Source organism: Panthera pardus, unplaced genomic scaffold (assembly GCF_024362965.1).
Source record: "Panthera pardus isolate Hobbes unplaced genomic scaffold, ASM2436296v1 HiC_scaffold_16, whole genome shotgun sequence".
Lineage (NCBI taxonomy): Eukaryota > Metazoa > Chordata > Mammalia > Carnivora > Felidae > Panthera > Panthera pardus.
In genome coordinates, this window is record NW_026526721.1 from 87,486,127 (window position 1) to 87,630,305 (window position 144,179).

At 36.8% G+C, this 144,179-nt stretch overlaps 1 pseudogene; it reads right to left on the bottom strand.

Moving 5' to 3' along the window:
* Positions 1-1,435: 1,435 nt before the first annotated feature.
* Positions 1,436-45,783, bottom strand: LOC109275113 (inositol 1,4,5-triphosphate receptor associated 2-like; annotated as a pseudogene).
* Between the last annotated feature and the right edge of the window lie 98,396 nt (positions 45,784-144,179).

The window sequence follows — 144,179 nt, forward strand, 5'->3', positions numbered from 1 at the left end:
TCAGAAGGAATAAGATTGAAGTTAGATTGTGAAATTGTTATATATTAATTCAATGCTCAACTTTTCTTATGGTTTTTATAAGTTAAATTATTTATCTGGTAAAGTTTCTATTTTTCTTATGTAAGCACTAATATTCTCATATTTCCCAATAATATCTCATTGTTTTCAAAGGACCAAGTTCACTTATATGGGAGCCAGTGTTTTTGAGAATGATGACAAGAGCTTGAAGTCTCTATGGATACCTTCAAGTTCATTTGTAATTTAATAAATTATTAGAGAAATGGAGTTTAACATGTAGAGTTGAGTAGGGATGAGAAATTGACAATTATTGCTGCTTTTTATTAAACTCCTATATGCCACTGACTATCCTGGGTGCTTTACATACATGATCTAATTTGACTCTTACAGTAGTTCTTCAGATTAACTATTAATATATCCCTGTTCAGAAGAGTTGTCACTTGCCTATAGTCAGCTAGTTAACCATGCGTGTGGGGTTAAAATCCATGTGTTCTGGATTTGAAATTCTTTGCTTTTTCCCTACAGGAATCTATTGTTCAAAAAGTGGTGGGATGAAGGCAAAAATGTGGTTGGAATAAGATGATAGAACATAGAGTCCCTCACTCGGTCAAGTATCAGACTGATTAGAAGTAGCTTTTTCAAAATAGAGATTCCCAGGATCTACTAAGATTGAGTGAATCCTCAATGGTTTTTTAAAGGCTCCAGGGTGACTTAGATACATCCTCTGTATGGAATAGGGTTAAGCAATTCCTGAAATGAAGTATTAACAAAATATTTCAATTATATTGTATAGAAAGACAAGGACACTTGTCCTTGGAGAGGGTGAAAATATAGCCATAGGAGGGGAATTACATGCGAATTCCACAGAAAGAAGAAATGAAATTTAAGGCTGGGAAAATAGGTAATAATTTATTAATCTTGGTATCATAATATTATTTGTCAGAAGTTAACTTTAAATGACTTTTGGCTACTTCAAAACATGAACCTCAGAGGGTTATAATTTACTACCAGTGAAGCTATTCAATAGAATGGGCTATTGAAGGTAATTTCTAAATAGGAGTTTCAGAAATTGAGTGATGGCGACTTTGTGTAGTTTCTTAAAGAGGCTAGGGTTTACTTGTATAGATCTGACACAGGTTTCAAAAGAGCTTTTTCTTTTATTTCTTTCTTTTTAAGATTTTAATGCTTATTTATTTTGTTAAATTTTAACAAATAATATATATCTTATGTATCTCTTTCTCAAAAAGCTTATTAAAATAATAAGCTTCCCCCCCATTGTATTTTAATTGGGGAAGTAATCTCATAAAAAGGAAATGTAAAATATCTTATAACAATTCTGAGGACCTCTGGTTCCATGCTATAATTTCCCAGCTGAAAGTTACCAATTTATGAAGTTCCTATACTGAAACTTTACAAATCAAGATATGCATATTAGGATGTGCTGTAGGTGCACTGGTGGTGGCTCATTGTGTCAAAGTCTGAGAAATGGATGCACGATATGTTCTACAGACATCCAGGAGTCCCCATCCTCTGTGAGAGCAGCATCCAGAGACATTTGGGGAAACTGGACTATGAGGAAGCCCATCAAAGCTGCAAACAGTGCAATGAATACAACAAAAGCCAAAGTGCCTTAGTAGTCTTTTTGTTTTGTTTTGTTTTTAAGTTTATTTTTCAGAGAGAGAGTGAGCACAAGCAGGGAGGGGCAAAGAGAGACAGAGAGGGAGAGGAGAATGCCAAGCAGGCTCCACGCTGTCAGCAAGGAACCCTATGTGGGGTTTAAACTCACAAACCATGAGATCATGACCTGAGCCTAAATCAAGAGTGAGTCGGTTAACTTACTGAGCCACCCAGGCACTCCTTAGTAGTCTTTCTGGTGGAAGTCTTGAGATTTGTTGTTCAGGGAGCTCTATCATGTCATAAAAACATGAGATAGACCATTTTGATGGATTATTTCTCTTTGCAGAAAGACTTAATGTGGCATTCTTGTCCTTTCTACTGTTTCTTCTTCAGATGGTTCCAAGTCACCTTTAGTTTTTAGTTCACATTTTTCTTCTTCAGCATCTGCCCGGGAATAGGTGCTTATAAATCCTTGTAATGAGGGATGGTGCTCTCTTTGTTATGATCCCCCAAAACGCCAACTGTTTGACCATCCCAGTCACCATTCCTGAATTTCCAATATTTCTGGGTAAAGAGATGATGGTCACTCTTCAAAGAGAAAATGGCTTGATGTTTAAAAAAGTTGAACTTTTTTTTGAACTTGGCAGTCATCTTCATTGACAAGAAAGTTAAAAGACCTTTCATTTTGCAAAAGAACCCATTTTGGTTCTTCCAGTTCAACATGCTTTTTGGCATGCATTATTTTTCAGATTTTCTCCCTGCTGAGTCATCATTTCAACTGCTTTACTAACCTGGCTTGCCTGATCAATAGCTCCCAATATCTAAGCCCTCCTGGCTTTTCATGCTGTACACTGGCTAAGGAACATTATATTCTTCTCCAGCTTCTTAATGATTTCCTGGGCCTGACTGTCATCTTCACAGAACAATGTTAAAGACTCTAATAGACATTTAGGTATGTCTGTCTTCAGATTTTCTTCTGTCCAGTCACAGGACCTTCCTTCAAACTCCACTACTTTCTCCAAGGTAAACCAGTTGCATTATTGCTGGAAAACAATAATCTGAGAAATTTGGCCTTCACCTCCTTCTCATTAGCAGAAGTGTTGTCACTAAGATTTTTCCTATTTTTAAAACGTGTTTAAAATAGTCACAAAACTTCATGTTAAAGTGAATTATTAGGGCTTAATTTATAATTTAAAATGTATCCCCATAGTATAAAATAACATAAGGTTGAATAGTCCATTAAAAGGAAATAACAGAAATTTGGCATTATAATTAAGAGATAGTTAACATGTTTAAGAGGTCAGGGTTTTATTCTGTATATATCAAACAGTTTAAAATATATAAAATATGACTTATAGGTGCCGGAAGCCGAGCTATCCAACCAGCCTGATGGCAGGGCCCGGGCGGTGGATGGATCGGGACTGCAGGCGGCCCACCGACAGTGAAGCTTCTTGTACTCCTGCTTTTATGTAATTTGGCCTTAATAAAAGTACCTGGGGAATTGTCTGTTGGGGAATTGCCCTCGACAGGCCCCCTGGGAAAAGTACCATTGGGGAAGGAAATAAGGTTCCGCAAGGAAATTGTGCAGCCCTGCGTTTAGCCCTTTCCACCCTCTATAAAGACTCCTCTACCTAAAGGAAGGGTAGCCTCATATGTTTGCCAGCAAAGGAGGAATAAATGGATTTAAAAGCCCCACTCCGGCAACAAAGGAGTGTATCTATGGACACAAGTTACTCCACCCCTAGACCCACTTGGCCCCCAGAAGGCGTTCCAGATGATGATTGAACCTAGTAGGTTAAGGTACAGAATGGTTCATTAGTTCCTAGGTGCATTGTCTTTCTGAGAATGCATAAGGCGTGGGTTCCTAAGGCCCTCTTGGCCCCCTCCTGGCACCTCGGACTGAGGCGAATACTTTTGTTCCTCAGGCCACAAATGGTTCAGGGAAACAACTAAGAGGTCATGTCCCTGTAACTGTTCCACTTGAGATGTTGAGAGATAGATGACCTTTCATGAAAACAGCAAAACAAATGCTTTATAGATTATAGATAAACATAGATACATAATGAAAGTAATGTAAGAAATTAATCAATAAGCAAAGGGCAGGAGGGAGCATTATGAGAAAATAACCATGTTATTCCTTAGAGGGTGATTACATATAGGAACATTTTTAGAATTAGGTAATGCCAGAACACATAGATGATGCATGCTACAAGGAAATTGCTAACAAATATAATGCCACATTTGCTACAATAAAGTGGCCAGTTCAACACACTGCTGTTGTCTGTGTCCACTTTTATTTTTATTTTTTATTTTTTTTTTCACTTTTTCGCTGATGCCATTCATCCTTCGGGAACCCCTGGACCTGCTGGAGCTGGACTCCAGCATAGAGGGCTTCAGGTCTGGGAGGGTTTTTAACCCTCTAATCCAACTGCCCATCTTTTAATTGTAAATCTTTTGAAATATCCTTGTAAGAGAGGAGACAATGTGTGATGAAATAATCCACTAATGGAAATCTCATTGTTTCTTGAGAAGCGCACTCAATCTGGATACAATCCTGATATAAAAACATTTCTTCTTTTGAGATGGAATCTGGGTTCCTAATCATTGTTATCTGTTCAACTCCCTAAGACCCTATAAACAAGGTCATCTCCCTTTGCCACATTCCAACCATCAGAGGTCTAGTGACTAAAATGTTCATTCCTCTTTAGACTAATCATCTCCATTCCTATAGTTGCTTTTCATATAGCATTATTTCAAGTCACGTCAGCATCCATGAGGTGCTCTCTTGCAACCATTTTAGTTTCTCTATATTCCTTTCAAATGTGTGTATCCACAAGCATTTTAAAATTCAACAACGTATATACTTCTCATTATATGGTGTCATAGTGATGGAGTCTAATGTAGTAGAAGGACTCCTCATTAGTCTAGATAGGATAGTTTTTTATTATTTCTCCTTTGATGTCTCTCTTCCCCTGTTGGACTTTTAGCTCTTTGATGTAAGGGAATATAGCTCTGTCTTGGCCCTCATTCTGTTTTCCATGCTTAGCATAATGCCTGTCTGATGCATAGTGTTCTATAAGTATCCATTAATTGAATGAATGGATGGATGGATGGATGTTAAGGTGTGTGGCATCATTTTTATTTTAATTCAGTAATAAATTATTTACCTGTGGTTTCAGCAGGGCTCTGATATAAACTAGTTTATGATAGTATCTCATAACTATTTCCTTCAAGAGCTATAAAATCTTTCTAGCATGACTTTTTACAAAGGAGAAACATTATACATCAAGAGGCTGTATCCTAGAGGATAAGGTGATTCGATTCTGTGAGTCTGACCTGTGGAGCATCCAAGTTATTGATGGATATTTTTCCTTGTGAATTCTTTTATTGATTTCACCCTTTGGAAGGAGGTGAAGTGTTAGGCAGTTATTGATCTGAAATAGGCTTGATAATAACATGCCCTCAACATCTTAATCAAGATTATGGATCAAGAGATTTCTGAGAGGCTGATCAATACGCAAATAGAATGGATTTGGAATATACTGTGAACACTGGAATCTTGATCCAAATTGATCTCAGCAGATGGAATTGTGATGCAGTTTCTTCCTTTTTCATCGAAGGTCGAGAGAAGATAGAAGAAGCCATAAATTACATAGCCTGACTTGGAAACAAGAGCTTGTGGCAGACCAGAAGCTATAAGGCATGTACAAGAAGGGGAGTAGATAGGATGCTGCATTAGGCAGTTTGGTCTTCAGCAATATAGTCTTAAGGGCTATTGAAGAAAGTACTGCAGGACCTCTCTGAAAGAACCTCATCCCATACAGCAGCACAGGATCAAACAAGTGAAAGAGATATGTAAAAGCCTAGAAGTTTTTGCTAATGTTGAGAGGAGAAGAAATATTATCTTAGGCTGCATTAATAGAATAGGGAGGTGGTAGTTCAGTTTGGAATTTTATGTTCCTTACAAGGTGTCATTGTTTTAAAAGCAAGATTGAAAACCAATATATCCCAAAGAGTAGCTGAGATGGAGAGGATATTTTGGATTTTATCAGCTGAAGAAAGACCAAGGAAATTAAGACACTGGTTCTTAACTTGGCATGTGCTTCAGAGTCATTTTAATTTTTTATTTTTAATACACATACAGATACCCCTCATCCTAAGCATTCTTACTCTTTAGATCTGGAATAGGGAGAGGATATGCATTACCCCCCTGCCCCTCCCCAAAGTTTTACAGACAATTCAAATGTATACCTCTGACTGCAAATCATCAAATTAGAAATAGCTTAGAGAAGAAAGTTAAGAGGGATAGGACTGTCTACAATTGTAGAGATGACAGAGTTTTACTCCCTGAACCTCCTGGGAAACCGGTTAGTGAATTCCCATCTGGGGTCTTTTGCTAATTCCAGAACTGACAGCTAAGCGTTGTGGCCATGCTCTTTAGGTAACTGTGTCAGTTGAGTGGGCTGGCTGCGATGGATATTGCTGGCACAGAATCACTATGCTGTTTTCTCCTATGTTCTGCAACCAGATGCTGAGAATGGATTTTCTTCTTTCCTTTCTCTCCCTCCTTGAACATTCATCTTGTACCAGGGGAGCCCAGGCCTTGGGGGATGGGGGTGGGATGAATCTGAACTAGCAGTGGGGCTTAGATAGGGCCTGACCTTAGTTTGTATGTGGTTCATAATTCAGCAAAGATATGAAATTCAGTGACTCTTACTAAAAGTCTTTAGTAACTCTCTTTTTCTCTCTTTATCCGCCTGTCCCCCCTCTTTTCTTTTCTCATTATTGCCTCAATGTCAGTTTTCCAAACAGGCTTTACTCATTACAAATATTCGCCACTCTTCTGTCCTGCCATCTTGGCCATTGTGCTTGAAAAGTAAGATAATAATATGCTTCTAAAACTCTGCAAGACTCCCTATTTATTACAAAGTAGGTAAAATTAGTCACCTGTGTCCATGACTTCACTCTTTTCTCTCTGTTCACTATGCTTTACTCTCCTAATTTGGTAATTCCTGCCTGAATGGATTTTTCTAGTTGTGTTTGTGGTTATCTGACTTTGAAAAAGAAGGAAGATAAAGCAGGCTCAGCTGTACTGATAATTTCCTCTTAAATTTTCTCTCCTTGGAAAAAGAATGGCAGAGGTCACATCAAGTTTAGTTTAGAACATGAGTATGTTTTGTCTCATAAAACATAGCATAGTCCAAACCTAATTATGCTCTAGTATTTGAGACCTCTCTAGAAAAGGTTTTGTTTGCTTGAATTTTGCCAAATGTTGTCTTCCTAGGTAAGCTACGTCAGTTGAGATAGTAACGTAACATCCCTGGGAGAAAGGGACATCTTGGATCAGATCTGCTTATTACACAGGGTCAGAGGAAGTTTGGAGGTGAAATGGACTCCTCACATTTTGTGTCTTTGGAGGAGGCTCTGAGACCCTACTATAACCTGTCACTTCCCCTAAAAGGACAAGACACACCTGAAAATATAGGCTCAGTGAAGTCAACTAGTTCATCAAAGAATATTTTGTGTCCCCTCTGTCATCTAGTCCATCCATCCTGAGGAAGGAGGAATGCCCAGCCACCCACTCTGGGACCAGTGAGATGAAAATAGGGAAGCAGGTATCTGGTTACTTTATCTGTTCCATGTTTTTCTGTGGCAGAGAAATAAATAGCCCCTTCCTTACCACTCCCCTCCTTATTTTAGAATACATAGGATTTTTTTTATAATCCAGTACTTAATTCCTCAAGTGGTAAACTAGCCTCCTGCACTTTTCCTTTAAGAAAAGTGCTAATAGCAGTTTTTCCCATTTCAGGAAATGGTACTTTTCTGGATATGTTTACTTGGTATTTTTCTTAGTCATGTTTACATATTAAACCTCTCATTTAAAAAAATAGAAGCTCAGTCTTTTATTAAAGAAATTTCAGGGGCACCTGGGTGGCTCAGTCAGTTGAGCGTCCGACTTCAGCTCAGGTCATGATCTCGCGGTCTGTGAGTTGGAGCCCCGCGTCGAGCTCTGTGCTGACAGCTCAGAGCCTGGAGCCTGTTTCAGATCCTGTGTCTCCCTCTCTCTCTGCCCCTCCCCTGCTCAGGCTCTGTCTCTCTCTCTCTGTCAAAAATAAACATTAAAAAAAATTAAAAAAAAAAGAAATTTCAGACATGGTGGACTCTGGTGTGGCTAGTGGGACTGTGGGATATGCTTTGGAAACTGTGGTTGTGTCAGAGCTTCTACTACATTCATACCAAGAGATATGATATGATATGATATGATATGATATGATATGATATGATATGATATGATATGATACAGAGCAGATTTTTACATTAAATATCTCTGTCACTCCTGAATTTTTCCCAGCTAAGACCTCTGATACACATAGCAGTTTCCCTTAAAATCATGTTAATGACTTCAATCACTCACCACTAGCTTCATGTCTCTATTGGAAATGTCACCCTGACAAATCTATCTCATCATTTCCAAATGATTGATCGAGACCTTTCATATCAGTGAGGTCAGAGTGCATAGTGGTTTGGGTTTGGGTCTTAAAGTCAGAAGAACCTAGGCTTCAATCCTAACCTCTACACTAATTAGAATGACCTAGGACAACTTACTTAATCTCCACGATTCCCAGATTACTTACCTATAAAAGGGAGATGATGATGCTCAGCCCACAGAGGAAAGGACGCTACCTGCCTTAGAGTAAACAGCAAATAAATGATGGCTCATATTTTGATAGTTGCCTTACTTACTAACCTGATGTTCTACTTGCTCCAGACTCTCTTCTCATTAGTTAAGCTAAGGCATTAAAAGCCATAGTAATGATGATTATAACAGTTATTGATAATAATTATAATTTATTCATATTTACTAAGTGATAAATTTATGTGTATAATCTGGCATGTAATAAATATTCTTACCCCTATGTTTCATAGCAAAGCTGAAAATGAAGTCTGAATATTCTAAATATAGTTCACACTCACCACCCCCACTACCCAAAAGAAATCTTTACTGGTTTTGAATTTCAATCCTTTCTTTCTCTTTTCTTGATTAAACTTGTGTTTTTTTTTTTTTTTTCCACAATGAATGCCATAAAAAAAAATCTAACTCTGTGACATAGAAGTGGAAAAGGTAACTTTAGGGGATGATTTAAGCTGGAAACACATTTGTTTATAGCACTCACATTATCCCAGGGCATCCTGGACAGAATGAGTGCTGCCTCAGGCCACTAGCTTCTCAGGTATTCATTAATCCTGAAGAAAGCTTCAGGTTGAGGCCATTACCGCTTAATTACAGTTTGTGATTACTGGCACATTCTTTAGTGACCTTATTCTACATGCTGGCCTGTTCATTCACTAGAGAATCCATGCAGCTGGAAATTTTGGCTGACTAGAAAGTATAAATGGGGATTTTGGGGGGGGCTTGAATTGAAACCATTCTTACTGAAATGTCAACACATTTTCCTCTCATCTGGATATGGTTAATCATGGTGCTTGCTTTGATATACTTTTTCCATAAGCTGCGCTTTTGAGGTGTGCCTGAACTTATCAAAATGCTATTTTAAAGCCGAGCTTTGAGCAGAAGTGCTTGTCTATCATTATTTACCCTTTGTGGCCATAACAAGGGAGGTTGCTTATGAACAGTTCAGCATTTTAGAGCTTGCAGCCTAGGTACCATCCAAGACTAGAAGAAACTGGAAGGAATTTTAATTCGCTGATTACTCTAAGAATAATATTGTTCTATAATCGAAGGGAAGGAAGCCTAATCTAGGAGCAAAGAGTGCTTGGCTAGGAACTGGAAAATCTGACTGGATTCTCTGCTTAACTGCAATTGATTTGGGGGCAAAATAGTTTCACTTATAAATAACTAGTGAGTGTTTTTTTTATGGGCCACACACTGAGGAAGGTATTGTGAATACCGAAGTCTATGGGGCGTGGGATGGTATTTTCCCTTTGTTCCTATGACACCTTCCCCAATGTATGATAATTATATAAGCAAAAGAATGTGGCCAGGCTCCAATAGCATTATATTTATGAACCATAAAATTTGATTTTCATATAATTTTCTGTATGTCATGAAATACCACTTTTCTTTTTTTTAAGTTTATTTATTTATTTTGAGAGAGAGAGAGAGAGACAGAGAGAGAGAGAGCGCACAAGCAAGGGAAGGGCAGAGAGAGGGAGAGAGAGAATCCCAAACTATGAGATCATGACCTGAGCCAAAATTAAGAGTCAGATGCTTAACCAACTGAGCCACCCAGGTGCCCTGAAATATCGCTTTTCTTTTGACTTAAGACACTTTAAAAATGTAAAAACTATTCTTAGGTCATAGACCATTCAAACAGCAGTATAGATTTGGCCTATGGGCTATAGTTTACCAACCACTGATATATACCACAAACAAAATAAACAATAGCATGATCATTGTTGGCAGTAGATTTTCTGGGTTTTATGGGAGCATGTAGAACTCTTGGGTATCTGAGTCTTTCCTAAGGGATGAGTTACATGATAGGACTGAAAGGATAAGTCTGTTGGGACCAAAAAGAAGGGTATGTGTGAAGGCCCAGAAACAAGAGAATAAATACAATAAATGAATGACTGAAATACAGAATATAAGAAATAAATACAAAATAAAAAAAAAAAACAGTGATAAATGTATGGTCTGCTTAATTGTGCAGGGACCATATTTTGAATAGCTTTATGTGCCATATAAAGATTTTGGAGCAACAGGAAACTTCTGGAAGGTTTTTAATAAGCAAGGACAAAATTAAATTTCAAGTTTAAAACATCTCTGAGGATACACATGGAAGATAGAATAGACATGGCTGTGCCTCAATATGACTTTATTTACAAAAATAATGGCAGATCAGATTTAGCCTTTGGGCTTTCATTTGCTAAACCCTGCTGTAGAGTCAGACAGCTTGATTGAAATCTTGTCCCATAAATATTTTTTTTTTTTGCAAATTGCTATTTTTTTTACTATTTTCTGTTCAACACTTCTTTTCCTTCAAAAAAATCCATCAGAAATCCATAAATATCTTAAATGAAGAGTAGACAAACTTCATTTGCTATGTTGAAAGAAAGCACTAACTCTGGGAAGATATTGAGACAACAGCTACTTTATTTCATTGCATTGAATGTTAACTCCCAGGGATTTGTCCTTCCATAGAGGAATTTGTCCCCTCATTAGTTCTAATGTCCCCTTTCCTGCACATCTGTATCCTGATTTCCAGCTTATGCTATTGAGCTTCCTCTGTGACACTGGTTATATTTACTTGAGTTATAAGATGCCCAGCTAACTAACTTAAAACCTAGCCTTAGTCTTCCAATTTCAGTGACTTCAAATGCAAGTAGAGAATGTCAAAGACTGTCTGCCAGACTACTTAATTTTAAAGGCTTTTTACTCACTTTGATACAAGAAAGAACAATTTCTCTAGTGGTAAGATCGCAAAAACAATCTTGAATACAAACATGTATAAGAAAAAAATGACAAAGAATGGTAGTGCCAGTGAAAATGCTGACAAAGGTGAATATGAATAAACTCTATAGAAGTAAAGACCTCCTTTTCAGCAAAGGATTCAACACAAATATCCAGAGTTGAAAGTTCAGCAATAGAAAGAGAAATTAGAAATTTGAAAAATCATGAACTCATTGACATGCTTGGCATTCTGAAAAAATTGTATGACTATATATTTTTTTAAATAAGAAGTGGGGAACACCTGGGTGGCTCAGTTGATTAGGCATCCAACTTTGGCTCAGGTCATGATCTCCAGTCTGTGAGTTTGAGCCCCTCATCAAGCCCTTTGCTGACTGCTAAGAGCCCGGAGCCTGTTTCAGATTCTGTATGTGTGTGTGTCTCTCTCTCTGCCCCTCTCTCACTTGCGCTCTGTCTCAAAAATAAACAATTAAAATAAATAAACATTAAAAAATGTTAAAATAAGAATTGGGTTAAGCATCCAACTCTTGATTTTGGCTCAGGTCATGATCTTACAGTTCATGAGTTCGAGCCCCATGTTGGGCTCTGTGCTGACATTGAGGAGCCTGCTTAGAATTCTCTCTCCCTTTCTCTCTATCCCTCCCCTGCTCATGTGCACTCACTCTTTTCCCTCTCAAAATAAATAAGTAAACTTAAAAAAAATGAAAGAGAGGGGTGCCTGAATGGCTCAGTCAGTTAAGTGTCCAACTTTGATTTTGACAGGTCATGGTCTCATGGTTGGTGAGATCTGCATCAGGCTCTGTGATGACAGTATGGAGCCATCTAGGGATTCTCTCTCTCCCCTCTCTCTGTCCCTCTCCCACTAGTGTTCTCCCTCTCTCTCAAATTAATAAACATTAAAAAAGAAAACCCAAGGGATCTTTTCAAGGTAAATCAATATATGAAATGTGTAGTGGATAGACCCCAATGGGGTTGCAGGGGGGGTGGGGAACACAACCTGTGTTATAGTCCAGTATCTGCAGTTAACCAGATGCTATTTGACTTTGAACAGGTATTATGATGTCATATGAAATGAGAAAAAAGAGCGTATCGTGTTTTCTCCCCCTGCATTTGCTCCCTACTTCTGCCAGCTTATCGCCCCAGAAGAAATCTAGACTTAATTAAGACAGTTTTCTCCAACATTAGTCAATATGTGTACTTAACAATATTATAACAACTATAAAAGCAGTAATTATTCTTAAACTGATCGCTCCAAAAATTGATAAGAAATCATATGTGGATTTGAAGACTCATATAGATGAAAATTCTTCCAAAATTGATCCTTGGACTTTAATTCCAATCAAAATTCTGGCAGGTAAGTTCTGCTTCTGAAAGCTGCAAAGGAATGTTGCTCCCATCCTAGCAGTAAGAGAAAGCCAGTGGCTTACAAATTTATCATTTAGCTCAAAGCCATCAGAGTGCTGAGGTCACAAGACAAAAAAGAAACCTGACTTCTTAAAAGTGACAGATCCCTTGGCATGAGGAGGACAGACACAGACCTTTCAACCTTGACCAAAGCACAGGAAGAATATGTGGCTACCACAGAAGTATATAAGAAAAAAGTCAGTTGATACTGTAAATACTTTTTTTAAAATTTCATTTATTTGTTTTGAGAGAGAGAGAGAGCAGGGGAGGGACATAGAAGGAGAGAGAGAGAGGGAAAGAGTAAAAGAGAGGGAGAGGGAGGGAGAGGGAGAAGGAGAGAGGGAGAGAATCCCAAGAAGGCTCCTCACTGCCAGTGCAGAATTTGATGCAGGGCTTGAACTCCAAGATCATGACCTGAGCCGAAATGAAGAGTTGGATGCTTAACTGATGAGCCACCCAGGTGCCCCATATTGTACATACTTAAAAGGCCAAGAGTGGGTAAAGATTTCGGTTTAGAAAAACTGAGAGCCACAGGCACAGGGGAGTTTGGCCTCACTCACAAACTCTTCTCCACGAGTGTCATTAAGTGCTCACACAGAGTAGGTTCAGGGCAAGAGAGCCCCTCCCTACCTCTTGACCTGTGATAGGGTAGATGTGCAGGAGGTGATTAGATGCCACTGACTGACAGGCAAAAAACAGTACTTACTTCACAAGATCCTTCATCTGAAACAAACGAAGTCTGAAGCCATGAGGAGGGTCAATTCATCCAGAAGATATAACCATCTTAAGTGTTTATGTACTCAATTACAGAGCTTCAAATATATTTTTAAAACCTGATAGAACTCTCAAAATAAAAAAAAGACCAATCTATAAAGATAGTTAAAGATGTCAACACTCCTCTGTCAATAATTAACAGAAAAATAGACAGAAAATCAGAAAAATTATGGTAAGTATCCGAAATCTGTAGTAAGAGTGTAGAGATCTGAAAAGTTCATCAACTGCCTAATTTAATGGACTCTTAGCAACCCATTTCATAACATCACCACACACATTCCATTCAAGTGCTTGCAAAACATTTACTGAGATCGAACATATTTTTGGCTATCAAAGTATGATAAATCTCAATAATAGGCTTATACCAGAGACAAATAACAAAAAATATAAAAATTCTCACATATCTGAAAAGTAAACCATATATTTTGAAATAACTTTTGTATCAAAGAGGGAATGCTCAGAGTCATTTGAAAATAGTTTAATTTCATGAAAAAGCACAACATATCAAACTTTAGGGTATACAGCTAATGCACTGTCTATAGTTTTCTCTATATAAAAAATAGAAATAATATAAACAATAGAAAATAAATATTAGAAAAGAAGAAAGATTTGAACTGAAAAATCTAAAGTTTCACCTTAAGATAACAGCAAAACAAAAGCAAACTAAATTGAAAGCAAGCAAAAGAAAACATGTAATAAACTTAAAAGTTGAAGTAAATGTAATTCAAAACAAGAAAATAGAGAAAATCAGTGAAACCAAATGCTGGTTCTTTGAAGAGATCAAATTGATAAACTTCCAGATACAGATGACAAATATCAGGAAAAAAAAAAAGAACATCAGTATAGATCACAGACCTTGAGGTTATTAAAAAAAAATATTAACACATTTATTTAAATACATTTGATGGCATAGATTAAAAGGACAAATTTCTAAAAGGTCACAATCTACCAAAGTTAATTCAAGAACTAGGTAACTTAAGGGGTGCCTGATTGGCTCACACGGCTGAGCATCTGACTCTTGGTTTCTGCTCAGGTAATGATCCTGGGGTTGTGGGATGGAGCCTGGCATCAACTCTGCACTGGGTGTGGAGCCTGCTTGAGATTCTCACTCTCTCCCACTGTCCCTCTCCTCTGCTCATTCTTTCTCTCTCTCTAAAATAAATAAAATGAAAAAAAAAAAAAACCCAACAAGAATTAGATAACTTAAATGGTCTTCTGTTTAAGATAACCTGTGCACAAAGAAAATTCTAAGTGAGATGGCTTCACTGATGAATTCTACCAAATGGTTATAAGCTACAAAAAAATTCTCTAGATAACTGAAGGAGGAATACTTCCAAATTTATGAGGCCAGTGCTACCCAAAGACATGACAAAAAAAGAAAACTACAATGTTCAATATTCCTCATAAGCATAGGTGCAAAAAAAAACCCCTTGAGAATAAATAGCATATTTTGTGAGCAGAAAATGTTCTCAAAGGAGATCTTGGTGTCTGGAGCAATTTTCCAACCTCAATCAGCTCGAAACCCCTAAGAGTCAAGGGAGGAGTTCAGACTTCGACTCCAAATTCTATTTGCTAATTTTGTCTCTAATCTCATTTCCCCAAACAGATTGTAAATACTTTGTAAATACCACGAAATTGGAGATCATATCTTCTACTTAAGTTTTTTCCACTAGCATAGCAAGTAGGTATTTAATTAATGTTTGTTCAGTAGTTTGAGAGACACAAATGTAGAAATCAATTGTATCTGTCCAACAGATAAATTGACTGCACACTGAGATTTTGATACTGAACTTAGTCTGACAGTTATCTTGGGCTTGCTAATGGCAGCTTCTCTCTCTCAATACATAAAGCTTCCAGTGCAAACTTTTAATACATCTTCAAAATGCATAGAAATAAAATGTAGCAGAATAAATTTCACAAAGTAATACCAGCAGAATACCACCCAGATCCCCAAAATCCTCTTCTGTCCCCTTACAATTTAGTGCCAGGCCTCTAAGAATAACCAGTTTCCTGACTTTTAACACCTTAGGCTAATTTTGTCTGCTTTTGAAACTTTTATCAATAAAATCGTAACATATGCACTCTTTCGGGTCTAGCTTCTTTTCCTCTTCATCAGATTTACCCACTTTGTTATATATAATTATAGTTTGTTCATTCTCAATGCTGAATAGTATTTATTTGTTACATAAATACTATTTATCTAGTCTACTATTGTTAGATAGTTGGGTAGCTTCCAATTTGGAGATATTATGAACAGTGTCATTATAAACACTTGTACATGTCTTGTGGGGTATATATTGATATATTTCTATACGGTTTAATTAAAATTTTTTTTAAATATAATTTATTGTCAAGTTAGCTAACACACAGTGTATATAGTGTGCTCTTGGTTTTGAGGGTAGATTCCTGTGATTCGTCACTTAGATACAACACTCAGTGCTCATCCCTACAAGTGCCCTTCTCGATGCCTATCACCCATTTTCAAAAGTTTATTTATTTTGAGGTGTGTGTGTTGGGGTGGGGGGGAGAAGCAGAGAGAGAGAGAATCCCAAGCAGGGTCTGCACTGTCAGCACAGGGCTCAATCTCAACGCAGGGCTCAATCCCACGATAGTGAGATCATGACCTGAGCCGAAATCAAGAGTCAGACACCCAACTGACTGAGTCACCCAGGTGCGCCAGTTTTTACTAAGGAGTAAAATAGCTGGATCAAAATATGCATATACTTAGCTTTAGTAGATATGGCCAGGAATTCTTCCAGTTTATCGTTCTAAGGGCAGTGTGGGAGAGTTCCAGTTGCTCTACATTGTCCTCAGTACTTGAAATTGTTACATTTTTAAATTTTAGCTGTTTTGGTATGTGTAGTGGTAATTGGTTTGTGATTTAAATTCCGACATTCTTGATGATTAATGAAGTGGAGCACCTTTCTTTAGTATTTTTGGCCAAATGGTATGTTATTTTGTGAAGCACTTGTTCATATCTTTTATTCATTTATTTTCAATTGGATTATATCATGTATTCTTCTTGATTTGTAGAAGTTCCTTGCATATTCTAGTTATAAATCTTTGTTGGATACATTGCAAATATTTTCTCTCACTTTGTGGGTTACCTTTTCTTAATGGTATCTATTTACAATACTACTAAAGCTTTTCACAGTCTTTTAAACTTTCTGTTTAGGTTTTAGTATCCTGCTTGCTACTGTTCCAGAAATTGGTAACTGTTGTGAGATAAAACCAGCAGTAAGCCTGAGGCTCCTCGTATATCTATCAAAAGCTTAGTTTTTTTCTTTCTCTGTCCTCCATTAGCATCCCTTTCTGGGATCTAAATTTAAATTCTCATCCTTATGCCCATTCACAAAAGTTACAATGAACCTTGGATGAAAGTGATTGCAGAAATCTGTTCACTTTTGCTACATTCCTTCTCTCTGAAGTATGGCCCTTCCAATTCTCTGATTAACATGTTTTATCTTGGTTTTCCTTTTTGTTCTCAGTGGCAGCATTGGTCTGCCAAAATCCACTCTTTCCCATTTATTTTTTAAGCAGCAATCTACCACAGTATATTTTGGATTGATAGATACTGATAATTTATCAACTACCAATCAATCAAGAAACATCAGCTAAGTGGGGTGCCTGGGTGGCTCAATCAGTTAAGCATCTGACTCTTGATTAGGGCTCATGTCATGATCTTATGGTTCGTGAGTTTGAGCTTTGCGTCAGGCTCTGTGCTGTCAGCCTGCTTGGGATTCTCTCTTCCACTCCCCTGCTCATTCCCTCTCTCTCTCTCTCTCTAGATAGATAGATTTTTTTAAAAAAACCTTAAAATTAAAAACAGACATGTCAATTAAGAAATATTTTATGTAAAATGGACTTGCAAATATTACTCTTCTTGAGGCTGACACATTTTGGGGTAAGTGGGCATCGGGAGACCTGAAGAGGAAGACTCTTGAGAGAGGAAGACCTCATCTTTATTTGCTTTTGGGAACTGAACCCTTCTTAGAAGCACTGGGAAACTAGAGTGGAGCTGTTTGCCCTAATCACATGGGAGAAGTGAAACAGAAACAGATTTAAGGGTGTTTAAACACATTAGTAGTGATTTTTCCCGTGCATGACTAGCTTTGTTGCCAATTCCAGTAATGTAACTAAATCATGGCTTTGGGACTTTTCTCAGAAAACCATGAAAAGAAACTGAAAAATTACTTGGCAAATTGCACATAGAAAATTGTGATTTGTTCTGAAATGAATTTCTGACCTAGATTGCCAGCCTGATTCCTGTATTTATGCCAAGGGTGGAGCTTGAACCTATGATGTCATAACTATCTATGGCTAAGGCAGACTCATACTGGCAAACCACATGGCTGATGCCTGAGGATAACAACATGAACAATCTCAGTCTTTTTAACTACATTGTCACTCTTACTGGTATTTTAACTTCTTATTTAGGTTTCAGCAATGTTTGTGTACAGTTACTTTTTTATCTAAACAACTGCCTCAACACAAAGCTGAAGTCTTAATAATATTTAATAATAGTTAAGCCCTCCCAGGGGATAGTTTTGGATTTTATTCTTGAGCCAAGAGATTTCCTAAAGATGATCTGAAATAATATTTCAAAAACAGACACAGGTTTTTAAAGAAAATTCATATCCAAGTATCACTCACTATGATCGGGTACAAATAATGTGACACAAATAATAATAGTTAAATATGTAAGTGTGAGGTACGTAAGTGTAAATATGTAAGTTTTCTCGATTCTAATTTTAAAAATAAGATTTATTGACTTTTTCTGATTATAAAGATAATGCTTTTCTGTGCAAAACTTTAAAGAAACGATTATTTATCATTTCACCCAGAGAAGTGTTAGTCTGTGGAAAACCTTATATTTTTATATCATAAATATATATATATACTATATATATATACACATACATGTTTTTACATATGTATATAGATGTGTAAACTGGATTTATATTATATATTATCTTTTATAAACTGACTTTTTTCATTTAACTATATATTTTGAGAAATTTCCCTTTCCATTACATTTTGTGTAAAATGTGATTTTAACAGGTGTATAGTGTAGCAAATGTATATGCTAGTACACTATTGATGAACATATAAGTCGTTTGAAACTTTTTACCATGTTCTAAGAACATTCTTGTATATGAATCTTTCTGTACACATCTAATCATTCTATTAGAATAATTTCTTACAAAAAGAAATATAAGACAACAAATTCATAATTTTAAGGCTCTTGAATCATGATATCAAATTACTTTTCAGAATAGAAGTGAGTGTATTAAAGCATATATTTCACTGAGAATTTGCCAGTACTGAAAATTGTGCATTTAATTATCTTTCCCAGCTTCACAGTTGGAAAAAAAAAAGAGTTATTTCTTTGTTCTTTTAGCATTATTTACCATTTGGCAAGACTGGGAATTTAGATAACTGTTAATGTTCACTGGCCATTTGTGTAAGCTGTTCTTTATTGAATTGTCACTTTACATACTTTGCTTACAGTTATAATTGGCAGTTTTATTTTTCTTAAGATTAATGAGACCTCTTTTAATATAAAGATTGTTAGCCATATATCTGTCATGTATGTTCCAAAATATTTCTGTTTATAATTTGCCTATTAATTTTTCTGATGTAATAACATTTTTTTACTAGTCACATCATCCAAACCTATCATAGAAACAGAAACCATAGAAAGCTATTAAATTTCTTTATGGTTTCTTCTTATAGTTTCTTTGCTATCGTTTCTTTGCTATTGTTGATTTTTCTGTAGCTTCCTCCTTTGTTTAAAAAGGTCTTACTAACTCCAAGATCAAATAGATGTTTATCTACATTTTCTTTTATTTCTTTTATTATTTAATATTTTTATATTTAGTTCTTCAATCCATTTAAAATGTGTATGAGGTATGATAATTATCTAATTTAACTTTTTCTAAATATACAATTTATTACACAGCTTTTATTAGCAAATTTTTATGTATAGCAGGTCATTAAAAGATGTTCTTTCTGTTTGTGTTCTGCTTTTCACTATTGTACTGTTTCACTTATTGCTTAAAATGTGTTTAGACAGGTAGCAGGCTACGCCAATTCTCTCTTCACTATTATTCTGTTTTCAAAATGTGTTGAATGCTTCCATGCATTTTTTCCTCCATATTAATTTAAAGATAATGTTTTAAAGTACAGAAATAATCCCACACAGCTTTTCAAAAACATGAGTAAGCTTCTGGTGAGCTCTTCTATCTGAAAAAGAAAAAGTAATAGGTAAAAACAAAAACAAGATAAATAACCATATAGAGTAAACTATTTTTGGTGTTAAAAATGAATAAAAATTGCATTTGCTTGAATATGAGAAGATTTTCTCTGGAAGGACACATAAACAGTTCTTAGTTTCAGGATTGGAAGACAGGGATGACTGGGAGGTTTACTTTTCATTAAACATTCTTCTGTACTTTCAAATTTGATAATATGCTGAAGAAAACAAATTCAAAATTTTCAGTCATCAAATAGCAGCCTTGTAGGTGGTTTTAAAATTATTTTGAGGTTTACACATTGAAAGAATTAAAGCTGCAAGGTTAAAGCGCTTGCCCCAAACCATGTGACTAGTGAGTGGTGTGGCCAGGACTCTCTGAATGGACGCCAGAGCGTTACATGCATAGTCCACTCAAGGATGGAGGCATAGAACCCACAAGCAACCGTAGTCCAGGAAACCCTTTTTTTTCTTACTGCTTCCTAGTTTTTGCTTGAGTCATCTTAGACATAAAATTTTTAGTTTGAATATCATTCAATTTCTGAAGGTAACCTGTATCTTTAAAAAGTGAGGATAGGAAGTTAGTTTGAAGAGAAGCAGGAGAGTTGAAGAGACCCAGTGTAAAGAAGGTAAATGCCTGAGAACACAGAGGGATATAACCCATGAAAAGTTCCATAGTGCCCTGAACTGTTGATGTGAAGTGGTTTGTAATGGTGATATATAGGAAGTGTCACCTTATACATATAAGCAACTATGTTTCTGCTGAGTACCAAGTAGGAAGAGTGTCTCAACAAAGGGCATTAGTGCTTCCCATCTTAATAGCACAGGAAAAAATGGAGTCCCCTATACAGAACACTGAGAAATCAAGCATCCCACTCAGATAAGAGGGGCAAGGCTGACAATTCACACACTGCATTTGGAGAAAAGCAATGTTTTTCATAGTGGTAGACTTGACCACTCCGTATTTAAGAGCCTCTTATTGTTTGCCTCCCTCTCTGTTTTTATCTCACTTTTCCTTCCCTTCCCCTCCCCTATGTTCATCTGTTTTATTTATTTATTTTTTAATTATTTATTTATTTAGAGAGAGAGCACATGCAAGAGGCAGAGAGAGAGGGAGACAGAGAATCCCAAGCAGGCTCCACACTGTAAGTGCAGAGCCCAATGTGGGGATGATCTCAGGAACCATGAGATCATGACATGAACTGAAATCAAGAGTTGGATGCTTCGGGGTGCCTGGGTGGCTCAGTTGGTTGAGCGTCTGACTTTGGCTCAGGTCATGATCTCACAGCTCGTGAGTTTGAGCCCCGTGTTGGGTTCTGTGCTGACAGCTTGGAGCCTGGAGCCTGCTTTGGATTCTGTGTCTCCCTCTCTCTCTGCCCCTCCCCTGCTCATGCTCTGTCTCTCTCTCTCAAAAATAAATAAACATTAAAAAAAAAAGAGTTGGATGCTTAACAAACTGAGCCACCAAAGCACCCCTCATCTGTTGTGTTTCTTAAATTCCACATATGAGCGAAATCATATGGTATTTGTCTTTCTCTGACTTATTTCACTTAGCATAATACATTCTTGTTCCATCCACATTGTTGCAAATGGTAAGATTTCATTCTTTTTGATCAAGTAACATTCCAGTGTGTGTGTGTGTGTGTGTGTGTGTGTGTGTGTGTGTGTGTGTGTGTATCACATCTTCTTTATCCATTCATCAGAGAACAAACTAAGGGTTGCTGGCAGAGAGGTGGGTGGGGGAATGGGCTAAGTGGGTGATGGGTACTAAGGAGGGCACTTGATGGGATGAGCACTGGCTGTTATGTGTAAGTGATGGATCACTAAATTATAAACCATTAAAAAAAATAAAGAAAAAAGGGAATGAGGCTGAAAAGTGAAACTGGGCTTGGCCAAAGTCATATAGCTAGGATGTAGTCAAAAACACAGCCGTCTGCATCCTGACTACACATTCTGTGCTTTTTCCACAAGACTACAACTGTGGTATCAAATACAGCTACACATGACAATGTGTTCAGTTCATGGCTCATCCTCAGGGATAAAAGTAAACTAGGGTCCATGATAGTTGGCATAACTAAAGATAGACCCAAGTGATACTAAAATATGAGTTCGCTTGGGGCGCCTGGGTGGCTCAGCAGGTTGAGCATCCTACTTCAGCTCGGGTCATGGTCTCACAGCTCGTGAGTTCGAGCCCCGCGTCGGGATCTGTGCTGACAGCTCAGAGCTTGGAGCCTGCTTCAGATTCTGTGTCTCCCTCTCTCTCTGCCCCTAACCCACTCGCATTCTGTCTCTGTGTCTCTCATGATTAAATAAACATTAAAAAAATAAAAAAAATAAAATGAGTTCACTAAAAATGGCAACATTCAGTGCCCCTAACATATGTTCGCATAAATTATCTGAATAACAGCAATCTTGTGAGATACATAGGGCAATACTGAAGCCACCAGCCACATGTGGCTACTGAGTACTTGAAATGTGGCAAGCCCAAATTGAGTTGTGCTGTAAGCATAAAATACTGAGTTTCAATGACATAGTATGAAAGACAATGTAAAATATCTTTATAAATTTTTATATGAACTGTAAAAAATTCTTCTGAAATATATCCTTTGACTTTTGAAGTCAGATAAAACTGAGCTTTACTTCAGCCCCAAATCTTAACTGTTTAACCTTCAATGAAGGACCTGTTCTTTCATAACTTTGGGGCAAGGCAAGATCACCAAGCCTTTGTTTTTTCTTACGTCAAATATTTATTACAATACTTCCAACATTCACGCATTCATTCAACAAATTACATATCAGGCACTGTTCTAGTCACGGGGGATACCGTGGTAAGTAAGAAAGAAATATTCCTGCCTCCATGGATTTTATGTTTCAATAGGGGAAAACGAAATGAAATAAAAATGATGCCATGTTTGCTAGGACATTTAGCACAGTAAACCCTGAATGATGGATATTATTCATATTACATTTATTATAAAATTGTATATGTATACTATAGCATTATAGATGATTTTGATTATTTTAGCAAGTACCTGAGCAAGATTCACGTCTGAATTTTAAAGCACTTGGCACAAGGCCTGGCAGAGCAGCAGACATGTGGCGCCCACAAAGTTGGAATAAGACGGGAGCAGCCCTCAGTCCTTCAATCTCACTGGTAAAAAAAAAAAAAAAAAAATCTTCACTGGTCCTTAGCAAAGAGTTCTACAAGCTCAGAACCAGCCTAATATTCTTTAGTTGTCAAGTTTTATGTGTTATAAACTATGCCTAGTTCTCATATTGCAAGATTTAGCTCTTGGCAATGAATTTTACCATTTTTACAAAGTATTAAGTCAAAGAAACCTTGTAATCTGGTTCTATATAGAGATCTATATTGGGAGAATACAATTCTGTACTCTGAGTAGAAAAATAAAAGCCACCTGGGTGGCTCAGTTGGTTGAGCCTCTGACTTTGGCTCAGGTCAAGATCTCATGGTTTGTGAGTTCGAGCCCAGCGTCAGGCTCTGTGTTGATGGCTCCAAGGCTGGAGCCTGCTTCGGATTCTGTGTCTCCCTCTTCTCTCTGCCCCTTCCCCACTCATGGTCTGTCTCTCTGTCTCTCAAAAATGAATAAACATTAAAGAAAATAAAAAAATAAATAAAAATGAAAGCAGCATTCCCTCTCTCTCTCTCTCTTTTTTAAAATGTTTATTTATATTTGACAGAGAGAGAGAGAGACAGAGCATGAAACAGTGCATGAGCAGGGGAGGGGCAGAGAGAGAGGGAGACACAGAATCCGAGGCAGGCTCCAGGCTCTGTCTGAGCTGTAAGCACAGAGCCTGATGCAGGGCTCAAACTCACAAACTGCGTGATCATGACCTGAGCCGAACCAACTGAGCCACCCAGGCACCCCACAGTATTCCCTCTTCAGGGGGCTACATACTTCCTCGGTAGTTAGAAAATTCTAGTTTGATGAGCTTAAGAAAATGTACCTCTTTCAAAAGAAATTATACCTCTCTCTCACCTTTATTATTCATTTAACACTTATTAAGCAAGTCTTTGACATTGCTCAGAAGTGAATAAGGAAAAGGTGAGGCAGCATATGGAATTTATTCTGATTTTGTGAAGGGTTTTGATTTTATCCCTTAAGGGTTTTTGAGGTGAAATTCATTACAAAGTGGTGAAGTATGAAGCACAGACCTTCATCACTGAATATCACAAATCACTTAAAACTATTTGGGGAATCCATTGGGTTCTCTTCTTACATGAGAAAATGGTATTTTTGAAGACCAGGAAGAGAAAGGTAAATTTTCCTAGATTAATTCTAGAATTACAGGGTCAACATCAAATAGTCCAAGTATAACTAAGATAATTGTAGAGATAATGGGAATGCAATGATGATATTTTGGAAGTGCAGACTACCAGGCCACAAGCACAAATAATTGTTTTCTTTTTTAGCAAAACCTTTTGGCTGCTCATTTCCATTTAAGAGGCTCAGACATATGGCATTACCCATTGCTCGGCAGGCATTTTCTTAATTGGAAAACATGTGTGCCCCTTTTAGAGTCACCAGGATACTCCGGAGAAATCATTTTAGCATCCATAGATGTTCACGTCTGTTCCTCTTTACCTGCATCAGAAGTTGTATGTTAAAACAAACTCAGCCGCATTTGGTTGACAGCAATCACTATTTCTAGCTTGCTTAAGTGTTTGGGCTGAGAGTGAAGACAGGAAAAATCCCTAGAAGAGGAGATAATGCTTTTAAAGTCTTCACTGTATCCATTTAGAGGGAAAGATGCATGGCAAGGTCAAAGAACTAGAAGACTCGTATTTATAGAGGATGCCTTGGAAATCAGCAGACCTTTTCTCCCACTGTCTTGTTTCCAGCTAGAAATAGATTCCAAAAGACATTGTTGTCTCATATCCGTGGCTTTGGGTTTTGGGGAAAGGCTCCTCTGAGGAAGGATTACTGCTGTTCAACAACCTCTTCCCCCTCATTCCCCAGCAGCCTCTGGGAGGGATGTAGGGAAGAGAGTCCAGTGCTGGACTCAGGGACATCTTTGCGAGGTAGTAACCCAGTTTATGCATCCTGTTTCCTAACCTTATACCATTGTTCTCCAGGAGAATCGCATCCCAGGGAACAGATGTCATAGCTTTTCTCTCCTAGCGTAACCATAGGAGAGTTAATCCAAGCAGTTTGCTTTGCTTCATGAAGTACGAGGTTAAAGATTAAAGGACCTATAGAACAGAGAAGATCTGTCACATCTCTTGCTCCATAGAACTGACATTTGCTCAAGTTCAATGTTTTTTTTTTTTTTTTTTTTTTTTTTTTTTTTTTACTAGTCTTTTGTACTCCCAATGGCTATCAGCCCAATACTATGGGACTTGAAGGTCCTGGTCATTCAGACATGCATTAAAGCTCCCATTTAAAGGCTCCAAAGCATGGTGCCTTAATTTTACACCTGTCTCCTTCTTTCCCGAATAGGTAGTGCCCATTGATCTGTTGTGATACAATTCTGGACAACTGAGGCATAGACAGCAACTAGTCTAAAGAGATTGCTTAGGGAAATTGGCCATGCTGAGAGCAATGTGTAAGGGCTCTATCTGCCAGTCTAGCCATCTCTGCAGTATTTCTTCTGTGAGAGGCACCAGGCAATTCTAGCAGAGCATGGGCTTTCTGGTCAGCCTACCTGGGTTTTGATCTTAATTTCACCTGCTAGTGCCTTTGTGACTTTGGGCAAGTATTTTCATCTCTCTGCGTTTCAGCTTCATTCTGTGAAATGGGTTAATAATATGTCTACATAGAAAAGTTGGGATAATTAAATGAGTTGATACATGAACAATGTTTGGAACAGTGTCTGGCACATAGTAAGTGTTGTAAGTTTCCTGTCATTATCAGTAGGCAGAAGTTCTTTATCTTCTCAAGTTTTACTGGCTCTGTGAACTCCCTTGAAATTGTATACAGAATCTAATGTGTCTGCTTATATATAAAATTTCTTGGCAGAGTGCTCATACTGTTCATCAAAGTCATCTCTGAAATGAAAATGTTTAAGAACCACTGTGCCACATTGTATAGGTCTCCAAACACTAAGAGTTAGTTTCTATCATTACTACATGATTTGGGTCCCTATAAATAACAAATCTTCAAGTAAAATAATCATTAAGAATCTATAGGGTTTGTGAAAGCTATTGGTAAGGTATGCTACGTTTGTTTTCTACAACTGCCTTTTCTGAATAAGAAATTATTATTTCTTATCCACAATTACAAGCAGAGGTTAGCTAGAAAGATCACTGGGCCAAATTAAATAATCAAAGAGAACATGCCATATTGAATAGCCCCCAAATTTGGGCATTTTTTTCCAGGCTTTGAGCTGCCCTGCATTAATGCAGTGACCCACTAGATGTCAATGTTTCCATGAGAATGAGTAAAGGCATTCTGTTGTCATCCTTAAAGCAAAGGATTAATTGATTGCTATAAAAAGTTAGATGAAATAAAATGTTCTCCTTGCTCTTCACACGAAGATAAGCTAATAACTTTGGACACAATTTTACTCCTCTGAATTCACCAAATGTCCAATTACATATCCTCTCTGCCTGGACCTTCAAAACAATATAAAATTGAATGAAGGCAATGAAAGAAGTCACAGGAGGATTTCGGCAGAGCACCATCCAGTTCAGAAACAAAGCAATTCAATATGTGTCTCCAAGACTTCTAAATGCAGTGACTTAGTAAGTAATGTTCTTCCTGTATCTCCCCCTATGTTCTTTTTCTTTTAGCTTTGGGACATTAAAAAAAAAAGTCTCCTTAAGAAAACAATGTTTCAGCCATCTTTCTTCAAGTAGGCTTGCTTAATTGGACAAAGATGACCCTATTTGAATCATAAATCTGTGTGGAATAGTTCTGTGTTTTTAGATGTTCTATTTTTCCACCATTTGAGCACATTTTAGATGATGTGCCTCAACCATCAGACACAGATAATTAGCAGAGCCACAAAGAGCTATCTAAAGAGGCAAGGAAACATAATAGATGGGATATAGGAAAATTATATAAGCAGAAGTATCTAAATGAGTAAGGAGGATGCTGAAAGCATTAATTCAAGGAAAACACCAGCACAAGGGCTTCCTGGTATCCTGTCCTTGTGGTTTCATTCAGTACATGTTCTTTTCTCCAGGAGCAAGGAGCAAAGCAAATGTTACTTTATAGTGGTTCTGCTGCATGTGTGCTGAAACTTCCCCACTGTCAAATATCACCTGGGAATTTAAGATCTACCATGTTTACTAGAAAATTAAAACCAGGGAGTTTGTCAAATACATGCCTGAGTTAAACAGAAAGATTGATTAGGCTGGAAATGCTTTTCTAATCAAAACAGTAGGAAAAATGTGTTCCAGGGATTCAGCGTCCTAGGTTATTTTCAGAGCTGACAACCACAGAAAGCAGATGGCCTCAGAGGCTGTGCTGGACACTAGTTAGGAAACATAACACAAGGTTAACAGTGACATATGCTGTCATCTGTGAGGTACCAGAGTTCCAAGAAATATGCTAATTTCAGGGTCTTCTCTGAAATAGTGTTTCCTCTGTGCATTTTCTAAAAGTTAATGTAATCAAGGCTTAAAATGGCTCAGAGAAGGGAGCCATTTTATTTCCCTTGGAAGATCTCCAGGGAACTTCCCCAGAATCCAATCCCTTTACTCCATCTTTGACAGTTTCCTCTTCCAACACATTGAAAGTAAAAGTGATTATTTGTGAATAACTCTTTATTATTTTCAACAAGACAGTATTTCAGTATAATAGTCTAAACATCCTAGAAATGTAATTCTTTATTTTAAAAGCAGTATAGATGTATTATTTATGTAAACCCAGGGTTTTAGACTTGAAAATATCCAGATTAATATTTATGGTGAGGTTTAGGGCTAGCAGTGGTTAGCAAAACTGTTCCCAAAGAAATCCCCTTTTTCTTCTTGCAACTTATCCATGATATCTGAAATAGCCCCATTAGAGATTCACAAGAGAAATGCCTTTGCTATCAGAGGAGAAATCCCTTTATCAAATTACTATCATTAATGTCTTACTGTGAACTCATTTCTTTGCCTCTTTCTAATGTCATGGGTAAGATGGTAGAAACAAAGTGTGTAGGGTTCTTCCCAGAGAGTGTAGGTCAGGTGGATTGCCCTGGATAGTGATAGTATAAGGGAGCCCTGGAAGTGGGGGGTATGAGTTAAACAGAAGTATCCAAAATTAACAAGGATACCTGAAGTGTTAATAAAATCTTAGGAGAACACTATTTTTTTTTAAAGTTGATTCATTGTTTTTGAGAGAGAGGGAAAGAGAGAAAGAGAGAATGTGCACGAGCATAGGAGGGGCAGAGAGAAGGAAAGAGAATCCCAAGCAGGCTCCACACTCAGTGAGGAACCCAATGTGGGGCTTGATCCTGTGACTATGAGATCATGACCCAAGCTGAAATCAAGATGCTTAATGGACTGAGCCACCCAGGTGCCCCAGGAGAACATGTTTTGTCTCCTCTTTAATTTTGTATCAGAAGACACTGAGAACAGGGCATTGGTTCCTGAAAATTATGTAGCCAGTTTTACCTGAGAAGTACCATTTTCTAGCGAGAAAAAGTAGAATTACAAGGGAGAGGTAATTAATGGAATTCTTGGTATAATGATATGTTGAGTTTAGTAAATCATTTTTCCTCCATTCCACGGGTGTTAGGAAAGACTGTTGCCTCTCTCCCTTTTTCCCAGCTGTGGATCCCTTATATAGGTACAAGGTTATCATGGTTTTAGAGGTGGCCACATGGTTTTCAAGAATTGTTTTACCACTATGTGCTGTTCACTTTGAGAATTTCCCTTAACCTTTCTAAACTTCAATTTTCTCCTCCTCAAAATGGAAAAAAAAAAAAAAAAACAAAAAAAAAACAAAAAAACACCACCATAATCTGTCCAAACAAGTCATAGGGTGGTTTTAAGTTTAAAATGACAATTAAGTGTAAATGGATTGTGTGAGCTGTGAGATGCTTTACATGATCCCTTGAGTGCAATTATTTGTATACATAGTGTAATTATTTCCTCTTAAAGTCTTTCTGGTCATGAAAACTAAAGTAATTGCAGGTAAAAATACGTCTAGTATGAACTCTGTTACAAAGCATGGAAATGTGTATAAGCAGATTAGAAGAAAGTTATACCTCTGAGAAAGGAAAACAAGAAATACTGTGGGATTTTATTGGACCCCTGACAGAGGCACAAACTTTACAATGTGATGTTAGCAGATAAGGGGGATGGAGTGAGATTGTCGGGCTTGTGACAATATCCTTCTGATGTTTTCTTTGGAGATGAAAGAGATAAGGTAATTTTTAAAAAGCATGTCCCAAATGCTGACTTGGCTTGTGACCCTTTCCAAACATTTGTGATCACTCATTTTGATGGCCTTTCTGATGTGACTAAACCTTATGAGTTATTTTTATTAAGATCTTGCAAGGTTGCCAGATAACTAATTACAGTGGAAAACAGCCAAGAAGCAGGGCCCAGAGTAGTGCACAGGGTGGATTGTCTTCCTCGCCTGTTAGTTATCAACTTCCCTAATCATTCTAACAACCTCCTTTTAAAACTGAACACACCTATTTCTGTGTATTCTTCTTTTATTTTGTCTGTGTCATGTATCTGTTTGTAAATTGCTTGCGTCTTATCTCCTCCTCAACACAGCCTGTACTTTTTGTTATCTTTGAGACTATCTTCAGGGTCCAATGTACTTAGACACATGGGTCTTGCTCTGATGTATATCCTTTCACCTTCATGGAAAGGAAGATGGAGTCTAGATTCAACTGCGCTCCTTACTAATTGTACAAATTTTATAATTATCTTTACAAAATTGGATCTTGATCTTCTTATGAAGACCCAAAAGAAAAGAGGAAGCTTAGCTTATTCCTTCACATTAATTCATTCATGAAACACTGTTGAGTGCATGTTGCCTTCCAAGGCTCTGTATAGGGACTGGACTTACCTGACAGATTTGACAAGAATTCTATCTTTGAAGACTAGAATAAAGATTTCAGAGAAAGAGAAACTCAGAGGAGAATTTCAACTGGGTGAAATTTATCTTTCACAGAAAGATAAACCCTAGGTGCTGAGCTTTAAGATTCAGATATATTTGTACCTCACTTGTTTCTTTTATCCTGACCCTCTTTGAAAGAGGACATCTCAAAGGCATTCCATTTTGTCCTCACACTTTGTTTTCCCATTGTGAAACTCATTATCAATAATAGGATAGTTCAGATTATTGGGTATCTTAGGTGTCTCCTTACCCCTAAACTTGGCTTTACTGAAGTTTCTTCATAATGGTAGGATATAGAGGGAGCATTCTTGGGACAGCTAATAAGGCAGCACTAAGAAACAGGGCTGCGTCATCAAAGAATACACAGGACGATTAAGGGAATTGGGGATTTGACAGAGGTGATAAAAGAGAAGATTAATGAGAAGAGGAGAGGCACTGAATGCATATAAGTTCTCATTACCAGTGTACAAGTAGACTCAAGTAAAGCAGAGGTTAGAAGTGAAGGAAGGGGGTCAGTCATTAACCCAAATCCTAGGTACCAAGGTATTTTATGGATACTGTGGGAAGGTGAATAAACTTTTTGTCACTGTTCCTCACTAAACTTTCCTCCAATCCCCCAAGTCCCTCCTCCAGTGACAGCTGAAAATAATTCTTGGCTAAGAATTATATCTGGATGTAAAGCATTAAGGGACTGCTATTGTAAAATCTTAAGGGATGGTGCGTTAAAATAAGGAACTGCAGAAGTCATCTGGATGGCTCTAATTGCTGATTATTTAGATGGGGGAATGGATCTGTGTTCTTAACACAGATTATGAGTGTCCTGAGTGTTGGTGGACGTAATGGTAGAGGTATTCCTCCTCTATCTGCACATGTGGTTGAACTGGTTTGTTGGTCCAGATGCTAATATCATTCTGCTGGCTCTTCATCTGATTGTTGTGGCTCAGGGTGGACACTGGTTAGCACACTAATTATACCATTAATTCCAGATTAAGATAGATAAAGGATAGACAGGAGAGGAAAGGAAAAGAAAAAGAAAAGAAGTTCTCAGCAACACATCAAACAGAAGAATATCTGGAATTTGTGAGGCAAATGAGACATCTATACATAGATAAGGCTAGGGCATAAAATGACTAATCTTACCTAAGGATGAAACTCAATCTTAGTGAATAAATATCCTGGTATATATAGAAGCAGAAATATACCAATTTATCTAGAAACAAATTCATTACAGTATCTTTTAAAACAGGAGATTGTTGGAAAGCACATACGTATCTTCCATGAAAATAACGTATAACTACATCATAATCCTTAATGGATGCTATTTCATTTTATGCTTTTACGTGTGTCTAAGATTTTTTCCTTAGGATAAACTTCTTAAAAGAGAAGTACTGTGTCAAAGGATATACACATATTAATTGATTCAATATATTTTGTAATCTGCATGCTAGGAATGTTTTGAAACATTTAAATTGATGGTTTGAGTGATGTTTGAATAATTTATACCCCCACCAGCAGAGTATGAAGGTCTTATTTCTTCATCTTTTAGACATCAGGTATTTTTCCCTTCCCGCCTAATAGATAAATGTTGAATTTTCTTGGTCTTATCATTTTTATTTCTTTGATTATTAATGGCTCTGGCCATTACTGGCTCGCTGGCCATTTTTATTTCTCTTTACAGGTTACTTCTTCATGTCCTAAAGCCATTTTAGGATATGCTTTTTTGTCTTTTTCATGTTCTTTTTAAGAAGTATTTATGTATTCACATCATATGTGTTGCAAATACCTTTTTAAAATTTTTTTAATGTTTTTAATTTAGTTTTTGGAGAGAGAGAGAGACAGAGCACGAGCAGGGGAGGAAGAGAGAGAGAGGGGGAGACACAGAATCTGAAACAGGCTCCAGATGTGGGGCTTGAACCCACAAACTGCAAGATCATGACCTGAGCCGAAGTCAGATTCTTAACTGACTGAGTCCCTGCATTTATTAGTCTTTTATTTTCATTTCTGCTATTGGTGTCATGCCTAGAAAGATTTTTCCACCTTGATGGCATTTAAAGTGAACACATATTTTCTCCAACTATCAGTATGGCTTACTCTCTTTATATATGATTCTTTCAACCTGATGACATTTATAATGGTAAAAAAAAAAAAGTAGGAATCTAACTTTTTCTCTCCAAATGTTAGTCAGTTTTCCCAATGCCACTCATTGGGATATCTTCTTTATTACATTCTAGGTTTTTCTGTGTGCTTCTGTTTCAGACTTGTCTGTTCTTACACTTATTACCACAGTGTTCAGATATTATAATTCTAAACTACACTAATATATGATAGATATTATCCCCGCCCTATCACTCTTTTTTATGTGTTTTACAGTAATTTTTATCCAATTACAGGAAGAAACTAAGATGTCAGAAAATAAAAATCTAAAGGTCCTAGTGTTAAAGAACTCTCTCTTGTCAGAAGGAGAAGATGAAGTATCAGAGATTTTTTGGATGATTTCAAAAAGGATAAAGCTTATCTAGCAGAGGAATCCAATTCTGATTCAACTTCAGATTCTCTAGACTCTGTTGATCCAGTTAATCCTGTAACAACTGCCACTTCAACAGATTTGGAAGGCAATTTGATAGCCTCTATAAAGCTGCCTTGTAATACCCAGGACCAAAATAACTACGGCTGGCAAGATATTCAATTAAAATAGGTAGCATTGATACAAATGATGCAGAGTCAGACATAAGGTACTCAACCTTATATTTTATGATCAACCAGTGGTAGTGAACTATTTCCATTTAAAAAAGCAATGTACCTCTAGTGACCATATGGTACCTGATATCGAAGGAAGCCCAGGCCCGTACTTGGGGATCTGCCATCGATGCCCTTGCTATTGGATCAGAGTAAAATCTTTGGCACAGGTCGGAGAAATGGACTTTAAAAAAAATATCTGAGACCAAGACTCTACTAGGAGCTTAAGGAACTAAAGAGACCTATCACCCTAATCCCAAAGGTGGACATATTTATTGCTTTCTATGGATTCACCTTCTCATAACCTTACTATTAAAAACAATTCCAAGTATAGATAACATAGCCTAATTTTAAAGTTATAAAATGCTAACTTTAGGAGTTTTCAATATAAAAGCAGTCAATAAGATTGATTCTTCTGAAACCACGGTCTTCACCACCTCAGATTAATAGATTCAATCTAACTTTATACAAGAGCTGAAGACCTTTAAGGAGAACTCTAACCAACTCTAATCGGTCATTCAGTCTCTATTTGAATATTTGCAGAGTCAGGAAACTCATATTTTTCTAAAGTAGCCCATTCTCTGCTCCTTAGTTTTATTAGATCAAAATAGCTTTTCCTATAACTTCTGTGATTCTATTTTCTGGAGACCCAACAACACATACCTATCCTCTCTTTGACAAGTTTGCTCTTTAAATGTTTGAAAGGACTAAACTTCTGCAGGATCTCCAGGCTGCCCCTGGTCCTCCTGTGGTGCTAGTCTCTGAACTTGCATGTTTCCTCTCTGGTGTATCAGAATCTGGAGCTCCAGATCAAATGAAAATTCTGAGTCAGAGTCAATCAACATAGAGTATAGTGAAATGAATCATTTTAAAAATCAGATATATTTCTCTTTGTATCCCCAGTGTGTAGCACAGAGCTCAATAAGTATATAATAGGTGCTTATTAAATATTTGAATGTCTAAATGAATCAATGAGACACTTTAGATCCTTTTCATGATCATTTTAACAAAAAATAGGTTGTGTTTTCTGAACAGAATGCAATTCTTATGCACATATGCCCATATTCCTTGAAATGTGTGGAGAAAAATCATAGTAGAACAGGTTAAATAAATTTAACCTGCTTCGATTTTGCTTAGGTAGCTTCAAGTGTTACAGATTTGATTTGATTTTTATTCTGTTTATAGTTCTAGGACCCAGAGCAAAGGTTTGGTTCGTGGCAGCTCCACGTATCTCATAAAGGATCATTTCATGTGGAAAGTTCCTGTAATGTCCCAGTGCACAGACATTGGTCTTTTTAAATGTGCTGGTGCTAGAGGATGTGCGCCTCTTTGTTTCATGACCTGGCAGTTTGTTTCTCAGCTGCATGTTGCTTTTGTTAGTGTTTCTGCTATTGCCAGAGGCGTATCTGTTGAACCTGGCATCTGTTAGTGTACTTTCTCCAAAACCGAAAGCTAATTTAGGCTTTGTAGTGTATGAAGTCCTACTAGTTCTTGCCATTTCTGATTTTTATTTTGGCCCCAAATTGTCACTGTAATGAGGCCATTTTTTAATTTTTTTTCCCTCAAATGATTTATTTTTCCTAGTGAGTTTTTTTCCTCCTGGAATCTGACCTTGTACATTTGTGCTTGAGTTTTATTAGGAGTGCTTTCTATTAATACTCCGTGACTTCTCCCATTCTCCTCTGCCCTTTTTCCCACCTCAGCTTCTTGCTCCAATTTTTGTATAAGGTTTCCTTTGTCTGAAACTGAGAATTGGATCTCTACCTTACACTGTCTCATAACTACCCAAGTAGCATATTGTGGACTGTTCCAGGGTAGGATAAGACCCTTCCCTAGGAAGTGAAGAAGAATTAGCTGCAATATAAAGGAACAATGATAGTTTCAAAATGTCTATAGGGAGAAGTTTGGGGGTGATAATCTGGTTGAAAGAATTGGAGGAAGAGTATGTCTGGACGGTTGTGTTGAAGCTGTGTTTGCATTAAAGCAAACTTTCTACTTAGAACTAATTGTATCTTTATTGAGGGGAGGACATGATCGGAATTATTGTGACAGCTAAAGCCACCTTAGCTAGCCCTCTGCACCACTCCTATGCCTTCACTTGGTATTAAATGGTGTGGGAGAGAACCCTCTTAAATGCTTGCCACCTCCCTTCCATTTATTCCTTCTCCAGGATCTGCTTTCCTCCAGTTTTATGACAAAGCTGGGAAGGACAAAGACAGCTCAATGATGGAATGGAGAATTCAGGAATCTAGTTTCCACCTCAGCTCCATATTTTCAAGATCCAAGCCTGTCTTCCCCAATTCCTTTAGCCTGGCTTCCTACTCTCACTCTCCTTTGGACGGGTGCTCCTGGGCATGCGGTGTGGTAAGAGAGAAATCATATTGGCCCAAGTTGATGCCCACATTGGGATTCTGGCTGTGGCATCTATGAATGTGAGGCAACTGGGCAAATTATTTGGCATCCTTGAGCTTCAGGTAACTTAATTAGAGAAAGGGGGATAAAGAAAAAAACCTACATTTTAATTTTATTGGTGAGTGGGAAGATTGAACCAGGTATTGTGTATTATTTGTATAAGAAATGTTGAACAAACACTATCTCTCCTCTTTCCCCAAGGAAACAGTAGAAATTATGTAGCAATGTGAGAAATATAAAGAACATTCTCCCCTCTCTGGTTGCATTTAATTCAGTTCCATTCAATATACTCTTTAACTGGGTTGATATAGCTAATGGAAAAGTGGTATGTGGAGAGGGATCCAGACTTATAGATGGTGGTTCCTTAGCATTAACTTGACATAAAGGATTGTACTTGTTCAAAATTCAATAAAAACATTTCATAATAATACAATTAATAATTTGTAAGCAAACTGCTTGCTAGGAAGTACATTCTGTGATGGAGTTTTGTGTGGTGTGTATGGATGTGTGTGTTGTATCCATTCAGGGGACATCATTTCTTCTACCCAAATTGTGTGCACACGTGCATGCGTGTGTGTGTGTGTGTGTGTGTGTATTTCTATGTTTTTTTCTCTATATAAAGACCTGATGACTTATTATCTCACAGGTGTGCACATAGGTGGTAATACATGAGTACACGAGTAATATGATAGGCTGTATTCAGGCATATGCTACTCTAAAGAAGGGCCAGGACCTTAGCAAGATGCGCTTTCCTCTAGCTGAATGTCTGGTTTTGAATTCCATCTCCACCACTAATGTTCTATCTGACCTGATAAATTATCTTCCTGAGTTCACTTTCTTGACTGTAAAGTAAGAGATTTTTAATTTTCCAAGTATCCACCTTGTAGAGTTTGGGACACATTTCAAATAATATAGCTGAAAGATATTTGTAAATAAGAGTGCTATACATGTGCTACTTTTATTAATTAAGGTTGGGGTGGGGAGCTTCTTTTGTGATAAGCCAGCATTACGTTCCCAAAGGCAGAGACCATGATGGCCCTATTGGGGAATCAAAAGTTGATGTCCTGTGGGTACTTGTCCTGGAAGCCAGAGGGAGAAGAGCTTCTCCCTATTGAAAATTTCCCCTTCCATTTACTTCCATACTTACATAGTGAATGCAATAGTGATAGCAGAAACACTACCAGAAATAGGAAGCTTCCTTGAAAAGCCCTCAAGGTCACTCATTAGTATCTTATCACATGGAATAAGATTTTTAAAATGTGTTGATTTTAACACATCTTAATTGAAGCATGCTGCACTTCTTTTGTGTGTGAGTCATCTGAAATCTTGCACTGACCTCTAAAAGCAGACACATACAAGGATATGAAAAGTGATGTTTCAAGTAGAAGGAAAATGTCATTATGATGTTTTCTTTTTCTTTATGTAAATATGGTTATTCTGTAGAAGAAGTACTTCCCACCTTGTCAGAATAGGGCTCTGTGAGTTTTCATGTAAGAGAGTAGATTAGTAAACTGGAACTCAAAGTGACATTGATAATATTAATATAGATGGGATTTATTAGAGTGTGTGTGGAAAAAGTAGCTTTACATATGCATTAAGTGATTTATTATTTTTTTTAAATTTTAACCTTTGTTTATTTTTGAGATAGAGACAGAGCAGGAGTGGGGTGGGGGGTGGCGAGAGAGAGGGAGACGTTGAATCTAAAGCAGGCTCCAGGCTCTGAGCTGTTAGCCCAGAGCACAACATGGGGTTTGAACCTACGAACCGTAAGATCATGACCTGAGCTGAAGTTGGATGCTCAACTAACTGAGCCACCCAGGTGCCCCATGCATTAAATGATTTTAAAAGAAACTTCCATTTGGATGAATTTACTTCTCTCAAATATAGGTATGTTAGATTGAGAAATATTTGCATTTATTCGAGTTGAAGATTTGCTATTTTTACTATGTACAAGTTGAATGTTTTACTTTTTCTCAAAATATGTGAAAGAAGAGTTCCCATCATGACTGAGTGCAGGTGGCCGAGGAACTTGGATATGATCAGGGATACAAGATGGGTTCATTGATCTGTAGGGACCAGGTCTGGGAAGCACTGAATGAACAGATGGTCATGAGGAATCTTTTCACATGAGGCGACAGACAAAACTGTAGTTGCATTCCAGAGGGGATGTCACATGCCAGAGAGATCTGTCTATGGGTTCAGAGGCAAGACACTAAACATGTTGCTGAGGGCACCCTTAACAATTTTGTCAAATGGTCCCTAGTCAGCTGTCTTCATAGAACTGGGTACACATCAGTGACGTTTACTCAGGGGCATCTTATATTTCAGCTAAATGAGGATGAGGTCTAGGAGAGGGGCTATAATGCTTCCGGGTGAAGTCCTCTCTGGGGAAAAATATGTACAAAATGAGAAATAATAGCACAAGAGGAGAAATGGGGGACATTAGATAATTTTTCCCTGAGCCAGCAGTTACCCCTTCCTTCTTTCTAGAAGACCAAATTATAATAATGAAGCTCATACATAAATTTGCTTTGGGGCTATAGAGTATAAACACCATGGAAAGATAGGTCCTCACTCCCCATAATGTGCAGATCTAGGATTTGTACAACATCACATTGTCCTCACTCTTATACGTAAATGGATAGATTCGTACATTAGGAGTTTAATAGAACATGAATATCCTCTGAGAGAAAGTCCTAGTTTCTTAAATGAGGTAGCTTTGGGTTAATGCTATTTGTGGTGTGCTACAGAGTCAGAAAAGTCACACCAACCTTTCAAAAGTGACAATATTTAGAATATATAAGATGAGGGTAGATAAATAACAGCTTCTGTAAGCAACAGATTTTTGGGGGGGATCAAGTTAGCTATGTATAAAAATCTCCGTATATAGAAAATACAATCGTGATATAGTATTATTTAGGTGAATTTGAATTGCCGTGCCGCCACGCCCCACTAAATTAGAATCTAAAAGTGCATCTCCCTTAAGCTTCTAATTAATTTCCATAATTTATTCTATCTATAACACATTCTAAAACAGGTAGGATCTGTCTCATCCAATTTCCTCAAAGCCTTAAATGTTCTATGTAAAAATAAAAACTATTCTTCTAGGTTCCCCGGGGTTTACCTTTCAATCTTCATACTCTTTGTGTATTCAGGCAGTTTGATTAAGTCACCTGTGAGACTGACACCAGGGGTAGTTAAATCCAGTTTCTCTCTGCTCCACACAAACTGGTAGATATTGCCGCACCTAGCCAAGTGTGTAGGAATTTCAGGTGGTTTTCCTTTCCTTAAGTAGTCATGGCTCACTCACATGCTTCTTTGTGTCTTCTGGGATTAGAAACATATATCAATGTCTATCAAAATTAGATGAGCATGCCTGGTAGAATGTGCTGCAATGCTATGTGCTGCAACCCTGAGTGTCTGACATGTGACCTTCTAGTGGACCATATGGAGCCAGTGGACATGGAAGAAAGTATAGGCAGTAATAACTTGGCCAGCTTGGGTTGAATATTTACTGTGTATAAGGCACTGTTCTTCCCACAGCAGATCTTATCAGTACCAATAAGAAGCTCAGGTGGTAGGTAGTGCTATGATTTCTATTTTACAAGTGAGAAATAGGAGGCTAGTTGATTTCAATGATTTTTTGTATGGCCAAGTTTCAAGGTGGGTATAGAACATCAATCATCTGGCTGCAGATCCATGTACTTAACCATCACCTATTTCAACTCTTTGTCCCTGGTCTTTAGACATTTAAGTGTTTGATCCATTTTTCTAATAGCATCTCTTCTTAATATGCCTGTTTCACCTAATCCCTCAGAGAAAAGAAATCCAACCATTAAGACACTGGCTGTCTACCATTTCCTGGTATAAATAGCCCACTAGAGCATTACCAAAAGCAAAGTAAAACAAAGCTAAACAAAACAAAAAATGAGACTGGACATTTTTAACCATGAACTGATCAAAGCATATGCATTCTGTTTTTTAATATATATTTTTTTATCCTGAAGTTTCTTTTTCCAAAAGAATCTTCAGGAAGAGAGGTAAAGATACACAATTTTAAACAAACAGAACAGTAAGGCATAAAGTTTTCTAGGCAGAAAGAATATTTTTAGGAAAACATTTTCTGTTTAATACATTAAATTCAGTTTGGATTCTGATGAATTATATCCAACATAATTTGCAATTAAGAGACTTGAAAGTAATTAGCTATAATAATCATTGAGTATGAAGCAGTATAACATAATATTGCATATCATGGACTCCAGAGTCAGGAAACGCAGATTCACATCCTAGATTTGTCACTGTTTTGTGGCCTTGGACAATTCACTTAACCTGTCTAAGCCCTTTTTTATTCCTCAGTATAATGAAAATAATTATATATCTGCTTCAAAAGTTTGTAAAGTTCTAAGCTCAGTTCCTGTATTATATAGTAAGCAACCAGTAAGTAACCCATTATTATATAAGTCTGTGATGCTTGGGGTATATTTAGAGTAATGTTCAGGCATGAGTATTATAGTCATGTAGATATTAGTTGTTGCCATGAGTTTAGGTTTATTTCTTCAGGAGTTATTCATAAAGTAAAAACACAGGGGTGAGAATGAGCCATTTAGGGTGGAACAATGAGGAGGAAATAGGCTGTGAGGAAGATTAAGGGATGGCTGGAGAAATAGAAAATTAGGCAAGAGGGAGTGTATTAGGGTATTGAAGAACCAAATATATATGAGAGTATTTATTATAGGAATTTATTATAGGCTCATGTGATTCTGGAGGCCAGAAAGTCTCATAATCTGCCCTCTGCAAGCTGAAGAACCCAGGAAAGCTGGTGGTGTCATTCAATCTGAGCCCAAAGACCTGAGAAACTGGGGAGCCAATATCATGCTTCCGATTCCAAAGGCCCAAGAATCTCAGGGATGATGGTGTAAATATGGGTTTGAGTCTGAAGGCTTGAAAATTAGAAATGCTGATGTCCAAGACCAGGATGAGACAAGCCAAAAGAACAAATTAGCCCTTCCTCTGCCTTTTTGTTCTATTCAGGCCCTCAGTCCTCAGTGGATTGGATGATGCCTGGCCTGGTGGATGAGGATGATCCTCTTTACTTAATCTGATTCAGAAGCCAATCTCATCTGGAAACACCCTGATAGGCACACCCGGAAATCATGTTTTACCAGCTATCCCTTAGCCCAGTCAAGTTGACACACAAAATTAACCTTCCTGAGTCCACCCCTTATCAACTTGGCACCCACATAGGTCACCTTAAACCATACTTAATCTCCAAATAAAGATAATTAACAAGGTCATAATTCTTCCTAACACGAGAAAACTATCCTGCATACAACTGAAAATGCACTAATCCTTTCCTCAGAAAGGAGGTCAAGTCCATTAGTGGTGTTTACTCTTCTCCTGATATTCCATAACTTAAATACTTTGCTGTAGAATTAACAATACTTAAATACTGATATAATATCAATACATCTTATGTTACATCATAAACAAAACAAAGACTGCTTTTATATATATCATATATAAATATGTGTGTATGTGATGTATTCAGAACAAAATAAGGAAGAAACATTAATGGCAACTATAGTTCTCAATTCTGTAACTGGTCAAATAGTCTTAGCTGGTGTTTTAACAACCTTTTTCTACCATCCATTCTGTCTGTATTCCCTTTGTCTTTAGCAAGCACCTTAACTAGTCACAGTTTTTCACCTGACAGGGTGATTCATATCTTAATTCATGAAGGGTCTGAATCATTAGTAGTCTTGCCTGGATTGAGTTATTGTAGGTTCTATTGACCTTAATCACAGGGCATGGTAATAACAAGAGATGGCCTGTATTCCAGACATACTCTTCTGTATTTCCATCGTGGAGTAGTAGTTCAATTTCTCCTGGGTAGTCAGGATCAGTCTCCCCAGACAACACCACAGTTACCTTCTTTGCCATTGATCCAAAGCCCAGACTGGCTAGGTGGCAGTTCAGTAGAATCATTGTGTCCCTTGGTAGAACTATTACTTCCTCTGGAACTGACATCTGTACACCAGCAGAACATAAAGCAACAAACACAGGAAACAAAAATTTCACTGATTGGTTACCAGAGGTAATGGTGAATGGTGCCATTTCCATTTCTACTTCTTGATTCCTGGACCCCTGAATCCTGGCTATTGGAGAATCCACACCACATATTGGATGCTGATTCAAAGTATAAAGAGCCTCTGGAGAACCTTTCTCCAGCTCTGCAAGGAACTGCCATCTAGCTGGCCCTATAACTGAGTCTTCAAAAGGTCATTTCACTATTCTATCAAGTCAACTGTTTCAGGGTGATGGAGAGCATAGTAAGACCAGTGAATTCCATGATCATGGTCCCATTTGCCTCACTTCTTTTACTGTGAAGTGAGTTCCTTGATCAGAAGCAGTGCTGTGTGGAATACTTAAAAGAAAATGAGTTTCACCCACCAAAGGAATTGCAGTCACCTAGTCAGGTGAGGAAAAATATGCCCATTGACTTTGACAATTATATATTTCATGGGCAATTTACAACTTTATAGTAGGTAGAAGTGACCTTCCAAGTGTGAATGACAAGTGTGCCACTTAAGAGGGAAAAAGGTTGGTAGCTAAAGGAATCAAAGAAAGGGTTTTCTGTTGTTGCTCTAAGTTGTTTTTGTTCTTCAGGTAAAAAAAGGCATGTGCTGAATGCCAAAGGGCCAGTACTGGTAAGAGAATGGTTTAAAATATAAATGAGAAGGTGAGTCACAATCCCTTGAAGGGAATGAAGGGCTAGGACACAGAGCCCAGGTTCTTCATGCATGCATTCCTTCATCGTTATTCTACCAGTACAGCATTTACTTCTTGTCAGGCACCAAAACAAGTACAGGAGACATTGTGGCAAACCAGATGTATAAATCGTGATTCTCTTCTTTATGAAGTTTTCACTTTACAGTTTGGATTTTATTCCAAGTCCAAGGAGAAGAAGTCATCGAAGGAATTTAAGCAGATAAATTGTCTGATTTGTTACATAGCATCGTTGCAGTAATGGCTCATCAATATGTAAGGAACAGAGTAACATGTTAAAATCATCCACAGGAAAGTAATCGGAAACACTTTAAGATGGTTCTGGGTAGCTCATGGTCTAGTAAGGTGAGAATATGGGTTCCTTGCTCTAGCTCTTTCATCTGCCTGGGACCTCTTTTCCCATAGTGTTTGCAAGACTGGCTCCTTATTGTGATTCATTTAGCAGCTTAAACTTCATTCTGTCGGAGAAGCCTTTCTTAATTCCTCAATCTAAAATAGCTACCAAGTTGCTCTCTATCACCCAATCTCAGCTCTTTGTATAGCTTTATCTAGCTTTATGTCACAATATAAAGATGTTTATATATAGATACTTACTTATATTTTATTGATTCTCTTTCTCTATTGGAATCTAAATGTCATGAGAGCAAGTGCTATTGTGTGAATTTCACAACTGTGTTCCTGCATCTGGAATAGAGCTTGGTACATTAAGCAGGTGCCTAATGAATGGATTTTATGAATAAATACATAAAAGCATAATATTAATATAACGTAGCTGCTGAAACAGAAACATGCACCAAACACTGTGTAATACAGAATAAGAAAAACTGCAGACTAAGTATCATTTGTATATCAATAGACAAGGAACCCAGGGGACTTTCTATTTTAAAGTAGGGATGTAAGCAATTAATAACTCACCACACTTCTAATAAATAATAGAGGTGGGATTTGAACTCAAGTTGAAGTGGGTTCAAAATCGACACATTTTACACCCCGCCATACTGCCTTTCCTTTCTCCCATGGGTGAAAACAGGGTGGTTTTTATTAATTTCTTATACACAAAAGGAACATGTTTCTCTAGTTATTAATATAGAAGACAATTTAACATGATCAGCTGAGGAATGAGACAGACCTAGTTTGAAGCCTGACTCAGCTGTCTACGAACTGTGTGACTTAATCTCTCTGGCCTTTCATTTCTTCACAGTCATTGTAAGGATTAAATGAGATGATACATATTAAGTGTTATGATACATATCAAGTATGTATACTTGTGTATTAAGTATGATGGTACATATCAAGACTATTAGAATAAGTGTTGGCTATTTTTATTCTGATAGTCTCATTAGCATGGGCATTATTGTTATGACTCACTTGAAAGAAAAGCTGCCACTCAAGAAAAGAAACTAGGCTGTTTCTAGATTCTTCTGTCATTGTTACAGAAAGCTTGGAACTTGGAGGCAGCAGCATGTGAAAATTGCTTGATATTAAAGACCTAGGTTGGCATCGTATCACAACCCTTGTCACTTGCACCAAGGATGTCAGTGATGAAGTCTGAGTGAGATGCTCCGGCTAAGTATGACAGGGATCAAGAAGAGGGAAAGAACTCTGTGAACCAGAGCCGAGTCCTTCTAGGCCGGGCCCAGCGGAAGCAGAGGCCTGGGAAAGGTGGAAATATATAAATTCTGTTCACAGTGTGCTAAGTAGGGAGGCTTGGGTAGAGCAGTGGGATCCTGCGTGGGGGGCTGATGTTAGAGAGGACATTATCTTGTCAGAAACAAAACGTGTCTGTTATCACTTTACCTGCTTTGAAGAGTTTTCTTTCTAGGAAAGTAGTGTCACTCTGTAATCAGGAATTAAATCTGATATTTTTCTTAGTTCTGTTTAAATGTATTTTGGAAAAATGCCACTTAAAACAAATTAGCCTCCTCCTCCTCAACAAAGTGTTCTGTTAACATCCCAAAGTGATCCTGCTGTACCTTTCCCGTGCTTGTTTTAATGAGCTCTTTTTATCTTTTAAATCCTATAGACCTTCCCTAAAACCATCTGAAAGCCTTCAATTTGTTGCATTCTTACCCAAGAATCTTGCCTCCAATACCTATGTGTCAGGAAACATGCATAACTATGTTCAGTCCGTTATCATTTGTAATCACAAAAGATAGGAAATAACCTTAATGTCCATAAGTAAAGACATTAAGATAAATTGTGGTACAGTTACAGAATAGAAAACTACTCAATAGTAAAATAAAGCTAAATCTACGTGATTTAAAAAAGTGTTAAAGTTTAGAAAGCAAGGTATCAAGTCATGTCTAGAGTATGATAGCATTTGTATAAATTTGAAAATTCCCACAAAACAATAATCTATGCTATTTATGGAGATATAAATAAAAGCATTAAAACATGGATTAGGAAGATAGAGATCAAATTCATGGGAATGGTTGTGTCTGGGAAGGGGATGTGGCAACTGGGATTGGGGAAGGCCTCCAGGAGGGCTCAGTGTTAACCCAAATATTTTATTTCTTTTGTAAAATAAATTAAGTAAAAAAAAAAAAAGACAAAATATGAGCATTTACAGGGTGCCTGGATGGCTCAGTCAGTTAAGCATCCAACTTGAGCTCAGGTCATGATCTCATAGTTTGTGGGTTTGAGCCCTGCATTGGGCTCTGTGCTGACGGCTTGGATTCTGTGTCTCCCTCTCTCTCTTCCCCTCCCCCACTCACACACTGTCTATCTCTCTCTCTGTCTCAAAAATAAGTAAACATTAAAAAAATATGAGCATTTACTCATTCAGTGAGGGTTTACGTGTACATTGTTATCTTTTTCTCTGTAGTTTTCTGTATTTTTTCCATCCTATCAAGAATAAAAGTTAAAGATAAAAATGATCATTAAGGAATAGATTAGAATGTAAAATCTCACACTTTCTACCTTCTAAGACCACTTTTGTTATTCTCCGTCCCTCATCAATGGACTTTATAGTCTGAAAGATTTTGTTTGACAAGTTGTATTTATTTAGCATAATTCATATCCTCACTTAAGAAACAAATGTAAAAGCTAGGGCACCTGGGTGATTCAGTCAGTTAAGTGTCCTACTTTGGCTCAGGTCACGATCTCATGGTTTGTGAGTTTGAGCCCTGCTTTGGCTCACTCCTGTCAATGCAGAACCTCCTTCGGATCCTCTGCTCCCCTCTTTCTCTGCCCCTCCTCCTCTTTCAAAAATGTAAATGCCAATACGAGCTTATTTTGAAATAAATATTCGTAGAGGCACATGACATGGTGATGGTCATTTTGCCCAGGTTTGTACTTGCGTGAATGTTGTGAGGTTATTGATGAAGGGGCTGGTAGGGGGGGCTGGGTGACTGCCCGGCTCCTCCTCTCCAGGCCACCCTGCTGCTCCCTGCTCTTCATTAGCCAGCTGATGAATCTTGTAAAGGGATTACACACTTCATTTTGTCACAAAACCATCTATACTCAAGGTTAATGTTATAATCCTGACTATGCTTTGCAATGAAGTTTAGAATTATTGGGGGATGTGTGGGAATTTATGCTGATAGCTATAATCAAGTGTTCAAAAATTAAGGATATCTAAGGCAGTATCTTTAGTTATAATGTACATCATGTCAGGAGATATTATATAATGTAATATATCCACAGTTTGGAAGAATCACCTTGGGAATGCCACAGGTATAATATAACTCCAACCAAAGCAAAGAAACCTGACATTTTAGTTAGCCTATATAATCTCATTTGGGGCAAATACCTGATTACTATTTTAATTTTTGAAATATTTAAAGCAACTTGAAGATTTTTATTAATATCTTTTAGAGCCCCCAAGTAGCGAGGGATTTCACACTGGGGACAACTACTCTCATAGGGATCCACTTAATGTTTTTTGAATCAATGAAACAATTTCCTTTTATCTCTAAATAAGCCCAATAGCTTCACAAGTGTGACTATTTCTTTATTTAGTCTGACTTTAGGAGTACGATGGAAAAACATTAAATTACAAAAAGACACATTCTGGCATGAGAAAATGGTGTATAGGGCACATGAAGATGTGCCATTTATGGGAAAGAAAGACTGAGTCTGGGGTTGAAAATCCATTAGTATGATGAGGTCTGAATTTGGGGTAAGTATCGAAATCACCATAGTAAAACTAAAAACGTAGACCAAGAAAGCTGAGGCAATAGTTTCTCGCAGAAATTCTAAACTGAAGAAAGGAAACCATTCCTCTTTGCAAGTCACTGTAGCCTATCCATTATCCCTACCTCTGGTGAATACTTGGCAATGCTTGGGATGCCTACCAGTAATGCTGGCTGACAGGCGAACACATTCATGCTAGAGCTGAGATACTGTGCCAGATTTCAGAGGTAATTTTAGGTCACCAGATCCAAGCCAAATATCCACACTTGAGAAAGACTGCCTAATGCTCTAGGAGAGAGAATGGGGGAAGGGGACCCCTACGCCTCCAAACTCTATCGGGGCTTCTCCAACAGTTATTACTTCAGTTAGATTTCTTTGCATGGCTCCAGAAGGCTGGAGTGAAAATCTGCTTGCTAATGACAACTCATTTAGTTGAATGACAGCTGTTTGATGCTCACAGGGAATGAAGCGAGCATTGCCTGGTGCATGCTATACCCTCTTTTAACAGCTTTGCTGCCAGAGGATCTTTACTACTATGGCACTAGAATTAAATGGGAGCTTTTAATGAAGGGAAATCTCACACTACCAAACAATAGCCTAAAAAAAGTATGAAAGAGAAGAAAACTCTGAGAAATAATACAGTGTTTTACTCTGGTCTACTAGCTGAATCGATTGCTACACCATTCAAATCTATGGGGTACTGATGCAATAGGGTTTGGGACCACAGATAAATCAACATAAATCCTTGTTTGCATTCATTTAAGAATTCATAGTACTGCTTGTCATAGGAAATAGGGGTCTTTTAGGCTGCCCATCTGTATGCAGACATGCTCTTACATACAATAGCGTTTGTACAATTTAGAATTTAGGTAGCAGTAAGTCTGGATTCTGAACAGCTTTATGTAAAATTTTAAGAAAATTGCCAAAAATGGGTTCTATAATACGATCTTGACTACCATATTCGATTGATTTTCTTTGATGAGATTTTGTAGTCTGCTTTGATATACTGTTTCTTGAACCCATCATAACAGAACTGGAGATGAAGTACAGTGACTACCGACATTGCTGCTGCTCTGCTCAGCTCATCAAAGTGATTTGATCTGCACACAGAACTCCGTTTTGTTTGGCTGCTTGAGAGATAACTATTACAAGACTTTTACAAAACGTTAAAAATTGTTATTCAAATTTTATATTTCAGGGAAGAGTGATTTCTTCAGGAATTTACATTTGGTGAAGAAAATGTTGCTTCTCTTTTAGACCTCAGATTCCTTTTTGTAGCAATGCACAGTTGGCTACATGAGCATAAACAAATGTGAAACCACATACTGAGAGACGCTACATTAAGAAAGTGAAATAAATTCAATGCAATGTCAGGAAATATCATTCTCTGTCACTCTCTGAAGGAAAGGGTAATATGTTTCTTTGTGCCAGACTCCTCTTGGCATTAAAAAGACCTAGAATACATCTTTGTGCTATTCATTATTTTTCTTCCTCTGAGCCCTCATTCATAAACCTGAGACAGTTAGGTATGTTTACTGCCTTACATTGCCTCATTCTTACTTATTCTAGGACACAGAATTTTTTAAAATGCTTAAAACCGGTGATTTGATGTGGTCCCTTACTAACAATTTAACAGTTTCCTTTTTGGGAAACATCAAAGAAATCTTCCTGCTTTCCATGTCCTGCTTGGAAAACTTTACTGTATTAAATCCTTTATCAAGAATGAAGACCTGAGGGGCACCTGACTGACTTGGTCAGAGAAGCATGCAACTCTTGTTCTCAGGGTCATGAGTTTGAGTCCCACGTTGGATGTAAAGATTACTTAAATAAACAAAACTTAAAAAAAAAAAATGAAGACCTCGAAGGAACCAAGTAGGCAGAGTATCATTCACTATGGTATTCCTTAAAGAAAGATAACTCACCCTTGATCTCCTGTCAGAAAGGGATTTGACTCTTTGCTCAAGGTGAAAACTATCCTGTTACCTCTGTTTTATAATGCTTCTTAGAAGACCATGGGGGCTCTAGCACATCCTTCTGTACTCCAATTACATGGGCATATAATGAGGATAAGTATGTAAAGATCACTCTGCTGGCTCCCTGTTGCCACAAGGTTGTCCCGCTTCTTTTTTTCCACACAAATTATGTGTATATATATGGGCTTGAACTGTGTGGGTCCACTTATATCCTGCCTTTTTACAGTTACAGTACTGTAAATGTATTTTCTCTTCCTTAGATTTTCTTAACATTTTCTTTTCTCTAGCTTACTTTATTGTCAGGATACAGTATATAATACATATAAGATACAGAATATGTGTTAATTGACTATGTTATCAGTAAGGCTTCTGGTCAACAGTAGGCTATTAGTAGTTACATTCTGGGGGACTTAAAAGTTATACACGGATTTTCAACTATGCAAGGGTCAGTGCCCCTAATCCCTATGCTGTTCAAGAGTCAACTGTATATGTAAAGTACACAACATGATGTTGGATACACACATACACAGTGAAATGACTATTCCCATCATGCTAATTAATATATCATTTTCTCAAATAGTTACCATTATTTAAAGTGAGGTGTAATTGATGTCACAAAATATATTAGTTTCAGGTGTACAATATAATAGTTTGGTATTTGTATACATTTGCAAAATGATCACTACAGTAAGTCTAGTTAACATCTGTCACCACGTACAATTGCAAAAAATTTTTTTGTTTTCTTGTGATGAGAACTTTTAAGATTTACTCTACAAAATACAATATTAATAAGCACAGTCATGATGCTGTACATTATATGTCCATGACTTCCTTATTTTCTAACTAGAAGTTTGTACCTTTTGACCCACTATATTCATTTGCAGCCCCTGCCCCTGCAACCTCCACTCTGTTTTCTGTATATATGAGCTTGTTTGTTTGTTTTGCTTCTTTCTTTAGATTCCACATATAAGTGAGAGCACATTGTATTTGTCTTTCTCTGACTTATTTCACTTAGTGCAGTGCCCTCAGGGTCCATCCATTTTGTCACAAATGGCAAGATTTCACTCTATTATTGCTGAATAATATTTCTTTGTGTATATATATAAGTATTTGAACCTTTTATCTATGAAAGAACTGCTGGATCATATGATAGTTCTATTTTTAATTTTTTGAGAAACTTCTATACTGTTTTCCATACTGGCTGCATCAATTTACATTCCCAACAATATAAGGGTTCACTTTTCCCTTCATATTCCCTAAACTTTTTATTTCTTACTTTTGATAATAGCCATTCTATCAGGTGTGAGGTGATATTTCATTGGGGTTTTAATTTTTTTTAATGTTTATTCATTTTTGGCAGAGAGAGACAGAGCATGAGTGGGGGAGGGGCAGAGAGAGAGGGAGACACAGAATCAGAAGCAGGCTCCAGGCTCTTTGCTGTCAGCACAGAGCCCGACTCAGGGCTCGAACTCACAAACTGTGAGATCATGACCTGAGCCGAAGTTGGACGCTCAACTGACTGAGCCACCCAGGCACCCCCCATTGGGGTTGTAATTTATATTTACTGGATGATTAGTGATGCTGAACAACATTTCGTATACCATTGGCCATCTATATGTCTTCTTTAGGAAAAATAATTTACTCAGATCTTGTGTCCATTTTTAAATCAGATAGGTTATTTTTTTAATTTTTACTTTTTTAAGGTTTTATTTTTGAGAGAGACAGATTGTGAGTGGGGGAGGGGCAGAGAGTGAAGGAGACACAGAATCCAAAGCAGGCTCCAGGCTCTGAGCTGTCAGTACAGACCCTGATGCAGAGTTTGAACCCGCAAACCGCGAGATCATGACTGGAGCTGAAGTCACACACTTAAGTGAATGAGCCACCTAGGCACCCAGAGATTGGTTATTTTTGTTTTTGTTTTATTTTTACTAAGCTGTATGAATTTTTAAATATATTTTGGATATAACCTCTTATCAGATATGTGATTTGTAAATATTTTCTTCCATTTGATAGGTTGCCTTTTCATTTTGTTGATGGTTTACTTTGCTGTGCAGAAGATTTTTAGTTTGATTTAGTCCCAATTATTTACTTTTGCTTTTGTTTTTTTGCTTTTGGTGTCAGATCCAAAAATCATCACCAAGACTGATGTCAAGAAGCTTATTGCCTGTATTTTCTTCTAGGAGTTTTATGGCTTCAGGTTTTCCTTTCAAGTTTTTAATCCATTTTAAGTTAATTTTTGTGTATGGTGTAGATAGCAGTTCAGTTTCATTCTTTTGCATGTGACTGTCCAGTTTTCCCAACACTATATATTGAAGAGACTGTCCTTTTCCCCATTGTATGTTCTTGCTTCCTTTCTTATAAATTAGTTTTCTGTATATGCATGGGCTTATATCTGGGCTGTCTATTCTGGTCCATCGATCTGTATGTCTGTTTTTGTCCCAATATCATACTGTTTTGATTAATATAGCTTTGTAATATAGTTTGAACCCAGTGAGTTACAGTTACCATTTTTGTGTGTGTGGTGAGAGCACCTGAAATCTACTCTTCTGGCATATTCCCTGTATTCCTTCATTAAAGAGTCATCTTATTTATTTTTCTAGTTAAATGCATACTCAATGTTTAGATTTTAATTTGTGTTACTTTTTCAGAAAAGCCTTCACTCGTCTCCAATTCAGGTTTTTTGAGTCTTATACTTTTATGGAATCATGATATTTTCTTTCCTATGTAACACTTCAGCTTTTATCAATTTTATTTGTGTTATATGACTGTAAACTCAATGAGACTAGGAATTGTGTCTGTTTTCACTGTTATCTCAGGCACATATCATGTTTCCTGGTACTTAAAATAGTACATAGTAAAATGTACATAGAAAATATTGTTGAATAAATATATACCTGAATCCACAAAAGATTTGAACTAAAAATTTCTACCAATTATCAGTAATTTCAAATGTATTCACAGAAAATAAAATGACCTTACCTTTAATATCTTATAACTAGAAGCAGTAATTTTGCCTTCAAAAAAAGACTCTTTGATGCTTTATATTTAAAAGGAAGATGTAAGGAAGAAAGTTTCTCAAAACCATTATAATATAGCCATCTCAGTTGCTTTTTTTTTTAAACATTTTTCAAAAAAGGCTTAGAATTGCATGGGTAGACTTTTTCTACTGATCACATAAGTGCTTAACCAGCTCTTCAATTTACATTGGATAGGCAAATATCAGCATAACGGGAGAAGTTTGCATAATGGAAAGTGCTCTGATACCCAACCAGCTGTGCCAAGATTCAATTTTACTTATTTACTGTGAGCACACACATCAAATGCATGCAGTAGACAGCAAGGGGTTGCCTGGTGAGGAATGTGAGGCTATGTTTTGGGGCACATGAAGTGACTTAGCTCTCAAGAAGCTGTTTACTAGGATGAGTGATAAAAGTGACTCCCATCATTATCCTGGAATCTTTTTTTTTTTTTTTAACGTTCATCTATTTTTGAGAAATAGAGGGAGAGAGAGGGACAGGCAGAGACAGAGGGAAACAGAGAATCCCAAGTAGGCTCTGCACTGACTGAGCAAAACCTGATGAGGGGCTTGAACTCACAAATTGTGAGATCATGACATGAGTTGATAACAAGAGTTGGATGCTTGACTGAGACTGAGCCACCCAGGAACCCCCTAGCCTAGAATCTTTTTAAAGGAAGGTGTCTTGTGCTTCTTCCCTACATACATCATGTTCTGACACACACCTTATTCTCCAGCCACACTAAACTTTTTATTTCACCCCAAACACAGGCCCGGTCACACTTTATGCCTTTGTACATACCTGTCCCATATCCTACTTTTTATTTCCTTCTAGTTGAAACAAGATATAAATTTGGTCTTTGAAGAGTCAATTTAGGGGCACCTGGGTGGCTCAGTCAGTTAAGTATTTGACTCTTGATTTGGACTCAAGTCATGATCTCATGGTTTGTCAGTTCAAGCCACACATTAGGCTCTGCGCTGACAGCAAGGAACCTGCTTAGAATTCTCCCTCCCTCCCTCCCTCCCTCCCTCCCTCCCTCCCTCCCTCCCTCCCTCCCTCCTTCCTTGTTCCTCCCCTGCTTGTACCCACACTCCCTATTTCAAAATAAATAAATCATGTTGGATAATTCTCCTGACTTAAAAAAAAAAAATAGTCCTTTCCCAAGCTCCCTTATGTGTCTTCGTGTCTGTTTTCTATGCCCTTACCCCTCTGAAGCTAACCATTTGGTTCATGGTCTTTCTCCTGACCCCATCTATCTCTCTCTCTCTCAAGGACATTATGCTCATACTTACCTTCCTCTCTTTATAATCATCAGTCTTTCTTTGTTGTTTCCTGTCCTCAATGCTTATATATTAAAAATCCAACTCCCCCATCTATATAAAAATAAAGACTACCTGGGATATGCTTTGTAGTCATTGATTGACCTTATATTATTCTCTTGGAAGGCCCCAATCCAGTGTCTGACCACCTGGCCCCTCTGCTTCTGCATCTACCATTAAATTAGACCCAGTTTTTTCAATGGCACTAAGATGCCCTTCTTGATCAGATTTCAAAGCTTCCTAGACCTCTTGTTACTTTATACCTCAGTGATAGACGTTCTATTGGTAACTTCAGTCTCTTCTCAGACTCCACTTTGCCCTTTCTCCCACTCTCTTATGTGTCTTTTGCCTTCAGTCACCAGCTCCTCTTTCTCCTATAGTCTCTCAACCATGGGAAGTCCCCAAACTTTTTTTTCTAGTTCTTCTTAAACTTTGTTTATTTTTTGGAGGCTACTATCCTCTTTTTCTGTTTTAAATCTTCACCTGTAAGTTAATTTTTCCTATATCCTAGTCTTTTACCCAGTCTCTCCTTTGTGGTGCAGCCCTTCAGTTAAAACATCCTACAGGAAAACTTCTTTGGAAGTTTCCTCCAAACTGAAAACTTAAAAACAAACAAACAAACAAAAAAAAAACTGAAAACTTTAGAATGACTATAAGAAAACTTGTTATTTTTGTCCTTAAGAAGTCTCCATTTGTCATCATCTGCATTTCAGATCATGTCACCAGTACTTCTAATGACAAAGCCCAATGTTCTCCCCGTTTTATTGTCCTCCTGTCATTACCCTATGCGAGGACTTCACACTCATCTGTGAACTTAACGGCTTCCTAGTTTTATTTTCTATATCTCATATCTTCCATTCTCCCCAGACTGTATCTTACTTTTCTCTAACTCTTTTTTGCACTAACTGTATTACACAATTGGGTCCTCCTATTATAAGTAGGTGGTTGTCTGAAAGACTATATTCAGAACTCCATTTATGAAATCATAAGTCTTAGTAATCTGCTTCCTCCAATTCAAAAGATTTTTATTGCCTTAAAAAAAACAACTTACTATTTATAAGAAACTTAATAATGTTTGTAACATGTTCTCCAAAATGAGCTCAAACACAGCAAGCATGTGGGCCATTAGGAAAATGAGTAGGGAGATGACAGCAATTAGGCACAAAGGCATAGGAATCTGTTGGTGATGGGCACAGTTGCCCTGGCACTCAGATCTCTGCTGTCTGTGGAAGTTTATAGGCAGAAAGTCTGAGAAAGAAGCATTGGTACTGCAAGAGTTAGTATACTGCTTACTATTATTTGATGAATTGTATTCTCCCTAATATCTCCATATGAAGAGAAATCATGTTTCCCAGTTTGTCTAGCATATCTAGTTTCATAGAGAAAAACCAAAACATCTATAACTCTATTGACTAAGTTGTATTATAAGTAACGTGAACAAAAGTTAGAAATTAAAGATTCCATCATTAAATAATTGGAAACACATACATGTTAGTTTTGTTTATCTTTAAATGTGAAGCCTTTTAGGAGAATTCAAACTGCATACTGGTGTGTGTGTATGTATGTGTGTGTATATTTAATGAACATAGTCTCCTTCAATTTAAATGTTTCTAGATCTAAAATGTCTTTTATAGGTAACTTAAAAATTAATAATTATATTATACCATCAAAAAGTTTGATAAGTCCTGAAAAGAAAAAAATTAACATGATGTCACTAATCATACCCATCTGTTAACAATTTTCTGTATTTCCTTCTAGTCTTTTTTTTTTCACATTTATGTGCTCTGCACTTCTGTAATCATAGTGTGCATGCTATTTTTTCCCTATGAAAATTTAAAAACAGCATTGTATTGTGAATATTCTCCCTGCATACGCTATATGGCTTCTATGTTTCTGTGATGTTTTTAGAAACAGGATCTCACTAGTAAGCAGGATGAAGTCTAAGGACTTGGAGCCACGTGCTTTCCTCTTTCATTGGTAACGTGCCAGCAGCCCTTCCACTCTTCTCAGCTTCTAGCTCACTGTGCCACACACTATTACATGATACTTAAAAAAAATAGTTAATTTACAGGAAATAATTAAGACTCATTGCCTCGAGATTAAAAAAAAATCAGAATTGGCTCTACATGAAAGATTCTCTCCAGTGTAATGCTGACTGAGAAAACAGAGTAATGTTTCTATCTGTGAAATAAATTATCAGACAGTCTAAACACATTCATGCTGAGAAGGAAACATCCAGCCATTTCAACGTTTTAGAGATACAAAAAATTTGATCTCGTCCTCTCTGACATCTCTGTCATATTTGGCCACCATCTTAGCTGTCAGCCCCTGCCCTGTTACTTACATGACTTGTTTGATCTGTGTTGGTCAGTTATTGCATCAGAAGCCCTAACTCTCTGTTAGTTCAAATCAGTTTAAATAAGACAAAATAGGTCTGGGTTAACTACAGACTTGGCTCTCTTTATTTTGCATAATACCTGTTACTTTCCCCTTATATTTAAATCAGTTCTTTCCTTTGCCCTAATTATTTGCTTCCTTCCTCAGTGCCCTGTATCATCTGTATGTTACAAATTATATTTTGGTTCTTATCTGGGGATTATTTTAGAGAAACAGCTTTGTTTTTATTACTCATTATTATTTCCCATTTTATTTTAAAGAATTTCATTATTTTAGTGACTACATTTATATTTCTGGCTGAATCTGAAGATATATCAACCTCCATCCCACCCATTCATCCATCCCATGCATCCATCCCTGCATTCTTTCATTTATTTATTCATTCATTGAGGGTCCTCTTTTGCAGTAGGCAAAACCTAGTTGGACTACTTTTATGAGTTGAATCACTTAGTTCAATTAAAGAAAGAGCTAATTTAGTTAAGTAACCATTTGTGACCTATCAATTTTTCCAAAGCATCCATGCATGAAATCAGAATCTGTTTCCTAGAAATGGAGTTTTTATATAGCATCTCCTGTCAGAAATAGCAAATACATTTTTCCAACAATTACTTAAGATTTTCTTTTTCATATCTTTATTTTAAAAGCTCGCAAGTTTTGTTTCCTAAATCTATATATTGGGTCCTCTAGAACTGATACATGAATTCAGCAAAGTTGCAGGATACAAAATCAATGTACAGAAATCAGTTGCATTCTTATACACTAATAATGAAGCAAGAGAAAGACAAATAAAGAAACCGTTCCCATTCACAATTGCACCAAGAAGCATAAAATACCTAGGAATAAACCTAACCAAAGATGTGAAAGATCTGTATGCTGAAAACAATAGAAAGCTTGTGAAAGAAATTGAAGAAGATGTAAAGAAATCGAAAAACATTCCATGCTCATGGATTGGAAGAGTAAATATTGTTAAAATGTCAATACTACCCAAAGCTATCTACACATTCAATGCAATCCCAATCAAAATTGCACCAGCACTCTTTTCTAAGCTAGAACAAGCAATCCTAAAATTTGTATGGAACCACAAAAGGCCCCGAATAGCCAAAGTAATTTTGAAGAAGAAGACCAAAGCGGGAGGCATCACAATCCCAGACTTTAGCCTCTACTACAAAGCTGTCATCATCAAGACAGCATGGTATTGTCACAAAAAGAGACACATAGACCGATGGAATAGAATAGAGACTCCAGAATTGGACCCACAAAAGTATGGCCAACTAATCTTTGACAAAGCAGGAAAGAATATCCAATGGAAAAAAGACAGTCTCTTTAACAAATGGTGCTGGGAGAACTGGACAGCAACATGCAGAAGAATGAAACTAGACCACTTTCTTATACCACTCACAAAAATAAACTCAATATGGATAAAGGACTTGAATGTGAGACAGGAAACCATCAAAACCCTAGAGGAGAAAGCAGGAAAAAACCTCTCTGACCTCAGCTGCAGCAATTTCTTACTTGACACATCTCCAAAGGCAAGGGAATTAAAAGCAAAAATGAACTACTGGGACCTCGTGAAGATAAAAAGCTTCTGTACTGCAAAGGAAACAATCAACAAAACTAAAAGGCAACCGACAGAATGGGAAAAAGATATTTGCAAATGACATATCAGACAAAGGGCTAGTATCTAAAATCTATAAAGAACTCACCAAACTCCACACTAGAAAAACAAATAATCCAGTGAAGAAATGGGCAAAAAACATGCATAGACACTTCTCTAAAGAAGACATCCAGATGGCCAACAGGCACATGAGAAGATGATCAACGTTACTCCTCATCATGGAAATACAAATCAAAACCACACTCAGATATCACCTCATGCCAGTCAGAGGGGCTAAAATGAACAAATCAGGAGACTATAGATGTTGGTGAGGATGTGGAGAAATGGGAACCCTCTTGCACTGTTGGTAGGAATGCAAACTGGTGCAGCCGCTCTGGAAAACAGTGTGGAGGTTCCTCAAAAGATTAAAAATAGACCTACCCTATGACCCAGGAATAGCACTGCTAGGAATTTACCCAAGGGATACAGGAGTGCTGATGCATACGGGCACTTGTATCCGAACATTCATAGCAGCACTTTCAACAATAGCCAAAGTAAAGAGCCTAAATGTCCATCAATTGATGAATGGATAAAGAAATTGTGGTTAGAATACTACTTGGCAGTGAGAAATAATGAAATATGGCCTTTTGTAGCAACGTGGATGGAACTGGAGAGTATTATGCTAAGTGAAGTAAGTCATACAGAGAAAGACAGATATCATATGTTTTCACTCTTATGTGGATCCTGAGAAATTTAACAGAAGACCATGGGGGAGGGGAAGAAAAAAAAAAGAGAGGGAGGGAGCCAAACCATAAGAGACTCTTAAAAACTGAGAATAAACTGAGGGTTGATGGGGGGTGGGAGGGAGGGGAGGGCAGGTGATGGGCATTGAGGAGGGCACCTGTTGGGATGAGCACTGGGTGTTGTATGGAAACCAATTTGACAGTAAATTTCATATTAAAAAATTAAAAAAATAAACATAAAAAAACCTATATATTGGGGTTATACACTGACATTGTTTCTGTTTATAAGACAGTGTTTCTTTCTTCACATGCTAGTTGTCATTATGGTTTATTGTCCTTACTAACACTGATAATTGGTCTATGAATGTACTTTGAAGAATGACTTTTGCTTATACTAATGTACTAAAACTTATTTTCTTTTTCTTCTGGAGTTTTCATTAATGTTTTTTCCTGTTCTGCATATTGAAGAAAACAATTATTTCATTTTCTCACATTCTTCAGTTCTTTCTGTAAAATATCTTTGATGTTTTATTCAAGATTATTCTCTAGATAGTCCTCATAATACAAGCAATAATAAATAGTTATTTTGGTATAATAATATTAATAAAATAATTACCTAGCTCTTTGCTGCTGGTTTATTAAATTTTAAATTAGACAATACTGAATTGAAGCCAAGTAAATATTCTAAGTGATATTACAAATTTCCCTTTTCTGGATCACTCTTTGTGGCAGGTTTCCTGATGATTGTTTTCATGCTTCAGGCAAAAGTGTGTTTCTTTACAAGGTATTTTGAATCTAATACCAACCATCCTATGCCACTGGTACTGGAGACATTTCTTCTTGGCCTAGTAAATATTCATTGAAGGTTTTACCATTAATAGTCTTTTCTTATATTAACCATTCAAATTCTTTCAAAGTGATTCATGAACATTTAATCAACTGAGAGTAAAACCCTATATTTTTAGAATCTCATTACGCATCTTCAGAGCAATGAGTAATTCCTGCTAAAGGAATATTTATTGGGAAGAAAAGCAGCATCAGTCCAAATTTCATCATGTTTATGTATTATGATATCTGAGGCATTCCATTTCTCAGGAGAACCCTTCTCTACTCTACACTCTCAAAATGCATTTATGGTAGAACTATATACGCTTAACAATTGTACAAACTCTCTTTGTATGACTCACATCAATTGTGGTCTTTTATGAATTGAGTTTTACTTTTGTGTGTATAACAAATGAGTTTAATACAGCTTGATATGCAGCATTGACCAGAAAACTTTTAGATCATAAGTCAGTACTAACTTATGATCATAAGTTATGATCATTGACCAGAAAACTTTTAGATCATAAGTCATCATCAGTATTAACAGATTTTTTTCTATTACATCATTACGTTTCCACAGTTGATGAAAACACCTTTCCCCACACTCTCACCGATATAGAGCTTCCTATCTGTTTCTGCTGTAGCAGCCTGCTGCTACATCAGGATTGGTCTATGTTCTCTCTCTTTCTGTATCTCTATTATGAAGTAATATTTAAATACCTTCTTGTCTTAAAAAAATTCAAACAGTATACATGCATGTAAGTAAAATGTAAATATTTTTCTTTATTTTTTCTCCAGGTAACTACTCCCAATAGTTTAGTTAGCACATCCTTTATAAGGCAATTTTTAAACACATTTAATTGATATGTATGTGTGTGAGTTTTTGCATGTACATATTAAGGTATAGGCATTGTCCTATCTTTATTTTTTCTTAAGAATATTGTAAGAATATAAATCTATTTTTAATAGTTGCCTGTTTGCTTTTTTGTTCTTTTAGGTTTCTTTTTTTTTTTTTTTTTTTTTTTAGTGAAAGAGAGATGGCAAAAGTGAGCAAGGGGGAGAGAGAGAGAGAGAGAAGCAGAGCTCACATGAAGTGGGGCTCGTGTTCACCTTAAGCAGGGCTCAAGTGCACCCAATGTGGAACTTGAACTCACAAACCATGAGATCATGACCTGAGCTGAAGTCACATGCTTAGCTGACTGAGCCATCCAGCCACCCCTATTTTTTCTTGATTATATGTAAAAGAATACCCATAATTAAGAATGCTGAGTAGAAAAATATGTCTAATTTAATTTATTAACACTTGCTTATTAATAGAATTGATCACTTTCCCCATGTCCTTAATTATTTTTAGCTTGTTTTATCTATCAGTTTCAAAAAAAGGAAGAAAAAAATTTCCCACATTGTGGATTTGTCAATTTCTCCATAGTATTAATTTTGCTTCATGCATTTCCGGACTAAATGTTCAGTGATGCACAGTTATGATTATTATAACTTCTTGGTGGACTTCTCTTTTATCATGATTTTATTTTCCTCTTTATTTCTACTAATTTCTTTAAATTCTGTCTTGTCTAATATTAGTATTGATATACCAGCCTTTTGTGGGTTTTTTTTTGTTTTTAGTTATTTGTTTGGAGTACGCTTCTTTCTTCTTTATGAATCTCATGTGTATAGAATTGGATTAATAATAATTTATAGTTCTTAATGCACTGTCATTGACATCCTTTATCTTCATTTACATAATTTAATTTTTAACAATATTCACTAATGCATGTATATACAGGTGTTACTATCTTTAAAATCTCAAATATAATATACATTTTTAGGGTTAGATTCATCATTCATTATCCAGTTGCCTTTTTGATACTTTTGAACATTTTTGACTGATTTCTTGTCACATTTGATCAGTTCATCGCTGATTTTAATCTAATAGCATGACCGATGATGAGCTCACTTTGGGAGTACAAGTGCCAGCTGTGTCATTTTAGGTTTGCTTGTGTTTTCTGTATTATTTTTAGCCTCTTGTTTCTTGGCAGAAATATTTAAAAGTCATTTGACCCTTTTTGTGGGGATTAGCCTCGTTAAAACGCATAATATAATTGGCAAATCCACTTGATATCATAAATCAAAATATAAACGAATAAGGGAGTAAGGTCACCACAGTAAACCCCTTTGGGTTGAGGAACTCTTTTTCCTCCCTTAGGATATAACGTATAATGTATGATACATAATCATTTGACATGCCAAAATGAGGGTACTGGTGTTCAATAGTATATTAAATATTTAGTAAAGCTTTATTTCTTGTTTTAAATACAAATTGCATTTCAGAGAACATATGCCATTTTCCTCATCGCAATAAATCAGATAGTGGAGTGATTCTCAAAGTGTAGTAAATGAACACCTGGGGATCCAGAGACCCTTTTTAGAGGTCCACATGTTCAAAATTATTTTTCTAATAATAAGAAATTATTTACCATTTTTTAAACTATGTCTGCCTTTGCACAGGTGATGCATATGCCATAGTAGACAAACCAGTGGAGTCTTAGCATGAACCAAAGTAGTGGCAATAAACTGTTCTGGTAGACACTGTATTGTTCATTGAAATGCAGGTACAGGAAAGGGGGAAAAGTTTCACTTACAAATGTCTTGGATAGAGCAGTAACAATTTTTTTTTAATTTTATTTGTTTTGAAAGTGAGAGGACACGTGTGCATGTAAGTGAGAGAGGGGCAGAGAGAGAATTCCAAGCAGGCCCCATGCTGTCATCAGGGAGCCTGATGTGGGACTTGATCTCACAACCCTGAGATCATGATCTGAGCTGAAATCAAGAGTCAGATGCTTAACCGCCTGAGTCACCCAGGTGCCACAAGAATTTTAATTTTGTTTAGTCTCAATTCTTGAGTACGCATTTTTTTTAACATTGTATGTGACAAAGTATGCATAAAGCATTTCTGCTACATAGCAAAGGGCAGTGGATGACTCATTGCACAATGTTGAGAACATTTTTTTTAATGAAATACTATTTTTCGCTTGAAAGAAATTATGGTTATCCAGACTTGAGTATTTGGCAGACATTTTCTTGAGAGAGAATGAAGTGAGCCTGCCACTTGAAGGAAAACAACTGACAGTATTTTTGGCCAATGATAAAATTTGAGCTTTCAAGTTACAAATCAGAATTTTGAAAACATGTATCTGCCACCACAAACTTGATAACTTTTGAATATAGACCCCAGTGCAAAATGAAAATGTGGGGTCCTTGTTGAAAGAGCAAAAAAAAAAGTGCCATTAAGTTTACTAACATAGAAAGCTTTTTTCCTTCTTCCATAGTTTCTCTTATTTTTTGCTCATCATGATATTTTTTATTTGCTACTTAATGTTGTTCTAAGTAAAGGAAGTGAAATTTTAAGTTATTAACATGAATTTTACCCTTTATATTGTGCAATGGCAGGTTTATATACAAATCTGAGAACATTTGATTCATATGCAAAATCACAAAAATTGCACAATTTGTTTTTCATGGTTGATATGGGCATATTTTTGTCATTACAGAAGAGTAGAAATGATGTAAAACTCTGAGGCATTTGTATGTTCTGTGAACACAATCTTCAGCTTATTTGTGACCAACAAAGGACTGAAAAGAAAAGGGACTATGGGATGCTTGATCTTTCATTTTCTTACTGTCATCATTTTCAGGGAAAATGGTTGGCTATCACAAGAAAGGAACACCAATGACAAAGGATATGATAGAGCTCCTAGGTGCTTCATCTTTCTTAGAAAGCACTATCTTCTTTCTGCATTCAAAGCAAATTCTGATTTGATTGTAGAGTGTGGTTTCTCAGGGCCGTTAGCACCCCAACTTCATCATAGGCTTATAAGCTTACTTTGCACTTTGAATCTTGCTGAATTCCCATGCTGTGGGCACCCCAGAGCCTTGTGAATTTTGAGCATTGTATACAATGTATGTATATGAGGCACCAAGGAATGGCTGACATATTATATATTGCATGTATCCCTTTTGCTTTTGTTATCTAATTGGGCTTCACTTATAAAACACAAGTTCAAAGATAAAATTATTAAAAATTTCAAGATGGCAATAGCAGGACACTATTAAACCAAACCCAGGAAGTTTCTGAGTGTGGGGCCCTCTACCACTGTGCAGCCTACACTCGCACAAGGCTGATTCTGCCTAAAGACGTTTATGAGATTAGTGATGATACTAATGTGAATTGTTTATATTGTATAATGCAATGTGTCAGCATTTGGGAGATTTGCATAAAGCTGTGAACTGATATTTTCCAAATGACCAATGCGTAATTATGAATGGGTAAAATATCCACTCCAAGTGCAAAATAGGCCAATGTATTTTAATGTCAATGGAAAACAAAGAATTCATTGCTATGGTTTCAGATTCTACATAGCAACTAATTTTTAATAAACTATCACTCATTGATTTGGGTGCAGGACCAAAGAAAAATATTCACAGTTACCTGAAAAAACTGTGATAATTTTTTTTTCCTTTTTTCAACTACATACCTGTGTGCAGCTAGACTTTCTTCATACTTAAAACAAAAACATATCACAGTACATTGATTGCAGAAGCAGATAAGAGAATCCAGATATTTTTCTATTATGCCAGACTTCATTAAAAAAACTTGCAAAATTACGGAATAATTTCACTGTTTGTATTGATTTTTTTGGCAAAATATTTATATTTTTAAATTATCCTATGTTGGCTAACATGAACTAGGCTTGGACTGTTATTTTCAAATTAATTTATAATTAAAAATTTAATAATTTCTATTGTGACTTGGACTAGAAAATACCCAGTAGAAAAAATTTGTATAAGATAATGCTCTCTGGGACTTTCAATTTTTAAGAGTGTCAAGGGGTTCTGAAACCAAAAAGAGAGAGCCTCTTACCTAATAGATCAACGAATGTGACATGACTTCTCAAAACAAAAGTGAAACTCATTTTATAAAAATCAGACAGTTGGCACTTTTTTTTAGAGACCTATTTTTTAAAGTTTATTTATTTTAAGAGGGACAGAGACAGCATGAGCAGGGAAGGGGCAGAGAGAGAGGGAGACCGAGAATCCCAAGCAGGCTCTACACTGTCAAGAAGCTGTGAGATCATGATCTGAGCCAAAACCAAGAGTCAGACACTTAACCGACTGAACCACCCACGTGCCCCAGACAGTTGGTACTTTTAAAAAGTAGTAAATATACTACCTCTTAAAACAAAATTCTTAATAATAGGGTGTTGTAATACAGTTTTAAGACCTTGGATTTAGGTAGGAAAAATAGTATCACAAAGCATAAATATAAAACTAATGCTTTTATTGACTGTGACAAAATATTTTGTTAAAATCCTCAAGATACATGCTAGTTTTTGTTCATCTCTTCTTCGAAATTTGCATGTTTTTATTTCCTAATCATAAAATAACACATGTTGACTAAAAGAATTTCAAATGTACAGATGTAGAATATTGTAAATCCTCTGAACGCTCACACTTTTTAAAAAATTTACATCCAAATTAGTTAACATATAATGATATGCTGATTTCAGAAGTAAATTCCAGTGATTTATCTCCTATGTATAACACCCAGTGCCCATCCCCAAAACTGTCCTCCCTAATGCCCCTTACCCATTTGCCCCATCCCCCCTCCCACAACCCCTCCAGTAATCCTCAGTTTGTTCTCCATATTTAAGAGTCTCTCATGTTTTGTCCCCCTCCCTGTTTTTATATTATTTTTGCTTCCCTTCACTTATGTTCATCTGTTTTGTATCTTAAATTCCTCATATGAGTGAAGTCATATCATATTTGTCTTTCTCTGGCTAATTTCGCTTAGTCTAATACCCTCTAGTTCCATCCACGTAGTTGCAAATGGCAAGATTTCATTCTTTTTGATTGCCGAGTAATACTCCATTGTATATATATACCACATCTTCTTTATCCACTCATCCATCGATGGACATTTGGGCTCTTTCCATACTTTGGCTATTGTTGATAGTGTTGCTATAAACATTGGGGTGCATGTGCTCCTTTGAAACAGCACACCTGTATCCGTTGGATAAATAACTAGTAGTGCAATTGCTACTCGGGTGGTAGGGTAGTTATATTTTTAATTTCTTGAGTAACCTCCATACTGTTTTTCAGAGTGGCTGTACCAGTTTGCATTCCTACCAGCAGTGCAAAAGAGATCTTTCTCTGCATCCTCACCAACATTTGTTATTGCCTGAGTTATTAATTTTAGCCATTCTGACTGGCATGGGGTGGTATCTCATTGTGGTTTTCATTTGTTTTTCCCTGATGATGAGTCATGTTGAGCATTTTTTCATGTGCCTATTAGCCATCTGGATGTCTTCTTTGAAAAAGTGTCTATTCATGTCTTTTGCCTATTTCCTCACTGGATTATTTGTTTTTCAGGTGTTGACTTTGGTAAGTTCTTTATAGATTTGGATACTAACCCATTCCGTCAGTTGCCTTTTAGTTTTGCTGATTGTTTCCTCTGCTGTGCAGAAGCTTTTTATTTTGATGAGGCCCCAGTAGTTCATTTCTGCTTTTGTTTCCTTTGCCTCTGGAGACATGTTGAGTAAGAAGTTGCTGCAGCCGAGGTCAAAGAGATTTTTGCCTGCTTTCTCCTCTACGATTTTGATGACTTCCTGTCTTACATTTAGGTCTTTCATCCATTTGAGTTTATTTTTGTGTATGATATCAGAAAGTGGTCCAGGTTCATTTTTCTTCATGTCACTGTCCAGTTTTCCCAGCACCATTTGCTGAAGAGACGGTCTTTATTCCGTTGGATATTCTTTTCTGCTTTGTCAAAGATTAGTTGGCCGTATGTTTGCTGGTCCATTTCTGGGTTCTCTATTCTGTTCCATTGATCTGAGCGTCTGTTTCTGTGTCAGTACCATACCGTCTTGATGATTACAGCTTTGTAATACAGCCTGAAGTCTGGGACTGTGTTGCCTCCAGGTTTGGTTTTCTTTTTCAGGATTGCTTTGGCTATCTGGGGTCTTTTCTGGTTCCATATGAATTTTAGGATTGTTTTGAACTCTCACACTTTAAAGGCATTATCACTTTGTTGCATTTCCTCTGGTGTCTTTTTATCCCCTATTACAAATAGCATTATAATATTATAATTGTTATATGTCAAAATCTGGTATTGATATTCTTTTTCAAGATAATAATGTCTTAAGTTACGTTTTATGAAGACTTCTTTCTATTTTATTATATGAGTTCTGCCTTTAAATATTATATTTTTTAAAGACATATATGAAATTTGGATCGTTTCTACTTTGTAAACAAATATTTACCTGAAATGACTGATTTGCAATAGACTCTTATTTTTCATCTGATAGGATTTATGGTTATTAAGCACATTCATAAATGGACTTTTCCAATGTGCAATTGGTCATGACCAATACATAATAACTTGTTAATAAATTTGACATTATGATTTGTGAAAAATTCAAGTTCAGTTATGGTTAAAAATGAGCATTATGGAGTCTCTGGTCTAACAAATGCTAGAATCATATAGAGGAACTACCATGTACATAAATAACTGTAATACTAGTAGTGTGTCACAAGCCTATTAAAAAGGAAAGTGCCTTGTACTTTGTGACCTACATGAATTAATATTTGATTAATAAAATTAATGCCTATAACAAAAGTGTTTGGTAAAGTATTTTCCATTTTACCAGACTTTTCCAGGTTAAAAAGGTTTTTCTTGAGCACTTATGCCATAGTTTACCCATGCTAGTATTAATAATTAAATGAAATATACTGAATACAGTTCAGTTCTTGCCTGAATCAGAGTTACGGCAGGTCCATTGACCTATTTAATTGTAAAAAAGAAGAATGTCAATAATTTGCTCACAAATGTCTTCTATACTCAATTTGGGTACCATTCTGCTATCTCTGCTATTGCTTAGTCTATTTCAATTAATGCTAGAGCAGATGAAGACATCTACTCAAGAAGCAATATATAAACTTATCATAAATCAAATTATTCAAATTAAAATATAATGCTATTCTTATATTAGGTTATTTTTTAAAGTATTCTTCCAGTGTTATAAACATTAGAGCAATATCAGTCAATCATATAGTGCAAATTTATATCATCCTTTTTGAGAGCATTACGTCAGTACATATAAAGAGACAAAAAAATGCATTCTTAACTCAGGAGTCTAATTAGTGGAAATGTACTATAAAAATGTTTAAACAAAACTAGAGAAGCTATTAAAATTATTTATCTCTGTATTAAATTTCCAATATGAATGGAATATGGGATAAATCATTGTCTAACAAAGTGATTAAATATGCGGCCATAAAAATAGCAAAAAGCATTTGCAAAACAAGGTAACATGTTCAATAAGTCAAAACGATAATAAAAATTAGCAGATACTTGGATTAGGCCTGCATAAAATTATGAATTTTAGGTAAATATTATTGGGGAATACACACACACATGCACACACACACAAATAGAAATGTTATGCCAAAGTAATAGCATTATATTTGATTTATTTCCATTTTGCTGAACATTGTTTAATATCACTTTTTCTTGGTAAAAAACGAATGAATAAACAAAGAGCTCAAGAGGCTTTCTGAGGCATTTATAGTATAACACATTGCACTTGGAATTGAGATTCAGGCTGGAAGCCTCGCCATCTTATATATACATACATACATACATGCATATATCTATATATACACACAACACATATATATATACATATACATATACACATATATATGCTTGTATATCTCATATATATATGCTTGTATATCATACATACACACACACACACACACACACACACACACACACATGCTTGTAGATAAGTAACCTAATTTTATGAACCTTAATTTCACCATCAGTTAAATATAAATTCCACTATCCCTTCAGAGTTATAAATTAGTTAAGACTATATATGTGAAAGAGCCCTTTAAAATCCCTGAAACATAGTTGATATTAAGTATATTTTAGTAGAATCTGAAATAAGGGAGATTTTTTTCTCCTTCTAGTATTTTAAGAATGTTAATAAACTTTGTTGAAAGGCTTAACATACCGGCCTGTAGAAGGTTATATACCTTGGGAATTTTACTTGATAAGTGAGTGTACTTATTACTTTCAACACGTTGATTGTGTGTGCTTGAATGATTTTAAGAAGGAAATCCAATTTTTAGCTCCAAAGACCATTTATTGTCCCACTCACAATAATAAAAAGGGAGTCAAATGCAGGTGTGTACATAGTACAGGCAAAATGCTATGCTCTATCGAAAAAGCAAGGAATCTGCAATGATCTTCTATAAGGAGACTTTCTAATTTAAATTCTTTCACTGTTCTGTATTGTACAAATAGTTGCAAAGGATTGTAAATTCTTTAGTGGTATTTGACTGCAGGATTCTATGGAAATATTTACAGAGTACCTAGTGGTATAGTGGAAATAGCAGAAGAGTGAAATCTGGGAGAACTGGGTTCTTACAAATTCAGCTTTATCTCTTCCCTCTTCATCTGTCAAATCAGGGGTTGAATTAGAAATTATTTAAGGTTCTTTTTCATTTTTCAAATTCTGTGATCTTATGATTCTTTGTTTCTTTCTTTGTTTCTTTGTTTCTTTCTTTCTTTCTTTCTTTCTTTCTTTCTTTCTTTCTTTCATCTATCTATCTATCTATCTATCTATCTATCTATCTACCGACTGACCGACCAACCAATCATCTACCTGTGTATCTACCTATGTACCTACAGATCTGCTTATCTAGCTAATGGGCATTATACTGTTCTTGACATAGAGTACACCTTTAATTATATATGATTATTACATGATTTATCAGCCAACTACATGTCCACAAATGTCTGAAGTAAACCCTGCTAAAAAGACTGCATAATTCCCTAAATATGGCTGTCTTGTAGGCTAACTTCTTTCACATATTTAAGAATGGAGAAAATCTACCTCATTGTTAAAGGAAAGTCTGTAATAGTCTAGAAACAGCATAGTCTAGAAACCAACTTTTTGGAGGAGGTGGGGCTAATACTTAGCATTTATTATCTTAGGTAAATACTGTTAAATATGTAAGGAACTTGATACCCAGAACTCAAAGGAAACTTTCTTTAAAGCCACATATTTAAATAGCCAAATGGGTGTGAAAACCCAGGTCCACCTGTGTCGAAGCCTGAGCCCTCTGTAGTATTCTATAGTGTGTTATAAGAGAAACTTGGCTAATGGACGTTTCCCCAAATGCCTCTCTTGTTTATCATGACACATCTATAGATATTCATAGGCAGCCTTTTTCCAAATGGAAATGAAAGTTTCTGTTCTAGATTTCAGGATCCTTGGTTTGCCAAGTGAAGAGAATGAAAGCATAGAAGGAAGGAAGCTTTATGTCAATTTTTCAAAGGCAGCAGAATTGGGAGCAGCTATACTAAAATGAAAAATCAGAGCAAAGCAGAATAAGTGGAGAAAAGACAACAAAGATATGATTGAGAAAGTATGCTTATTGAATTATTACACAGGATAAGGCAGGAGAAAAAAAAGATGTTTCCACTAATGATGACTGATTGTTGGAAAAGATATTTTTGAAACAAGATAGCCCATTCTCCACAAGTCAAGTGACAGGACCAAATCCAAATTTTAACAGAAAAATGTGGCTATGATAGAGTGCGCTTGTATGAACATCACAGGCAGAGCTCTGTCAATTGATGTTTCCCGCGACTAAAGCAAGATATTACTGAAGTTGCACGTTCATCACTTTCTAAACTAGATGTCAGAGATCTTAAAACACTCCAGAAGGAAAAGTCCCATTTTTTATATGGTGAAAGAGATAAAGCACACAGCAGGAAATGTAATTCTCTTGAGAATTCTTCCCAAAGGATTTGATAGAGCATAGCATTTCTTATGTGGTTTTAAATAAATATCCTACACAGAAATTTTAGCTTTTGGATCCAATTAAAACCATACTTCCTGTGCTAAATACACGTGAGGACACACCAGATTTGAATCTACAACATTACCATGAACCTGAAGGGATGTCTGTTTTCACTCCTCTCATGTAGATCGAGTTAGAGATGCTTGATGTTTGAATAAGGCAACCAGAACACTTAAGGTCATAAAGATGAGGAAGGAATGAGTGAAACTGTCCCCTTGGAGATGACAGGACATTTAAGTAGAAAGTTCTCAGGAATCTGTGAAACAACTACTAGAACTAATAAGTGAACTTATCAAGGCCATATAAAAATAAATTATTACAATACATTTAACAGCAACCAATTAGAAAATAAAAATTATATTTAAAAGTCTACTTAAAATATTATCAAAACACCCATGAAATTCTTAGGAATAATTTTAACAAAAACATGCATGACCTTTTCACTGATAATTATAGGATATTCCTGAGAGAAATTATAGAAGGCCAAATATAGAAGGCCAATGTATATGTATATATACATATATATAACTTAATATATAAAATATATATAACTTAAGATATATAATATACATAATGTATATATAACATATATATAATTTATATGTATAAAATATATATACATATATATAACATATATGTAACTTAAAAATATATATAAAATATATATAAACTTAAAAGAGATTAGGGAGACATGGCAACTAAATCCATTGGATACCAGATCAAAAAATCTGGAACTATTCCATACATTAATACATTTTTCATAAAATATATTAATGGAACAATTGTTGAAATTTGAACAAAGTATGACATTGAGGTAATTATACAATATTAATGTCAATTTTTAATTTTGACAATTATCCTGTGGCCACATAATAGAAAGTACCATTTTTTAGAAAGAAATGCTGAAATATTTAGGTATAAATATACATTATGTCTCAAACAGTTGAGAAATCAGTGTGTATTTGTGGAGATTATATACAAACACACACACGCACATACACACACATAAAGAGAGCAGACGAGAGAAAATATGGTAAATGTTAACATTTGGAGAATATGGGTGAACTTATGGGAATTCTTTGTACTAATTTTGCAACATTTTTGTAAATATAAAAATATTTCAAAATTAAAAGTTTAGAAATTAATATCCAAGATAAACAATATAACTTTAGGCAGTTTCATCTATAATAAAATTTTCAAGGGAACCTTTTGGTCTAAAGATCAATGAAGTCAGTGTGATTTTAAAGATATAGGTAAGGATGAATAGAAAGCCATAGCAATTGAGACTATGTAATTTTGAAATAGTCATAGAAAAATTTATCAGGAGAGAGATACCTAGAAATGCTATGTGACAGAGAAAGGATAGTAGTTCAGTTGTGAATGGAGCCAAATGAATAGAGCTTGTGACAACTAGTTATTTATGTGGAAAAAATTATGATTAATTTTCTACCTTCCAACATAAAAAATATCTAGCTGATTTAAACAATAAAATGTGAAAACAAAGAACTCAAACTTTTAGAAGAAAATATTTTTTTTAGTGCTTTAATGGTTTGTTTATTATATAATTTATTGTCAAGTTAGCTAACATACAGTGTATACAGTGTGCTCTTGGCTTCGGGAGTAGATTCCCGTGATTCATCACTTACTAGAAGAAAATATTTTTTTGATTTGGCATAGAAAAAATAGTTTTTAAATATTATATAAAAACTACAAACCACAAGGGAAAAGACTTATAAATTCAATAATGTTTTCAACTGTATCAAAATATACCTTACAAACATGAAAAAAAAAATCAGAGCCTATGAGAAGATATTTAAAGATTTTAGTACTTAGAATATCTAATGAATTCCTTGTAGTCAATAAAAAAAAGAAAGAATCACATTATAGAACACTGAGCAGAAGATATGAGGCGGCAGATATGAGGAGGATGAAGATTCAATAAGAGGAAAACAAGTAACCCAATTTAAAAATGGACAAAAGATTTAAACAGACACTTCAACAATGAAGATGCAAGTATGGCAAATAAGTACATAAAAGATGCCCAACGTTGTCATTAATTAGGGACGTGCAAATTAAAACCACGATGAGAAACCACTCACGGCCTACTAGAGTGGCTGACACCAACAACAAAACAATTTGACATTACCAAGTGCTGTGAGGACACATAGTGACTGCTGTTCACGTGATGCCGGTGGTAATGTGAAATGGTACAGTCACTTGAGTACTTAGAACCACCCAATGGGAACTCTTTTTAAAGATGGACAAACTGAGGGGCACCTGGTGGCTAAGTGGGTTAAGCATCTGACTTTGGCTCAGGTCATAATCTCACAGTTTGTGACTTCAAGCCCTGCATTGGGCTCTGTGCTGACAGCTCAAAGCCTGGAGCCTGCTTTGGATTTTGTCTCCTTTTCTCTGCCCCTCCCCACTTATGCTCTGTCTCTCAAAATAAACAAATGTAAAAAATAAAAAAAAAAATAAAAATAAAGGTGGAGAAACTGAGAATTAGAGAAGTCCATGCTGTGCCCATGGACACCCAGTTCATTATTCTGATTAATATTAACTTTTAATTAGGGATCTGTATGCTTATTGGTTTGAAATTCTTTTAACCCTCAGCGTTCACAGAAATATGACTTGAAATTTGCTTACGATAAATACTCCTGCATCAGAAGTGATTTCTCTGGCTTCTGACCATATAAAGATCACTGTGAATGTGCAGCTTTACCCTGTTATAATTAAAGGAAAGAGAACTGATCTCATTCTTCTTCATTTTAGAAACTGTAAACATGTAGGAAAAATGCCTTTGACTTTGACCAAACAGGAACAGAATTAAAAATGAAAAAAAGGGATATTTTGGAATTTCCACTCTCCTCCCTTCCCTACTGGGTTTGAAGGCCCTTTCCTTGTATTTGTTCTTCACCTTCAGAGATTGACACTATTTAATTTCCAGGGACTTCAGTCAGGAATAAGTATCACGTCATGACTTGAGGTGTAAGAAGAGTCTATTCCCACTGAAGCAATCACCTCACAAATTGACGTCACCTCTATTTGTATATTTTGAAATATTTCCTGATATTTAAAATTTCATTTGTAGGGGCTAAGGTAGGCAGAAACAGCAATGTTTTCTTTATTCTTGAAAGCTGAATAATATATAAATAAAAAGTAAAAGAAAATCTTTAGACACTAATTCTAAGTACTGATCAATTTCTAATATTACCAAAGGAATGAAAGATACGATGCTATAGGATCTGTATAGGATCCTAACTCCTTTGAATTGAGACAATTGCTGTTTAGAAAAGTATGTTAAATATATACAATATGTCACAGAAAGACCCAGAATCATACTTGTTTTTTCTTTTCATATACAACCTCACTGGTTAATAAAAATATGAAATTCTGAAGTTTGGAAATAAATTGTATAGAATCCATTTTACAGACATTTTGAAACTATACTATCTATGTGATCAGATGGAAACTTCTGTATCTTGACACCTAAGAAACACATAATTCTATTTTAAACTTTCTATCATTCTCAGCACTTTTAGCCTTGAATGCTATGCTCTTGGCATAAAATTTTTATGATCACAAACTCCTTGCTTTAACTCATATTTCAAAGTATGCTTTGGGGGGAAAATAGCCCTACTCAAAACAGTACCCATCTTTCCACAGTGACTGTGCCACTCTCACTTTGACATTTCCTAAAGGTCATTCTTCAGGTTTCAAGATCATGTTGCTGATTTTTCTGTCTCTTTTTGCACTATCAGGGAAAGAGAATATTCTGCAAACGTTTCCTGGGCTCCTCTGTTCCCAATGGAGATTAAACAGAAGAAAACTGATTCCTTAAGGTTCAGAATCTCTAGGCTAGCTTCAGATTCTTATTTAGATACAAACACTCATAGCTTTCAGAAACCTAAAGAATCTTAGACATAAAGCACTGAGGGATTATAAAATCTTTTCAGAGGCCACAGTCTTTCCTAAAAATGAGAATGAAAAATATCATCACCACCACTGTAAACCGTCCCCCCCACCCGGAACGTGCAGTGTTTTAGTTCATTCAGCCTCTGTTGGAAGCAAAACTCATCATCATATCAAGGCATTTAGCTGTAATTCAGTGATGATATCTCAGATGTTGAGCCCATGTGTGGAGAAACATGAAACAAAGGGGGTCCTAACATTTACTGGATACGACATATATTCCCACTTAATCTTCACAGCTCCATGAGGTAAATAATTATTAGAATTCTTATTTTAAAGAGGGGGAGAGTGGGTCTAGGGCTGAAAAGCAGCTTGACCAAATACACAGATGAATCTGATTGGCTTTTGTTGCACATGTGGTTATCAGGTGCACAATCCTCAAATGTTGGTGGACCAATTCTGTTTGGGTTTTATTTTCCTAAGGATCTTTGTTGCTGATCTTTAAAGAATTATAACTGTTGTTCTTATTAAGATCATTTAAAAGGTAGCTGACTGAACTCTTTCTCCTCCTGGAGAACCTTGACAACAGAGGCAGGATCTTACTCCGCTAATTAAAGCAGGTCAGGACTGTGTCCCTTCGGTAGGTGAATGTTGTCAATAACATCAGCATGAGTCACGAATTCGTCCACTGCTTGTTTCAGCCATTCAGGGGATTTCAGCTCAATCTATATGTGGTAGACCAAAGGATCATTCAGTTTAATTGGTTCTGTAGATTGTGCATTCTTGAAGGAACAGCAAATGTTGTTTGGGGTCTAATGTGAAGAGAAACAGGAGAATGGCTGCTGCAAAATGGAAATACAATAATTTCTTGCCTCCCTTCTGAAATGTTGAGAGATTAATGAGACTGTACCCATAACATCATTAGGCTCCTTAGAAGAAAGCCGCTATATATGCCCTAAACCTTTTCCTGCTTAGTTACTGTCATCACTGCTGGAAATAGTATGGGACTTAAATCTAAAGCTCTAGACCTGAGTCCTGGCTCTGCCTGTAATTACTTGTGAAACTTTGGGCAAATTACTTAACCTTTCTCAGTTTTTGTTTCTCCATATTCGAAATGAATATTTTAATATCGAATAAGATAATTTTGAGAATTAAATGAGCAAAAGCACATGAAAATGGATGGTAAGCCATAAAAAGTATACAAATAGTAGTTATACTCATATACCACTACAAATTCAATACCACATTTGTATCACAAGATACCAATGGTTCCCAAAGTGTGCTCCATGGAAACTTAATGTTACAGATGTTCTCTAAAAAGTGGATTTTTAGTATTTGGGGCACATTTATTTATTGCAAAATAGCCTCTGAGTCTTGGGAGATGGTCTGTCTATTCAGTCGGTAACGAAATGTGGCTCTAGGTTTTCTGTTTTATGAGGCTCATGGTCACACAATATGCTTTCCTTTCTCTTTGTACTCCAGATCCGGTTTCAAAAGTGTATGTATTGTCTTTCCTGGATGGATCACTTCCATCCCTATTGATTCTTTTGCATTCTGCTCTCTTGAACCTTAGCCTCCTCCCATAACCCCTTTCCCCTCCCAGTGTATGCACACAGTACAAGGGACAATATGGATAGCAATTTGGTTTTTCCTAGTCTTGGAAAAAGAAGTAAAAAAAGCAACTAAAGCTGTAGTCTATTGATTTGTTTTTTATCCTAACAGTCCAGTTTATTGCTAGATTCCCTTTTTTATATAGCATTTTCAATCATTTTCTTTAAAGTTGCTCATAAGAGACTTGTCTAACTTCCTTTATTTTCCCAGGTCCCTTCAATCTAAGGTCTTTACATCATGCATCTTGAGGTTCTATATCTTCTGGGTAAAGATCTTTTGTCTCTTTTGAGAAATATATGCCTGCTTCTAAAACTAACGTAGCCACCTCTCAGAGGTGGAGAACAAAGCTTGAAGGGTAGAAAAGATGTTTTTCATTTTTGTATTAAAAACTCAATACTCTGGCTTAAACTTGCTGCAGACAAGCCATGTGTTTGATGTTCTAAGGGTGAACTACATAGTTCTGCTTCTATGCATGGTGCCACATCCCACATTCCACAAACAGGTTCCACTTGCGGCATCTGATTGAAGTAGAACGTGTTCCAATCTTAGAGTCATAGGATTTTTAGAGCTGTGAGTCCACTTGGCCTATTATACTATATATCAAGAAAGGTATCACATATTTTTAACAGCTTTCTTCTGACGTCCACTGAAGTTTTAGAGAAAGTGTCTATTGTGAGCTATGAATAAGAAGCTGAGAAAGAGGAGTCAGAAAATATGAGACTTGGTTCAGCTAATATATGTTTCCATACTAGGTAGGCTTTATATTGACTCCTCAATTCATTTATCTATTTACTTCAATCACTCATTTTTTAAGTATCATTTTGTGCAAAATGCTAGGGGAGTTGAGCGTCGCCTAGGTTCAGAATGGCCTGTTTGCTGCACACTTGGTACCTTTAGCCCTAATCGTGTTCCTATGGCAGAATCAGGCACAGCACTCTTTCTCTAGGACCTCCTCTGAATTCTTAGCATAGTGCTCCTGCAGCTACTCAACTCCATCAGAGTTGGCATGTGAGAAAAAACAAAACAAAACTATTGACCATCTCTCACCTAAGTGGTAAAGATTATAATATTTAAATTACTGAGCCATGGGGTGCCTGGGTGTCTCAGTCTGTTGAGCGTCTGACTCTTGATTTCAGCTCAGGTGATGGTCTTACAGTTCATGGGATAGAGCCTCACATTGGGCTTTGTGCTGACAGTGTGGAGCCTGCTTGGGATTCTCTCTCTCTCTCTCTCTCTCTCTCTCTCTCTCTCTCTCTCTCTCCCCCCCCCCCCGTCCCTCTCCCGCCTCCCCCTTCCCTGCTTGTGCTCTCTCTCTCAAAATAAATAAATAAACAAAAAAGATAAATAATTGAGCCACTATGCTAACCATTTCACATAGTTTATCTCAGTTAATCCTCACAACACCCTGTAAAGGAGGTAAGATTATCATTCCTTTCTTACAAATGTGGAGCCTGGGGCTCAAAGTACCTTGACCATAGTCACACCAGTATAGCTGGAAACTGAATCCAGGCAGTTTGAATTGAGAACCAGTGTCCTGGAAATAGTTCTTAGAAAGGGTTTCATGATGTAAGAATATTAACAGAGAACTTAGAGTTCACTTATAAGTGACATTAATGAAAATAGAGTTGACATTACTATTTTGAGTTCCATTTCCAACTCTGACATTCAAAACCCACTTGATTCTAAAAAATTAGAATGGGAATAAAATACCTCTATCACAGGATTTTAGAGGAGATAAAAATGAGATAAATCAGCATATATGCAAAGTTTTTATAGTGAATGACCTACAAATGGACACTCAGTAAACATTGGATTGCTCTCTTTCTTTCCTAAAGTATATAAGGGAAAGTAGTGGATTCTCATATTTGCTCTGTCTTCTTTCAGCTTAGGAAATAAGATCTTTTGTCCTTCTGAACATTGGGATAGAGCCCTTGTGCCCCATTGAGATGATGGGAGACAGTCTGCCTACAGAAATGTCAGTAAGTCTTATCATCTCCATAGAAAAGCCACAATCATCATAACATATGTCTATATATCTCTATCTCTATCTCTATCTCTATCTCTATCTCTATCTCTATCTCTATCTCTATCTCTATCTCTATCTCTTAGGATATACATATTGGCCTAAAAGACTTGATACCTATCAAATATAGATTCTTCTGAGTTGAGCAGTAGTTGATGTTGTTGTCAGCCATTTACATTTTAACATTAATTGAAACTTCTATGAGATGGCTTTGTAGGGGGTCAGGATCAGAATGCATTGGTTTATGAGACCTTGGATAATATCCATATGGAAAAAAAGGAGAAAAAATGTAGGTGGTAGAGTGTTGAAACATGTCACCCACTTCTGGTCATGCCCAAGGTTGCTTCTGCATCCCTAATTGCCCACACAGCCTATGTAATGAGCGATTTCAAGGTACACATGTGTGTGGGGAGAAACAACAGTCTGGGTGCAAGGATATGACCTGTGTGGTATTTGGTGGCTGTAGAGAAAGAAAGAGGAGGATTAGTCTGTGACTTTACTTAAATATGCCTTACTTTGAGTCTGACATCATTTTGAAAGACTGGCTTCCTATTGGCAAACTGCTGGAACAGCCTTGGTGTATACCCTTGGGAAATGGCTTCATATTAACAGTCATCCCTGTATTCCATCAAGGCCAGCAAATGACCCAGTGGCTTAAATTCTTCTAGTGACCAATTTCAAATGTAGTAAGTGAAAGATTGTTAAGAAACAAAACTGACCTCTAAACAAATCACCATTAGTCATAAGCCTTGCCTGAGGAAGTAATCTCAATGAGAGGTATTCACAGCTAAAGGAAGAGTGTGTAAATGAGTCTTAACATGAGACAACTTGGGTTCAAATACCAGCTTCACCATTTCAAATTGGTGTGGAACCTATTGTTTAAGTCCTTTCTTTTTTATTTGTTAAAATTTGGTTTAATGTTCTATTTCTGAGAGAAAGAGAGAGAGAGAGAGAAAGAGGGAGGGAGGGAGGGAGGGGGAGAGAGAGAGAGGGAGACACAGACTCTGAAGCAAGCTCAAGACTCTAAGCTGTCTGCACAGAGCCCAATGCAGGCCAAACCCACAGACCGTGAGATCATGACTTGAGCAGAAATTGGATGCTTAACTAACTGAGCCACCTAGGCGCCCCTTGTTTAATTCCTTTAAACCTGTATTTGTTAAACAGAAATATTAATATGTATCTTATTGCTGAAAAGACTAAATTAGAAGAATAAGTGAATATGTTTGGTATATTAAAATGATATGTTTTGGCCCTTTAGCTAAATGGCACTTGAAGTGTTCTGATCTATTCCAGGGGCATCTGGCATAGAAGTATAAATGACAATTCTGTGATCTCCTCACAACCTGAGGACTCCTTGGAAAAAGGGCTCCAGGCAAGTGAGTTTAGGAAGCATAAGATTGGTCCTACTTCTGTCGTTAAGTGGCATTTTCCTGGAGAACCATGAAGCTTATGCTAGACATCTTGTACACCATCTCTGTGTCTTAGGACCGCCTCTTGTTGTCAGTAGAAAGCTCAGTAGCTTTTCCACCAATTCTCTTTTTAGCAACAGAAGTTGCATTAGTCAATGAAGACACTGAACTAGGAGCCTGGAGATCTGAGTTTGCAAACCACAGAGAACTTCATGGGGCCTCTAATTTCTTACTTAGAAAATGGGGACTAGAAAGAAATGGAGGCAGAGAATGTTCTCCAATCTACAATTTAGCTCTCTGAGTCTATTTTATTCAGTCTTGATTCTACTTGACTGTCCTAACTCCTCATTTTTCTATCCTTGTTTATATCTCTATAAAAATGGACAATTTTTCTTCCTTGTTTTGTTATTTAAGATTTTGGCTTCCTTTAGAGAAGAGAAAATGTGAAATAGAATGCTAGGACTATTTAATTGTAAGACAATCTTATTCCAAAAATATTATATTGTGATAGAGATTCTTTTGGTGAATATGTATGGAAATTCAATTATTTAATTCTGTATCTATGTAAAAATGTGTTTCTCTAAATGCATACTCCTTTAATGAGGATAATTGGAGTTTCGAAAATAAGCCTTTATGACAGTGATCTCACTATTTTCTTATGTTGGTGATATTCAAGTTTTCTACTCTAGAGGTCACTATAATGTTAAAAATGGAAGACTTTTTCATGATAAGATCTTAAAAACAAGGTCCTTAAATCTGAATCTCACATAAAACTGAAAAAATAACTCTCTAACCACAAAAAGACACTTGTAAAATGACGATAATCCCAAACAGAATGTCCAAAGGGAATTAAACAGTGATTGAGGTTGGTGACTGAATTACATGCACAAAATACTTCCTCAAAGTTATATAATCTTGGGAACAACATATGATGAGCAGAAGGTGGAAAATAATGTAAAAGAAAACTAAACAAAAGAAAGTCATGAAGAGGCATCAGATAGAGTGGGAACAGATATTGAAGATCATATTGAGAAAGTCACTTTGCAGATTCTAGGGTGCCTACATGATATTTAAATAACAGTGACAAGAGAATAGAGGAAAGAAATACCTGCATGCACATTAGGAGGGTCTACATTTTACAAAAATCACTGGTCTTCAAAAAGCCACATTCAACTCTTACCTCTCATTCTCATCCCATGGTCCTGCTTCCTTGTCCGTCTAGAAATCCAAGGCAAAGCTGTGATAGACTTTCACATACAGCCTTGCAGACTAGTTTATATCTGTCATCAATCTTGCTTCTTCTTGCTAGTATCAGAAGGAAGGATACACCACTTTTTGTTTAAATCTAAATTCTTTCAGTGTTTATGGCCCCATCTCTTCCCTACTCTGCCAAGATTTTCTCCATTAGACATTCTGCTTCTTCAGTGGATATCTTTAACCCTATTTTTAATTTTTTTTTTAATTTCCTGGCTCATCTTTCTCAGTCAATAAACATGTTTGAGCATTTCTTTTTTTTAAATTTTATTTAATTCCAAGGTAGTTAATATATAGCGTAATAATGGTTTCAGCAGTCAAACTTAGTGATTCATCCCTTACATATAAGACCCAGTGCTCATCACCCACTTATCTTCTCCCCCCTCCAGCAACCTTCAGTTTGTTCTCAGTATTTAAGACTCTCATATGGTTTGCACCCCCCCTCTCTGTTTTTAGCATTTCTTTTCCAAAATAGGAAGAAGAAAGAAAAATGAACCCAAAAACCCTTTATCTTTTGATCTTGCTTACTGACTATCCATCTGGTCCTCCAAATCTCTGGTAAAAATAATCTATAATCTCTTCTAAATTTACTATTTAATTCACTACAGTATAATGTTTGGCCTCACCATTCCTCAAACTGGCCTTACTGAATGACCTTCTAATTGACCAATTCAATGGATATTTTTTAATCCTGCTTTGTATACTTTCCTTTGCATTTGACATTACAAATTATATCCTTGAACTTTCTAGTCTTTTATTTTTGGTGACATTTTATTCTTCTCTTTTACATATATACCTCCGGTCTTTGCAGACTGCTCTTATCCACTGACCGCTTCATTATTAGAATCCCCAAGTCACTCCCAATATTTAAAAGTCTTCAATGGCTCTCCATCACCATCACATAAAATCAAACCTCTTGATATGGCATGGCAGGCATTCCATAATCAGATGCCTTGCCTAACACAGTACCTTGAGCCTAAATTTATAAATATTTGCAAAAGGAAAATATGTAAAAATAAATGCATGTAGTTCTTAAATTTTTAGAGTTTTCACTAATTTAATGTTTTCATGTGTCTATTCAAACTTGGACCATGAATCACAATTTTTGTTTGGACAAATTAAGTCTCTAAATGTTTGGCTGATATAAGGTAATAAAATATAGCTGTAGTGAATCATGCCAATCTATCCACTTAAAATAGGAAATGCTTTATTTTGGCATATGGGCCTTCTTTGGGGAACTTACCTCCTATAATAACATATGGCCAAGTTTTGAGCGTGGAATTAATTTTTGTCACTATCACATTCCAAGAATTCTAAGTATCATTTACTCTTCTTTCCTTAAAAGACCTAATAATGTTATATTTATTGAACCTAGTATTTATTTCAGCCATGAAAATGGTTATTTGCTTTGCTTTTTTCATGTATTATTCAGTATCTATTACACCTGGTCATTTTTTCCTGGTGCAAAAGCAATCATTGACTATATATATACATATATACATATATATATATACACACATATATACACACACACACACACACATATATATATATGGTTGTGTGTATATATATATATATATATATATATATATATGGTTGTGTTTCAATAAAACTATGAATACTGAAATAATATAATTGTGTCATAAGATATTACTCCTGCTATGAATTTTTCAACTATGTAAAAAATTTTAAAAAAAGAAGAAGAAAAGAAATTTAGCCTAATAGGCTATACAAAAATAGGCAGTGGGTGGCCAGGTGGGCACTGGAATAAGTTAGCCTGGCATAAAAACTGGACTCTATAATAAATGTCAGGACTTTTTTTTTTAATTTTTTTTTTTAACGTTTATTTATTTTTGAGACAGAGAGAGACAGAGCATGAACAGGGGAGGGGCAGAGAGAGAGGGAGACACACAGAATCTGAAACAGGCTCCAGGTTCTGAGCTGTCAGCACAGAGCCTGACGCGGGGCTTGAACTCATGGATCGTGAGATCGTGACCTGAGCCGAAGTTGGCTGCTCAACCGACTGAGACACCCAGGCGCCCCTAAATGTCAGGACTTTGAATACGCCATTTAACCTTTCTGAGTTTTTTCCTTGACTTTAAAATGGAAATGATATTACACACAGGGTTTGGTGAGAACTAAAAAATACTACATGAGGATATGTGGACACAAAATATATTCCTACTAATTGAAAAATCCACATGTTAGGTATTTTTATCTTACCTAAAATCATAGTAATTCCTGATAGAATAAGTGTTTACTGGGTGCCTGGGTAGCTCAGTCAGTTAAGCATCCAACTTCAGCTCATGTCATGACCTCATGGTCCATGGATTCTGTGTCTCCCTCTCTCTCTGCCCCTCCCCCACTCGTGCTCTGTCTCTCTGTCTCTCAAAAATAAATAAACGTTAAAAATTTTTAAAAAATAAATGTTTACTTTTCTTTAGTGTCAATAGCGATAGACCTTTTTAATATAATGAAGCCCATTGTGCTTTTATCAACATTCAGTGGGTTTTGCTCTTCTGAGTGACTCTCAACATTCACTCACAGATGACATTTACCTCTGTTCATGTTCTTCATTGTGTAGTGTTTCCTTGTTTCTTTGAGAAACAACTTACCAGGAGATTTATGAGATGTGAGAAAAAGTTACTGGGAAACTTTACTACTTTATTTTTGACTTAGGGTAGTAAAATGATCAACAATAATTTTTTGTCGACTTTCAAGGGTTTTCTTTCACGTTTTAAAAGTAATTGTAACTTTACCACTTTTTGAAATGTTTTCCGATATTATGAAGTTTTAAAAAATATATTTTATAAAAGTATTTTGAGCAATCAGTTCATTTAGAAATAGTAGGATGGCAATACCCGATTTATCTATACCTGCCAACCAGTGTCCGGGGCTGGAATCCTGGGAGCTAGGGGAGAAAACAGTTTTGTGGGAGAGTCTTAAAACTGGGAGACTTCCTGACATGTAGGCATCATTACCATTCAGATTATTTTCACAGAGGGTGGGCTGTGTTTGGTCTGCCATGGGAGAAGGAAGCAGCAGCAAAATGCTGATTTCTCCTATTCCCTGTTATTTTTCATGTCACGTATGCAGCGTGGGGGGTGAATGGGACAGAGCATCTCTCTTAATCCCACCTCCCTTCATGGATGCCCCCCACCAGGACTCCCCGGTAAGTCCTGTGAGATGAAGATTTTATCCTGGTGTTCTGGCCAGCTTCCATCTGGCCAAAGGCATTTTATCTAAATATTTCTAAGGCGCCTATCTCTGCAGCACTGAAGTGCTCAATTAGATATGGGCTAAGTCTTTGTAGCATATCAGTCTGCACTGCTGAACAGCTGCTGCATTCCAACAGAGGGTGAAGTCATCTCTATATATAGAGCATGGCAAGCTGTTTGGAACAGCAGATTTAAGCAGGCAAATGCACACCTGAGCTGTAAGGCAGTCAACTGCCCAGAGTGATAGAAGGGTCTGGAAAAATCTTTACTTTCTAAAGGGGCAAGTGGCATGGAGACCACAGGGTCTTTTATTCAGCTTTTTTTTTTTTTCTATAGCTTATAGCCTCTCCTAAGTACTTTTTTTTCCCCCTGTAAACTCCACAAATACATTGTCTACAAAAGTGGCTTTATTTTCTTCTGTGATTTTCTCTTACAACTTGTTTGTTTATGGATAAAAATTTCATCACATGTTAGCCAGTATCCAGGATATTGCCATTTAGTAAATATCACTGTTGCTGCAAAACCATTGTGCACTTATTCATTTCATGCCTGTTTTCCCTGTTGAATTGTAAGCTCCTCACTCCTGATGCATAATACTTGAATAAGTACATAAATATTTAGCATTGTGACAATTCACAATCCCTCATGGAGTATGATGTTCTGGTCCCCATCAAAAGGCCTAATTATTGCGCCTTCTAAAGTGATCAGCAAAAGATGTGAAAACATTTCTGAAATTTTTGAGTTGGTTCTCAGAAGGCTATAGTTACCAGTGAAGTGACTGATACCTGGCACTGGAAGGATCCTGGGAAGTTGTCTAGGTGTGTCTCTCTCTCTCTCTCTCTCTCTCTCTGTCTCTCATGGGCTGAACATAGGTTGCTTTGATTTGAAGAGAAGGACAGGATGAATAGCTAATTGTGCAAAGATGCCTGGGCAAAGAAACAAGATGGAGGTGGCCTTGGAAGTTTCTGGAGTTCCATCCTGGCTCAACCACTTCCTAGCTGTACTACACTGGTAAAGTCATAGAACGCTAATGGGCCTCAGTTTCTTCACCTAACAAATGGAGATAATAAGCCCTGCCCTGCTCCCCTCACAGGGCTGTAAGGAGGATCTTCAGCAGGACTGAGTCCGAAAATGCTATGCAAATGATACCACTTTTAGACATGAAGGTATAGTCCTATTTTTGTCATCCCTATTTTATCTGTCACTGAGGGTCAGATAGCCTCCTGAGCATCCTACTCTAGCCACCTGGAAGCAACAGCTCCCTGTCTGCCTTTTTCCCCTGCAATGACTGTAATGGTGTATCAAGGGGGCAGGCAGGTGAGAGATTCTGAGAGAGCCGGCTTCCGAGCTTCTGATATTGCAAATCACCTGAATAGAGAGCCACTGTGACTCACTCTCAGACTCTCCACTCTGCTCCTCAGCAGGCAGTGATTCTGCCTCATTTCATGGAATCGGAAACCACTGAAGGTCAAATAGTGCCCAAATGAGAAGCACCAGAAGAGAACATTTCATTTATGGCCAGTGCTCTCCTTATCCCACAACCCTGTTCTCAGCTATTAAAGCCAGAGCGTGTCTGTGGGAAGGTAAATTACTTTCTGGGGATATAAGCTGTCCTTTCTGTCAGCACTCAGATCCCTCAATGATGAATTTATAAAATGAACTTTGCCTTCTGTGAGGCAAGCATGATGCAAACCCTTGTCTTGTGATTTGTGGGACACACCTACTTTTTCATTGATTAGTCATTAAACAGAGTCAGAGTGATATAAACACATGCTACCAGGAATGTGAATCAAGGAGCCCAGAGCAGAAAAGACCTCCCTGGATGAACAACTTCTTTAAATCTGTTATAAAATCCTGCTATGGGTCATAAAACTCTATTCTCAGTATACAGAATAACCCCATGTAGGTAAATGTCTTACTGGTGCTAATACTTCTTTTTTTAAATTCTATGAGAGCACAGATGACAGCATATAAGTCCTCTTCGTCCCTTAATTTTTCTCTTGCCCACCTCTGTCTCTATTCAGTCTGTATTGGTCCTTCCAAGTCACCTAAATTGCCAGCTATGTAGTCTGACAGCCAGATACGTATGGGCAGGAGGGGGAGGAATTGAGCTGATTACCTATTAACTTCAGCCTAAATTAAATAGATTTCCATATTGCTTTAAAATTCATAGTTCTTTTTTATGCATCCCCCCTGGGTTTCCATGCTCTCTCTATAAAAAGGCAATGTGACAAATTCCTTTGCCAAGGCTTAGATGTTGGGAACTCAGAGTTTTTATTTAATCATGGTGCTGAGTTCCTGTCTGGCCTTGGATATGCTATTTTACATTTCAAATATTCCATCTGTAAAGGCAGAATGATATTTCTTCCCCATCTTGCAAGAAGTTAGGAGATGATCTATCACTTAGTGTTTTTAAGAGCTTTGGAGACACCAGGTGCTTAATGGACTCTCTGAACTGATTAAGAATACTGGGAAAAGTTGATGCTGAAACATCATTGATCAGCTGACCTGTTTTGGCATAAAATCTGCTAAGGTTTCTCTTTCCATAGCACTCACTGAGTGGTGCTGCTCTGCATATCTAGTAATCAAAAGAATCTGGGTCATTAACTTGGATTGTCGAAATAGTGCAGTTCTTTATTACTTGTCCTATTTTATTTTATAAGAACACAATTCTAAAGCATCAAACCAGTAGAGATCCCATTATATAATAAACATGCCTAAAAAGAGCTATTTTATCATGAAATGTGCTATGTTTTTATCTTAAGGTCATAGTTGGTGGTTGGGGTAAGATAATCCCTGGCCAATGTAAACTTTTGCGAGCAAACTATAATTATCTTTGAGGTTTACCATTTCTGTAATGAGGACTGAATCTCTGAGATTTGGGGGAATTCCTCTCCAATTTGGATACATTTTATATAGATATTTCACTTCTTGGCCAATATACACCGAGTTTCTATATTGAGTCCAGCCCACAAATATAAATATCTCTATTATGCCCCGTGTCTCTATCATAGAGGACTTTATGATGTTGAAGAAGTAGACATTAAGTACCAACTAAAATGTAAGGTGAGATATAAATAGGATAGTGTATGAATACAAATGAGGGTAACTATTGTCTTAGAAGTCTAGGAACGATTTCTCAGACATTGGAGACATTTACATGGGAATCTTGAAAGAAGAATATTTTACCAGGTAAATAAAAAGGGATAGGAAATAAAAGAGTATTCTTTGCAGACAATGTAGTGAGTGTATTGAATATTTTAGGTTCACCATTTTGTAACAGGAAATGAGAAAGTGGCATATAGATTTACCTACTGAGTTCCACTTAGATATTCTGGAAGAGGCCCTTTTACCTTTATTGATCACAAATTAACATCTCTTGCAAGGAAGAGCTCCTCTTTTCCAAGTACCCTTCAACACAAAGTTTACTTGACTTCTCATACAGCTCATATGCGTGGAGGGGAAAAAAAAGAGTCTCTTGAAGGTCATATTCTTCACCATGAACCAGAATTGCTCTTCTTTGACCCTTGTGTTCTATTTAAAGTGATGACTAAAATCACAAGAGGCCCTCTTCACAGTGAATGGCTGCTCCTTAGCAAGCGCACACTCCTCCAGCTTAAAGACCATGTTGTAGGGAGCCACAGAGGTCTTCGATAATACCTTTAATCAACCCTTTGGAGTGGAAGACATGGGAGAGCTACCAAGGTACCATAACATTATGTGACTCTCTCCAGACTTCATTAGGCTCCAAGGGAAGATATTACAGAGGTTGTTTGGGCAGCCTCTACTACAGAGGGCTGTAACATTATAAATATAAATTAACATTTCATCTCATTTGGTTCATTTTTATTATACTTACTATGCCAGGCATTGTACTAGTTATTTTCATATATTATCTGATTTCTTTGTAGTATTTATACAAACCCAGTATTTTTAGGTATTATGTTGATCTTATAACTTTATGCATTCTTTTTTAAAAATGTTTATTTATTTTTGAGGGAGAGAGTGAGAGAGTGAGCCGGGGAAGGGTAGAGAGAGAGGGAGACAGAGGATCCAAAGTGGGCTCTGAGCTGTCAGCACAGAGCCCAATGTGGGGCTAGAACTCATGAAAGGTGAGATCATGACCTGAGCTGAAGTCAGATGCTCAACTGACTGAGCGACTCAGGCACCCCTAACTTTATGCATTCTTAAAAACTATATATGTTTAATATAATAGGATTAATTTGTTGTTGTTGGATGCTTCTTGACTTTACAGTAGGGCTGTGAGCTACTTGAGAGCAGCGACTTCGTCTAATGCTCATTATGCCTAACTAGGCACATGTAAGTATGCCAACTTTAAAGTTCTCAGTGTGACCGTTTTTTAATTGAAGAATTATTGACATGCAATGTTTTATTAGTTTCAGATATAAACATAGTGATTTGATATTTATATACATTATGAAATGGTCACCACAATAAATCTAATTACAATCTGTCACCATACAAAGTTATGGGCTATATTCCCTATACTGTACATTGTATCTCTATATCTTATTACTGGAATATTGTACCTCTTAATTCCCTTCACCTGGTTTGCCCATCCACCATCCCCTCCCTTCTGGCAACCATTAGTTTGCTATCTGTATCTATGAGTCTGTTTTTGTTTTGTTTTTCAGATCCTACATATAACTGAAACCGTACTACACCTTTCTCTTTCTGAATTATTTCACTTAGCACAATACCTTCAATTAATGTCACAAGTGGCAAGGTCTCATTCTTTTTTATGACTTAGTAATATTTCATTGTGTGTGTGTGTGTGTGTGTGTGTGTGTGTGTGTGTGTATAGAAAATATGTTCTTTATCCATTCATCTGTTGATGGACACAGCTTTCTTGCATATCTTAGCTATTGTAAATAACATCACAATGAACATAGGGGTGCATATATCTTTTTAAAATTCATGTTTTCATTTTCTTCAGATAAATACCTAAAAATGGAATTGCTGGATCACATGTTAGTTTTATTAATTTTGGGGGGACACTTATACTATTTTCCAAAGTGGTTGCAACAATTTATATCCTTAACAACAGTGTAAAAGGGTTCCTTTTTCTTTACATCCTTGCTAATAATTGTTATTTCTTGTCTTTTTTAATAGCCATTCTGACAGGTGTCAGGTGATACCTCATTCGGGTTTTGACTTTAATTTCCCTAATGATTAGTGAGGTTAAACATTTTTCTTGTGATTGATGAGTTTCTGTTGTGTTATGTTTGGATTTCTCTCTCTCTCTCTCTCTCTCTCTCTCTCTCTCTCTCTCTGTACTATTATAGGTTTTTGGTTTGTGGTTACCATGAGATTCATATGTAACACCCGTGTGTATAGTAATCTATTTTAAGTTTGGTAGTCACTTAAGTTTGAAGTCACTCTAAAAGTACTACATTTTTACTACTCTCCATACCCAAATTTTATGTTTTTGATGTCATATTTTTTTAATGTTTATTCATCTTGAGGGACAGAGAGAGAGAGAGCATGAGCAGAGAAGGGGCAGAGAGAGGGAGACAGAATCTGAAGCAGGTTCCAGGCTCTGAGCTGTCAGCACAGAGCCTGATGTGGGGCTCGAACCCACGAACTGCGAAATCAAGACCTGAGCCGAAGTTGGACGCTCAACTGACTGAGCCACCCAGGCACCCCTTGATATCATATTTTATATAGTTTTATTTTGAGTGTTTTTGGCTGATTATTATAGACATAGTTGATTTCACTATTATCTTTTAAACTTCATACTAGCTTTATAAGTGGTTGATCCACTGCCTTTACCATGTTTGCCTTCACAGTGAGGTTTTTTTCTTTCATGTATATTTTGATTTCTACTTACAAACTTTTTTTTTCCATTTAAATAAGTCCCTGTAATAAATGCCCTCTATAAGGACATTTTAGTGGTAATGAATTCCTTTTGCTTTTGATTGTCTGGGAAACTATCATCCCTTAATTTCTGAATGAGAACTTTGCCAGGTGGAGTATTCTTGGTTGTAAAATTTTTCCTTTCAGCATTTTAACTGTATCATTCCACTCCCTCCTGGCCTGCAAAGTTTCTCTTGAATACTTCGTTAATGTCTTATGGGTGTTCCCTTACACACAACCATTTCTTTTCCCTTGCTGCTCTTCTGAGTCTCTGTTTTTTGACATCCTAATTGTAGTGTGTCTTGGTGTGGATCTCTTTGGATTCATCTTTGGAACCCTCTGTGGTCTCTGGACTCAGATACTGTTTCCTTCTTCAGGTTAGGAAAGTTTTCAGATATTATTTCTTGAAATAAGTTTTCTGTCCCTTTATCTCTCTTTTCTCTTTCTGAGACCACTATAATGCCAGTATTGACGTTATCCAGAGGTCTCTTAAATTATCCTCATTATTTTAAATTCTTTTCTCTTTTTGCTGTTCAGTTTGGGGGATTTCCACTACCGTGTCTTTCAGATGGCTGATCCATTCTTCTGCATTCTCTAAAATGCTATTGATTCCCCCTAGTATAGTTTCCATTTTTGTTATGCATTCTTCAGCTCTGATTGGTATTTTTTTATATTCTCTCTGTTGCGAGTTCTCACTGTGTTCATTCTTCTACTGAGTTGGGTAAGCATCTTTATAACCATTACTTTGAACTCTCCATCACATAGATTGCTTATCTCCCTTTCATTTAACTCTTCCTCTGAGGTTTTCTCTTTTTCTTTCATTTGTGATGTATTCCTCTGTTTCCTCATTTTGCTTAACTCTTTGTGTTTATTTCTTTGTATTCAGTAGCTCAGCTACATCTCCAAGTCTTGAAGGAGTGTTCTTATGTAGGAGATGTCCTGTGGGGCCCAGAAACATAATCCTCCCTCACCACCAGAGCCAGGTGCTCCACAGGTGGCCCCTGTGTGGCCTGTCTATGCCTTCCTATTGTAGTGGGGCTATGACTACTGCAAGTGCACTGGTAGGTGGGGCTGGCTTCTGACCCAGCTGGCCAGCCACAAGGCCTGGCTGCAACTGCTGCAGGTGTGCTAGTGCAGAGGGCTGGTCCCTGACTTGGCTGCCTGTGAGGCCTCACCATGACTGTTTTGGGTATGAAGGTGGGTGGGGGTATTCTCTTGTCTGCTGGGAGGTCCAGATGAGACACAGAGTTGCATGGATCTCTTAGCAGGACATGTCCTCTGACCTTAGCAGTCTAGAGGAAGGATTCCAAAATGCCTGTCAGCATATGGATCAGCATGCAGAAAAAGATAGCAAAAATGGTTGCCATCGGTCCTCAGGGAGAGGACCAGTTACTTCCTGCCTCTCAGGTGGGTGTCCCAAGATTAGTAAGTGGGACTCCTTCACCTATGGTCTATACATTTTTTTTTGATACGGTGATTTTACACTGGTTTCCAGGTCAAGACAGTCTGTGTGTGAGCCCTTTCAGAGTGAATTTTCTTTCCCTACAGTTCTATAGTTTTCCTGGTCATATTCCCTTTTGTTTTTCAAAGCCAGGTGTTCTGGGGGCTCATCTCCCTATGTAGGATCTAAGGGTTGGGGTGCCTGATGGAGCTCAAATCTTTCACTCCTCAGGGAAAAGCCCATACCTTTGGGATCACTCCCAACTGTAGACTGCCACACATGGAATGTGGTTTGTTCCTTGAGGATACTGCATCTCTACCTCTTCTACCTGTCTTGGTGCTCTCTTTTGTTGTGGAGTCTTTGGTCCCCTTCAGGAGGAATTATTCCACAGATAGTTATAGATTTATTGCATCCACAGGAGAAGGTAAGCTCAGAATCTTCCTATACTGTCATCTCGAACCTATCTTTTGACTCTTGACATGACTTTAAAGGTACATTACAGGAACAACACATCAAGCTCTCAGGCCCAAATGAGGGTGAGGCTGAGGGGTACAAAACCAGTAACTCTATTAGTTTTCTATCCTACATGACAAATTACCACAAACCCAGTGGCTTAAAGCAACATACATATATTATCTCCCTGTTTCTCTGGGGCAGAAGTTGTGAATGGCTCAGCTGGGACCTCTACTTAGGATTTCACAAGGCTCCAGTGAAGTATTAGCCAGAATGTTCCTTTAAGGAATCTGGTGTCCTCTTCTTTTTCTTTTCTTTTTTTTTTAAGAAACATTCTTTTAAAAAATTTTTTTTTTAACATTTATTTATTTTTGAGACAGAGACAGAGCATGAACGGGGTAGGGGCAGAGAGAGAGACACAGAATCTGAAACAGGCTCCAGGCTCTGAGCTGTCAGCACAGAGCCCGACGCGGGGCTCGAACTCACGGACCACGAAATCATGACCTGAGCTGAAGTCGGACGCTTAACTGACTGAGCCACCCAGGCACCCCTTTTTCTTTTTTTTTTTTTTTAAGTTTATTTATTTATTTTGAGAGAGAGAGAGCATGAGCAGGGGAAGGGCAGAAAAAGCAGGAGAGAAAGAATCCCAAGCAAGCTCTACACTGTCAGTGCAGAGTCCCATGCCAGGCTTGATCCCACGAACCATGAGATCATGACCTGAGCCAAAATTAAGAATCAAATGCTTAGCTGACTGAGCCACCCAGGCACCCCGAGGATCCTCTTCTAAGGTCATGTGGTTGTTGGCACAACTGGGTTCCTTATGGCTGTAAGACTGAAGTACCCATTGCCATACTGGCCGTCAGCTGGAGGACACTTGCAAGTCTTGCCATGTCTCTCTCACAAGTCCTTCCACAATATGGCAGCTTCCTCATTCAAAGCCAGGAAGAGAATCTCTTTCACCAGTATGCTAAAATGGAGTTATATATGTTGACACATATCATGGAGGTGACTATTCTATCACTTTTTTGTTTGTTTGTTTGTTTTTACAATATTCCATTGGCTAGATGAAAATCCCAGGTTTCTCTTGCATTCAAGAGGAGGAAATAATACAAGAGTGTATACACAAGAGGTTGTCTTAGGGTATGTTTGCCACACTGAGGGTGAGATCCACAGTGATGCTTACATCCAGCTATCAAGCACATGTCCCTAACTCCTTATCCCCTGAGCTTGATTAATGGTTAATAGAATAACAGTTGTGCTAATACTTATGTAGATGTAGGTACCAGAAGAATTAAAAAGCATACCAATGCTTAGGTAGATTGTTCAAAACGAGTGTGTATGGGGCCTGGACCCAGGTTTCAGAGTGATTAAAGTGGGGTAAGAGGGAAGTCCTTATTAATGAACATATAGAAACATCACTCTCAAATCTAAGAGTGTACAGTAGCTATTATGTTACAGGTTAGAATCACTAGAATTTAAAAAATAAAAAGATCTTGTTGCCTGAGTATAAACCAAAACCAGTAAGATACAAATTAATAGAAATAAATGAAAATCCACATATGTATGTTTTAGCATGTTCCCCGATCCTCATCATTAATCCCGACTATAGCCTCCATGAAAGAGTGTTAAGAAAAATGAGATTAATCTTTGGAGAAACAAATGGTGCCAAATATATGAATGTATTATATGGCATCTGATGAATAGAATTACAGTGACCAGATAAAGGGTGATAAGAATCCATCTGATATCTGTTCTAATCATACTCCATCTCGAACCCTCTACTGGGAATAGTGCAAAGATATCACATTTCCTGATGAACAAACTAAGCCTCTAGCATTGGAGATCTAGTAGAAATAGATGTCATTAGTGGAAAATTAATGTGAAAAATGGCTAAGGTAAGTTAGGTTATGTTGTGTGGACGTGACAGGTGATTTAAAATATCTGAAAGCTGCCACATAAGAAAGAGGATGGCTTATTTGGGGTAGGACCAGTGGGGACCAATCATGTAGGCTACTTTGTAGGTGGGAGTGCTCTTCACAGGCATGCTCAGAGAAGATCTTGGAGACTGGTGAAAGAGGAATTACTGGGATTGGGGAGAAGTTGTCCTTTTTTTTTTTTTTTTTAATTTGTTTTAATGTTTATTTATTTTTGAGACAGAGAGAGACAGAGCATGAACGGGGGAGGGTCAGAGAGAGGGAGACACACAATCTGAAACAGGCTCCAGGCTCTGAGCTGTCAGCACAGAGCCTGACGCGGGGCTCGAACTCACGGACCGCGAGATCATGACCCGAGCCGAAGTCGGCTGCTTAACCGACTGAGCCACCCAGGCGCCCCGAAGTTGTCCTTTTTAACTCCAAGGTTTTTGATTTAATGAGAATGGAAAGCCCTGAAGGGTGATGCTATAAAAGCAGATGAATGAAGAAGCTTGAATCTCTCAGATAAAGAACAAAAGAGAATGAAGAGCCTACTGGAATAGAAGGTAATATAGTCCTAAAAGCGCAGAGAATAAGGCTGAGTGGCAGAGATACTTCAAGACCAAGTCATTTCAAAGAAGCAGTTCAGAGAGCAGACACTGACTGGAAAAGTGCAGCCAGGTGGCAGATGGTTTCATGCACAGAATCCACAAAGGTACCAATGGTGCTTGAATCAACTACCTTCAAGAAAATGATCTCTAACTTAGAAATGAAGAATAGATCTTTCTTTTCTAGAGATCCTGATTTCTGAGCCAAATAGCCCTTGAATGTGTAGTAGAGAAAAGTAAGAAGGGAGTTAACAATGATTATAAAACCTATACACATGGGTACTTATAACTGCTAACTTGAGTATAGCTTGTCCCATAAGTTTTTCTAAATTGTAACAACATAGCCTGTTCATGTTAAAGAACAAATTTTTCAGAAATGGCCACTGAGGAATTAGCAGTAAGATTCTGTCCAGTGGTTTTAAAGGAGGGTTCCTTGGTCAACAGTCTCATGGGAATGGGAGAAAACCTGCCAGAGGATATTCTGTTTGGTGCCTTTTCCTGGAGGGATTTTTCCATCATTTCCTGGAACCATGGGAAAGCATCTAATGTTATTCATGTGCCAAAATAAAGAACACTGTCTTCCTATGTTTTATTTATTTATTCTGGGTTATAGGCCTTTTCAGTTTGCCCCCAGGGCTTCTGTGCTCCCATGTATAACGGCTTTTTATCACATTGGATTGTTGACTTGTCTGCCTCTTTCCCTATTCTAAGAGCTCCTTGAAGGTGAGAAATGTCTCAATTTATCTTTGGCACTAGCATTTGCCATACATTTGATTGGCATTAAATATTTTCTAAATGGATAGATATCGTCACCACATCAGAATTCTGGAAATCCAGCTCTTTGAAGTCATCATGCCCCTGTTACAATATTCAATATAGAGACTCTTCACATCTGATCAGAAATCATGTTATAAACATAGTTAGAGACATAGAATCCTAGAAATATAGTTGGGATTTGCATCTAGAATTAAATACAAGTTTAACAAAAATCTCAAAAATAATTGTCAGAAATTTTTCAAAAATTAATAAAGAACTCATTAATCTGTTCAACATATACCAGATACTCTACTGGATCCTAATGGTTTAAGATGTATAGGACAATATCCATGTGCAGGATGTTTTCCCAGTCTGGAGAGAGAGAGAAATATGCAAGCAGATAATTCCAGAAACAGTGAATAAAATGCTAATGTAGATTTGCACAATGTTACTTGAATCCAGAAAAAGGAACAACTAGTTAAGGATTCATAGAGTTGCTGATAAATATCACATAATGGGTGAAAAGAGAGGAAAAGCATTTCACGTGAAGATAACATTCAAGAGAATAGCAGCATGAAGGATCATGGGGCCCTTGGCAATAAGAACTAATATATTACTCCTAGAAGACCACAGGGTCCATGTGGAAAAGGCAGGGGATATAGAAAAGTGACGAGGACTACATTGTGAGATGGGTTTTATGCCAGTCTAAGGCATTTGGGTCAGGATAGGGAAGAAAGAAGCTTATGACTGTGTGGGAAACACCAAAGATCTTTTTTTTTTAATTAACAGGTTATTGAAATATAATTACTACAGAAAAACTGTGCACATATTTAATGTATATAATTTGATGAGTTTGGATATATGCATATACCCATGAAGCCATCACCACAGGTAAAGCTATCAACCATCTCTAAGCTTCCTCATACCCCTTTGGTTTTTCATTTGAGTTTGTTTCTTTTGTGATAAGAACCCTTAACATGAAGCCTACCCTCCTCACAAATGTTGTAACTGAAACACGTAACTGTTGTTAACTATAGATACTGTGTATAGTAGGTCTCTAGTACTTGTTTGCCTTGCATAACTGGAACTATTAGCCATTGAACAATACCTTCCCATTTCTTCCCCACCCCCAGCCTCTGACAACCACAATTCCACTTTCTGCTTCTATGAATTTGACTATGTGAGCTACTTCACATAAGTGGGATGATGCTGTATTTGTCTTTCTCTGATTGGTTTCTTTCACTTAGCATAATGTATTTCAGGTTCATCATGTTGCATATGGGAGGATTTCCTTCTTTTTAAAGGCCGAGTAATATTCCATTATTTGTAGGTACCACATTTTCTTTATCAATTCATCCACTGATGGACATTTAGGTTATTTCCCTAATATTAGCTATTGCAAATAATGTTGCAATGAACATGGTGGTACAAGAGGAAAATACTGCCAAATCATATATTTGATAAAGAGTTGTTATCCAAAGTATATAAGAAACTCCTATGACTCTATAGCAATAAAAACAACCTGATTTTAAACATGGACAAAGGATTTGAATAGATGTTTCTCCTAAGAAGACATACAAATGGCCAACAGGTATATGGAAAGGTATTCAACATCACTAATGATCAGCAAAATGCAAATCAAAACCACAATGAGATATTGCCTCCCAACTACTAGAATGGCTATTATTAAGAAAACAAAAGGTAACAAGTGTTTTCCAGGATGTGTAGAAATTAGAACCCTCATACACTGTTTCTCGGAATATAAACTAGTACAGCTACTATGGAAAACAGTATAGAGGCTCCTCAAAAAATTTAAAATAGAAATACCATACAATCCAGCAATATCACTTCCAGATACACATCCAAAATAATTGCAATCAGGATCTTGAAGAGATAACAAAGACCTTTTTAACTAAAGTACATCATAGCTGCTGCTCCTGTAGGGCCTTACAAGTATGTATTTATATTCCTCAGATGACTAGGCAAAACATTTCATACTCTTTGTACAGAACTTATTGGTGCTAATTTGGATAACAAAGCCAGAGACTGGGATGACTCTCTGAGAAAAATGTAGAGATAATAAGTTTTCTATGTTCCTCTGCTCTTGCACCCAACAAAGGAAGAGTGAATGCAGAAAAGTTCCCAACCTCTTCACCACCATCTCATCAGACATTGGGAACTGTGAAGTTCTTTCCCTTTACCTCTACCTGTTGTTAAATACTGATCTTTGTGCACCGATATGCTAGACCCCTTAACTTGGATTATCTCATTTAATCCTCATTCTGTAAGGTAGATTCTATTATTTGAATCTCCTTAGGATGTTAGGAGATTCCAATCCAGAGAAGACAAAATAGATCACAATGAGATAGCTCAGGAGCCAAGGACCAAAAGCCAAAACATAGTAGACAAAGAATAATTGAATCAAAGGAGTTTCAGATACGGGAAGAAAAAGTTTCAGGATTTCAGGACCTGTAGAAAGGGGGCATGCTCCAGGCTTCAGTAGGGAGCAAAGGAAAAGAGTTCTTGGTAACTGCCTAGAATATTAATAAGTGTATATGATTTGCTTTGCTTTTATGTCCCAACTGGAACATAATATGAGACAGTATGAGATGTAGGTAGGTTTAATTTAAAAGAATGGAATGGATGGGGGTGCCTGGGTGGCTTAGTCGCTTAAGCTTCTGACTTTGGCTCAGGTCATGATCTCACAGTCTGTAAGTTCAAGCCCCACATTAGGATTCTGTGTCTCCTTCTTTCCCTGTCCCTCCCCTACTTGCACCCTGTTTCTCTCTGTCTCTCAAAAAAAATACATGTTAAAAAAATAAAAGAATGAAATGGATGTATTTAAATCATGGATAAAGTTGAAGTTTTTAAAAATTTCACTGATTTACAGTTTTCATTTTAGAACGGGAAATTTAAGCCTGAGGTATAAAGCTCTAATAATTAATTATGTGGCTCTGTGAGCAGAAACTTGAGGAGGCTTGAGAAGGTCAGAGGGAGATACAGCCTATTTTAGCAGTCACTGAATCATACCTTACATGAGTAAATGTCTTGTTTGTCTACCACAGGGATCCACAAACTAGGCCAGTGGGCCAAATCTGACTCATGGCCTTTGTGTAAGGTCTTCTAGTTAAGAATAATTTTTATATTTTTAAAGGGTTGTAAGACACACACACACACACACACACACACACACACACACACACACACACACACTATATGAGACAGAAGCTGTATGTTGCCTATAAAGCCTAAAATAGTTGCTCTCTGGCCCTTACAGAATAAGTTTGCCATGTCCTGGTGTGTCAGACAGACCTCTGTATGGATTGCCTGGTTTACTTCTCAGCCTCACACAGCCTGACTAGAAAGAGGCCTCTCCCCTCCCAGGCTTGTTGTGTTCTCAAGTAGTGCTCTCGGGCATCATCCCACAGCCCATTATGCAAATTGGTAGACCCCATTTCAACCCTTAATGGATGGTGACATGAAAACCACATGTGCAGATGAGGCCCTTTCCAGGAGTCCCTACAGAATGAAACAACCCATGAAGACCAGACCACCATCCTTTCGTGTTGTGAGGCACGGCACCTTGCCAAGGCCTTAGGAGTTTAGTGACTGGTGCTGTCAGTCTGTCTCCTTTCACAAGCACTAAAATCATGAAGAATTCATGGGAAGCTGCTGTAAACATCACACATTTTTGAAAGAAAGCTTTTTAATCAATTTAAAAAATAATGGTTTCAAGTCAAAACTTATAGGATTTCCATGGCTTCCTTTATTGATATCAAGAATAGTATTATTGATGCTTAATTACTTTGGTTTTGATGTGCTAGAGTCTATACTAAAAATATCAATAGTTTAGAAACTGAAGATAATTCAGTTATTGTAATAAAATGACGGCAATATTGGTATTATCACCTTCCATTTCTATGAAAACTTACATCTTTCCATGAATCGTCATATTTACATTTTATCTAATCCACAAAATTACCCTAGTTATGAATGGTACAGCTGATATTGAATTTATTTCTTCACTAAAGGAAACTATACTTAGCAAAATTAAGTAATCCAACACAATCAAGCCAGAAAATAAAAGAATAAGGACAAAAATGAAATTATTTGGACTTCTGGTTTTTGATTCCTCTCCTCTACCAACATAACACTTACCTAATACCATGAAGAATTTTAATGTTTAAAAATTGTAATTATACAAATGAAAGGATTAAAAATGCATAAGAGCTAAAAATAATTTTAAAAACCTCTTAACTGATAGCATGACTACTATTAATGATCACTTTCCTTGCCTTTGAGCAAATTTTGTAAGTCTAAAAAGATAAAAAAAAAAAAAAAGATAACTAAAAATGTTCCTGTAGATCGATTCTAATTACTTGTCCCTGGTAAATATTTTTTTTCCTTCTCCCAATCCTTCAAAAGATAGAGAAACAACCTTTTTATTACTACCCTGGCTAGATTCCTTATGGTCTAGTCATTTTTTTTTCACAATCACCTAAGGCCATGACCATGGATGAAGAGATTCCTTGCCAGTAAACCTCAAAAACAGTTTTCAAATCCTGTTCGATTCTTTTGGAATTTGTTTTCAAGTTGACTGCTCTGTTCCTTGTTTAATGGAAAAAAGAAAATGTATCAGAATCAAAATGTATCAAAGTCAACTCAAAATTCAGCCCTAAAACTGAAAAAAAGGTAGCATTATTTAAAAGACTGCCCACAGTTAATTAAAGATAACTTTATTTTCCATAAAATATTCTATTAATAAATTGCTATTTAACAAAAGATACATTTTAAAGATAAAAGAAGCTGTACTTTAGTGTATATCAGATTAGTAGTAAAACTGTTGAATGAAAGGCTAAAGTGCTAGTTGTAAAACAAAACCTACTTCTATTGTACATTAGAAACAAAAGGAAAAAAGAACAGTCTGGGAAAACATAAGAGAAAGGGCAAAGCGTTTACAAGTGAGGCATTTTATGTAGTACTGATGTTAGACAAAACAATAAATTCCATCACTAAAGAATAGAAAACTGCTTGACATAGCTACTAGTATGCTTTAATTGGTGAGTTTTAAGGAAAACAAGGTCCCTACCTAGGCCTATCTAGCTCTTTTCCATGAACCATTCTTTTAAACAAATTGATGGTTACTTTCTGAAAACAAATAATTCTCAATGTATAAAACTTGGAAACAGAAAAAAAAGGAAGAAAGCCATTATATTAATTCTCATTAATTTTTAAATTATTTTTTCAATCATTTTTAAAAAGAAATCTTTTGTTTACAATATACTGGATTGATAGAACTACCAGTGAAGTTTTTTAGCCAAGTGGGAGTTACTTGACTCAAGTGGTACCAATCCAAATCTCTCCTGACACTTTGAATACAGTGATTCAAAGATGGGGGCGGGGGGGAGGGAAGAAGGAAAAAAGATTTGAATCATGTAATGGTAAGCAGATGAGGCTGACAATTAGCTTCCACTGTCTGGATCCCAAAAACTGTCTCCTCTGAGATTGATTCATCGGCTCCCTTCCCCCTCCCCTTCATCTTCTTCCCTTTCTCCTTCTTCCTTCTCCTTCTCAACTTCCTCTTTATCCTCCATATCTTGTACCATATCCTTTGGTTTAAATTAGCTAACCTTTGTTTCTGTTACTGGCACCCAAAGAACCACAACTCCTGCATATGCTGTTTTGTATCCTGTTTTTGTTATTATATAATTTTATTACATAGTATTAAAAATGTTCACTGGGGCCCCTGGGTGGCTCACTTGGTTGAGTGTGGACTCTCAACCACACTCAGGTGGTTTTGAGTCAGGTCATGATGTCACAGTTAGTGAAACTGAGCCCCAAGTTAGGCTCCTGGCGATGGTGCGGAGCCTGCTTGGGATTCTCTCTCTCCCTCTCTCTCTGCTGCTCCCTAGTTCTCCCTCTCCCTCTCCCTCTCTCTCTCTCTCCCTCTCTCAAAATAAATAAGCATTGAAAAACAAACATTCAATGCCTTAATGATATTCCATCACATGGATGTTTCAGAAAATTTTTAACCAAACCTCTAGTGTTAGATATTAAATAACCCATCAGTGAATATCTTTGTATATAGATCCAGGTCCATATGTCTAATTATTTTCTAAGGTTACATCCTGACATAAAATTACTGAATTGAACATTATGGGCTTGTTAAGAATCTTGCTCTTTTAAAAAAATGTTAATTACACTTTAGTTAAGATTATATTTGAATATATTTCTCATGCTCTTACGTTATTATGACTTAAAACTATCTTGCTAATTCAATGGGAAAAATTATATATCTTTATTTGACTTCATATATTTCTTTCACTGCAATGGATACTTCCTTTTATCCTTCCCATTGAGTCTGAATGATAGCATGAAAAGAAATGTCACATTTTCCCTACAATTGGCAGTGTGATCCAGTGGTTTATAAATCAGTTAGGTTACAAAAGGTTTAAAAATGCAGTATGAATGTCACATTTTAAATTGCTTTAGGCTCATGCATTCATCTAGATTTGGAATTCTTACTGTATAAACACTGTGTGTTTCATCTTTTTATTCATTTGATGAGATTGCTTATATTCATTTCCCACATCTCTCAAAAAGGGCTTAGTTCAGTGAAAAAAATTGTTTTGTGTTCTATGGAGAAATGTGTTATTACTTTGTTGGACCAACCTGCTGTAGGAATTACTTCTACAATTTAGTACCCTTGACCTCACATACAAATTTTAAAATATAATGTAGTCATATTAAGGTATGACTCAATCTCAAAAACGTTTTCCTATTTCCTGTGTGTTTTGCTTCTAGTTTTCATGTTAGGAAAAAAAGACTACAATTAAGGTATCTGTTTAAAGGCATATGTCATTGAGGCATTTGTTAGGCTGTGGTCAGTAAACATTACACAACAGAGAGTAATTTTATATGTAGTCATCCTGAATTCAGTCATTTTTTTTGTATCATCCCAGTTACCAGATTTAATTTGCTAAATAACTAGTGGGTGTAAAGAAAATTCCATTCACAAAATGAATTACGGGATAGCTTTGGAACCCATCTTCATACTGATGTTTTTAGATGGTGACTATGGTCAAATATAAAACAGAAAGGGGATTTATAAAAATCTAAAGAAATTGAGATTATGTGAAAGATAATCCTAGGTGCAAATACACACACAAACACATATCCAAATGACTTACTTGCATATAAAATGGAGACAGATTTAGGACCAGGCAACATTATTGGTCACTGTGACTTAGACTCAAAGTTTTAAAGGTAGATAGAGGAAGTTAAATCCCTCCTATCTGAGTTTATACTTTGCTCTGGGGCTTGGTTCAGGCAGTTTTATCATTAGGAACTCTCCTGTTTTCTTAAACCTCAGCTCACCTCCCCCTTAATTATTATTCTTGTACTGTAGTTCTAGTAACTGGACTTCTGTCTCATAACTCATCATATGAAGTCTTGTTCTATAGCTTCCTATGTCTAGTCCCTGCTAGATATGAGCCAAGTCTTTGTCCCAGGCATGCACACTGCCCTCCTTCAGCCTGATGACTGGCCTCTGCTGCATCCTTATTACAAATACAGTGCTCTGCCCACCTATCTGAAAGGTCTTCTAAGAACAGTATTGCCAGTTGACGTCTCCATTGATTCTTCCCATCCACATGAAAGTTATTCTGCTACTTTATCTTGAATTCTTTGTTGTTCACTTTTTGCAGGTCAACTTTCAGGATGATCTTTGTCTAACAGCAGTTACAACTTGCAGGTCAATACTTTGGACAGATCCTGAGTGTTCCTCTTTCTGGACTGAAGTGATCTGATTTAGCGCTGTGTCTATTCACTCCATGCAGTAGTAAAGACACACCAAATAGCCTGCTAATGTGTGGTATGCGCCACCATCACCCCCCAAAAAAGTTGAGATTCTCTGGCACTAATGGTAGCCATCAACAGAAATGACTTAACTACTCCATTTAGATAATTATAGTAATTGTTTCTCTACACATAGCAATACAATAATTTCAGCTTCTTTGCATATTGCTTATTATAGTAGGCGGGCAGGCGGATAGATGGACAGATACAGAGTAATTAAGAACATTAATAACTCTACTTCCTATTAGTTTTGTCCATTTCCTATTCTTCAGTGATGGATCATAAGGTATCACTGCAATGACTCGCAAACTCTTTAGTAACCATCCTAGTACCGACAAAGATCAAAAGCAATCGTCAACATGATTTTAATTTTCTTTACTTGTAAGTTATCTTTTCTACCTTTATACACAAAGTAGGCAAACATAGACATGCATTCAAAATGGTAGAAAAATCATTTGAAAGTCTGCTTGGAATAGTTTTAATTTTCTTTTTTTTAAATGTTTATTTGTTTTTGAGAGAGAGAGAGAGAGAGAGAGAGGGAGCGAGCATGATCAGGGGAGGGGAAGAGAGAGAGGGAGACACATCTGAAGCAGGCTCCAGGCTCTGTGCTGTCAACACAAAGGCTGATGTGGGGCTCAAACTCATGAGCCAAAGTCGGATGCTTGACTAACTGAGCTACCCACGTGCCCCTTTAATTTTCTATGAAATATAAAGCTGGTAGCATGGTGATCCCCAAGAAGAACTAGGCTATGAGTCAAAGATACTAGCATTGTCCCAACATTACTGCTAACTAGCATTGGGAGCTGAGATAATTTGCCTGTGTTTTCCATTTATAAAATGAGAGCGTTTACCTGAATGTATTAAGTCCAAGTTTGACATTCTGTAATTTACACAAATTTGTTAATGTTGTTTTTTTTACTTTATTTATTTAAATTCAAGTTAGTTAGCATACAGTGTAGTATTGGTTCCATGATTAGAACCCAGTGATTTATCACTTACATATGACACCCAGTGCTCACCCAACAAGTGCCCTCCTTAATAAGTACACATCACCCACTTAAAATTTGTTAATGTTCTAATGTTAATTTTTACAGATTTGTTAACATGATTCCAGGGTTTCATAAGTCAAATATCTTGACCAATATCAATAATTTGGGGTATATTGATATTTGGTACATTTTGTTTGTTTCTTTGTGCTGTACTCTACTTTCCTTGAACATAATCCTTGTTGTCAAGCTGGTGTTGTCCATTATGTAAAAAAGAAATTTTAAGTTTAGATTTGACTTTTAAAAATATGCTATCAATTAGAATTTCACTATGTTACATAATGATATTTTCAACAGATGTTGTGTAAAATATTGGACTATACTGAATATTCAAATGCATACAGTACCAATCTCACAAAAATTCTTACTGACACTTTGAAAAAATTATAATGTTTATAAGAAGCAATAAAAATTAACATGAATTCTTTGTTCCAAACACTACAGAGAGAAATGTAAGATTCTGACTATGTTTTTATAATATGTATGTAAACTGTATAATAAGCTGATGTCTTTAAGGTAAACAGAAAAGTATATGACATTAGTAGCATCTGTACCCCCAAAAAATGTTCTTTCCCAGCATTGGCAATGAAATTTCACTCTTTCATCCACATTCTCTTAGGCAATCTTTCTTATGACAGAGTTATGACCACAGATTGCATACTTGGGACAGGAAAAAAAATCATCATTTAAGAATGCGATCAAATCACTGTGTCTGTAAGTGCATCATGTTCTAACCAACCTATTAAGTAGGTAGAGGAAAGCTTAGGATAGAATCTACCCTCGACAGTTTCAGTAGCACATCCTGAGACCATAATAAATTCCTAAAGTTATAAACACACTTATTACACAATATGATTTCTTTTACAAAAACCAGTAAAGTAGAACCACAAATAAAACATATTATTTTTCTCTCCTCTCTTTCACCTGTCCAACTCCTATTATTCTTCATGTCTCAGCTTTCCCAGGGAGAGATTTCCTGTAAAGTTCCTAGGTTAGACCTCATAACTCCCTGCAAATCATCTTTTATGATTCTCATCATGCTTTGTTACTGATTTCTTGCCTAATGACTGTTCCATACCTTCAGGCTCCTTGAATTCAGGGATTCAGTCAGCCTGGCTTAGCTCTCCGTCTTTTCCACACCCAGGACAGTGCTTGTCACAGAGTCACTTAGCTGTTTTTTGTTTGGTTTGGTTTGGTTTGGTTATGAATGAATGAAAGGCCCAAAGTATGTAATGGCTGACTTCTCTGGATCCTTATGAAATTAGCAATAAGGAATAAAAATAAAATAATTAAGTTGAGATGCAAATGCTGGGCAGTAGCTCAGCCTACTCCCTAGTAACTGACTTACACCTAAGCATGTCTTAGCACACAGTTCTCAGAGTTTTCACCAAAAGTTTTATAAATTTTTACAGATCTTTTCTTGAAGACCTGTGAATAGTTACAACTGTGATTGTGATATTCCAGCATCCACAACCTCTCAAACAATAAGCACATTCATTTCATTTACTAGTATTATGGTCATGAGCAAATTATCCAGCTTTTATAAAACCTCAGTTTCTTCATCTGAAAAATGGATATTGTAATTCCTTTCATGTTTAAGTCACATGTGTCGTTCTTAAGAACTGTGTGAATTAATTTGTATGAAAATTTTCTGAGAGCACACGACAACTGTATGGTGTTTGCATAAACTGTGATTAGGGCATGGTGCCATAGTTATTTCAAAGAGGGCCGTAGCTATGACGTTGTCTGCTAAAGGAAAGATAAAACAAGCATGTGTTATTTCATAGCTATTTCATTCCAGTTTTCAGCAAACTACTGATGATTGCAATCAATGAATCTGCAAAGAGACATTTGCCTCCGAACACGGGATGCAGCTTCACCTGGCTGAGAGCCACAGTGAGAAGCAGAATTTGTCACAGGCTTGCATATCCAAATGTTCTGAAGGAAGGAAAATCTCCTTAGAAATACAATAATACTGTTCATATTATAAATTGTGATGTCTCCCATGGCATCAATTTTCACTGAGCACATTTCTTTCTAAAAATTCTTTGAACATTTATGCAATTAATTCAAATGCAAAAACCAATTAACCGTATATCCTATAATCAAATCAGTTTCAAGTGAGTGCCCCAAATTTCAAGAGGACTTTGAAAGCACTACCAAAGTGAAATGGAACAAGTGAAGTGTGTAGTGCCAGCACAGGAAATTTTTCATTATTTTTTTCAGGCCCAAATACAGCTGCACAATATTATGCAACTTACTAAATATGTCAGGGATGCACTAATTACACCATTTTCCTTCACCAGGATGTTGTATGTTGGTATGCATCGCAAGTGGGGGACTTTGGAAAAAGACATCAAGAAGCCATGAGTGGTATTAGAGTCCTATAGACTTGTGTTGAAATGCCTCTTGAAACTAGCTGTGGGCTCTTCGGTAAATTAATTAAACCCTTTGCTTTAGGGTTGTTTTGAGGAAAACGCCAGGCACGGGGTTGCAGAGTGTTCACCCCACCAGCAGGGGCTCTTGTTCATTGTGGGTACTCTGGGTTAAGAGTCGTCTTTGCTTATACCCCCATGACCTGGTCTCATACATCCACTTGTACGAGGGCTAGACAGAGGCATCTGCCTTAGAGACAAACACAAGCAATGCAACTGGTAATTGTCATAATGATCTCTTCGTAATAGATTGTGTCTTTGATAACATCATTCCCCTATTGTGGAGTGTGACACAGTGACACAACCAGTCACCAACCAAGTCACACAGCCAGTTGGCTAAGCCAACTAAATGCCAAGATTATGAATGTGATTTCAGAAACCCTGAAAATGTCCCTTTCCCATGGGCAATCATGGATGTTCTTCCCTACCTCATCTGTTAATATTTAAAACTAAGCAGATGTATTGAAAAAGTTTTTCTTTTCCTTGATTACGCAAGTACCCTTAGATGGGTCCCTATAGAAACTTATCAGTACAGATAAAGAATCCGTGAGCAGGAGTTGATAGGAGTATGGGAAGAAAGGCTGAATGTTATAGGCAAAAGGCAGAAAGAGGGGATCTTGCCTCAGTGAGAGCTAATGGACAGCACAGGAAGCTGGACTATAGCGATGACAAATTACACCTTTTCAGCAGACACCAGATTATGTCTATTATTAATAGCTCCATAATTTCTTACCCATGTGACTTCATGCAAGAAATTAACTTCTTTGTCAGTTTCTTCATCTGTAGAATGGGAATAATAATGCCTATTCCATAGGTGGTTGTAAGAGTTAAATGAGTTAATAAGTGTAAGTTCATTAGAATAGCGTTGAGTACATTGTAATTATGTTCAGCAATTATAAATTAAAAAATTTTTTTAATTTCTAATTTTTATTTTTGAGAGGGAAAGAGACAGAGACAAGCAGGGGAGGAACAGAGAGAGAGGGAGACACAGAATCTGAAGCAGGCTCCAGGCTCTGAGCTGTCAGCACAAAGCCTAACACAGGGCTCGAACCCAGGAACCGTGAGATCATGACCTGAGCCAAAGTCGGAGGGTCAACTGGCTGAGTATCCCAGGTGCCCCAGCAATGACACATTTTTAAAGAGGCACAACCAGTTTTTTTTTAAGGAAGTGTAATTTTAACAATTGTTAAGTCTTCAAAGTGCCCTCATTAAAACCTGTTTCACACCAGAATTGTTGTGTAAACAGGTAGTTTTGCTTATATTTAATATGTTCCCAAGGTTAATTATTTTTATAAATACTTTCAGTAATTTTATACATGTTTGTTGATGACAGTTCTCGTCAATTCATTAAAATGAGTGACATCTTGGAACTTAAACCTTTACCAGACACCATCTACTAATTTTCTGATCTGTGTCAGACATACTGTAGTTATCAGAAGTTAGCTAGATATGCACAATTTGGTATTTTGAAAGTGGATTTATTTTGGTATTTGATGTTGAATCTCCTAAAGTTAAGCAGCTGTCACATTCCTCTCCACATATCCTGAAATTAAGTTATCAGAAAGCAAGATAGCAGAATCTGTCCTTAGATACTCACCACTCAGAAAGATCAAGTGGATGGACATGTAGCAGAGGCTGGTGTCTATTTTGTCCTTTATCTCAGAGCTCCCTAATGGCAAAACAGGAAAATTCAACTAGTTTGAACCCAGTAATTTCCATCATTCAAACAGAACAAAATGGTACATATTGAGGCTGAAACAACCAGGTACACAATGTTGGAATTATATATATTTTAAATTCTGAGGTGTTTTTTTGGCTTTAGTAACTTTTTTTTCTGACTTTTTAAATAATTTACTCATTTGTTCATCCACTTGTTCATTTGCTACTCATTTGTAAGGAAACATTTAAGATAGGAGCTCTGTGAGGTAATGAAAATAACAATACCTCTGACCATACCCTCAGGGGGTCCACAGTCTGTGACAAGAAACAGATATATTAGATAGATAATGAAAATACAAGGTGATGAGTGGACAAGAAGAGTACATAAAAAAGTTGCTCTTACAGGACATCTCATGGGCCAGATGGCGGTTTTAAGGCTTTGTTGTGGAAGTGACATGTAAGCTTTTGATGCCTTGTTGCATGGGATGTTCTATATTGAAGTTTGCTGACCTGTAAGTGGGAGTTGGGTACTTCTGTTTGCTTCTTGTTTTTTTCCCTGAGCTTACAGTTTGAACTAGACTATTGCTAGATCCATGGGCAGGGGTGGGGGGGTAAGTTGGGGGGAAAGCCTGTAAGAACTTAATATTTCTCATCCTTCACTTTGATTGGTGAAGGATTTGCCTGAGGTCACTCAGCTTTCAGGTGTTAGAGCCAGGACCACAGTAGGTAAGATTTCCTGTCTGCCAGTCTAAACCTCCTTGCACTATGGCAAGCTATTTTCAAACTTTCCCTTTGGTTTTCTGAAAAGAAAATTTGGTAAACTGTTAGGAAATAAAACATAGCTCTTTGATGGTTTTACTAGTTAGAAAATTACAGTTTTAGACTTTGCAGAAGGATTGTCTTATTTCATTTTCTTACCATTGACAGTTTCACAGTGAGAGAAACTTATTCATTCACTTCTTTTTGTTCTTATTTTTATGCAAAGAAGTTGAGGCTAAGAGAGAAGATGTAATTTGTTCAAGGTCACAAAGTGGTCATTGAAACAACATGGTTCCAAACCAGGAAGGTCTTTCTCTGATATCTGCTTCCTTTGACTTTATCTTGCTGCCTCTTCACATCAAGGTAAGTCACACAGTTCCTGCTGTGAAGGAGTAATTTGGTAGAAAAACACAATTTAGTAGAAAGCCATAAAGAAACAAAACTCAAAGAAAAGAAATATCTCTAGTCACGATCCACCAAAAGAAAGATATGAGGAATTTCTGTAAGAGTTCAGAGAAAGGATGTGAATTTAGTATGGATTTGTAGGAAAGATGATATTTGCACTAATATTTTAGGAATTTATATGATTCAGGGATATGGATATGGCATGATAATGGGAAAGAAGATTCTGGAAAAAATTAAACACAATTATCACATCCACAGAGGTCTTAAATTAAGATGCGTATAAAGTGAGAAGTTCATTTTGAGTGACACTGGTGTATATGAAAGACATGTGGACACAGAGGTAGAAAGCCCAGTAGGATAAAGCCATGGGCAGACCTGAATGTCCAGATAAGAATGTGGATACCTTCCATAAGCTGTAGAGAGTCATCCAGCCATGTAAACTAGAGAAGTAGAATGATCTGTGTTGAGCTTTATTTTCTTCCCTAAAAAATAACTCATTTCACCTAAAATTTTATTTTCTTTAAAGCCTACTTCCTAGAATCTGTTTCTTAAAAGTCTTTGAGTTCATTTGATCAATATGCATTTAATAATGTGGGTAATAAATTTGTTTCCTAATTTTAAATTTAAGTTTGAGATGTTTTTGTCAGAAGGATCAGGTTCTGTTTATAGCACAAAGAGCTAGTGAGACAGCAAATATGTTACATTATCAAGTTAAGAATTATAATTTGGTCAACATTGTGTCACTGAATGTTGATGCATTTTTTAATGATAGAAAAAAGATGAATAACAAATTGATGCACTTAATAAATTATAAATTTTTTCAAGCTTCACAAGGTAGGCAGAATAAGAAGACTATATAGTTGTTTATGGATGAAAATGGTAAACATTTATTGAGTGCATTCCATAATCTAGTCCTGTGAGAGAAGCTTCACCTCTCTTACTAATTTTTTGATTATTTATTTATTTTGAGAGAGAGAGGGAGAGAGTGTGTGTGTGTACGCGCGTGTGTGCAAGCAAGTGGGGGAGGAGCAGAAAGAGAGGGGGAGAGAGAGACAGAGAGAGAGAGAGAGAGAGAGAGAGAGAGAGAGAGAGAGAGAGAGAGAATCCCAAGCAGGCTCTGTCTGCACTCGATGCAAGGCTTAAACTCATGAGCCATGAGATCATGACCTAAGCTGAAGTTGGACGCTTAACTGACTGAGCCACCCAGGCACCCCTCTCTTTCTAATTTTCATGGTAATCCTATAAGGTGGTATTATTACTGCTGTTAGAGATGAGGAAATGGAATCTCAGGAGGTTAAGTGATTCACTTCATTCTCATTGTTGATGAGTGGCTGAACAGGGATCAACACCCCTTTGATTCTGATTTCAAAGGTAATATTTTTAGTCGCTTCACTCAGACTCATGGTTATTAAAATATTTTTTACTTTATATTTTCTGTGTAATGCATAGATATAAAATAGACACAGCCTATCTTATAGAAGGCTGAATTCTGTCAAACAACCAAATTCTCACCATTTTAAAAGTGTTCAAATTCCATGTTTCAGTGTAAAAAACGAACTCGTCTCAGTGTATAGCCATGGTCTGATTTTATTTTGACTGTTGTCACGTTGAATCTCTAATAAAACAGAAGGCAGAAGTAACCACAATTTATAATCTTTGAGAGATGTCAGTATATATTTTAAAGCCACCTTACTTGATGTTATGAGGAACTTCAGACTGGGTTTGAAAAATATATATTGTTATGCCCTGTGGCATTTTCTGACCTGTCATGATGCCACTTAGTTTCAGAATAACTATTCATAGATGTTGAGAATATTTTTGTTGAATAAAGAGGCCATTTTGGAAATGTGTGGAGGTTAATATTATGCACATGAAACTGTGCTTTCAGCTTTCCTACACCCTGTCAAATCTGAGCAATTATTCTACCAACTCGCTGCCTGTCCCCGCCCCCACATCATTTCTTTAAATTGCTATGGAAATTAAATCGAGAGACACACTCTTCTTTGCAAGATGCCTCCTTCAGAATCCTCTCTGCTTTGCCCTAGCCAGTTTGGAATGGAAAATCAGCCCACATTTCCATGGAACTTAGCAAGGCTTGGGCCAGATCTAAAAGGCACAATTTGCCTGACATCTGTGTTCCAGCCTCATGTTGCATCAAAACAATCCGTGCTGCTCAGATGAAAGCAAGCATCCTATTGTATTAAAGCATTTAACAAGCTAATGGTGGTCACTTTCTATTCTCACATCCATACAATCACATCCCACAAGGACAATTATACTTGCAAAGTATCCAACTCCAATTACATTATTCCATGATCACACTGATATATTTTCTATCATTTTGTTTTCATTTTATCTTCCAGTGGGTGTTGTGTGTAGCACAGCTGAGGAGAACAGAGGTTTTTTGTTTTTGTTTCTGTTTAGTCTTTATTGAAAGAAACTAGATGTCTAATTTATGGAGGCAAGAGCTTACTAATAACTTGTAGGCACTCCTCCTTACAATCAAGATCCAGGTGCTTAGGCCTGATCTGTGGCTGTGTAGTTAGCGAACAATGACTTAACCACAAGGGCTGGATGGCCACTGGGAGCCAAACATCTGGGTTGACCACTTTTCATTGCTGTTTTTAAAGGCAAGACCATGTTTCTAAAGTTTTGGAAACCATGACATCTGCTCCTTTTATAATTATTGGTAGAGCACTCAAATTTCTAAATGGCCTCATGGTCTTGAAGCTTCAGATGTATCCCCCATACAACTTCAAATATCCCCTTTCCCTAAAACAAAACAAAACAAAAGCAGCTGCCATTTGTAAGCTGGACCAAAGTAACTTATAACTTGAATATTACAGGAGAGATGGCTGTGAAAATAGAGATTGGACCTAGAAGTAGACTTTTTTTAAAAAAAATTTTAATGTTTATTTATTTTTGAGAGAGAGAACGTGAGCAGGGGAGGGGCAGAGAGAGAGGGAGACACAGAATCTGAAGCAGGCTCCAGGCTCTGAGCTGTCAGCACAGAGCCCGACGCAGGCCTCAAACCCACAGACCGGGAGACCATGACCTGAGCTGAAGCTGGACACTCAACCAGCTGAGCCACGCAGGCGCCCCTCTAAGTAGATTTTATAGATACTTAGGATAAACAGCTGTATTAAAGAGATATTAAGAGTGCTAAACTATAGAGATATAGAGTAATAGAGTAATAGAAAGGTCTAATATAGGAAAGTAACTGAATTTGGATAACCATAACCTGAGGGAATTCAGTAAGGCAAATTCGGGAGTGCCTGGCTGTCTCAGTAGAGCATCCAACTCTTGATCTCAAGGTCATAAGTTTGAACCCAATGTTGGGCACAGAGTTTAGTTAAAATAAATAAATTAATTAATTAAAAAAAATAAGGCAAGTCTCCCTAGTTGACTTTTCTAGGTCAGTAACTACTAAACATTCTACAGGTTCCCTGCTTCTATCTAAATTCCTTGTTCTTTTAGGAAGGTGAGAAAACTAAGTGTTCTCTGAGGTCTAAGTTGAAAGTTTCTAGTTTCAGCTCTAACTAAAAAATAACTTTCTTCTCCATAAATACAACACAAAGTAAAATTAGGTAATAGATTCTCATCTTTTGCAGCATAGAACAAATACCATAGATCCTGGTATTTTGGATATGTTGTCACTCATTAAATTATCAAATTATGGCTTTATAAAATTAGAGCTTGGTTTCATTAAGAATTCTTCTTCCCAATTCAACTGGACACTTTGACATCTTAATTATAGCCATTGTTTTGTTTGGGGCATAATTTCTGTATTTTCTTAAAACACAATGAAACACTGTCTTTGAACACATGCTTCTAGGTCCACCAAATTCAGTGAGCTGAAAAGAAAGATATACCTAATTGTGATAGTCATTTAATAGTTTATTCTCCTTTTTACTTTGAAATCTTTATCTCTCCTATTTCAGTTTTCCATGCCCAAACATGGAAGTCTCATGGTTGCCTCTGTTTCATTGAATCTGTCAGACTTTCAATAATAGTATGAAAATAACTGCTCATTTTCAGTCTGGAAAACCAATACCGAACATGTTGTTATTCTATCATTGGTAGTTTAGCAGTGGAGTTTTCAGAAATCCCTGGGAAGACTTTTCCCATAAAACACCCACTGTTGGGTAACTGACATAAATCCTGAACAGCCGAAGAAGCTTTGGGCTAATTGAGCTCTCCAGGACTGGCCATGCTGGTGCTCATCCAGCAAGATGGTTACAGAGACTAATGATTTATGACTTCACATCCTGGTTCCTTCAACTGAAATTGGAAATAAGTGTTGTGCATAGATTCTACTGCTTTTTTGGTAATTGTGCAATGAGCAAGAGTCTTGTGGGAGGTTTCATTCTGACACAGTGTTTTTTGAAGATACTGCATGGAAACTGTGTTAGGAAAAAAAAAATAAAGAGGCTTATGCTTTCTTTTTCTAGAACAAAGCCTCCTTTTAGCTTTGTAAAGATTATAACCACAACAGAATCATGAACGTAATAGAGATAGTTGCTATTTGAAGTGTTAGTAATGGAATTCATTTTATACTAAATATTTATTTAGTGAATGTTAATGACAATTATATAGTTTTTTCTCACACTTTCCATGATTACCATGACTTCCTCCTTATCATGAAGAATATCCAAATTAATAGGCACTGCCTTATTATTTTTATTGATTTCTATGATTTCTTGATTTTCACTTGAGTGCATTTGTGTCATAAAAAAGGTCTAAAATTAGTATTTTATTTTTCACTTGAGAATGTAAAGTGAAAAAAAGGGCAGATATTATTCTTGATACAATTTCAGCTTTTTCAATATGATAGGCCTCCTATATCCATGGTTTCTCTTTCTAAGGGTTCAGTTACCTGAGTTCTACTGCAGTCTGGAAGCAGTTAATCTTCCTTCCAACATGTATTCAGATGAGTAGTAGCCTAACACTATGTGACGATGCCTACTACGTCCGTCACCTCACTTCATCTTATCACGTGGGCATTTTATCATCTCACATCATCAGTAGAAGAAGAATGGTGAGTACAGCACAATAAGATATTTTGAGAGAGACCACATTCACATAACTTTTGTTATGGAATATTGTTGTAATTATTTTACTTTATTATTAGTTGTTAATCTCTTACTGTGCCTAATTTATAAATTAAACTTTATCATAAGTATGTACGTAGAAGAAAAAACATAGGGCATATAGGGTTTGGTACTATCTATGCTTTCAGGCATCCACTGGGGGCTCTTGGAATGTAACCTCCATGGGTAAGGGAGGACTACTGTAAGTAGGTTGTACATATGGAAAATCATTTCAAGTCCCTAGGTCGCAATTTCCTTATCTACAAAATAAGAAGTTTTTAGTATAAGGACTCACTCTAAAATTTTTCCTAGTGCCTGCAACTTAGGATGTTACATTTCATTTTTACTCTGTAGTATTTTACACATGACATTATGAAAACATAATGGCAAAAAGTTAACTGATTCAAATGAATAAAAGTTGTAAATACACAAAACACAAGACCTACAAGATAAGCAAGCAGATAGAGTGACATGCACAACTCCTGTGCTGGATGAGTAAACACTGGCAAAATTTTCTTCAATAAAGTGAGAGATAAATTCTAAATAGAGTAAGGATTGCTTCCTTGCATGAATTGATATGTGTTGTGAGTTGAGCATTCTTTTAACAAATACTGCTCACTTCTATATTATAGTCTAGTGAAAAGAATATTGGATCTACTTTCCCAAATATGTTGCTTGAAGATTGATGTGACCTTAGCCAAATCATTTACCACAGTTTTCTTTTATAAATCAGCAGGTTCGGGCTTTTTAAATCTAAAACTTTTTATACTTCTGAAAAGTTTATGTCATGAATTATATGGATATATGGGTGGATTTGGAGAGTGTAGATTTTGGAGCCAGGCAAACCTGGGTTAAAATCCTAGCCTGTTTAATTATTTTCCAAGCTGTATAAACTTGGTCAAGCTGCTGGGGTCACTGATGTCACTGGGTCTCAGTTTTGTAATTGGTAAAATTCAGTAGCTTAACTAAATAAACCTGCTCATTCACGTAATAGTCCAATGCCAGTATTCCGGGTAATGAGGTCAGTTTCTCTACGTGTGATTCAGCAGATTTACAGGGAGGACAATGGGGAAGCCTCATTTTCTTTTTTCAAAAGTCTTGGCTTGAAGGTAGTACACATCACTTTTGTTTACATTCCTCTGTTGAGAATTGATATATGATTATTCATGGATGCAAGGAGGGGTACAAAACATAGCCCTTGTCTCCTCAATGGTTCTAGAGGCCATTCCAGAAAGGAAAAAAGAAAAAACTTTTTGTGGACAACTTGTAGACTGTGCCCCAGTTGACATTCAACATTTTTTCATTACCCACTTTTCTCTCTTGTGATTTGACTTCCATTTATCAGATCTTATGGAAATGAGGAGAAATATTAAGTAAACTCTGATACACACGGTTGCTTCATTTTCAGACATCATATTCATATCTGAATGCCACGTGTACAATCTCGGTACATGGCTATATGCTAATATCTGGTACTTACTTGAAAAATACCGTTCTACTATAGACTAGAAGTGTTTAGCAATAATGCCAATAATAACCCTTTTACTTGCAAATGTTTCTGACACACCACACATGTCACTGTTATAGCAAAATAATTCCTTGATTTATTATAATTCCATAAATCATTCTGCATTTAACATCTTTACATCCTTTTGTAAAGGATTTGCTTTACAAAAGCAAACCTTTTGTAAAGTTTGCTCTTCATCCAAATGCTCTTAAAAGTGAATTGACAAAAAAATGCTTCAGTCCTATATGAATGAATTCAAAAGCATGTTATGTGATTACTTTAGGATGCTTTTGAGCCAAAGCTATGTTGTAGGGTGTGTGTGTTTGTGTGTGTGTGTGTGTGTGTGAGTGTGAGTTTGGTATGTCACTAGAGCAATACTATGCTTCAAGAATTTCATTACATTTCTTGGGAATTACTGCATACAAATAAACCAGCCTCTAGCGTTCAGCTTCATGCTGTTTTTAAGGAAATAAAATACCCTTTGCTCTTCCCTGGAAGTTATGTTTTAGTTTCTGATTATTGTCCACATTGTAGTTGTCTGTAGTATTTGTTAGCAAAAGTCCAGATGGCTGACATATAATTGATAAAAACAACTTGAAGCTTTCATCTCATATGCAAGTTTTTGCTCTGAAGTATATGTCTAAATACTAGACAGAGTAGACTGGCAGTCCGTATCTGTCTTCAGTGGGAACATACCATGCTGTTTTTCCCTACTGTGACTATCATTCTTCTCTCTACTCATACTGCCACTGGCCAACTGATCCCCTAAAAAATGAAGAGAAGAGGGGAAGAAGCTTCCATGCTGACTTCCTCGTTGATAGAATTGCCAGCAGGAACACATTTGATTCAATTAAATCAAACAAGTGTTTATTGAACACAGTCACTGGGCTAATGCCAGTGCAAAAATAAAGAATAATACAACATGGCCCCTGTCTATAAGAAGTTTATTCTAGGTAAGGAGATAAATTTATAGACTAGAAATTCAGTCTTCTGTTAAAATCACTAGATAATATTGTTTTACATGAGTGCTAAGGCAGATTATCTTCTGATAACAAAAAATAAAACCCAACATTACCAACACGAGACACTACTATACACCTGGCAGAATGGCAAGACCAAAAATGTCAAAGATGGGAGAGGGTTTGGAGAAAGTGGAACTCTCATACATCATTGGTGAGGGTGAGAGTATAAAATGGTACAATTACTTTGGGAAAATGTATTCCAGTTTCTTTGAACATACAATTACCCTAAAACCCAACAATTCCATTCTTAAATATTTACCCAATGTACGTGAATATATATGTCCCCAAAAGACTTGGACAAAAATGTTGAGCAGCATTAGCAGTACTAGTATCCATCACTGGGGGAACCGCCAAACAACTGAAAGCCACTTAGCAATCAAGAGGAATATACTATTGATCCACACAGCAAAAGAATGACCCTCAAAAACATTACGCTGACTCAAAGAAGCCTTATACAAATCAATCAATATGGTACTATCCCATTTATATGAAGTTTTAGAACTGGAAAATATAGTCTATGTGGAAAAACATTAGAATATCACAACACTGGTAGACTCTGGGGGTGTGGGTGAAGACTGCCTGGGAACAGACATGAGGGAGTTTTCTTGAGTGATGGAAAGAGTCCCTATTTTTTAAATGTTTATTTTTTTTATTTTGAGAGAATGCATGCACGAACAGGGGAGGTCGGAGAGAGAGGAAAAGACAGAGTCCCAAGCAGGCTCTGTGCTAACATGGGGCTTGATCTCACATACTGTGAGATCGTGACCTGAGTCAAAATCAAGAGTAGGATGCTTAACTGACTGCACCACCAACATGACCTGGAAGCATCCCTATCTTGATAGGGTTTGGGTTTATATAGATGTGTGCATTGGTCAAAAGTCAGCAAATGTACATGTGAAATTTTGCATTTCATCATGTATAAGTTTTACCTCAAAAGAAAAAAATTGTAAGCTAATATTTAACTCTAATTAATGAAATTCATGATACAGGTTCTAGGGGAAGCAATTTATTTCAAAATGTATCAGAAATAAATGACGGGATTAAAGGGTAGATAAATGGATATGTCATAAAACAGACCAAAATGTTAATGACAGAACAAAGTGGTGGGTATATAAATATTCACAGGAAAAACTCTTTTAATTTCACTATCTGTTAAAAAATTCATAATGAAATAGTTGGCATAAATAGAATAGAGCAGAAATGGTCCTGTTTTCCACCTAGGTTATTGAAGTTCCCCTGTGAATGAGTTTTATCACCTACTCCCTTATTTTTTTCTTCTTCAATCCTTCTGTTATTTTTATTTCTTCAATTTACTAATTTGCTTAGCTTTCACAACCTTAAAAAATTTTGTCCCTAAACCTGTCTCTATTCAAATTGCTCTTTTTTTCTCTTTCTTAGTAAACTTATTTTCTTAAAGAGGATCTAAATTTGCCATCCTGCTAGCTTCCCCTTCTCACCCCCCCTCTCTTCCCCACCCCCAGCAGTTTGGTGTTCATCCTTGTTATTCAAATAAAGCTGCTCTTTCTCCACTGTTACCAAGAACCACCTAATTGCCAAATCCAATGTTCCTTTCTCAGTCCTCATCTGTTCTCTCTGAGGTCGCAGCAACAGGCCAAGGCAGCTGGTTTGACTCAGAACATTATTATGGCTATAAAATGACATAACCTGCCAAACTGCTTCCTGTGACAGACAAATAAACTGCCAGCTGAAGAGGCGCATGGATGTCACATTGCAACATCTCCTAGGACACATTTTTTCCTGCTTCTCTTCTCTGAATATTTACTGCGGCTGATCATCCACAAGTGGAAAACCTTTCTTCATCCAGTTTCTATGATTTAGATTTGAGTCAGTTTTCTTCATCCTCTGTTTCCTCCATTTGCTGACCATTATCAAGCTTTGTTAGCTCCCCCTCTTTAAGTTTCTACTCTGAAATGAACCCGTTTCATTAATTGTAATGACATCTATGTGTATTTTTAAAATAGTATAAGCTATTGAGAATTAAGGCACCAGACAAAACAGGTGTGTGTGTGTGTGTGTGTCTATTTAGGATCCCCAGCCTACATTTTGAGAACCACTTGTATTCTAGTATACTTGTTTGATGATTTTTAAACATTCTCTAAGCAAGAGATTCCATTTTTAAAGCTTAACGTGGAACTTCAACACTTAAAAATATCAGACCAGGGCACCTGGGTGGCTCAGTTGGTTGAGCATCTGACTCCTGATTTCATCTCAGATCATGACCCCAGGGTTGTGGGATCTCTAGCCCTCCACTGAGTTTTGGGCTGAGCATGGAGCCTGCTTAAGATTCTCTCTCTCCCTCTGCCCTTCTCCTCTCCCTTGCTCACACGCTCTCTACTCTAAAAACAATAACAACAACAACATACAACAAAAGCCAAAGCTACACTGCTCTGGTGGTGAGGAGGTTGGAGAGATTCAGAGGATCCACCCCTGCCTTGGGTCTTGCAGAGGTCTTCACTCTCCTTAAGGAAGGCCCTGAAGTTTCTCCTCAGTACTCTGGAATCATGTTCCTGAAAATTTGGATGCATACTAGTCACCTGAGAATTTTATAAAGATAAAGCTCCCGATTCAGTAGGTCTGGGATGGGATCTGTGAGTCTGTCATTCTAACAAGCTCTCAGGTGATACTAGTGCTGCTGGCCCGGAGACCACACTTAGGAAACAAAATGCTAGATTTCCTCAGTGCCACATCTGAATGCAATGTGTAAGCTTTTTATATTCCAGAGAATATTCTGATTGTTTTGTCCTTTAGGAGATAAATATTTGTTTCTTCAGGGATCAAGGAAGTAGATATTTTATTCTCTGTGATGTACAATTATTCCTCTAATATGTTATCAATTTTGAAAATTCTATTTGGAATTGGACAATTGCCAGGTGGAATGATTAAGGAGATTATATCATAAACCCTTTTTCTAGCATTAAAGTAAATAGGGGAGGAAGGCCTAGAGACAAGAAGGTTTAAGAACAGAAACAAAATCAAAACTCTTCAAGAAAACTCAAACCCTATTTGGAACTGGTAACCAGCAAGTTTAGTCACAGGAGGACTCAATATAGGCACCAAAATTATAATGGATGGTTAATAGGTCTACTTGGATTCGGATATTTCTTCTCTTACCATGACAACAAAAAAAAAATACTAAAAGCTGTTAACTGGAGAATGACTTTTGATGCAAATAGTTTCCACGAGTCAGAGGTTAGGGCAAGCATCAGCCTGATAGTGAAATCAGCAGAACCGGTAGATCCCATACACAGACTGCAGAGCACTGTCTTTAACTTCCTAACCTAATAGGGCTATTCCTCAAGTTGAAGACCTCCTTCCTTTTTTCTCTAGATGGCCTTTTCTCCTTCATCTGGAACTCATTTTAAATTCTTTTTTTTAAGTTTATTTATTTTTGAGAGAGCGAGCGAACATATGAACTGCAGAGGGACAGAGCAAGAGAGGGAGATACAGAATCTGAAGCAGGCTCCAGGCCCTGAGCTGCCAGCACAGAGCCTGACGTGGGGATCGAACCCATGAGATCTGTGGGATCATGTGAGATCATGACCTGAGTGGAAGTTGGAGGTTCAACTGACTAAGCCACATAGGTGCCCCTGTAACTCATTTTAAATTCTAATTGATGACCTCTATATATTTATCTTCAGCATTGATCTTTCTGGAGTTTTTATTTCTGTTCCAAAGGTTATTTACTCATTTCTCTCATTCATTCATTCATTCATTCATTCATGATATATCAATATAGAGACATAACAACAGAGAAAGGGTAAACTAGTCCTTAGAGTTCCTGTGGGGAATATAGAAAACCCAGTAATTTCAATTCACTATGTAATTTTTCTAGCTCTTGGGGCCTCACACTTTCCTTTAATTGTCAGACAATGTGACTTTCGCCCTCATCCCACATACTGTGGGACGCTTGATGACCCACTCCCCACTTTTGAGCACTCCCAGTGCTCTTTCATATATTTGGATAGTGCTTGCTTCAAATTCCTGTCTAGAGTTAAGAACAGGTTCCTTCCTGGAGCTGTTGTCCTGTCTCCACACAGGGATCATTATTGCCTCTCTTATTTCATAACCTGAAGCCTGCAAACACTGGCTCTTGCCAATAATAGACTTTTACACAAGTACTAGATATAACGGAGGTATAACTATAGAAAGCTAGAAGGGAAAACAGTGAAATACTGATGCTTGGTGGGCATTTTCTCATTGGTATCTTTATAGGTCTCAGCTCCCTACCTTAATGTGAAGACCTTCTCTTTCCTGCAGTGTTCTCCCACTCCAGTGGTGAACCCACAGCTCCTACTACTCCCATCCCATATAAGTAGTGCAACACAGCCCTGTTTCACAGACTTGCCTTTCCTGATCTTTCACAGGGGCCTATCCTTTCATGATCAATAAAGGGCAATCATGCTGTCATCCTAAACAATTCCTATCTTTCTAGGGCAGTCACCTTTAACTTAATTATAACTATTTTCTTTTTCAACAAGTATGTGAAAAGTGCCACCCAAAACCATAGTAAAAATGGAAGTCCTATAGCTATATACAATAGAAGTAAGCCTCAGAAATATCATATTTAGTGTAAAAGGGAAGTTATAGGAAAGCGTGTGATTATATTTTCTAAAGACTAAAAATGAATGTAAAAATGTATAGGCAGACATACATATAGGACAGAATTATTTTAGAGTTTATTTTTAAAAGATAGCTCTTAGTCTCAAAACAAGATAGTGTTATCTCTGGGGCTGGGAGAGGCAGTAAGAAGAGATGGACAGGAGCCTGTAGGTAGCTATAATGCTCATGGGAATGTTCCCGTTACGAACTTGGGTAGGAGCAATGAAGTCTTATTTCATCTTTATGCAGTATAAGTGCTGTGTTGTACGATATAGATCCTTTGTAAAGCAATATGATGATGCGTGATGCCCAGGGTTCTCTGATTCCACAGATATTAAATTCAGATTTGGAACAGGGGATTAGAGGAAGCTCCAAGAGAATATGATTTCTGAGATACTAGTGAAAGGCAAATGGCCATTTCTATCTGTAAGTTCCTCTTGCAACTCAGATTACATCCGCAATAAACTCATGTTTCTGTTTACTTTACTCTCAGCCAACTTCTCCTATCTGTCAAAAGTTAGCTCTCCAAAATATCACCAAAATAACCTGCTGATAAGACAAAAAATTTTTATTGCTTACCATGTTAAGGGAGAACACTACCTCAACAGTATCAGGAGCCTTGCAGAGGGGAAAGAACAACACTGGGATATTTATTAAGATTCTGAAGTCTAGTGCGTGATTCTGAAATTACATTGAAATCAATGTGGGATTGACATATGGAGAAGGTATGCTTGGATAGAATTGGGTAAAGATCATGACTGATAGTTTAGAATTGGTGGACACTGGAAGAGGAAGATTTTGATGCAAAGGTTTACGGTCTTGGAATGCAAATAGTTGTTTGATGCTTTCTACAGAAGACTTGAAATTCCTGGAGTGAATAATTCATAATTGTTCATCAAAGTAATGAACTTGCTTAACAAAGTAATCTGCAACTTATCTTCCTGAGTAAGGGTTTCCTGGAACACTAAAACTTTCTTGGTGAGGTCAATAGAATAGTCATGTTAATGTAGACAGTAGGCTGTATAGATAGTTTCAACTTTCAATAATCCTTTCTATGTTATTTAAAGGCAGCATTAGTTATCCAGTGAGGAGAAAGTGATTAAATTTAGTCAGAAATATTGCATCTGCTTCCTGATTCTGCCATTGACAACTTGGATGAGTCATGACACACTTTTAAATAGCACTTTTGGTACCTTTAGAAAGGGGGAAGAAAAAATAATATAAAAATAGAGGAGATAAACCATAAGAGACTCTTAAATACAGAGAACAAACTGAGGGATGCTGGAAGGGTGTTGGGTAGGGGGACGGAGCAAGGGGCATTAAGAAAGGCACTTGTTGGAATGAACACTGGGTGTAAGTGATGAATCACTAAATTCTATTCCTGAAAAAAAAAAAGAAAGAAAAGAAGGGGGACTATGTTTCCTTTAAAATTCGGTGATAGAATTAAATGAGGAAAGGGTATTAGTATTATAGTATTAGTTGACCCTAAATCTCGTAGGGGAGGAAAATATCTTTTTCTTAAGTTTATTGATTTTGAAAGTGAGAGAAAGTAAGTGCACATGCATGTGAAGGGGAGGGAAAGGGAAAGAGAGAGAAGGAGAGAGAGAGAATCCCAAGCAGGCTCCACATGTCAGCACAGAGCCCTATGCAGGCCTTGAACTCACAGAAAGTGTGAGATCATGATGCGAACCAACATTGAGTTGGACACTTAATTGACTGAGCCACCCAGGTATCCCTTTCTTCTACTTTTCTAAATTCTCAGCTGAGGCCCCTGTAATACAAAAAGCTAAATTAAGGGGAGATAAACATACATACGTATTGAATATAAATTTTGCATGACACAGGAGCCTTCATAAGGAAATGAGGGCCTGATAGTGTGGCTAAATCTGAGTGTTCTTACGCTAGGTTTGATGAAGAATGGAAATGTGTGGGAAAATGTGATAGCTTATAATCTTTTTTGTTGTTGTTCTAAGCATCATAAACCAGGGAAAACAGCAAGGTCTATTCGTTTAGATTCCTTTCAGGGTCTTGGAGATAAGTATGTTCCCTTACTCTCCAGGTATAAGGAGGACATCTCTCACAGGAGGGCTTTGTGACCTGCTTCAGGGGAAGTTCTGAAAGTCCTTCCAGTACTTGCCATTTCTTACATTCTTTCAGCTTGAAACATTCAGTATGCTAAGGTGTTACATTTTGGGTACTGTGTCCTGAACCCTGTCAGTCCCCGCACACACCACGTCTAAACTGGTCAGAAAATGTAGACAACTCTCTCAACATGCTACGATGCAGGCACGTTTCACATTACAGTGTTTAAAATTTTCTATATAATGGTGAAAAAAAAATCTTAGTCTGCTTAAACAACAACAGAATTAGAACAAAGATATTGATCTTAGATTTAAATTCTACCTGGAATTTGTCATTTCTGCCAATGAACTCAGCTTACTCAATATTACAATTGACTGAGGTTCTGTATGTCTCTCTTGCTTTTTTTTTTGTTGTTGTTGGATCACTTTAGCATTCAAAATGAGCCAATTCTGTTTCAGTCACGCTTGATGAGAACCGGTGATTCAACTGTTGCAAAACTTTGAAAGTGTTCATTAATTCAGGCTTAATTAATGCAGAATGACAATTAAACTTTTATGGAGTATATGTCATCAACATGAATACCATGCATTTATTATATTCCTGAATATTGGGATGAATACAAATGAATTTCAATGACCAAAAAACTTAAAATGTTACCCCAGTTGTATAGCCATGGTTATATATGAAATGTGCCTCACGTGACTGAAAAAGATTTGAAACTACATTTTATACCTTATGATATAAATGCAGACAAAGCACTATATTTTTATTAATGTAATGGCAGCTTTTCTTATGAAATCAGCCTCTGGAAAAAAGGAATAGATAATTCCTTTAACTTCTGGCTCAATAATTCATATGTCCTAAAAATATTAGAATTCTATATTCATGGTATTAAAAATTCAGTCTGTGATTTCAAGAATATTTAGTGTTTCTTAAACTCAAATGTCTGTTCTTTTGTGTTAAATGGAACAGCTGTACATTCTAGAATCTAAACCAGCATAAGGTGAATGGCAATGTAAAATATGCCTGTTCATTTAAAAATTACATAGTTTCATCAAATCCTAGGCTTATATGCCAGGTTCCAGTATTCAACAGAGCCAGAAGTTTGCCATGGCAACTGCTGTTTCCTTTTTTTATATATAAATCTGCAGACTAACAGGAAAGAACCATCATGTCAGGATGTTTTTCCAATTCATATACAACTAGATTTTTATTGATGTTCATTTCTTATGATAATTTACGTTGAATGTTAAAAACTTTTGGTTTTAATTAGACTTTACATCCATATACTGATAGTATGTCATAAATTAAGAAGGTAGTATGTAACTTTTAAAATGACTGTGGAATTCTGTCCTCTGTATCAGTTAGTATTCCACTTAATTGGGAGTCAGCCGCTTTTTTTTTTTTGCAGGAAAATGAAGGGTCTGGGATCTGTACCTTAGTTTCTGCCTAAAACATTCAGAATCCTATAAACACCTTGCCATATTCATTACTTTTTGCACCAATACCAGTCACATATATATCATCTAGTAACAAGATCAATAATCATTTTATTAGCAGACTTTTTAAAGAGGACTGGGTAGGATTTCTTGGGTGGCTTAGGTGGTTAAGCCGCTGACTCTTGATTTTGGCTCAAGTCATGATCTTACCATTGTGAGATCCAGCCCCACATCAGTCTCTGAGCTGGGTGTGGAGTCTGCTTGGGGTTCTCTCTTTCCCCCTCCCTTTGACCCTCCCCCACTCTCTCTCTCTCAAAAAAAAAAAAAAAGAGGACTGGGTAAAACTAAGTTACCATAGAAAAATTCACCACAGCAGAATAGACTTACAGGAGAAATAAGAATTTTCCTGAAAATTTATATAGATAGAAAACAATTTCATACAGAAAATGAAAATTATTTAAGAAATAAATTTTTATTAAAAACGTAAGAAATAAGATATAGTTAGGTTGAGTGGCAACTGTAAAGCCTTTCTTAAAATAATTATGTTCAAAAAAGACATCTTTCAATGATGAGTTCTAGAGGTTTTTTTAGTTTATATTTATTTCTGCCCTAATCTTTATTTCCTTCTTTCTACTGGCTATGGGCTTTGTTCTTCTTTTTCTAGCTCCTTTAGGTGTAGGTGTAGGTTGTTTATTTGAGGGTCCTCTTGCTTCTTGAGGTAGATTTGTATTGCTATCATCTTCCCTCTTACAACAGCTTTTGCTGCTTTTCAAAGATTTTGGACTATTATGTTTTCATTTTCATTTGTCTGCATATATTTTTAAACTTCCTCTTTGATTCCTTGGTTGACCCATTCATTGTTTAGTAGCATGTTATTAAGCCTCTATGTATTTGTGTTCTTTGCAAATTTTTTCTTGTGACTGATTTCTAGTTTCACATCATTGTGGTCAGAAAAGATGTATGATATGATTTTAATCTTTCTGAATTTATTGAGACTTCTGGCCTAAAATGTTGTCTATCCTGGGGAATGTTCCATGTGCACTTGAAAAGAATGTGTATTCTGCTGTTTTGGAATGGAATGTTCTGAATATATCTGTTAGATCCATATGGTCCAATGTGTCAATCAAAGCCACTGTTCCCTTGTCAATTTTCTGTCTGAATGATCTATCTACTGAGGTCAGTGGGTGTTAAAGTTCTGTACTATTGTTGTATTACTATTGATTTCTTTCTTTGTCTGTTAGTAGTTGCTGTATGTATTTGGGTGCTTTCATGTAGGGTGCATAAGTATTTACGATATTTACACATCATACTTTTGATAAGTGTCTTTTCTCTAAAATATACAAAGAAAAAACCCTACCAAATTATACAAAGAAGAATTAAAACTCAATAAGAAGACCAAAAGACCTGAGCAGACATCTCACCAAAGAAGATACAAAAATGGCAAATAAGCATAAGAAAAGATGTTCAATATCATATCATCAATAAATTGCAAATTAAAACAAGATACTCCCACCTATATATTAGAATGGCTAAAATAAAAAAAAACAAAACAAAACACCAAAACCCTACAATACTAAATGTTGACAAGGATGTGCAGTAACAGGAACTTTTATTCATTGCTGGAGTTAGTGCAAAATGGCTCAGCCACTTTGGAATACATTTTTCACAGTTTCTCACAAAATTAAACATAGTCTTAACCATATGATCCAGCAGTTATGCTCCTTAGCATTTGCCCACATGAATTGAAACCTTATGACTACACAAAAATATGCACTTGAATATTTGTAGAAGCTTTATTAATAATTGCCAAAACTTGGAAGCAAGCAGAGTATCCTTCAATAGGAGAATGGATAAACCAACAGTGGTGTATCCAGATGATAAGAGAGCTATCAAGTCATGAAAGAACACAGAGGAGCCTTAAATGCATACTAACTAAAAGAAGCCACCTTAGAAAGGCTTCATAGTATATGATTCCAATTATATGACATTATGGAAAAGACAAAACTCTATAGACGAAATGGTAAGTAGGTCCCATGGTTCAAGGGGAGAGGAGAGATGCATAGGTGAACCACAGGGGATTTTTAGGGGAGTGAAGCTATTTAATCATACTGTCATGGTGCATACATGAAGTTACGCATTTGTCAAAACCCTTAGAATTTAAAAGCACAAACAGTGAACCTTAATGTTCAAGAAAACAACCTCAATTCAAGAAAAAAAAATCATTTAGGAAGAAGGTAGGGGATCTCAGGAAGGAATGCAGAGTATGACAAGAAAATCTATATATTATAAATATATAAAACAACCACTGTCTTCCTTGCAATAACCCACAGATCCAGTCTTACCACAAAAATAAAAACAAAGACAAAACATCAAACAAATCCCAATAATGAGAATACCCTGCAGAATTCCTCAAAATTGATAAGGTCATAAATAAACAGGAAAATAGGAGAAAATTTTATGGCCAAGAAAGGCAAAAGAAACATGAAAACTAAATGTACTATGGTACCCTAGGTGAGATCCTGGAACAGAAAAAGTACATTAGGTTCAAACTGAGGAAACATAGATAAATTATAGACGTCAGTTTCTAATAATGTATCAATATTAGCTTATAATTATAATAAATGCACCATGCTAATCTAAGATGTTAATCATAGGGGAAACTGAGTATATGGAATATATGGGAGTTCTTTATACTGTATTATCAATATTTCTGTAAATCTAAAACTTCTAAAACATAAATCTGTTTTTAAAAAAATACCAATTTGCTGGGGTGCCTGGGTGGCTAAGTCGGTTAAGCGACTGACTTCAGCTCAGGTCATGATCTTGTGGTTTGTGAGTTCGAGCCCCATGTCGGGATCTGCGCTGACAGCTCAGAGCCTGGAGCTTGTTTTGGATTCTGTGTCTCCCTCTCTCTCTGCCCCTCCCCTGCTCACGCTGTGTCTTTCTTTCCTTCAAAAATAAATACATTAAAAAAATTTTTTTAAATACCAATTTGATGCACTGAAGCCTTTGCAAGTCACAGACTGCTTTTGGATTTATCATTTCACTTATTTTTTTATAATAATTCTTCTCCAAAGCAATTGTTGTTATTTTCATAGAATAATTCTTGATTAAAGCCCAGATCAATTTCTCTTTCATAGCCTAGAGGTAGAAAGAGCTTCAAACACTTTTCAGAAATAAGTAAATCCTGGAACATCAGAGTTGCTCTTTCTACTTCTCCTTCCCTATCCCCTTCTTCAGTGTTTTTAACAGCTTTCTTCTTTCCATTGCCAAGGCTGCTGACAGCATGTCCCTTTGGTGTAGCCACACCTGATATGTAACCATCTCAAGACCTTACCATTAATCACACTCGGTTGTAGTTTCCTACTTAATTGTATCACCCACCAGATTGAGGACCCCTGTATCCTCACATACTTGCACAAACTTATCATGTAGTATACGTTCAAATATATGTTTGAAGACAGTGCCACAAACCATGACTCTAACATCAACCTGCTTAGGGAACTGTGAACTAATACAGTTAGAGGGGTTTCCCTGTACCTGTTAAATGCCATTAAGGGGGTTGTGCCCATAGGAATGTTGATTGTTGTTGCAGTAGTTATGTTCTGTAAAGTCACTGTAAACACTGAATTAGTGGACACTGAACAATTGCTCATGGGGGAAATACAGGGTTACGTTCCTGAGAGACTCTGGTCACAGTATTTTCCTCAACTAATCAATACATAACCCTGTTTTATGTGTGTTTCTGTTTCCATATGCCTTATTTAATATATGCTCTTGATTCATTAACATTGAACTCACGAAACACAGCACTGTTAATCATGCCTGAAAGAAGCTAATTTAACACAGGTATTTTCTCCTTAAGGCACAACCCAGGCTTTTAGCGCTTCAGTACTACCTTGGGGGCCATTTTAAACAGCAAAATAACCAACAAAAAGCACAAAGATATTAAAAACATGGCACTAAATTCACGCTGTAAGAGATGAAATAAGAATGCAGCGTGTTATCTTGTTTACATCAGCTGGTAACATGCACGTCACCCAACTCAAGTTTTTCGACACTTTGTATACATCTGTGAATGACTTCTAAAGTCTTGCAAGTGATGATTTTGAAGTTATAAATAAAATTTAGTAAGTAGATGAATTTGAAAATACAGAATGTGTGAATAATGAGGAATGACTTACTTCATAGGTTCTAGAGCCTGACTGCCCAAACAATAATTTCCCTATTGCTATATAATGGATTTTTGAAAGAAAACCTGACTGTGGGTAGTAGAAAGCACCAGGACTGGGTACCAGGGTGCCTGATTTCTCTTCCCCTGCCTTATATTTCCTGAGTGGATGAAACAGCTCTAAGATATTCTGTTTCCTTCCATGCTAGTTTGTATCTACCCCTCCCATGTCCTAAGGGCATATGAAGAAGAGCAAATATGGGGTAGCACTGTTCATACAGGATACTGTTGAACCATAAATTTTATAACTGAACAGGATCTCAGAGTTCATCTGTTTTATTTCCAACATATTCCAAATTTGGAAACTGAGACCCAGATGTTTTAAGTGACTTGCCCCAAATTAGCAGCAATGCCAGGATAATAACCATGTCTGACAAGTTTTTATTTTGTCAGTGCATTGTGTTACTTATGGATTTCTTTGCTTGCTTATTTAATTACATTTACGGAAAGTTTACCATGTGCAAGGAAATGTATGGCTGTCTCTCCTCAAGAAGCCTCCAGTTCAGAGATTCTATGCATAGACTCTCCCTACATTCATATTTTGAGTTTTGATGCTCTACCAAATTATTGACTTTAAAGTTTTAGTTAACTGGTTTAATGCATAGATGTTGGGCAATGTCCATCAGTTAGATAATATGTTTAACGCTTTTACCTATATATTGATTATGGGCCCTCTTCCCTTTTTACTTTGTATCCCATCATTAGGATAAAGACTTGGAAATACATATTCTGATTGAGATTTCTCTTCTGAAATCTCCACTTATATTTAAGAGTACCTTAAATTTAACATATCTCAAAGTAAAATTGTACTCTCCACTCCTCACCCACACCCAACATGGGAGTACTTAACACTTGCATTTTCCATACCACCCATGTTCAATAGCCAAGAGCTGTTTAGTGTAGTTCCAAAATGTATTTTGAATTCATCTAGATCTCTCCATCTCTATGTCAAATGCCCTCACCCAAGCTGCTACTATTGTCTAGGACACTGCATAGTTTCTTAACTGTTTTCCCCACTCCATTCTTGTCCCTCCTACAAAATATTCTTCACACAGAGGCCAGAGTGGTTTTTTAAACTATAAAGTATATAATTGATTTGAATATTTAAAAATCTTCAGTAGTGCTTGCTATGTAGTTCAGAAAATGTCCTCAAACTCCTTAACATGATCTTCAAATATTTGTATGTGCTGCCCTTTGTCTCTTCAACATCAGCTCTGGTCGTTCTCCTCACTCATTATATTTTAGATATCCTAGCCCTCTTATGTGCAGTAGGATGCTCCACACCTCCTCTCAGTTCAGCACCTGCAAATATACCACTCCTTCCACCTGAGAAATTCTTTCTTAGACTATTAATCAAGATGATTTCTGCTTATATTTTGGATCACAATTTAAACATCATTTCTTCAGTGAGAACTTTTCTGCCTCTCTCAATTTAAATTAGACCATAATAAACTAAAAAAAAAAATAGACCTTGTTGATACTGCATACATGGTCTTTCCTTTCATAGCACTTATTATAATTATAAATCTGTTTTGTAATATTTTGTGTCCTATCTCCCTTTCCGCACAATGTATTCCATGTGGAAAGACATCCTCTTTCTTAACCTATCTCTGTCTTACTCTCTAGTGCTTAATCCTCATTGTCTAGCACCGGACTTTGCCAGCACACCCTTTCTGAAAATAACTGTTGAATTAATAAATATGCTGACAGATCTATTTTTTATTTAGATATGAAATACATTATAATAAAATACATAAGGTAACCAATATTAAGGATTCAGCTTGATTTTTTTGTGTGTTTTTATATTTTATTTATTTATTTATTTATTTATTTATTTATTTATTTATTTTTAATTTACATCCAAGTTAGTTAGCATATAGTGCTATAATGATTTCAGGAGTAGATTCCAGTGATTCATCCCCAATATATAACACCCAGTGCTCATCACAACAAGTGTCCTCCCTAATGCCCCTTACTCATTTGGCCCATCCCCCAACACTAACCCCTCCAGTAACCTTCAGTTTGTTCTCTGTACTTAAGAGTCTCATGTTTTGTCCCCCTCCCTGTTTTTATATTATTTTTGCTTCCCTTCCCTTTTATTCACCTGTTTTGTGTCTAAATTCCTCATATGAGTGAAGTCATATGATATTTGTCTTTCTCTGACTGGCTAATTTCGCTGAGCATAATACCCTCCAGTTCCATCCCTGAGTTGCAAATGGCAAGATTTCATTCTTTTTGATTGCCGAATAACATTCCATTGTACATATATACCACGTCTTTATCCATTCATCTATCACTGGGCATTTGGGCTCTTTCCATACATTGGCTATTGTTGATAGTGCTACTATAAACATGGGGGTGCATATGCTCCTTTGAAACAGCACACCTGTATCCTTTGGATAAATACCTACTAGTGCAATTGCTGGGTTGTAGGGTAGTTCTATTTTTAATTTTTTGAGGAACCTCCCTACTGTTTTCCAGAGTGGCTGCACCAGCTTGCATTCCCACCAACAATGCAAAAGAGATCCTCTTTGTCCGCATCCTCACCAACATCTGTTGTTGCCTGAATTGTTAATGTTAGCCATTCTGACAGGTGTGAGGTGGTATCTCAATGTGGTTTTGATTGATATTTCCCTGGTGATGAGTAATGTTGATCATTGTTTCATGTGTTGGTTGGCTATCTGGATGTCTTCTTTGGAAAAGTGTCTATTCATGTCTTTTGCCCATTTCTTCACTGGATTATTTGTTTTTGGGGTGTTGATTGATCAGTTCTGTATAGATTTTGGATACTAACACTTTATCTGGTATGTTATTTGCACATATCTTCTCCCATTCTATTGGCTGCCTTGTAGTTTTGCTGATTGTTTTCTTCTCTGTGCAGAAGCTTTTTATTTTGATGAGATCCCAATAGTTCATTTTTGCTTTTGTTTCCCTTGCTCCTGGAGACATGTTGAGTGAGAAATTGCTGCGACCAAGGTCAAAGATGTTTTTCCTTGCTTTTACCTCTATGGTTTTGATGGCTTCCTGTCTTACATTTAGGTCTTTCATCCATTTTGAGTTTATTGTTTGTGTATGGTGTAAGGAAGTGGTGCAGGTTCATTTTTCTGCATGTCACTCTACCGTTTTCCCAGCACCATTTACTAAAGAGATTGTTTTTATTCCATTGGATATTCTTTCCTGTTTTGTCAAAGATTAGTTGGCCGTATGTTTGTGGGTCCATTTATGGGTGCTCTATTCTGTTCCATCGATCTGATTGTTTTTGTGACAGTATCATACTGTCTTGATGATTACAGCTTTGTAATACAGCTTGAAGTCCAGGAATGTGATGCCTCCAGATTTGGTGTCCTTTTTCTTTTTTTTTTTTTTTTTTTTTTTTTTTTAATTTTTTTTTAACGTTTATTTATTTTTGAGACAGAGAGAGACAGAGCATGAATGGGGGAGGGTCAGAGAGAGGGAGACACAGAATATGAAGCAGGCTCCAGGCTCTGAGCTGTCAGCACAGAGCCCGACGCGGGGCTCGAACTCACGGACTGCGAGATCACGACCTGAGCCGAAGTCGGACGCTTAACCAACCGAGCCACCCAGGCGCCCCTGGTGTCCTTTTTCAGGATTACTTTGGCTATTCGGGGTCTTTTCTGGTCCCATACAAATTTTAGGATTGTTTGCTCTAGCTCTGTGAAGAATGCTGGTGTTATTCTGATAGGGATTGTATTGAATATGTAGATTGCTTTGGGTAGTATCGACATTTTAATAATATTTGTTCTTCTAATCTATGAGCATGGAATATTTTTCCTTTTTTGTGTGTGTCTTCTTCAATTTCTTTCATAGGTTTCCTACGTTTTCAGGGTATAGATTTTTCACCTCTTTGGTTAGATTTATTCCTAGGTATTTTATGGGTTTTGGTGCAGTTGTAATTGGGATCAATTCCTTGATTTCTCTTTCTGTTGCTTCATTATTGGTGTATAGGAATACAACTGATTTCTGTGCATTGATTTTATATCCTGTGACTTTGCTGAATTCCTCGATTAGTTCTAGCGGGTTTTTTTTTTGTGTGTGTGTGTGGAATCTTTTGGGTTTTCCATATGGAGTATCATGTCATCTGTGAAGAGTGAAAGTTTGACTTTCTCCTTGCCAGTTTGGATGCCTTTTATTCCTTTGTGTGGTCTGATTGGTGAGGCTGACTTCCAATATTATGTTGAATAACAGTGGTGAGAGTGGACACCCCTGTCATGTTCCTGACGTTAGGGGAAAAGCTCTCAGTTTTTTCCCATTGAGGATGATATTAGTGGTGGGTCTTTCATATATAGCTTTTATGATCTTAAGATATGGTCCTTCTATCCCTACATTCTTGAGGCTTTTTATCAAGAAAAGATGCTGTATTTTGTCAAATACTTTCTCTGCATCTATTGAGAGGGTCATGTGGTTCTTGTCCTTTCTTTTATTGATATGATGTATCATATTGATTGTTTTGCAGATATTATACCTGCATGCCAGGTATAAATCCCACTTGGTCATTGTGAATAGTTCTTTTAATGTATTGTCGGATCTGGTTGGCTAGTATCTTGTTGAGGATTTTTGCATCCATGTTCAACAGGGAAATTGGTCTATAGTTCTCCTTTTTAGTGGGGTATTTGTCTGGTTTTGGAGTCAAGGTAATGCTGGCTTCATAGAGTGAGTTTGGGAGTTTTCCTTCTAATTCTATTTTTGGAACAGCTTCTAAAGAATAGGTATTAACTCTTTAAATGTTTGTTAGAATTCCCCTGGAAAGCCATCCAGCCCTGGACTCTTGTGTTTTTTGGAAGATTTTTGATTAGTAATTCAATTTCTTTACTGGTTATGGGTCTGCTCAAATTTTCTATTTCTCTTGTTTCAGTTTTGGTAGTTTATATGTTTCTAGGAATTTGTCCATTTCTTCCAGATTGCCCAATTTATTGGTGTATAATTACTTATGATATTCTCTTATTATTGTATTTCTGCAGTGTTTGTTGTGATCTCTCCTCTTTCATTCTTGATTTTATTTATTTGGGTCCTTTCCTTTTTATTCTTGATCAAACTGGCTAGGGGTTAATCAATTTTGTTAATTCTTTCAAAGAACCAGCTCCTGGTTTCATCGATCTGTTTTCTGTTGTCCTTTTTTTTTTTTTTTTTTTTTTTTTGGTTTTGATATCATTGATTTGTACCCTAATCTTTATTATTTCCTGTATTCTGCTGGTTTTGGGTTTTATTTGCTGTTCTTTTCCCAGCTCTTTAAGGTGTAAGGTTAGGTTGGGTATCTAAGAACTTTCTTCCTTCTTTAGGAAGGCCTGGATTGCTACATACTACTTCCCTCTTATGACTGTCTTTGCTGCATCCCAGAGGTTTAGGGCTGTGGTGTTATGATTTTCATTGGCTTCCATGTACTTTTTAATTTCCTCTTTAACTTCTTGGTTAGCCCATTCATTCTTTAGAAGGATGTTTTTTAGTCTCCAAGTATTTGCTATCTTTCCAAATTTTTTCTTGTGGTTGATTTTGAGTTTCATAGCTTTGTGGTCTGAAAATATGCCCGGTATGACCTTGATCTTTTTGTATTTGTTGAGGACTGATTTGTGTCCCAGTATGTGATCTATTCCAGAGAATGTTCCACGTGCACTGGAGAAGAATGTATATTCCACTGCTTTAGGATGAAACGTTCTGAGTATATCTGTTAAATCCGTCCAGTCCAGTGTGCCATTAAAAGTCATTGTTTCCTTGTTGATTTTCTGTTTAGATGACCTGTCCCATTGTGGTAAGTGGGGTGTTGAAGTTCCCTAATATTGTGGTATTAATATCAATAAGTTTCTATATGTTTTTGATTAATTGATTTATATATTTGGGTGCTTTCATGTTTGGAGCATAAATGTGTACAATTGTTAGATCTTCTTGCTGGATAGACCCCTTAATTATGATATAATGCCCTTCTTCATCTCTTGTTACAGTTTTTATTTTAGAACCTGCATTGTCTAAGTATGGCACTCTGGCTTTCTTTTGGCAACTATTAGCATGATAGATCATTCTCCATTCCCTTACTTTCAATCTGAAATTGTCTTTAGTTCTAAAATGCATCTCTTGTAAACAGCATATAGATGGATCTTATTTTCTTGTCCATTCTGTTATCCTATGTCTTTTGATTGGAGTGTTAAGTCCATTGACATTTAGAGTGAGTACTGAAAGATATGAATTTATTGCCATTATATTGCCTGTAGAGTTGGAGTTTCTGGTGGTGTTCTCTGGTCCTTTCTAGTCTTTGTTGCTTTTGGTCTTTTTTTGTTTTATGTTTGTCTTTTCACCCCTCAGAGAGTGCCCCTTAAAATTTCTTGCAGGGCTTGTTTAGTGGTCATGAACTCCTTTAGTTTTTGTCTGAGAAACTTTTTATCTTGTCTTCTATTTTGAATGAAAGACTTGCTGGATAAAGAATTCTTGGCTGCATATTTTTCCAGTTCAGCACAGTGAATATATCCTGCCTCTCCTTTCTGGCCTACCAAGTTTCTGTGGATAGGTCTGCTGTGAACCTGATCTGTCTTCCCTTATAGGTTAAGGACCTTTTTTTTCCCTTGCTGCTTTCATGATTATCTCCTTGCCTGAGTATTTTGTGCATTTGACTATGATATGCCTTGTTGATAGCCAGTTTTTGTTGAATCTAATGGGAGTTCTCCGTGCTTCCTGGATTTTGATGTCAGTGTCTTTCCCAGGTTAGGAAAGTTTTCGACTATGATTTGCTCACATAAACCTTCTACCCCTTTTTCTCTCTCTTCATCTTCTGGGACCCCTATGATTTGGATGTTATTCCTTTTTAATAAGTCACTGAGTTCTCTAATTCTTATCGTGCTCTTTTGCGTTAGTTTCCCTCTTTTTTTTCTGCTTCATTATCCTCTACATGTTTGTCTTCTTTATTGCTGATTTGCTGCTCTGCTTCATCCATCCTTGCCGCCATGGCATATACTTGAGATTGCATCTCAGTTACAACATTTTTAATTTCATCTTGAATTTACTTTTTATCTCCACAGAAAGAGATTCTATGCTTTTTTCAATCCAAGCTAATATTCTTATTATTGTGATTCTAAATTCTGGTTTTGACATCTTGCTTGTATCTGTGTTGATTAAGTTCCTGGCTGTCTTCCTGTTCTTACTTTTCTTTTGGATTGAATTCCTTCATTTCATCATTTTGAAGGAAGAAAAAATATTAATAAAAAATAAAAATCATAAAATTTAAAACAACAAAAAAAATCAAAGAAAGGATGCTAGATCCTAGATGTGTTTTGGTCTGGTTGTTGAAAGAAGCTTGGTAGAGTAGAGAAAAAAAGGAGAGAAAAGAAAAGAAAAAAAGGAAAAAAAGAAAAGGAAATTGCTTGAAAATTAAAAAATGAATACAATAAAATAGAATAAAATTATGAAAGTAAAATAGAATTTAAAAAATTTACAGAAAGTAAAATAATATAGTAGAAAAAAATTTTAAAAATCTTTTTTATAAAAATGGGAAAATATATATATTTTTTCTCTTTATTCAAGAATAAGAAAAGAAAAAAGTGAATAGATGGATCAGTGAAAAGAATGAAATACAATTGAAATTACATTCAGTTTCCCCTAGAAATCAAACTATGAAGCACTTTATAGTCTGTAAACTAAGCAGGCAGAGAGACTTGTGGTGTTCCTCCAAAGCGTGGTTGGCCCAATTGGGTGGGTTTTGGTGTAATGGCTCCATTCTCCACTAGGTGGCACTGCTTAGTTTACTGGGGTGGATCATTGTGGCTCCTGCATCCATGTATGCCCATGTGCAGGAGGGGTGAAAATGGCTTATCAGAACTCTGTGCTCTTGCCAACCAGCATTCAAGCACCCCTCCTTTGTCTCCAGCTTCTATCTACTCTCTGCTTCTACACTGTCCGTGACCAAGCCATCAGATTGCTAAGCAGCACATCCCTCCCGAGTTATCTTAGATGGGGCTGTGTTTCCAACCCCCTCACTTCCGAAGGCCCTGCAGCTTTGACTTGATCAGACCCTCTAGGGAAGGGTCTTGCCAAACAAGGGCCGGGTGCTACCCTACTGCCTCCAGGAATGTTCGGGAGACTGTGCTGCTGCCGATGCCCAGAGACTGTGGCCAGGTGCCAGCCCTCCCCAGAAAAAGTTTGGGAGATCATGTAGCAGCAGCATTTCAGGGTTTATGGAAAATCACAACACATGTCTAGGGCCAGGCTTCACCCTTAACATCCTTGTTCCAACACCAGCGAATGTGGCTGTTCTCTGGGATCTGCTGGGACTTTCGCCTGTGGGGAGGTTGCACAGCCTCTACTAAATGTTCTCCCAGCAGGGGAACCACCTCTCCCTGTGTGGCCTGTGGACACCTTGGACCTTGCTCTCTGCTCTTTGGGATTCACCCTTCCATCAGAGCACTGCCAGGCATCGAGCTGTGAGTTTCAGACTCTGAGCTCCCTCTGTTTATAGAATCTTAATGGAATTTAAGCCCTCTTCTTTCTCCTTTCTCCCTTCTCCCTTCCCCCTTTTTTGTTCAGTCCCCCTTGCCGTCCCTTTTTCCTTTCTCCCTTTTTTGTTCAGTCCACTCTTTCTCTTTCTCACCAGCTGCTTTCAGGGGGAGTGCTTTTCCTGTACTCTCCCTGTAAGCAAAAACAGCTCACTGCTCTTTGCGGCTTTTCTCTTCCCAAGTTCACCTCTCTGCACCATGTACCTGCTGAGTTCTGTGGTTCAAGTTGTGCAGATTGTTGTGTTAACCCTCAAATGATTTTTCTAGGTGTGCAAGATGGTTTGGTGTTGATCTAGCTGCATTTCAGGGATAAGAGAGGCCAAAAAAAAAAAATACAAACTTCCATGCTGTTCCACCATCTTGGCTCCTCTGCTGCAGCTTGGTGATTTTTAAATGTAGTATATACCTGTGTAAGCACTACCCAGGTTAAGATATAAAACATTACAAGTTTTTACTATAGCATTCATGCCTTAACTTGAACATTTTAGCTAAGAGCCTCAGCTGTGTACTGTAGCAGTTTAGAACAGTGTTTCTAAAATTTAATGAGCAAGTGAATCACCTGGGGACCTTGTTAAAATATAGATTCTGAATCATCACGTCTGAGGTTGGGCTCAAGACACTGAATCTCTAACAAGCTTCCTGGTCAAGCTAGTGTTGCCAGTTCATGAACTACACTATAAGTAACACTGTTTCTGAGAAGGGAGATATGAATGAGCAAAGGACTGGGTTTGACTCCTGGCTGTGCTATTTGTATCTCTGTGAAGCTAGATCAATTATTTAACGTCTTCATGACTCTTTTTTTTATTTGTAAATTAGGAACAACAGTACCTACATTGTAAGGATTGCTGTGGGATAAAATGAGCTAATATAAGGCATAGTGTTTGGTGTGCAATATATGAAGCATCACTACTGTTGTATCTCATATGGAACACTGGCAGGTACTCCACACCATTGGATGAAGTTTCTCATCTGTAAAGTTAGATGGCCCTTCAATCACTAAACCTCTGTAATTCTCTTCTAGAATCCATCTCCCTCTAAGTATGTTTCAGTCATCTTTTACACTTAAGAAGAAAATGTGGGAAAAAAATCAAGCACACTGTTTCATAGAGGGAGGTGTAGTTGAGATTAAAAACAATCTTAAAACAATAATGAAAGAAGTAAAACATCCACTTAATAAATGTTTATGGAATTCCTTCTCTGAGTGAGCCCTTGTCCCAGCCTTGAAAGAATTCATAACTTAATGCAGATATAGAAAATGGATATCTGAATCAGTCGTACTTTTCTAAGGAACTCAATACTCCAGGAAATCATTTCTGTTCACCTTGATTTAAAAAGGTTTTATAACATAGGCTCAGCAAAACCAATAATATCCTGAGACTTTCATAGAGCCTATTTACTTTTGGTTCTCCACCCATTTCTTTCAATTAAGTGCAAGGTCTTAAGTTCTTTTTTATTTTCTCAGATAGGTTAATAGAGAAAAATTCTATGGTCTTTGGGGAAACAAAGTACATATTCTTTAGGCTAGAACTGAAAGCAATTCACAGATGGACACTGCCCTCCTTGGCTGCCTAATCTCCACCATCTCCACTCCACCAGACCTTCATTCGGCTTTATCATGACCATCCTTTCCCACAATGGAGTAATTCTCCCTACTATTCCTGGGCCTTTGGGCTTGCTGTTCCCTTTGCTTAGATGCTCCTTCCCCCTGAATCCCATTCATTCTTCATTGGTCACAGTAAAAATCTTCTATTCCAGGAAACATTTCCCAAATTCCAAATCTGAGTTAGTTGCACCTTGCTTTTGCTTTTGTGTTTATTTAAACCATGATTCACATTATGCTCTAATTAGTATATTTGCTGACCCTGCACTAACTGTAGACTTTTACAAAATAGGCCTGAGTCTTACATTTCTCTGCTGCCCATATAGTCAGCAGTGGATCTATCCATGGGGGTTCTGTAATAATGTCTGTAGAGAGCAAAGAAAAACTCGCTTCTCATGCAAGATGCTATATGGAAAGACCTGAAGCTTATTAGTTTTGGTTTTTTTTTTTTTTTTACATTTGACTAAATTCTACAAAAAAAAATTGTGTTGGCAGATTACTATGTTGGGGAGAGCCAAGACAAATGGGATGGTAAAATTTAAGAACACTGGCATTTAGGAAATAAAATACAGTGGGGGAAAATGAACATGAAATAATTGAGATAAAATAGCAAAGCTAGAAGGATCATAAAACTAAATGTATTGAAAGAGATATAAATCTGTAAATTGGGCATGTGAACAGTGAGAGTAAAAGATATAGTTGAATCAGGCATTTTGAATTGTCTTTGTGCGTATAGACTGGGATTTTTGTTTGTTTGTTTGTTTGTTTGTTTGTTTGTTTGTTTTGTAAGCTTCCTTGGTGCTTGTTCTAGAGAAGTGAGTCCCAGAGGAGGTGTCTATGTGAAATCCAGAAGAAAGCTGACTAATGATCAGAAAGAACATCAGACAGCATTGTGTTTCTTTCTAGGTTGTTAAGACTACACCTCCAGAACACCACCACCCAATAATTAATAATATAAATCTCTTGAATTTCATTTTGTTTGGTCATTTGCCTGAGACAAATATCAGGGAAGCAAAGAGCTCATATTCTATTGCAGACGTTGGCAGCCATTACTAGCTAGCCTCTTTGTGTAAGTTACTTTCCATGGAACACAGCCACACCCACTCATTTGCATCTTTTCTCTGGGCCACTTTTGTAGGACCAACCACATTAGAGCTGCGTAGGAGACAGGGATCTTATGCCTAGTGAAACCTAAACTATCTGTCAGGCCCCTTGCAGAAAGTTTGCTGTCCCCTGTTTTAGTCTCACACATTCCTCCTTTCTGTAACAATGCAGACAGGAGGCCATGATCCCATGAAAGCAATAAATCAAAACTTGAGTTGCAGTCCATATACCATCTGGCATGTTTTCTTTCATCTTTCAGATTGTTGACAACTATTCATTAGTTCATGAAAACTCTGCATTACATATAAGCTGCCACTAAAAACAAATACTACACTATTTCATTTTATTATTACAAGGAGTTAGATAAAATGAAGATCAGTGTGGAAGATTTTTGTGTATCAGTATAGGAGAATTCACAGCTCAGGCATTTTGAGGTGTTAATTTCCAATAGATAACAAAACATTGCTAAGTATATATGCTTAAACCTATGTATGGAGAGTTAAATCTACATATTTATCCTGAGGAAAGCTATATGAACATGCAAGAAGATGTAGCCATTAGAACATTTTTATATGGTATAAAAGAGCTATAATAATCTAAGTTTCCAACAATAGAAGATTCAATCAGTAAATTAAGGTCTACCTACATACCTAACTTGAAATGCGATGTATGCAATAAAAAATTTTAAACTGTTTATAAACAGGAAAATATTAACTTGCCATTTGCTATTAGAGAAGGTATGACTGGAAGGGGATAGAGCAAAATACTAATAGATGTTATCAGTAGATGGGAAAATTATAAATGAATTAGTTTTTATTTTTATATTGTGTATTCCCATAATTAATAGGTATATTTGATTAAAAAAATGGGATATACCCCACTTCCAATACATACATATACATTTTTTAATAAATGTAGTGAATAGTCTGAAGGGAAAACAATGTTCCAAAATGGTGTTCTGGAGTTTGCACCAATTTATCCATCTCCTGGGGTTTATACTTTAATAATATGCATGTTGAACAACACATGCACACACACCTGGGCACACACACACACACATAAATAGGAGGCAATACCACTTCCTATTTTCTGGTTCCTCCCTTCTCTAAAGTTCTGATCCATGAATTCCTTTGGATCTCTCTTTCCTATACATACACCCTCCACAACTAAAAAAAAAAAAGACTGAATATGATTTATTTATATTCTTGTCTATAAATAGTCCTGAGTAAAGCCAGATTTCCTATTCCCATGCTTTCTAAAACTTAGATGAGTTACTATTTACTTTCCACTATTGAATGAGATACATCTCATGAGTACACCTCATTTCTATATAAAAAATAATTGAGACATAACCAAACATAAAAAAACATAAGGGAAAAAGAGGGCAATTTTGGATGAAAATTTTCCATTTTTTTTCACTTTTTATCTCATGAATCAAGATCATGAGATAATTATTAAACTTTTCATGACATTCTGAGCTTCAAAAATGTTTTTGAAATAAAGCAAGCCATCTAGTGTAATTTCCTCCTCTCAACTGTTGTGATATGCTTTAGTGATAAAGTAATGTTCTCCTGTGTTTAGGTTTTTTTTTTTTTTAAGTTTATTTATCTATTTTGAGAGAGAGTGTGAATGAGGGAAGGAAGAGTGAGAATCCCAAGCAGGCTCCAAGCTCAGTGTGGAGCCCAATGCAGGGCTAAGTCTCAAGACTGTGAGATCCTGACCTGAGCTGATATTAAGAGTCAGATGATTAAACTGACTGAGCCACACAGGCACCCCATCCTGTGTTTAGTTTCATAGGATCCTCTCCATAAAATATTTATTCCAAGTATAAGTTTAAAAGGCTTCTTTCCAAGTTTAGTAAATTTTCATAAAAGAACATTATAATCCTACTGCCTTAAACTCTTAACCTTCATTGTCATCCATATTATATATTTTTTATAAATATTAAATTAAAAAATGTATGTAAGACGTCAGGGGTATTTCTTGGCAAGGTACATCATTCAACATACAGTTGCTAATCTTGTCCCTTGTTTTTTTTTTATGTGTGTATATATATATATATGTGTGTATATATATATACACACACATTTTAATTTTTTAAAATGTTTATTTATTTTTGAGACAGAGAGCATGAACAGGGGAGGGGCAGAGAGAGGAGACACAGAATCTGAAACAGGCTCCAGGCTCTGAGCTGTCAGCACAGAGCCTGATGCGGGGCTGAAACCCCTGAACTGTGAGATCATGACCTGAGCTAAAGTCAGACACTTAACTAACTGAGCCACCCAGGCGCCCCGTAATGTATATATACTTTTGAAGGAGAGAGAGAGAGAGAGAGACAAAGAATGAGCGGGAGAGGGGCAGAGAGTGAGGGAGACACAGAATCCAAAGCAGGTTCCAGGCTCTGAACTGTCAGCTCAACGTGGGGCTCAAACCCACCAACTGCAAGATCATGACCTGAGCCAAAGTTGGATGCTGAACTGACTGAGCCACCCAGGCACCCCATTGCCTCTTATTTCTGATCAAACATGTTATCTGGCAAAATAAAAGCAAACTAGTATATTGTCCAACACTTTAATTTTCTTTCATTCTTTTTTTTTTTTTTTTTTTAATGTTTATTTTTGAGAGACCAAGAGAGCATGAGCAGGGGATGGGACAGAGAGAGGGAGACAGAATCTGAAGCAGCCTCCACGCTCTGAGCTGTCAGCACAGAGCCTGACATGGGGCTCGAACTCAGGGGCCATGAGATTATGACCTGGGCTGAAATCAGACGCTTAACTGAGTGAACCCTTCAACACTTTCGTTTTCAACTGATTATTGTGGACAATGTAAAAACCAGCTTCCAGGTACTAAGTTGGCTTATAGGGAATAGTTTCTTAGGTGGCAGTTTCAAAGCTAAGACAGCCTGGTTTCCTCTTCACTTTTTCCTATTTCTCTCTGAGGTAAACATGGAAAGTCACCCATCTTTTGCAAAAGGGCAAGAAGACTGAAATAAGAAGGAGGATATGATTCTATGTAATACGGGAATATTAGTTTCTGAGGGAGTGTGATTTGCGTATGCCTGTGAAAGTCCCTGTTCTCAAATACTCCCAACAGGGCACCTGCAAAAGGCGCTGCCACCAGTGTCCATTTAAGGTTGCAGGAGCAACCTTGTTTACCAGATTCTGAAATGAAAAACAAGATGCTCCGGGGCAGGATTGCAGAGAATTGCAGTTCCTGTGTCAGCCTGAACTTTAGCTTTTTCTCCACCCACATGGAGTTTAGAGAGAGTCTTACCACATCAAGTTCAAAACAGAAACACTCATCACCAAAATAATGCCTTGTTTTTCTCCACCACAAAAACGTTTACCTCCGCTGAAGTACTTTCTTTTTTTTCCTGAAGCCCAGATTTGGTATTTGCTTCCTTAATCTCTACATGTTAAATGGCTTCTTACAATTCTTGAATGAATACAGGCATGGTTGTATAATACAAAAATCATTTAAAAGTTGAGAAGATTTTAAGTGGTGGTACACAAAAGGCTTATTTCCTTTAAGTCTTGTCTTTTGGTACATAGAATCAGATGAATTGCCAAGGGGGGAAATAAATCCCATCTCTGATTTGCTGCTCAAAAGTGATTAATGTTTTGAGTATGCTGGTTGCTCTAAAAAATTTTGTGTGGCTTTGAAGCTTTTATCAAGTTTCACTTTTATCCTTATATTTAGGCTGATCTTTCCCATTAAATGAGTTAGGCAATTGTGTAATATGACATTTACATACTATATAAAAGTATTGTCACTCTGGCCTACAAAGTGCCTAACAGCCTACAAATAAGTAGCTCATAGAATGCTACTTGGAAGGTAATATGTATTCATTGAACAGACATTCATCCAGTAGATACATTCTAAGAGAAAAGAAGACTCGGGAACAAAAAGGGTCCTTAACTAAAAAAGAGGTACTGATAAATATTTTAGGTATATTTTTAAAAAAAATTAAAAATTTTAAAAGTTATTTATTTTTGAGAGGGAGGGAGAGAGAATTCAAGCAGGCTTCACACTATCAACGCAGAGCCTAATGTGGGGCTCAAATTCACAAACCACAGACAATGACTTGAGATCAAGAGTTGACCGCTTAACTGACCGAGCCACCAAGGAGCCCCTAGATATAAATATTTTAGATTGTCTGTAGAGAAAATATCTATGAAAGGAAAGTATGAAATACGAAGACTGTATTTTATTACATTATTTTGCTTAGATATAATCTATTTGCCATTTAATTTTTAAGGTAGAAATTGGATGTAATGATCCATGATTTTCTAGGAGCCATTAGCCAAAGATGTCCATGTTTTATCAACTCCAAAAGGGAAAGGCCGTTTTCCAAAAATTTTTGGCTTGATCATCTGGGTAAATGGAGGTGCCATTTGCCCAAAAGAAGAACTACTGGGATCAGAACAGAGTTGGGTGGGGTAAAGGGAGTTCAGTTTGGGACAAGTGAAGTTTGAGATGCTTGTGAGACTTCTTTTTTTTTTTTTTAATTTTTTTAAAATCTTTATTTATTTTTGAGAGAGATACAGAGCGTGAGCAGGGGAGGAACAGAGAGAGGAGACACAGAATCCAAAGCAGGCTCCAGGCTGTCAGCACAGAGCCCGATGCGGGACTCAAACGAACTGAGTTCTCAAACGAACTGAGAGATCATGACCTGAGCCAAAGTCAGACGCTTAGCCGACTGAGCCAACCAGGTGCCCTAGATGCTTGTGAGACTTCTAAGCAGCCACACCAAGTAAGCAGGTTAAAAGGAGAGCCCAAAGGTGGCATTTGGGGCTGGAAGTAGCCATTTTCAAGCTATTGGCACATAGAGTTTTCCAAACCAGCAAAATGGATATAAAGTATGACACAGGAGTTTAGGACAAAGTTGAAGTTAAAAACATACTTAGGTTTAAACACAGATAGTAGTTTACATGTTTACACTGTGCTAAGTGCCTTATGTCAATTACTCTTACTCAATGCAGCTTTATGAGGAAGAGCCATCATTTCCATTTTATGAATTAGCAAATGAGGATCCAGAATTATAAAGTAACTAGTCCAAGGCCCACACTGCTAATAAGTATCAGAACTGGGACCCAGAAACAAGTCTGTTTTGTCCCCAAACACGTTATGTCCATGAGCACAATGTGCTATCTCTGCATCATTCATTTAATATTCTATAAGTGCCATGTGCTACTGTGTAAATAACCTCACTTTAATCCTCACCACAAATCTGCAGGGAAGGTGTTATTATCTCAGTTTTGGTGCTAAGGAATCTGAGAGTTCCACAGGTCCAGTGGTATGTCTTTGGTCGACGGCTAATTCCACGGAAGCAGGATTCATATCTTTGTCCCCCTGTGTGCCATACCACCTCTTTGGCATAGAGAGGATAAAGATCTCTCAGGTGCATGCCTGGAGGAAGGCCTGAGCTGGAGAGTGATGTAAAAACTTCTTTGAGGTCCAAAGATTGAAAATAATATCAAGAGTTTGTAGATTACAATATTAAGGGAAAGCTTTCCTGATTCTTTCTCTGGAAAGCAATGGATTTGTCAGGAGTCTGTTATTATCTGAGTAACACTAAAAAATAGAATGTTTTGAGAAATTAATGGGCAAATGTATCCAAGCCTCAGTATTCTGCAAAATGAGAATTTTAGACTGAGGTCCTAATGTCCCCTAACCTTAAAATGTGTGAAGTTGAGATATCTCATACACTTCTTCAATTTACTGAACAGAGCATCCTGTTCCCATTGTGCACAGAGCCTAGTGATGAGGACCAGACAGTCAGACTATCGACTAAGCTAATATTTAAGAAATAATTTTTACTCCTGGAAATTCTCTTGCCCCATTTTCTTCCCCCAGATCACATGAAACAGGACTGACACATCTTCCCTGGAAACTATCCTGATTTCTAAGTCACCCTGTTCTCTTTGCCCACCCAGAACATAATGGACTAATGAGATATTCACGGTA